The sequence below is a fragment of the Amblyraja radiata genome, chromosome 25 (genome assembly GCF_010909765.2).
Source record: "Amblyraja radiata isolate CabotCenter1 chromosome 25, sAmbRad1.1.pri, whole genome shotgun sequence".
In the NCBI taxonomy this organism is placed as follows: domain Eukaryota; kingdom Metazoa; phylum Chordata; class Chondrichthyes; order Rajiformes; family Rajidae; genus Amblyraja; species Amblyraja radiata.
The window spans coordinates 25984120-26111926 of NC_045980.1; the positions used below are offsets into that span (position 1 = coordinate 25984120).

General features: G+C 43.7%; 6 protein-coding genes and 1 gene segment (V, D, J or C); 3 read left to right on the forward strand and 4 right to left on the reverse strand.

Annotated features, from left to right (window-relative positions):
• LOC116987161 overlaps positions 1–1720 on the reverse strand; it is a 26362-nt gene extending 24642 nt beyond the window's left edge. The window contains exons 1-2 of the mRNA XM_033043037.1: positions 1489–1720; positions 1290–1403 (exon numbers count right to left, since the gene is read on the reverse strand). Coding sequence (XP_032898928.1) covers positions 1290–1403; positions 1489–1573 — 199 coding nt within the window. The 5' untranslated portion in view covers positions 1574–1720. The remainder of the gene's footprint in view (positions 1–1289; positions 1404–1488) is intronic.
• Positions 1721–10930: 9210 nt separating this feature from the next.
• Positions 10931–61386, forward strand: LOC116987467. The segment is given in 3 exon segments: positions 10931–11040; positions 11157–11498; positions 60809–61386. Coding segments are annotated over 2 exon segments (627 nt in total).
• LOC116987470 (immunoglobulin lambda-1 light chain-like) lies at positions 24758–27271 on the forward strand. The gene is made up of 3 exons (XM_033043534.1): positions 24758–24852; positions 24973–25314; positions 26816–27271. The coding sequence occupies exons 1-3, from the start codon at positions 24804–24806 to the stop codon at positions 27136–27138; spliced, it is 714 nt and encodes a 237-aa protein (XP_032899425.1). The 5' UTR covers positions 24758–24803; the 3' UTR covers positions 27139–27271.
• Positions 61387–67811: 6425 nt separating the features above from the next.
• On the forward strand, positions 67812–69758 carry LOC116987205 (immunoglobulin lambda-1 light chain-like). The gene is made up of 3 exons (XM_033043069.1): positions 67812–67978; positions 68100–68444; positions 69436–69758. The coding sequence occupies exons 1-3, from the start codon at positions 67924–67926 to the stop codon at positions 69756–69758; spliced, it is 723 nt and encodes a 240-aa protein (XP_032898960.1). The 5' UTR covers positions 67812–67923.
• Positions 69759–81028: 11270 nt separating this feature from the next.
• On the reverse strand, positions 81029–84157 carry LOC116987162 (immunoglobulin lambda-1 light chain-like). The gene is made up of 3 exons (XM_033043038.1): positions 84028–84157; positions 83384–83725; positions 81029–81351 (listed from the first exon to the last, which is right to left on the reverse strand). The coding sequence occupies exons 1-3, from the start codon at positions 84155–84157 to the stop codon at positions 81029–81031; spliced, it is 795 nt and encodes a 264-aa protein (XP_032898929.1).
• A 14380-nt stretch (positions 84158–98537) lies between these two features.
• Positions 98538–100704, reverse strand: LOC116987473 (immunoglobulin lambda-1 light chain-like). The gene is made up of 3 exons (XM_033043536.1): positions 100564–100704; positions 100097–100441; positions 98538–98879 (listed from the first exon to the last, which is right to left on the reverse strand). Exons 1-3 carry the CDS (start codon positions 100616–100618, stop codon positions 98557–98559), a joined length of 723 nt encoding a protein of 240 aa, XP_032899427.1. The 5' UTR covers positions 100619–100704; the 3' UTR covers positions 98538–98556.
• Positions 100705–116065: 15361 nt separating this feature from the next.
• Positions 116066–119259, reverse strand: LOC116987475 (immunoglobulin lambda-1 light chain-like). The gene is made up of 3 exons (XM_033043538.1): positions 119161–119259; positions 118699–119040; positions 116066–116680 (listed from the first exon to the last, which is right to left on the reverse strand). Exons 1-3 carry the CDS (start codon positions 119207–119209, stop codon positions 116358–116360), a joined length of 714 nt encoding a protein of 237 aa, XP_032899429.1. The 5' UTR covers positions 119210–119259; the 3' UTR covers positions 116066–116357.
• Between the last annotated feature and the right edge of the window lie 8548 nt (positions 119260–127807).

The window sequence follows — 127807 nt, forward strand, 5'->3', positions numbered from 1 at the left end:
TAGAATAGAGATGTTGAGGAATTTCCATAGCCAGAACAGCGATGGAGGCCAAGTCGTTGGGTATTTTTAATGCAAAGATTGGTAGGTTATTGATGAATAAGGGCGTCAAAGGTTACGGGGAGAAGGCAGAGGAATGGGACTGAGGGAAAAAAGATAATCAGCTTTTTAGTTTAGTTTAGTTTAGTTTAGAGATGCAGCACGTTAACAGACCCGCCGAGTCCGCGCCGACGAGCCATCCCCGCACATCAACACTATCCTACACACATTAAGGACAATTTTTACATTTACCAAGCCAATTAACCTACAGGCCTGTACGTTTTTGGAGTGTGGGAGGAGACCGAAGATCTCGGAGAAAACCCACGCGGGTTACGGGGAGAACGTACAAACTCCGTACAGACAGCCCCCGTAGTCGGGATCGAACTCGGCTTTCTGGCGCTGTAAGGCAGCAACTCCACCGCTGCGCCACTGTGCCGCCCTGATCTGATCTAGCGGACTCGACGGGACGAATGGCCCAATTCTATTCTAATTCCATGGTCTACTAGAAGCCCTCTCTGAAATGTTCAGGTCAGAGTAATCACCCTATTAAAAAAGCGGTGCCATGAACGCATCTACGCTACATGATTTTTTAAGCAGCGCTGGACTATGTGAACAGCAGCCAATAATTTCCGTAGAAGTTCTCAAGCGGAGAACTGATTGAATACACTGGAGAACGTAATGTTCCCCAAATATCCCAAGCCAACACCGTTGCTGTGCAGTGTTTACTACCACACGGATAGAGCAGAGCGTACAGTTACAGCCACACAGTTTAAGAGTGGGATACCGATACCTTTGATCGCCCCGTCCATTCAAATTCGAAAGCGATTTGCCAATATTCGCTTTCAATGATCTGTATAGACAAGCTGGGCACGTTTCCTCGTGTTAGAGAGCGTGAGAGTGATTTATCTGACAGAGAGCCTATTGCTTCCTAAGTCACACCTCCCGAGAACAGAAACATTACCCATCGGAACGTGGTGAGCAGACAATTTGGATGGGTTAAATATACCGCAGAGCTGGTGGGATTTGTGCTTGGCAGAAAGTAGACTGGCAGCAAGTTATGCAGAAATATGGATAGACAATAGTTCGATGGGGTGGGGTATCGCCAAGCGGAAAATGTGATATCGGACTCCGATTTGGGTAGGTTCTGTTGACATCGATTAATTATTGTCGGGGCGTATAACTGATCGCCCGCACCGTGTTGTCTGTTTTATATCGCAGAGGGACATGTATACTGTCAGAAGAACAATACTTACATGCAATAATGGACAGTACTGTGAGTATTCCCAGGCCAATCAGACACAACGTGACAGTGACCCTCACAATGATTTCCCCTTGCCTCGGTTTCGACAATCGAGTCCATTCTGAGCCTGAATGTACATTGAAATGAATTGAAATGAAGCAGTATATAATTTCACACTCCGAGTGACAAAATACAATAGACAAAATAATTACCGGTTTTGAATAATACAGAGTTTTCGTTGTCACAAATGGATAAATTCTGCAAGGAAATACTGTTGGAAGGATTTTCGAGGGCCATTCGGTCTGATTGACTGGCGCCTACGAATATGAGTGCAACAGCTGTACGTTCCCGTTATAAGTGAAGTAAAAGGTTCCTCTTGCTTCTGCTTTGCTGCCATAGCGATTATAAAGTAGAAACTTTGCTGAGTGTTTCAAATCATGAACTGTAATTGCACTGAAGAAAGTACGTTGACAATTTGCCAAGTTTTAAAAGGAACTGAAAATGTGTGAGCAAACGCCATGTATTCGGAGGAAATCTTAATAAGCATCGTACGCCAAAGCATATTAAGGACAAAGCAATATGACACTGTTTATGTGTTTATTGCGCTATGATACTGAGGTCTCGACCCGAAACGTTACTTATCCAAGTACTCCAGAGATGCTGCTTGATCCGCTGAGTAACTCCAGCACTTTGTGTATTTTTGAATAATAACCCTAACACCCCCCCCCCCCCCCCCCCCATATGATCCCATAGGCAAGATTAAATCTTGGCGCAATGCACGGGGGGAAATCACTGTTCTTTCATAACACCAAGATGAAAAAATATATCTGCAAAATCCCCTTTCCTGGTCAGGCATAGCCTACATTAATGCGAGGCAGAAATAAACCGGTAGCTTTTTTTTTTAAACGGAAACGATGTTTCCGTTCACTTTCAAATCAGGGTGAAATGTAGAGATTTCTAAATGACGTAAAGTTGGCCGTGTGTCTGACACCGAGAAGGATACATTAGATTGCCGTTCTGTTAGATAGAAAAGTAGCAGAGGAAATTTAAATCAGTGGAATGTAAGGCCATGTACTAGGGAAGGAAATACTCAATATATTTGCTTTAACCAGTGTGGATTCGAGGAACAAACGGATCATGTGGTGCACGTCCACAGACCATTACCGCTTCCAAGCTAAGTGACGGAGATGGTTGAAACGGAATACGGGATGCCGTCCGTTATAAACTAGGGCATAGAACATTAAAGTAAGGAATTCATATTAGACCTGTGTTTTATGCGAGTTAGACCACCGTCTGGGTTATGTATCCAGTTCTGGATAGAACATTGCACAGGGTAGTTTTACGAGCATGTTGCCACACTGGAAATTTGTAGCTGTGTGGAAAGATGTCTTGGGTTGGGGTTGTTTTATTTGGAAAAATTAAGCTAAATTGAGATTGAATTGAGCTATATTATCATTGGTAGAGTCAATCGAAAATATTTTTCAGCAGAAGATTCAAAGCGGAGGGGGGATAGATCTAATATGTTAGCAGGAGATTCAGAACATTTGTTCACCCAGTGTCGTGGAGGCATGGAGATATAGAGTCATATAGCGTGGAAACAGGTCCATCGGCTCAACTTGCCCACATCGACCAACAATGGTGAATGGTTATGTTTGTGTGGCAGAGTAATAAACACCCGTCATGTTGATACTTGGGCATCATTCAAAGAAGAATGACCCACAGGGCTCTGGATAAAGCGTTGGACCGGCACAGGCGTGATGGATAAATGGCCTCCTGTGCGGCAGATATTCTATGATTCGCCATCAGTATTATAAAATAGATGATAATTGTTTTTCTCGCTCCCAATTATCCAAATAATACTTGCTGGCTTGCAATATGACGTTATTTAATTCTTCCATATTCAACAACAACTTCGAAGTGTCTTCTTTGACGTGGGGGCAATATGGTGAGTTGGCGGGTGCCCATCCTGATTTTTATTACATTTTTATATCAACAACAAACCCGCATGTCAACACTTTCAAAAAGAAATGATCGGACAGTAACTGTCTTCAGCCAACTAATAATGATTTATGTGCTGCTCCACATGAGCCACATTAACCGTCGGAGTTACAAGTGCAGTCTCTGTTGAAATCGGACGTCGTAGCGCTGGCATAGTGGTGCGGGAATATAGTTGCTACCTCACAGCGTCTGAGACCCGGGTTCGATCCTGACAACCGTTGCTGTCTGTGCGGAGTTGGTACGTGGGTAACCGCGTGGGATTTCTCCGGGTGCTCTTGTTTCCTCCCACATTCCAAGGACCTGCAGGTTTGTAGGTTAATTGGCTTCTGAAATTGTCCCTGGTGTGCAAGATAGACCTAATATACGAGTGAACGCTGGTCGGCGCGGACTCGGTGGGCCGAAGGGCCTGTTTCCACGCTGTATTTCTAAACTAAACGAAACTATTGTGTAGTTTCCCTGATGTCGTAACACTTTTGGCAATTCTGTCTACGCTGGTATCGCTCATTAAAAGTAACACTTGATAATATTCTTGAGAACACTTGATAACAATTGGCAATATTATTTGACTGGCAAGGAATATTGCCTCAACTAATGTGAAATAAATGGGACGAGGTACTTTAGATTATTAAACCAACTATTCCACTCAATGAGACCTTGATTAATCTACATCCTAACCAAAGGGCTCCACATTCTTTCATAAATATAACATATCTAATCCTAGCGCTTCCACACTAATCTGGTCTACCAGTTATTGTACATCAACGTTAGAAATTTATACGGGAAATATACTCCTACTTGATAACTTTCCCTTTAGTTTGTAATAGTCCACTTGATACCGACATAACTACAGGAATACTTTAAAGGTGTTTCAAAGTGGTCTATTGAAATAAATGCTTTATGTGCATTACCACTTAAGGACAGAATTTTATTGCAAGCTGCAAAGTGATATGGGATTCAAATCGTGTAATGGAATGTATGGGTTGCATAACAATTTGTTTGCAGGCAGCTTCTTGTCCAGTGTGTTGCACCAACGATCAATTGGGGTTGTAGAGGAATAATGCCAAAGACGGGACAAATCTGCCTCATATTTCAGACCGGTTATTTGGCCCAGCTTTTCGTGCTTAAGGCAGAGAAAGGATTTCATATCAATATAACATTAAAAGCTTGATACCTTCATGCACCCTCAACCTAACCAGAATAGCTAACCTTTTGTTCTGGCGATTAATCACAATTGCCATTGGAAGAAGATTCAATGAACGAATTTTGCTCTACAAAGAAAGTAGACTGGGGATATTTATCGAAACCTTTGATCATAGAAACATAGAGACATAGAAAATAGGTGCCGGAGTAGGCCATTCGGCACTTCGAGCCTGCACCGCCATTCAATATGATCATGGCTGATCATCCAACTCAGTATCCTGTACCTGCCTTCTCTCCATACGCCCTGATCCCTTTAGCCACAAGGGCTAAACCCCAATCTAACTCCCTCTTAAATATAGCCAATGAACTGGCCTCAACTGTGGCAGAGAATTCCAGAGATTCACCACTCTCTGTGTGAAAAATGTTTTTCTCATCTCGGTCCTAAAAGATTTCCGCCTTATCCTTAAACTTTGACCCCTTGTTCTGGACTTCCCCAACATCGGGAACAACCTTCCTGCATCTAGCCTGTCCAACCCCTTAATCATCCAAACATCTACTGTGCTATTAAACTGGAACTTAATATAAATACATTGAATTTATTCTCGGGATCTAGAGCATTGTACATGTTCATTTATCCTGGGATAGTTCGGTCATTTTAGTGGCGACACGTTTTGAACTAGGCTATCTGGGCCGTGAGTCACAGACCAGTTACAATAAAAACTCGGTTCCTTTCTTAAATCCATTGGTATCCCAGGTATTCAGGACAATTAAAAACTTTATTTGTCCTTTCTCCTGATACCAGCTGAACGCTTCCGCCGAGAGTGTTCGACACATGGTCGACACACTGTATAAGGGTCATAATCAGAGCGTGATAATAACATAGATTTCAACTGATCTCCAACAGCTCCGACGTTTATTTACATTACGGTTTATTGTTAAATTAAGCATTACTTTCTAAATCAATCGCTTTCTCTTTAGACAATAGACAATAGTTGCAGGAGTTGCCCTTCGAGCCAGCACCGCCATTCAACGTGATCATGGCTGATCATCCCCAATCCCGTTCCGGCCTCCGATTTACCCTTCTCCCTCTCAAATTGTAGATTAAAATTTATCATACAATGAACAAGCGGGAAATAAAGTAAAAGCTGGAAATGTTGGTGTTTTTCCCTCTACGATGCCGGAAAAGGGATTGTAACAAAGTGTGCCCTGCACAGATGCCTGACCCACCGAGTTCCGCTTTCTATTTTGTTTTTGTTTGCTCTGGAACTGCGGTTACACATATATTCCAGTAGATGGCGCACCAACACTACGTTAGAATCGTCTAATTTGTATCTCGGGAAGAAAGTATAGTTATTTGTCTGTAGGTAGTCCCACCACACAACTTGAATACAGGCATCTATCAAACCAGTCTTAATGCTAAAGAAAGATAATATTCTATGGTTAAATGATTTACATCCTCGGCTTTGTAGAGTGGGGATCTAAGAATGTTGTTGATACCCTAACTGCAATCTTTCAATCTTCTTTCAGTCTCGGCAACACATATATTTAACGAGCAGAATTGCACATGGCAGTTTACTACTTTAAAAAAAACTAAAAGTGGGATAGCAGTAATAGTTTGCTGAGTCGGCCGAACATCTTTCGGTTTGTTTTAATATTAGAGATATAGGGTGGAAATGGGCATTTCGACCCACGGATTCCGCGCTGGCCACGATTACCGGTACGCCACTTCTATCCTACAAACTAGGGACAATGTACAGAAGCCGTTTAACCTACAATCCTGATTATCTTTGGGATACCGGAGGACCACCGGTTTATAATTGAAGATGGAACAATTTGACGTATTCTACTTTTTTCGCGTGGGCTTTTAAAGGTATGACGTGACTGATGAAACAGATTGGATTTTTGAATAATGTTAACGTAATTTACGGGGGAATGTCTATGGATATTAATTATATGGATTTCTCGAATGCATCTTATAAAGTCCTTCATTAAAGATGAACCTCACCTAGCTGAAGGTAAAATAGTGATCTATAGTGAAGCAGGAGCAGAGTAAGGAAAATGGTCAGGATGTGACTTGCGGGGTCCCGCGATAATCCATTCACTAGTCGCTCACCACTTTGATCCCCAATTTTCAAAGTGGGCTGTGTTCCTTAAATTTGATTTTCAAGGGGATGTGCAGTCGTTTCCTCTGCTTCTATCAGAGCTAGTCATTTATTTGGCACCCTTTTCTTTATTCTATACTTTTAATTTACTGCAGAACATATCCCTTTGCTTCTCGATTAACAAGAAAATACATTAGGCTGTGGGCCGAGGAGCTTTTTTGTGCAGTTTCGTGACTCACGGAACTACATGACATTTTCACATATTGTGTAAAAATATTATATAAATCATCCCTGAAACTCGTCAAGAACAAAACATCATTTATTTCCCCAATTTATTTGTTTACATTACATCTGATCTTCGTCTGAATATTCTTCATCGGATTCCAAGTATTTTGATAAGTTTTGATAACCCCATTGATAAGTTAGTTCAAGTTCAAGTGGAGGGTCAGGCAGAGGCTACAAAAAAAACATCTCATAGTCTGCATGGACTTCAATTCATAACATTTCAACCTCTTCTTAATGTTAATGAGAATAACACTGTTACTACCTTAGATAAATTAGTTCAAGTTCAAGTTCAAGTTCACATACACCAATTTATTTCTACATAAACATCAGCCATTTTTGACCATTTCTCACTTCGATGGAAGCCCATAAAGTGCAGTCAATATTCCTTCGTTTTTCTCCCGTGGTCGGGGCCTAGAAACGGCCGCTACGGACGTCACTATGTACAGCCCCCCACCCCCACATACTCCGCTGAGATGATCGAAAGACACTCCGCGGCTCCGCGTTCGCGAATCGGCCGCTTCTTAATTGAGACCGCGGCTTCACTATGTTAAGTACCTAGGCCCCGCAGTCGGAGCACTTTTACTCGGTAAGTGATCGCAGGCAGCTCCGAGATTATATGTTAAAGACTTATTAGACTACAACAAGCTGTAGTGAAAACATTAGTGAACATGTTTAATTTACTTTGTTATGGATACACACAGTTTAGGCCCTCAACTCCATGAATGAACGAGAGAATGAACGAGTGAATGAATGAGTGATGAGTGAATGAATGAATGAGTGAATGTATGATTGAATGAGTGAATGAATGAGTGAGTGAATGAGTGAATGAATGAATGAGTGAATGTACAGCCTCCAAATCACATTATAAAAGGGTGCAATTCTTTCACATTATAAAAGGGTGCAATTCAATTAATTAAAGTCCACACAGATTAATTTTCATCAATTCAGACTTTAGATCTTACCTTTCAGTTCCAGTTAATTCACAAAGTTTGACTGGTTTCACAACTTGGCTGTCTAGGCCGTGAGCCGAGGAGCTTTTTTTGTGCAGTTTCGTGACCCAACTCACGGAACTACATGAAATGTTCACATATTGTGTAAAAATATTATATAAATCATCCCTGAAACTTCTCTAAAATTAAATTAGAGAAAAAAATGAAAAATTTCCGGTATTTAAAGTCCAATCTTTCAAAGCGCGTTTAACATTGATTCGGACGCCAGTGAGTGACGAAAATGGATTTCTAGTCACATTTGTGATGCTCAGCCTACATCGACAGATAAACATACGGGAATGTGCTTGCAACTGGCCCGTTCTCCCAGTTGAAATCTATCAGATGAACTGTGTTCTCGACATCTCTCCCCCCCCCCCCCTCCCCCCCCCCACCTATCCATTATGCATGCCTGGGCGTCTGTGATCTGTCAAAGATGTGTTTGTTTTTCAATTTCCTGTTTTGTCCATGCACTTGTTAATTTCTGTACTTTATATCGCCCTCACTGCTTTTAACTCAACTGTACCCATTGCAATTCCTACTCTGTCCTCCCTCACCTTGCTTTCTCTTTATCTCTGTCCCCCGCTCTATATCTCATGTTCTTTCTCGACCTCATTTAGACCGTTTCTCTGGTCTGGTTGCAGATGTATAAGACGTTGGTGACGCCGCATTTAGTTTAATGTGTTCAGTCTGGGCACCATCTTTTTGGAAAGATTTCGACAAGCTGGGCACAGAGAAGACTTACGAGGATGTTGCCAAGACTAGAGGGTCTGAGCCATAGGGAGAGGTGAGTAGGCTGGGACTCTACACCTTGGAGCGCACGAAGATGAGGGGAAATCTTATAGAGGTGTATTGGGTCATGAGAGGAATAGATCGGATAGATGCACAGTCTCTTGCCAAGAGTAGGTGAATCGAGGACCAGGTTTATGGTGACGGGGCAAAGATTTAATAAGAATCTGAGGGGTAACTTTTTCCCAGATGGGTGTATGGAACAAGCAGCCGGAGGAGGTAGTTGTGCCAGGGACAATCCCAGCGTTTAAAAAACAGTTAGACAGGTACATGGATATGACTGATTTGGAGGGATATGGTCTCAATGGGCAGGTGGGGCTGGTACAAATTGTAGTCACTTTTTTTAAATTTGGAGATACAGCGCGGAAACAGGCACTTCTACGGATAAACAGTCCCCGCACATTAACATTATCCTGCGCACTTTAGGGACAATATATAATTTTACCAAACCAATGAACCTACCAATCTGTCTTTGTAGTGTGGGAGGAAACCGGAAATCCCAGGCAGGTCATGGGGAAAACGTAGTGGTGAAAGGATGAACGGTTAAGTTAATGGATCGCTGACCAGTCATGTTCACTGCTAAACTAATCTATTTTAATGACAATTTAAGGACAATTATTCATGATAATCATATTTCTCACCCGCTATTTCCCGAAAACCGCTCTTCGCGTTTGTCCCTTGTCAGTTTTGCCAGATAGCTGGAGTGCCCGTATTCCATTCAACTTTAATTGTGCTGTATGTAGAATTCCTGTCGTCCTGTCGTACTACAAAGTCGAAAGAACTCTGGAAGTGGTCGGTGAGAGCCAATATGATCCCTTTTACTTCACTCATACATGCATTAATTTGGTGCAGGTAACCTTTCCACTTTGAGTCGAGGCAGGTTTTGCGAATTACTGCGCATTACAAAAGGAGAGTATCACAGACCGCTTTTCCAAGCACGACACACATCGGGTAGTCCAAGTTGCCTCCAAAACTGCAACTTTACTGACATCTGTAGTGATGTTCTTTCTCCCCAGGTCCTTTCTAAATTATCTGATACACAAGTAGAAGGGCAGCCTGTGGGGTTTATCATTTCTAAAATGACAAAGATATCTAAATATAGATTTAATGTGCTTTTTAATAAAACAGTGCTGAGGAGGTGACTGTGATCATGTTATGTTCAGCGATACGGAGGTAGACAAAAATGCTGGAGAAACTCAGCGGGTGAGGGCGCGAAGGAAATCAGCGATACGGATTCAGTTGGTCAGTATAGATAAAATATTTCTATTCCGTTTTCATTGTTGATTAAACAGTTACCGAATATAATATTTAAAACTCGCAATCTGTTTAGTATATATATGCGGAGGGTTATAGATTGAACCTGTATATATATGCGAACATTATAGATTGTTTGTTTATAAAGAAGGGACAACTGTAAATAATAATAATAATAATAATAATAATAAATACTTTATTGATCCCCTCAGGGAAATTCAGATGTCCAGAAGCCCCCAACCAACAAATCCACAGATTCAAAACGAACGCAGGCAGAAAATACATAGAATACAATGTGGACACTACCTGAGAGCAATAAATACTTAAAAAGACCAATAATTAACAATTAAAAATTAAAAATTGCAAAATGCATCCCCCTACAGCCTAGCGGTCCGAATTATAAAATCTAATGGCTGCAGGGGTGAAGGATCTCCTGAACCGCTCCGTTCTACAGGGCAGGGAGAGGAGCCGGTTGTTGTTCCGAGTGCTCTTTTGACTCTCCAGAATTACATGGAGGGGATGCCCGGGGTTTTTCAGGATGACCTGCACCTTGTGCCGCATACGCCTCTCAAGCGCATCCATCCCAGAGCCTACTCTCCCCTCCAGCACTGAGCTAGCTCGTTTAACCAGTTTGACCAGCTTCTTGTTGTTTTTTGCACTAATGCTGTTGCCCCAGCAGACAACAGCGTAGAAAATATCACTTGCAACCACAGTGTTGTAAAACATGTGCAGCATATCATTACACACATTGAAGGATTTGAGCCTTCTGAGGAAAAAGAGTCTTCTCTGGCCTTTTTTGTAGAGGGAGTCAGAGTTGACAGACCAGTCCAGTTTGTTATCAAGGTGCACTCCAAGGTATTTATATGTCTGCACCACCTCAATGTCAGCCCCTGCATCCTTTTCATTCTGCCAGATGTATGAAGCTTTTTAGAAATACAAGTCTCTAAAACAAGACCTGCGTGTTTCACAGGGGCGAATATTTTGAGGAAGAATCTGGCAATTTCTGATGGGCTTCGACGAGCATACCGGTTTGATTGGTTTGGAGAGATAAACACACGGTGACATCTCGTCATTCCATTTATAAAGAGAGCCAGAGAGCAAGATTACACGCCACTTGTCCTGGAAACTGCCGCCCCATCGGAGCTCAGTCGGTTAATGAAAATGTCTTATTGAATCCGTGTTGTCGGTGCGTTGGTGTTTTGCGCAGTTTGTGAGTATTTTACTTTCCTGGACATTATACTTATTTCTGTTCACCATTAATTTGGGATTATCTCCCACATTTCAGCAAACTTATCAATTTTTTTTCTGATATTTTTCTTTGCTCAGACTTAAGCGCGGCTGTTACAGTAAATCAGCCGCCTTCGATGTCCACCTCTACGGGACAGAAAATACAAATATCCTGCACAATATCCGGTTCCAGTTCAGGCACTAACTATGTCTCGTGGTACCAACAGATTCATGGCAAAACTCCTAAGTATCTATTCTACTATGAATCCGGCACCATTTTGGAAGGCACGGACATTCCAGACCGTTTTTCCATCTCGGTGTCAGGGAGCTCTGTAATATTCGCAATATCTAGCGTTCAATCGGTGGATGCTGCTGACTATTACTGTGCCAAATGGGATAGTGGTTTACATTTCGGTAAAGGAACGAGGCTGGGTATTGGCGGTAAGTAAAATATGTTCATCGGACAGCGCGCTGTTTTCTTTTTTCTTTTAATGCAGATATTGCTTGATTTAATGTCCTGAGTTCACACTATACTTGATTGGGCCAGCTGTATTTCAGTGCAGATAGTGCGATCTTGCTATACAGATGTTCCGAGTTCACTTGGACATAACTCAGTGAAATGACTGCGAAAGCGAGCTAATGCTTTGTCTTGAGCTTCGTTCAATAAATTGCGGAAATATTCGCAGTGATTGTCCAGATATGAAAGGAAATTGCTTGGGTAACGGGGTTCGCCAACGTTAATATTCAACACTGTCAAAAATCCGGGTGACGGGTTGAACAAGGATATCAAAATGCGAAATGCGAAAGGAGAAAGTTTCGCACATTTCCTTCAGAAATTGTGTTTAATACGTAGAGCAGCTTTTCGTGGACGCAGCCGTGTATTTCAAATATAAATGAACATTCGAACTATAATGTCATTCTTGCTTGTGAACGACATCTGCGAATCGGTGACATTGGCTTTCGAAGACTAGTTTCCATATATTTTTGCCGAACATAAATAGCGTCACCCTCCATCTCAAAGCGTGCCGTCGATAAGTTATTATCTGTTATTATAAATTTTGCGATCGCGAATGGTTTATATCTGCTGATATATTTAAATAAATGTAAAGCCGGAGATGTGTAGTAAAATGAACATTATAAAAGTTACAATAATGTATTCAGTTTTATAAAATACTGCAGCCACGATCTATCACAGATGGTTTCCCGGTGTTTATACAGAGGGTAGACAGGATCTATTTTAGTTGCTTTCACGCACTTTGTTTATTGTTCACCCAATTAAAATAAACACACTATAATGGTTTGAAATAGGTCGAGAATAAAACGACATTTCTATAAATGAGTGCTTTAATGAGATGTATTTTCGGCAAATAATGATATCTCAACGACAGCAATTCTCCAATTAAATGTGACTTCTTATTAAACAGATCCTCGGGCACCGATCGTGACGGTCCTCCCGCCTGCAGCCGATGAAGTTACCTCAAAGGGCACCGCCACCCTGGTGTGTTTGGTGAACGGCTTTAATCCGGGCTCAGTGGCCGTTGAATGGAGCGTCGACGGCAGTGCAAAAAATAGCGGTGGAGCGCTATCGTGGAGCGGGCGATGCCTTGCCTGGGTCGCCGCGCTGGAGCTCCGGTGAGCTGAGACCGCCGGGAACAACATCGCGGAGCTACGGGTTTGAGGAGCGGCCAGCCGCGGGCAGCGGCGCCGAACTGTACACCGGGAGCCTGGGATCTCGCGACGAGATCGCCAGTAGTGGAGCTCCAACCGGCGCGGCCTTGTTGGCTTCGGAAGCCGCGGCCTCCAGTACGGAAGCGGCCGTTCCAGGGTTCCCAGGCCGCTGCGAGGATTCTCCCGACGCCGGAGCAACATCACCCGGCGAGAACGGCCAGGAACATCGGGCCTCCGTAGAGGCAACTGTGGAGGCCTCAATGTAGCAATGTTACAAAATTTTGAGATTTTAAAAATCAAGTCTGTAATTTATCCCATCAGATAAAGCATAAAAATAAGTTTAATTTGACATCTAATTCACTTTCATATCTCAAGTATTTAAAAAGTTATGGCCATTTTCATACTCGGAAATGAGCATCTTGTTCCCTATTGATTTTCTATGGACATAACAAAAAAGTTGTGATCGTGAACAGTCAAAAGCCCATAACTTTCTTAAAAATTAAGAGAACTGAATGAAATTTTCAGTTATCATAGATTGAAGCATTCTGAAACAAATATAAAATAATCTTACTTGGATGACCTGAAATTAAAGCATATAATTAGTTAGTTACCTAATTGTAGCTAATTTCAGACTTCAATTACTAGATCTAAACATCTATCCATTTCTTAATAAATGATTAACATTTTTAAATAGCCTAAATGTCCAAATAATATTCACAAATAATTCACAATAAAACATGATTTTAAAATCTCATTTACATTAATTTATAGGCCAAATGGAAGGAATTTAGTGTTCAATTGCTGTAAATAAATGCCCATTTAAATCAGCTTTCCAGTGGGTCCCTGTGGAACGCGCTGGTTTAGAACGTTCACATTGCGGTAGATTTGTGCCCCAAATGCCGAGAAAAATACTGCGCGATATAATGGGGCCAAATTGAGCTACTCGCAATATTAAATTTTGTATAAAAGGATCTTTAGAAGCCCTTTTGAATGTAAAAATATACAACCTAACTTCTGCTATTTTCTTTATGAGACCATGCGGTTGCTGACGGTCGCGGGTTTAAAGATTGATTTTTAAACTACTATAACTATTATTCAAGGCCTTTAAACCTAATAATAGCTTTTGCGACGGGTTCTTCCAGCGATTTTTCGTTAATAATTAACTAGGCTGAACATCTTCGATTTGAACAGCCTAGAGAAAATCGCGTTTTAAACCCGCCCCCTCTAAACGGCGCCAAAATCGCGCACACCCGCAGCGGAAGATTTTCAAAGACGCTTCAGGTAGGCTTTGCAACATACCTACTCAATGGGCCCGACTATGGGTGAACTGGGGTTGGGGACTGGACCTTGTGCCTTCCCTCATGGTGGGAACCATTGTGGGGGGATGTTCTTTATGTTTAAACCTCTTATTAATGTTATGTCTGTATTCTTTCTTTATGTGCTGCACTGGCAAGAAGCATTTCACTACACCTAGGTGTATGTGACTAATAAATAACCTTTGAACCTTTTGAACCTTTAGATAAATATCTCAGATACAGTAAAAGTGCATCGTGGTGTTACACTGAGACAGTATATAGAGTCGCCAGATTTGGCTCCATTTTCATATCCCAGTTATTGTTAATGCAGGGTTCTTGACCTGACCATGAGAATCCGCTGCCCTGCCAGCGTTACAGGTTCTTCATCGGCCCCCTTCACCGTCAGGGTAGTGCACTCCCTCCCGCAGTCAGTCTGCTTAACGGCCCTTCCTCCCACTCCTTCATCTCCGGCCGGCGAGCCGGGCCTTCTGGATGGGTTCCCTGTCCGGTCCGCGGCACCAGTCCTCGGCGCGAGATCGACTCTGAGAACTCCTCTTGCACTTATTTGGTTCATCCTAAATGTAGACTATTATCTAAATGGTGGCCGACTAGGAAAAGGGGAGATGCAGCGAGACCTGGGTGTCATGGTACACCAGTCATTGAAAGTGGGCATGCAGGTGCAGCAGGCAGTGAAGAAAGCGAATGGTATGTTAGCTTTCATAGCAAAAGGATTTGAGTATAGGAGCAGGGAGGTTCTACTGCAGTTGTACAGGGTCTTGGTGAGACCACACCTGGAGTATTGCGTACAGTTTTGGTCTCCAAATCTGAGGAAGGACATTATTGCCATAGAGGGAGTGCAGAGAAGGTTCACCAGACTGATTCCTGGGATGTCAGGACTGTCTTATGAAGAAAGACTGGATAGACTTGGTTTATACTCTCTAGAATTTAGGAGATTGAGAGGGGATCTTATAGAAACTTATAAAATTCTTAAGGGTTTGGACAGGCTAGATGCAGGAAGATTGCTCCCGATGTTGGGGAAGTCCAGGACAAGGGGTCACAGCTTAAGGATAAGGGGGAAATCCTTTAAAACCGAGATGAGAAGAACTTTTTTCACACAGAGAGTGGTGAATCTCTGGAACTCCCTGCCACAGAGGGTAGTCGAGGCCAGTTCATTGGCTATATTTAAGAGGGAGTTAGATGTGGCCCTTGTGGCTAAGGGGATCAGAGGGTATGGAGAGAAGGCAGGTACGGGATACTGAGTTGGATGATCAGCCATGATCATATTGAATGGCGGTGCAGGCTCGAAGGGCCGAATGGCCTACTCCTGCACCTAATTTCTATGTTTCTATGTCTATGTTTCTATTTGTGTTAACCACACAGCTGCACTTATTAATAAATCAATTAATCTGTCTCAATTGGCGTCCGTATACCGTCTATTTTAACAACAGGTGCAATATCACCTTTACATTCACGATATTCCTGTCACCTGTCACCATTTTGCCCCATGGGCTTGATCTTCCGATGTAAAAAAAACGCAATGTTCTCCTTACTTATAACACCTCTATTTGTTTAAGTCTCATCTACCCAATTTTTACCCGATTAGTAAGAAGGTGGTCCCAGCATGATTCTCGTGGCCATGAGCTCATTGAAATATTGAAATGTTTATTCTATTGCAAAACGTATATCGGCTACGCCAGGCGTTGAACTGCCTTATAAGATTCTGTTCCAGAGCTAATTTGCGTGGGGCACTGTGAACACTGGGATTATTAACACTGAACTTCTTAATTTCAAACCGAGCTCCCAAACTTCTCGTAGAACAAGTCCACATTTGGCGCTTTGAACCTTGCCAGTACTTAGGCGGACTTAGATGTGTGTGCCATTTCAATTCCGCCACAATATTTCTCCAGAGACATGAATATGCGTTAACTCTCCGCTCTGCACACTGGACACATACATTGGCGTTCTTCGTCAAAGTTCATAAAACAGAATGTTAGTTTGCCCAGCGCCATCCATAATACTTCCTTTCTTCTTCATCTATGTAAACGTGGCTCTAATGGACAATGTTAAATCTGAAACCCCTGTATCACCGCAACCTGCAATCTCATATTTATTTCGTTCACATTTACACCCCCTGGTCACTGTTTTTTGAACTAATCTTTTTTCTTCATCATCTTGGTTTAATTTATTGTACTGAGCTTTACTGAAAACGGGTTTGAATGTGTGCTATCTGGTCAACGAAAGGACTAGATATGATTTTAGTCCTTACTTCAGACGAAGAAGGTCTGAAGAAGGGGTTCGGCCCGAAACGTTGCCTATTTCCTTCGCTCCATAGATGCTGCTGCAACCGCTGAGTTTCTCCAGCATTTTTGTGTACCTTCGATTTTCCAGCATCTGCAGTTCCTTCTTAAACACAATAGTTAGCAGTGTTGCAGGTGACACAAAGGAGGGTGGTATCGTAGATAGTAAAGATGGTTGTCAAAAATTGCAGCATGATCTTGATTGGTTGGGTACATTGGGCTTTATCAGTCAGAGCATTGATTATAGAGGTTGGGATGTCACGTTGCAGTCGTATAAGGCATTGGAGTGGCTGCATTTAGAGTATTGTGTTCAATTTTGGACACCTTGTTACAAGAACGATATTGTCAGGCTGGAAATGGTGCAGAGAAGATATATGTGAATGTTGCTGGGACTCATGGGCCCGAGCAATGGGCAGAGGATGAGCAGGCTAGGACTCTATGCCTTGAAACGCAGGAGGGCTAAGGTTGATTTTATAGAGCTGTACAAAATCATGTGAGGAATAGATCCGATAGACAGATCGGAAGATTATCTTGGCCAGGTTAGAAGAATCGACAACCAGAGAGGTTTAAGTTGAGGGGGGGGGGGGGGTAGATATTTAATAGGAATCTGAGGGGTGAGATTTCCATGCAAAGGGAGATGGGTGCATGGAACGAGCTGCCGGAAGGGGGTAGTTATAGCAGATGCCGTTACAATGTTGAAGAAACTTTTAGGCAGATACATGGATAGAACAGGTCCACAGGGATGTGGGCCAACTGCAGGCGGGCGGGACTAGTGTATATAGACATGTTGGCCGGTGTGGGCAGTTGGGCGGAAGGGCCTGTTTCAACGCGTAAGACTCGTGACTCTCACTCAGCGCCTGAAACTACACACGGAATTGAATTATGCAACACCTCTGCTTTCACGTTCAGTTTGTGTCTACAGTACATCTTGGGATTGGTGATCGCTTTATGGAGCACCTGGACTCAGTCCGTAAATTAAATCCGGAGCTTCCAATTCGGCCTTTCTGTGTGGCTTCCTGTATTATTGCAACGAGTTACAATTCAAGGTTGACGAATATCGCCACATCTTCTGTCTGGACATGGTGCTGCTTTCCCGACTGAGAATCAAATTCCACAAAATTTGGTAACTCATTCTTCACTTCTCCCTCTATCAGAGCTGGCCGTTTCTGCCCGTCACCATTTGACTCCCTTTTCCTTATTCTATTCTTATAATCCGTTAGCATCACCATTAATAAGAACATATATAGACAGATAGGCATACAGCAATGTGCTGGCAACTGCCCCATTAACACAAAAGAAAGCAATCAGTTGAATTCCCTGTGTTATCAACATTCTTCTCCCTCCTTTTCTGGCACTGACACGAAATAGCCTTTCTCCCCTGCATGGGGCTCCAGACGAGAAACGTAGGCTAATTGTAACTAAATTATACATTACCAATTATGTCTGCCTTGCCCTTTCAAATCGTGTGTCGCTGTTAAGATATTTTAATTCACATTAAGTTAGTTAAGAATTATTATCTGACACATCCCATTTGTTATCAATTTCATAATTTGCAAGATTAAGCGAGCATTGCAAATTGCCTGTATTATGTGGGTGAGTAAAGGACCTGTCCCACGAGCATGCGACTCCATGCGGCAAGCGCGACCTAACGTGGTCGCTTGAGCCGTACGGCCTCGCGGGGCTTGTCCCACTTCGATCGCCGGAGTCGTATGGAGTTGTGCGAAGCTGGTCCCGACATCGCGCGGGGCCCCGAAAAACTGACCGTGTTCAAAAGTTCCGCGCCTGCCGGCCCGCAGCCGCCTCGACGCCGTACGCAGCGTCTTGACGCCGTACGCAGCGTCTTGACGCCGTACGTCACGCGCGAACTTCCCGCGAACTTCCCACGGACTTCGCTCGAACTGCACGTCACTCACTCGACCTCCGCGCGGCCCCCGCTTCCGGTTTGGTCGCGCTTGCATATCCAAGCCCTAATGTGTACAACTTGGAGTTTACCTTGCAAACAACTATATAATAATGCGTAAGATAGACACAAAATACTGGAGTAATTCCGCGAGTCATTTCGCATCCTCAGCGAAAAAGGATGGATGACAGCTTCTGCAGCAAACGCTCAATGCAAACCAGCAAATGCAGCTGTTTTTGCGCATTCTATACATTATTATGCGTCTGTTGTTCTTGTCTGCCTAATAAGATCATAAGTGTTAAGATCATGAGTGATGGGTGCAGAATTAGGCCATATGACCGATCAAGTCTACTCCCCATAAACTGTGATACCCGCACTAATCATACATTTATCTATCTCTTAAAATTGGCCTCCACAGCCTTCTGTGGCAAATAATTCCACTGATTCACCAATAAATTCCTCCTTATCTCCTTCCTAAAAGAACGTTCTTTAATTATGTGTCTAGTCCTGGACTCACTACTACTGGACACATCCGCTCCACATCCACACTATCCAAGCCTTGAACTATTCTGCCCGTTTCAATGAGGTCCCATCTCATTCTTCTAAACTCCAGCGAGTACAGTCCCAGTGCCGTCAAACGCTCATTAGACGTTAACCCACTCATTCCTGTGATCATTCTTGTTAACCTCTTCTGGACCCTTTCCAGAGGCAACACACCCTTCCTCAGATACGGTGCCCAGCATTGCTCTCAATATACCAAATCCGACCCGACCAGCGCCTTATAGAGCAAGAGCATGACATTCCTGTTTTCTTATAACCATATAACAATTTCAGCACGTAAACAGGCCATCTCGACCCTTCTAGTCCGTGCCGAACACATAATCTCCCCTAGCCCCATATACCTGCGCTCAGACCATAACCGTCCATTCCTTTCCCATCCATATAACTATCCAATTTATTTTTAAATGATAAAAACGAACCTGCCTCCACCACCTTCACTGGAAGCTCATTCCACACAGCTACCACTCTCTGAGTAAAGAAGTTCCCCCTCATGTTACCCCTAAACTTCAGTCCCTTAATTCTCAAGTCATGTCCCCTTGTTTGAAGCTTCCCTACTGTCAGTGGGAAAAGCTTTTCCACGTCAACTCTGTCTATCCCTCTCATCATTTTAAAAACCTCTATCAAGTCCCCCCTTAACCTTCTGCGCTCCAAAGAATAAAGCCCTAACTTGTTCAACCTTTCTCTGTAACTTAGTTGCTGAAACCCAGGCAACATTCTAGTAAATCTCCTCTGTACTCTCTCTATTTTGTTGACATCCTTCCTATAATTAGGCGACCAAAATTGTACACCATACTCCAGAATTGGCCTCACCAATGCCTTGTACAATTTTAACATTACATCCCAACTTCTATACTCAATGCTCTGATTTATAAAGGCCAGCACACCAAAAGCTTTCTTTACCACCCTATCTACATGAGATTCCACTTTCAGGGAACTGTGCACAGTTATTCCCAGATCCCTCTGTTCACCTACATTCTTCAATTCCCTACCATTCACCATGTACGTCCTATTTTGATTTGTCCTGCCAAGATGTAGCACCTCACACTTATCAGCATTAAACTCCATCTGCCATCTTTCAGCCCACTCTTCCAACTGGCATAAATCTCTCTGTAGACTTTGAAACTCTACTTCATTACCCGCAACCCCACCTATTTTAGTATCATCTGCATACTTACTAATCCAATTTACCACACCATCGTCCAGATCATTGATGTACATGACAAACAACAGTGGACCCAACACAGATCCCTGTGGCACCCCACTCGTCACTGGCCTCCAACCTGACAAACAACCATCCACCATTATACAAGCCCTCTCGAAATAAATGTTATCATTGCTTTCTTTACTACCGAATTCACTTGCGAATTCACTTTTTGGAGATCCTATACCAGTAGTCCCAAATCCCTTTGCACCTCCGCTTCCTGGATTCTCTCCCAATTTAGAAACGAGTCTACGCCTTTATTCCTTGGTGACAATGTTGCAGTTGGCTATACATAAGGGACTCCAGACGGCGCAGACTGCGGCCTTGTTGCACTTGTGGTGGACAGCGACAAAGTTTAGGTTTATATCATTTAAATAAGAAACTTCACCCTGTAACATGTCGAACGTTTTCAATGTTGTTGGGGCTCATTGCAACATGTGGTGAGTATTCAATCACAGCCGTATTGCTCTTTTTTAAAACAATACCAGAGAAGTCTTGAGAATTTAGGTCAATGAGCCATTAGGAGGTAGTGACCATAATATGGTAAATTTTAATCTACAATTTGAGAGGGAGAAGGGTAAATCGGAGGTGTCAGTGTTGAACAAAGGGGACTATGGAACCATGAGGGAGGAGCTGGCCAACGTTGTATGGAAAGATACGCTTGCAGGGATGACAGTGGAACAACAATGGCAGGTATTTCTAGGAATAATACAGAAGGTGCAGGATCAGTTCATTCCAAAGAGGAAGAAAGATTCCAAGGGGAGTAAGGGGCGACCGTGGCTGACAGTATAAAAATAAAAGAGAAGAGGTGCAACGTAGCAAAGATGAGTGGTAAGCAAGAGGATTGGGTAATGTATAAAGAGCAACAGAAGACAACTAAAAAGGCAATACGGGGAGAAAAGACGAGGTACGAATGTAAGCTAGCCAAGAATATGAAGGAGGGTAGTAAACGCTTCTTTAGGTATGTGAAGAGGAAAAAAATAGTTAAGACCAAAGTTGGACCCTTGAAGACTGAAAAAAGGTGATTTTATTATGGGGAACAAGGAAATGGCAGATGAGTTGAACAGGTACTTTGGATCCGTCTTCAATAAGGCGGATACAAACAATCGTCCTGATATACTAGTGGCCAGAGGATCTGGGGTGACCGAAGAACTGAAGGAAATCCACATTAAGCAGGGAATGGTGTTGGGTAGACAGATGGGACTGAAGGCTGATAAAACTCCAGGGCCTGAAGGAAGTGACTCTAGAAACTGTCGTCATTGGTGATCATTTTCCAATGTTCTATAGATTCAGGATCAGTTCCTGTGGATTAGAGGGTAGCTAATGTCATCCCACATTTTAAGAAAGGTGGGAGAGAGAAAACAGGGGATTATAGGCCAGTTAGCCTGGCATCGGTGGTGGGGAAGATGCTGGAGTCAATCATAAAAGATGAAATAGCGGCTCATTTGGATAGCAGTAACAGGATCGGCTGGGTGGTTGGCAGTGTGAGCTGTGAGGAGGATGCTATGAGAATGCAGGGTGACTTGGACAGGTTGGGTGAGTGGGCAGATGCATGGCAGATCCAGTTTAATGTGGATAAATGTGAGGTTGTCCACTTTGGTAGCAAAAGCAGGAAGGCAGATTATTATCTAAATGGTGTCAAGCTGGGAAAAGGGGAAGTACAACGGGATCTGGAGGTCCTTGTTCATCAGTCAATGAAAGTAAGCATGGAGATACAGCAGGCAGCGAAGAAAGCGTATGTCATGTTGGCCTTCATAACAAGAGGAGTTGCGTATAATAAGACAACACGTAAGACCACACCTGGAGCATTGTGTGCAGTTTGGGACCCCTAATTTGAGGAAGGACATTCTTGCTATTGAGGGAGTGCAGCGTAGGTTTACAAGGTTAATTCCCAGGATTGCAGGACTTTCATATGCTGAGAGAATGGAGCGGGTGGGCCTGTATACTCTGGAATTTAGAAGGATGAGAGGATCTCATTGAAACATATAACATTATTAAGGGTTTGGACACGCTAGAGGCAGGAAACATGTTCGCGATGTTGGGGGAGTCCAGAACCAGTTTAAAAATAAGGGGTAAGCCTCTTAGAACAGAGATGAGGAAACACATTTTTACACAGAGAGTTGTGAGTGTGGAATTATCTGCCTCAGAGGGTGATGGGGGCCGGTTCTCTGGATACTTTCAAGAGAGAGCTAGATAGGGCTCTTAAAGATAGCGGAGTCAGGGGAGAAGGCAGGAACGGGGTACTGCTTGGGGATGATCAGCCATGATCACCTTGAATGACCTATTGTCTATTATAATTTAGTATTGAGTGGGGAGCTGGAATGAGATGGAATGGAGATAGATATTTTTGTTTCCAAGACCATCTTTATCATAGCAAAATACGAGAAAATACTCACAAAGGAACAAATTCACGCCCTTTTGCTCATTAAGTCTTAACTGCTAATAACAATGAGTCACATGAATGTCTGCTTTTCCAGATTCCTGTTTGCTATGGCTAGTCTGTAGACCTCTCCGTTCCTGGAATGTCTTTTTATCGAGTGTCCACACACAAGATAAGAAGTTGTTCAACCAGAGCTGAACACACTTCTCTGCATCTGCACAATGGTGTCTGTCTTGTCGCTTCTTGTGCTTCTTGTGCGTGGTGGTGGAAAGATTGATGGAAACAGGTCCGCGGCGTGAACGCTCTTTCCTTGACCCCAATGAATAAGTCTGATCTAGAAAAAAAGGGTAAATATATTTTAGAATTAGCTGTTTATCATGGAACTCAAAAACCGAGGGGTTATTTATTTAATCAAGTGCCCAGCTAGTCTCAGACGTCTCTAGGAAAGAAATAGAGAGATACCAGTACACATCTGGGCGTACAGTGGGATCAACACTGTTTTATTGGTACACAGTGTCCACTTTCCACGAATGTGAAATATGAAACAATCATGCAGCAGTGCACTCTGCTCGCTCTCGCTTGATCATATCTAATTCTCCAACATTTGTGGGATTTTTGTGTGGATCTCTGGGAACGCGGTATTCATTGTTCATTCAACACTGGGAACGCAGAGACACAAGGAACTGCGGATACTGGAATCTTGAGTAAAGCACAAACTGCTGGAGTAACTGAGGGGGTCAAGCAGCATCTGTGGATAGACATTTGGGAAGATTGTGATGAACAGCCTTGAGCCACTGCCATCGTTCTCGTGTTCATTTTCATACAGCATTGCACGTTGCAAAGTGAAGAACGGCAGCAGTGAGAGCAATGCGAGATATTTACAACCCTGGACACTGTGTATCAGAGAGACTCTTGGAGGAGATTCAGCCAATAAACATTTGATAAGCATGCCCGTCGTAATGGCCTGCATACGTTTAGAATGGCTTACGCGCGCAATTGCAACTAATAGATGGAACACATTGTGTTCGCGTGCCGGCCGTGCTGGAAAGAATGGACGTTTATGTTAATGGATGGCCCAGCAATAGTAACGGCTGCTAAATTCATCTGGTTTCACGGCAATTTATGATCCATGCATTCACGTTAGTTGCCAGATCGTAATTTATATTAAGGAGTATTCAGGAATTTTAAAGGATATTCAGAACAGTGGGTGTAAATCAATGCCTTCCATTGATATTATGTCTGAACAACCATTAACATTGTCCCGGCTTCTTTGCCTGTGGCCACCTGTGTGTAGGCAGCACTGTTTGACTGTGTGACCTTCGCCTGCTCTCCCCGGATGGAAAAAAATAGTGGCGCGCGCACCCAAAATCTAACTCCGGTTATTGGAGTTTAACTTCGAAAAAACAAGTATCCCGAACAATTTCCAGATGTTAAGTTTGGAACTTTTGTTGTTGATCAAATGGAAGGAAAATGTCGTCCAAAATGTCGGGGATGGTGCGCAGATGACACAACAACTATCACGATCCATTCGTGCTGCCCTTGCAGACGTTGCTTCTCATTGCTGATGCTCATCATCCACTGGTGCTGTGTGGAATATACAAACACTGCATCAATTGTACATATAATTAGTTATCAATGATACGTATGTAGTATATCAACATGTTGTCAAACATATCACCAATTTTAAACTTCATTAAAGTCAGATGCAGCACCTCTATTTTTCTAAATGCAGGTGCCCTTCTTTGGGCAAGGATCTATAGTATTAGAGTGAAAGCAGCCAGCTCTTCCAAGCAACATACGCACCATGTAGTCTGAATTGATTCCGAAAACTGTAACTGCACTACCATTTGTTAGTGTTAATGTTAGTTAACATTCTCACACAAGAAGAATGATGGTCTGTGGGAATTATCATTTCGAAAATCCGAAAATATATCGATTTAAGATGACACTGACTAAAAACGGGGCAGAGGAGGGGGGCTGCCACCACGTTATATTCAGGGATATGATTTGTTGGACCGTTTCGCTTCCGTGTCCACTGGCGATTAAAGAGTTACAGAATATAATATTGAAAACTCTCAGATAATTTCTTCATTATATTTTTGCATAAAGATCACACAGAAAATGATAGATTGTTTATTATTAGCGAGGCGCTACTGCGCCAATCCCTTTTATTCCACGATATGAATGAGAACGCATCAAGCTATTTAGAAATACAAATGTAGAAAATAAGCCCCCCATGCTTCACAGTGGCGGAATATTTCGACGAAGGAAGGATCTGGCAATTTGTGATTGGCTTCGACGAGCATTCTGGTTTTGATTGGTTTGCATAGATAAACACACGGTGCCAACTCACCATTCCATTTATAAAGCGAGCCCTTAAGCAAGTTTAGACGCCACTTAATCAGGAAACTGACGCCCTGTCGGAGTGCAGTCGCTTAATTAATATGTCTTGCTGGATCAGTGTGGTTGGTGCTCTGCTGTTATGCGCAGTTTGTGAGTATTATACTTCCACGGAAAATAGATTTATTTCCGTGCACCATTACATTGGGATCTTCTCCCACACTTCAGCTAGCTTAATGATTTTATATTTTTCTGATCTTGATCTTTTCTCAGATGTAAACGCGGCAATGACAATAAGTCAACAGCCTTCGATGTCCACCTCTACGGGGCAGAACATACAAATATCCTGCACCATATCGGGCTCCAGTTCAGGCGGTGACTATGTCTCCTGGTACCAACAGATCCCTGGCAAAACTCCAAAGTATTTAATGTTGTATTATTCCGGCACCATTTATAAAGGCACGGACATTCCAGACCGTTTCTCCGTCTCAATGTCAGGCAACACTGCAACATTCGCAATATCTAACGTTCAAGCGGATGATGCTGCGGACTATTACTGTGCAAAATGGGATAGTGGTGTTCATTTCGGTAAAGGAACGAGGCTGGGTATTGGTGGTAAGTAAAATATATTCTTTGGACGGCGCCCTGTATTATTTTGTAAATATGTGAAATGTTTGTTGAATTAACGTCATAATTGGCGCAAATTGGAGGAACAGCAGCTCATATTTCACTTGGCCAGCTTACAATACAGCGGCATGACTTGATTTATCCAACTTCAAGTAACCTTTGAAGTTAATCGTTGTAATAGTTCCACTGTTGTCCTGGTAAGTTGCATTGTCCGTTACTCGTTTTCACCGAGCCCACAGTTAACCATGGCCTATTTCCTTTATCATCGTTATTTGTTTGCATATATTTCAATCATTTTTCTTTATCTCTCTATATCACCGTCTATATCTCTCATGTCCCTTTTCCCTGACTCTCAGTCTGAAGAAGGGGCTCGACCCGAAACGTCACCTATTCCTTTTCTCCAGAGATCCGCTAAGTTACTCCAGCGTTTTATGCCTATCTTCACATTATGCATGATTTTGAAAGGTTTATTTCGATGTAGTTGGTGCAGTGTATAGATTCCTGCTTTACAGACGCTCACGCTTCGAGTTCACTTGGTCATAGCTCAGTGAAATAACTGGAAAAGGGAGCTAAAAATCAATTTCTCAACTCGGCGCCCACTGAACCTGAGCGGGCGAATGAACACATTTAGGACTTTAACGGCTTTGGGCGAATTAACTTATTTGGGACTGTAGCTACTTTCCATCCCTTTTACGCGTTGATATCCGACCGCACCGTGCAGGGATGCGAGGGAATAATTAGTTCCACGGTGTTTTGATTGATATTGAAACAAGTGTTTCACTCTGAATCCCTTTACACTTTAGTTGAATCACGAAAATAATTGATGTCATTGTTTTCGCAGATGAGAGTCACATTTCTACCTCAAAGCAGTTTCAAATTATTCAAGACCCGAGCAAGACTTGCCCGTTCGGGCCCTACATCCTCAATATTAGAGTAGGAATCGCGCACCTGTGATTCCATTCGAACTATAATAAAATCGAAATTTGCGAATCGGTGACCGTGGTGGTTCAACGAATATTTTCCTTAAATTCCTGCGGTACTTAATTAGCGTCACCCTCTATCTCAATGGGCGCACACAATCAAATAAGTTTCAATCTGTTAATCTGTAAATTCCGCGAAGTAAATTATTTGTTACATTTAAATAGACGGCAATGGAAGTAAAGCTGGAGACGTGTAGTGAAAAACACTTTTATAAAGTTATTTTCAATAAGTGTTCAATGTTATTAAACTGTACAGCCATGATATGTCACAGTTGTTTCTGTGGTGTTTATGGATAGGACAGACAGCATCTATCCTAGTTGCTTTCAAGTTGCTTATTCGTTGTTTATCCGATTTAAACAAAAACACACACACAATGGTTTGAAATAGGTCGAGAATAAAACGATGTTCTACAAATGAATAAATGAGTGCTCTAATGGAATGCATTTTCTGAAATATGATATCTCAACGACAGCAATTCTACAATTAAACTTGACTTCTTGTTCAACAGATCCTCGGGCACCGATCGTGACGGTTCTCCCACCTTCCGCTGATGAAGTTACCTCAAAGGGCACCGCCACCCTGGTTTGTTTGGTGAACGGCTTTAACCCGGGCTCGGTGGCCGTTGAGTGGACAGTCGACGGCAGTGCAAAAAATAGCGGCGTTGAGACCAGCCCGATCCAGCAGGATAAGGACAACACGTTCAGTCTCAGCAGTTACCTGACTCTGACAGCCTCAGACTGGAACTTACACGAGCTTTACTCCTGTGAGGTTAAACACCAAACTCAGTCAAACCCGCTTAAGACAGATATCGTGAGATCCAGCTGTGTCTGATGTTGGAAACGTGAGGCTGACCTGACAAAGTTAGTTTATCATCATTGGGTTCGTCCATGTGACAAAGTTAGTAATGTATTGGACTTCGGTGTTTTCGTTCAGAAATGCCATTTGTAGTTGAGACTTCCATTTTTATGACTTGTTCACTTTAAATTTTGTTCTTTCGAAATAATGTCGTTCTTGAATGAAGCATCAAGTAGATTCAATTGCGTTATCCAACAGCATGGATGTTGCTATTGTACCCATGGTATCTTTGTAGCCGTTGAATAAAGTTTAAAAAACGCATTTCAAATGCATTGTTGATTCCCTTTGGTTTATTTCTGACCCGAACCACGATGGCTTAACACGGGTTGTGTTGTCTCGTAGATTTGAGCTACCAACATTGATTTTGTTTCTCTATTTCGATCACTAATTACAATCCTACAACAGTAGTGAGCCACTCGTCGATTTATACCATGCGTTCTCCAGCGCTTTGTCAGTCCGTGTGCAACATGAATCAGACAAAGAACCCTGTAAACCAAGCAGGGCAAACGTGGTCTTAAACCCCAAAATATCACAGAAATAAACAGATAATATTGCTAATACTCAGTAAGTCAGGCGGCATGTGGGAAGTGAGAAATAGATTAGACGTTTCAGGCTGTTTAAAAACAAAAAATCAAAAACGTCCCAACCAGCCTCGTGCGTTCAGCGTTTGTTAAATATGTCTTCGTTCATAATGTGCCCTGTTACATAATTAAATAAAATACGTGTGCAAACCTGGAAATCTGGAAATTTGGAAACGCCATTAATTCCCAACATATCAGCAGGTTTCTGTAAACGGATGGGTTGTTCGCACCTGCACTTTACACCCCTCGCACTAAGCATGGCACCTCCATCCTTCATCACAGAAGACCGTGACTTTCACACTAATCGGTGACGGGGTTTGTATTTAAATATTTACAAACATTACACTTTATTTCTTCTTTACTTCTTCTGATTATCAGCTTTAAAGAAACGGGGTGATTATTGGCGTTAGCAGAACTGCCACTGAGTTTGTATGTGGCGTGTACGTGTCTCACGGTGGTATTACACTAGAACTGGGCAACAACACTCTCAATAAAGCAAGATAATATCTACAGAAAGATGCGATGAGTGCACGGCAGCTTCATATAGACACGTGCAGAAAGAGAGAGAGAGAGAGAGAGGGGGGGGGGGGGGGAGAGAGAGGGGGGGGGGGGGGGAGAGAATAGGACGGGGGGCGGGGTTAATAGTGAACAATGAGGGAACTATATGGTATAGTTAGAGGACAATCAGTCACGGACAAACCCCTGACCTCTGTCACAAATCGCTTTTCACTTATTCCAAGCATTATTCCCAATTATTTTCACGTTACATGAGCAATCTGGGCTTTAGTCTTAATGAATGGGAAGGAGCTGCAGATGCTGGTTTAAACCAAAGATAGACACAAAAAGCTGGAGTAAATCAGCGGGTCAGAAAGCATCTCTGGAGAAAAGGAATCGGTGACGTTTTGGGGCGAGACCCTTCTTCACACTGCTTGAAGAAATGTCACCTATCATTTTCTCCAGAGATGCTGTCTGACTCGCTAAGTTACTCCAGCTTTATGTGCCTTATCTTTTCTAAATGATCCGGATTGTAGGCATTTTTTGCTGATTCAAATAAAGCGTCACATATCTGAAATTGTTCACCTGATCGTTAGTTATTTTGGAAATTCCTCTAAATCTGTAACTTGTAAATACTGAGCATTCTTTCACTCGGAACAAATTGGTCAATTAAAACGTCTTGACTATGCACCTCATTCAAATCACCATTATACCTTCCCTGTTCAGAAGACCAATTCCGATTACTCTCAAGCTGCCATTATCATGCCCAATTTATGCCCAATTTCTTCTGCGGCTTGTAATGTTTGTGCAGAAGACAACAGCAAATATTTGAGTCTTCCCGGCCTTGCCTTTTCCTTCCGTCCCCATGGTGTCCTGGTGGTCCATTGTGAGCTAGACCTTTCCCTGATCATCGATATCGGGTCTAATTTGTTCTGAATCTTTTCATAGAAACATAAAAACATAGAAAATAGGTGCAGAAGGAGGCCATTCGCCCCTTCGGGCCAGCACCGCCATTCATTGTGATCATGGCTGATCGTCCCCAATCAATAACCCGTGCCTGCCTTCTCTCCATATCCCTTGATTCCACCAGCCTCTAGAGCGCTATCTAGCTCTCTCTTAAATCCATCCAGTAATTTGGCCTCCACTGCCCTCTGTGGAAGGGAATTCCACAAATTCACAACTATGGGCGAAAACGTTTTTTCTCACCTCAGTATTAAATGCCCTCCCCTTTATTCTAAGACTGTGGCCCCTGGTTCTGGACTCGCCCAACATTGGGAACATTTTTCCCGCGGGGGGGGGGGGGGGGGGGGGGGGGGGGGGGGGGTAATCTGACAGAAGCTGATACTGTTCTCTATTATTGTACCGCTGCTGACAACCCAAATTCCACCGACCCTGGTTGTGTGGCAAATAAATTCTATCTAATCTAATCTACTGACCCAAAAGGCCGTATTTTCTCCTGTGTCGTAATGTCATTACAATATTTTACCGTTGCCTTTCGAAGATGTCTATGTGTGAGCGCCAGGACCGGCGAGAAAATCATGCACTTACACTCATGCCATGTATAAATGCTGTCGGCCTCTCTTGCTCATCATCCGCGCGAATGCTGTTAAACACGATATCAGTGTCATAACTTGAGACCTATCCACGATGGCCCACAATGCCTGTGCGAACCTCATGCCAATTTACACTAATGTCATCTGCCTGCCATATATAATGTCTATATCCCTCCATTCCCTATCTGTTCACGTGTTTGCCTAAATGCCGTTGAACCTTGCTGGGTATCTACCTACACCGCTTCTTCTAGCAAAGCGTTGCACACTTTCTGTTTAAAAAAGACATGCAAAGTGTACCCCCTTCAAACGTCCCCTCGCCTACTTTAATAAACTATATGTATATAATACTTCGGCCCTGGACAGAAAACTTTACTCCTAAGTAAAGCGACTTATCTTCACTGAGGGTATTAGAGCAATAGATAGGGATGGGAAATCGATGCAGTGTCTGGCCAACAACACATTAATCCCCAAAATAAATCAATGGACCCCCACGGGAGACGTGGTTCTCCAACTCAAGCCGTTCAGGACTCAGGCCGATGTTTTTAAATGGCGTCTTTGAGGCGAGATGCGTGGCGCCAGCAGCCGTTATGGTCGCTGTGAGTGGAGGGGAGAAGGGTTTTATTAAAACTGTGTACATAATCACGCGAAATATAATCAGGAGTGGATACTTGGAATGAAAAGTGAAATCTGTACCGAAATGGAAACATTCTGGGCGTTTGTGGGTCTGGTGTTGGCGTAGCAACGAATCAAAGGCTGGCAACCACAGGTCACGCAGAAATACAGCCAGCCAGCAGCCAGCCACAGAGTTTTAATATTATACTAGACCAAGTGCAGACCCGTTGGGTCTGTTTCCCCAACGCGCGTCTGCGGGGGGGGGGGGGGGGGGGGGGGGGGCTGCGGCATCACACTCACACTAAACACCCCCCAAACACACAGGTGGGGGGAGTGGGGCAGGGGGAGACGGGGTGGGGAGAGGGGAGGATGAGAAGAGGGGAGGGAGTTGAGAGGGGGAGGAGGAAATGGGAGAGATTTGGGAGGGAGACCAGAGCGGGGTAGGGGGAGAGAGAGGGGGATGGGAAGAGGGAGGAGAGTGGAGAGTGGGAGGAGAGCGTGGAGGGCAGGAAGGGGGGGAGGGGTAGGGCGGTGGGAGAGGGGTAGCGGGGAGTGGTGCAAGATAGAGGGGAAGGGGGTTGGGGGGAGATGGGGGTGAAGAGGGGTGGGGAGGGGGTGGGAGGGGAGGAGGGGGAGGGGTGAGGAGAGAAGGGGAAGAGGAGGAGGAGAGTGGGGTGGGGGGAGGGGATGAGAGAGGGGTGGGGGAGGGGGGAGAGGGGTGGGGGAAGGGGAGAGAGGGAGGAGGAGGGAGGAGGGGGAGGAGGGAGGGGGAAGGAGGAGGGAGGGGGAAGGAGGGGGGAGAGGGGGAAGAGTGTGGAGGGAGGGGGAGAGCGGAAGGGGGCGGGGGAAGAGTGGGGTGGGAGGGGGAGAGGGGTAGGGGGGAGAGGGGGGGGAGTAGTGGTTAGGGAAGGGGGAGGATAAGATTGCGGAAGAGTGGCAGAGGGGTAGGGGGAGTGGTGGAAGAGGCAGAGGTGGGTAGGGGGGAGAGTGGGATGGGGGTTGGCGTGGGAGGGGCGGAGGGAGAAGGGTGAGGAGAGAGGGAGAGGGGAGAGATGGGGGAAAGGGAGGAGGAGAGAGGGGTGTGGGAGGGGATGAGCGAGGATGGGGGGGAGGGGGGAAAGAGGGCGGGGGAGGGGGAGAGAGGAGAGAGGGAGGGGAGGGTGGGGAGGGAGGAGAGAGGTGGACGAGTGTGGAGGGAGGGGGAGAGGGGGAGGGGGAGAGAGGGGGAGAGTGTGGAGGGAGGGGGAGAACGGAGAGAGGTGTAAGAGTGGGGAGGGAGAGGGTAGGGAGGGGGGAGAGAGAGGGGTGGGGAGGGAGATGGGGAGGAGTGGGGGATGGGGGGTGGGTGGGGGGAGATAAGTGGAAGACTGGGGAGGGAGGGCGAGAGGTGTAGGGGGAGTGGTGGAAGTGGGAGAGGGAGGGGGAGAGGGGTAGGGGGAGAGGTGGAAGAGGGACAGAGGGGCAGGGGAAAGGGTGGGGGAGAGAGGGGAGCGAGGGGGAAGGGAGGGGGAGAGAGAGGGGTGGAGGAGGGAGAGGGGTGGGGTGAGGGGGGATGGAGGGGAAGAGTGGGGATGGAGGGGGAGTGGTGGAAGAGGGACAGGGGTAGGGGGCGGGGGGAGAGATTGAGGGGGGTGGGGGGGGGGGGGAGAGAGGGATGGGGTGGGTGCAGGAGGGGGGGAGAGGGAGAGGGGTGAGGAGAGGGAGATGAAGAGGGAGGAGGAGAGAGGGGTTGTGAGGGGAGGAGAGAGGAGAGGGGGAGAGAGTTGTGGGGGAGGGAGATGGGGTAGGGGAGGGAGGGGAAGAGTATGGAGGGAGGGGGAGAGGGGTGGGGGGAGAGAGGGGAAATAGTGGGGAAGGAGAGTGGAAGGGGGAAGGGTAGGGACAGTCGATCTCTTCCCCATTGCCTATCACCCCCAATCCTCTTTCTCTATTCCCACACACGTGATGACGCGCTTCGACACAGGCTGCGGGGGTGGGGGGATGGGCTGGGGCTGGGGCTGCTGCAAAGGCATATGTAAATGGTTCCATTCCGATTGGACATGGGTGAGCATTGGGCATTGTGACATCACACGATGGAACGTTCAACAACATTCTATGGGTGAGAGCTGTTTTTTTTTTAATTGGGGGGGAGAAGGATTTTATTAAAAAATGTGTAAATAAACACGACGAGATTTAATCAGGAGTGGATACTTGGAATGATAAGTGAAATCTCTACCGAAATGGAAAACATCTGTGCGTTTCTGCGTCTGGTGTTGGCGTAGAAACGAATCAACGGCTAGCAACCACAAGTCAGGCTGAAACACACACAGCCAGCCAGCCACAGAGTTTTAAATATAGACTAGACCAAGGGCAGACCCGTTGGGTCTGCTCCCCAAATGCTGCCGTCCCTACCCGTAGCTCCCACGGGAGACGTGGTCCTCCAACTCAAGCGTCTCAGGAATGAGCAGGGGGATGGGGGGGGGGGGGGGGGGGTTGGGGGGGGGGGGGGGGTGGGGGGGGGGGGGGGGGAGAAGTATTTGATTAAAAACGTGTACTTCAACACGACGAAGTGTAATGAGGAACGGATACTTAGAAAGAAAAGTGAAATCTCTACCGAAATGGAAAAGATCTCGGCGATTGAGCGTCTGCATTCGGCGTGGCAATGAATCAAAGGCAGAAAGGCAGCCGGACGGCAGGCGGCAGCCGGACGGGAGGCGGCAGCCACAGAATTTTAATAGTATATAGATAGATAGATATAGATATAGAAGATAGATATAGATGAGTTTGAGGCTCAGTTAGAGGTTGCTGATATGACATTGTGGGGATTACTGAGACGTGGCTGCGGGAGGATCGGGGAACAATATTCAGGGTTATACTTCCTATGGAAAGGAAAGGACAGGCATGTGGGCAGAGGAGGGGTGGGGTAACTCTGCTGGTGAGGGATGTGATTCAGTGTCTTGCGAAGGAAGACATAGGCACTGTGGATTGAGTTGAGGAATTGTAAATGCAAGAAGACACTAATTGATGTTATCTACAGACCCCCAAATAATAGCCCGGATGTAGGGTGTAAGTTGCAGCAGGAGTTAAAACTGGCATATAACAAATGTAATGCCACTGCGGTGATGGCGAATTTCAATATGCAGGTAGACTGGGAAAATCAGGTTGGTTCAGGATCTCAAGAAAGAGAGTTTCTTCAAACTCTCTCCGAGTGCCTCCGAGATGGATTCTAAGAGCTCTTGTAATGGAGACGACCAGAGAAACGGCAATTCTGGATTTAGTGTTGTCTAATGAACCAGATTTGATAAGAGAACTCGAGGTAAAGGAACCGCTTGGAGTCCGTAATCATAATATGATTAATTTTAATCTGCAATTTGAGAAGGAGAAGGTTAAATCGGAAGTGTCAGTGATGCAGTTGAACAAAGGGGACCATGAAGGCATGAGAGAGGAGCTGGCCAAGGTAGACTGGAAAGGAATCCAAGCAGGTCTGCATCCCAGGTTCCTCAGGGAGGTGGCTCTAGAAATAGTGGACGCACTGGTGATCATTTTCCAATGTTCAATAGATTGAGGATCAGTTCCTGTGGATTGGAGGATAGCTAATGTTATCCCACTTTTCAAGAAAGGAGTGAGAGTGAAAACGGGGAATTACAGACCAGTTAGCCTGACTTCGGTGGTGGGAAAGATGCTGGAGTCAATTATTAAAGATGTAATAATGGAGCATTTGGATAGCAGTAAAAGGATTAGTCCAACTCAACATGGATTTATGAAAGGGAAATCATGCTTGACTAATCTACTGGAATTTTTTGAGGATATGACAAGTAAAATGGATGTAGGGGAGCCAATGGATTTAGTGTATCTAGGCTTTCAGAAAGCCTTTGATAAGGTCCTGCACGGGAGACTGGTGACTAAAATTAGAGCACATGGTATTGGTGATAGGGTGTTGACATGGATTGAAAATTGGTTGGCAGACAGGAAGGAAAGACTAGGAGTGAACGGGTCCTTTTCAGAATGGCAGGCAGTGGCGAGTGGAGTGCCGAAATGCTCGGTGTTGGGGCCGCAACTGTTTACCATATATATTAATGATTTGGAAGCGAGAATTAGGAGCAACACTAGCAAGTTTGTGGATGACACAAAGCTGGGTGGCAGTGTGAACTGTGAAGAGGATGTTAGGTGTTTGCAGGGTGACCTGGACAGCTTGAGTGAGTGGGCAGATGCGTGGCAGATGCAGTATAATATAGATAAATGTGAGGTTATCCACTTTGGCGGCAACAACAAGGGAGAAGTTTATTATCTCAATGGGGTTAGGTTAGGTAAGGGGGAGGTGCAGCGAGACCTGGGCGTCCTTGTACACCAGTCACTGAAAGTTGGCGTGCAGGTACAGCAGGCAGTGAAGAAAGCTAATGTTGGCCTTCTTAACAAGAGGATTTCAGTATAGGAGTAAAGAGGTTCTTCTGCAGTTGTATAGGGCTCTGGTAAGACCACATCTGGAGTATTGCGTACAGTTTTGGTCTCCTAATCAGAGGAACGACATCCTTGTGATTGAAGCAATGCAGCGTAGGTTCACGAGATTGATCCCTGGGATGGCGGGACTGTCCTATGAGGAAAGATTGAAAAGACTAGGCTTGTATTCGCTGGAGTTTAGAAGGATGAGGGGATATCTTATAGAAACATATAAAATTATAAAAGGACTGCACAAGCTAGATGCAGGAAAAATGTTCCCAATGCTGGGCGAGTCCAGAACCAGGGGCCACAGTCTTGGAGGCCATTTAAGACTGAGATGAGAAAAAACTTTTTCACCCAGAGTGTTGTGAATTTGTGGAATTCCCTGCCACAGAGGGCAGTGGAGTCCAAATCACTGGATGGATTTAAGAGAGAGTTAGATAGAGCTCTAGAGGCTAGTGGAATCAGGGGATATGGGGAGAAGGCAGGCACTGGTTATTGATTGGGGACGATCAGCCATTATCACAATGAATGGCGGTGCTGGCTCGAAAGGCCGAATGGCCTCCTTCTGCACATATTTTCTATGTTTCTATGTTTCTATGAAAAGATTCAGAACAAATGAGACCCGACATCGACGATCAGGGAAAGGTGGAACTCACAATGGACAACCAGGACACTGGGGGAACGGGAGAAAAAGGCAAGGCCGGGAAGACTCAAATGTCTGCTGTTGGCTCCTTCAGAAAAATTACAAGCCGCAGAAGAAATGGGAAGAAATTGGGCATGATCATGGCTGCTCGAGAGTAATCGGAATTGGTTCCTTTTCAACAGGGAAGGTATAATGGTGATTAGAATGAGGGACATAGTCCGCTCACCCAACCTATCCTAGTCACCCTACAGCCCCATACCACCTTCCTCACAGCTCACACTGTCACCCAGCTTTGTGTCATCCGCAAACTTGGAAATGTTACTTATAATTCCCTAATCTAGATCGTTAATATACATTGTAAATAACTGGGGATCCGGCACTGAGCCTTGCGACACCCCACTAGTCACTGCCTGCCATTCTGAAAAGGACCCATTAATTCCTTCTCTTTGCTTCCTGCCAGCCAACCAGTTCCTTATCCATGTCAATACCCTACTCCCAATACCATGTGCTCTAATTTTTCACACTCATCTCTTGTGTGGGACCTTGTCAAAGGATTTTTGAAAGTCCAGATACAACACATCAACTGGCTCTGCCTTTTCCATTCTACTTGTTACATCCTCAAAAGTTTCAGATCCAGGAAAAATCAGGTAAAATCCAGAACCAGGGGCCGCAGTCTAAGAATAAAGGGGAGGCCGTTTAAAATTGAGAGGAAAAAAAACTTTCACCTAGAGAGTTGTGAATTTGTGAAATACTCTGCAACAGAAGGCAGTAAAGTCCCATTCACGGGATGAATTTAAAATAGCTATATAATGTCTATATCCCTCCATTCCCTATCTGTTCACGTGTTTGCCTACATGCCTCTTGAACATTGCTGGGTATCTACTTACACCGCTTCTTCTAGCAAAGCGTTGCACACTTTCTGTTTAAAAAAAACATGCAAAGTGTACCCCCTTCAAACGTCCCCTCGCCTACTTTAATAAACTATATTTATATAATACTTCGGCCCTGGACAGAAAACTTTACTCCGAAGTAAAGCGACTTATCTTCACTAAGGGTATTAGAGCAATAGATAGGGATGGGAAATCGATGCAGTGTCTGGCCAACAACACATTAATCCCCAAAATAAATCAATGGACCCCCACGGGAGACGTGGTCCTCCAACTCAAGCCGTTCAGGACTCAGCAGTGCGGATGTATTTAAATGGCGTCTTTGAGGCGAGATGCGGGCGCCAGCAGCCGTTATGGTCGCTGTGAGTGGAGGGGAGAAGGGTTTTATTAAAACTGTGTACAGAAACACGACGAAATTTAATCAGCAGTGGATACTTGGAATGAAAAGTGAAATCTGAACTGAAATGGAAACATTCTGGGCGTTTGTGGGTCTGGTATTGGCGTAGCAACGAATCAAAGGCTGGCAACCACAAGTCAGGCAGTAATACAGCCGGCCAGCAGCCAGCCACAGAGTTTTAATATTATACTGGGCCAAGTGCAGACCCGTTGGGTCTGTTTCCCCAACGCGCGTTTGCGGGGGGGGGGGGGAGGGACTGCTGCATCACACTCACACTAACCACCCCCCAAACACACAGGTGGGGGGAGTGGGGCAGGGGGAGACGGGGTGGGGAGAGGGGAGGGTGAGAAGAGGGGAGGGAGGGGAGGGGGGAGGAGGAAACGGGAGAGATTTGGGAGGGAGACCACAGCGGGGTAGGGGGAGAGAGAGGGGGATGGGAAGGGGGAGGAGAGTGGAGAGTGGGAGGAGAGCGGGGAGGACAGGAAGAGGGGGTGGGCTAGGGGGATGGGAGAGGGGTAGCGGGGAGTGGTGCATAGAGGGGAAGGGGGTTGGGGTGAGATGAGGGTGAAGAGGGGTGGGCAGGGGGTGGGTGGGGAGGAGGGAGAGGGGTGAGGAGAGAAGGGGAAGAGGAGGAGGAGAGTGGGTTGGGGGAGGGGATGAGAGAGGGGTGGGGGAGGGGGAGAGAGGGGTGGGGAAGGGGAGAGAGGGAGGAGGAGGGAGGAGGGGGAGGAGGGAGGGGAAGGAGGAGGGAGAGGGGGAAGAGTGGGATGGGAGGGGGAGAGGGGTAGCGGGGAGAGAGGGGGAAATAGTGGTGAGGGAGGTGGGAGGATAAGAGTGCGGAAGAGGGGCAGAGGGGTAGGGGGAGTGGTGGAAGAGGCAGAGGTGGGTAGGGGGGAGAGGTGGGGGGGGGGGGTAGCGGAGGGGGTTGGCGTGGGAGGGGAGGAGGGAGAAGCGTGAGGAGAGAGGGAGAGGGGAGAGAGGGGGGAAAGGGAGGAGGAGAGAGGGGTGCGGGAGAGGATGAGAGAGGGTGGGGGGAAGGGGGGAAAGGGTGGGGGAGGGGGAGAGAGGAGAGAGGGAGGGGAGGGTGGAGGGGAGGGATGAGGGAGGTGGAAGAGTGTGGAGGGAGGGGGACAGGGGTAGGGGGAGAGAGGGGGAGAGTGTGGATGGAGGGGGAGAGCGGAGATAGGGGGAAGAGTGGGGAGGGAGATGGAAGGGAGGGGGGAGAGAGAGGGGTGGTGGAGGGAGATGGGGAGGAGAGGGGGATGGGGGGAGATAAGTGGAAGACTGGAGAGGGAGGGCGAGAGGTCTATGGGGAGTGGTGGAAGTGGGAGAGGGAGGTAGAGAGGGGTAGGGGGAGTGGTGGAAGAGGGACAGAGGGGTAGGGGAAAGGGTGGGGGAGAGAGGGGAGCGAGGGGGAAGGGAGGGGGAGAGAGACAGGTGGGGGAGGGAGAGGGGTGGGGTGAGGGGGAGAGAAGGGGAAGAGTGGGGAGGGAGGGAGAGAGGGGTAGGGGGGTGGTGGAAGAGGGACAGGGGTAGGGGCGGGGGGGGAGATTGAGGGGAGTGGGGGGGAGAGATGGATGGGGGTGGGTGCAGGGGGGGAGAGGGGGTGGGGTGAGGAGAGGGAGATGAAGAGGGAGTAGGAGAGAGGGGTGGTGAGGGGAGGAGAGAGGGGAGGGGGAGAGAGTTGTGGGGGAGGGAGATGGGGTAGGGGAGGGAGGGGTAGAGTATGGAGGGAGGGGGAGAGGGGTGGGGGAGGGAGGGGAAATAGTGGGGAGGTAGAGTGGAAGGGGGAGGGGTAGGGACAGTCCATCTCTTCCCCATTGCCGATCACCCCCAATCCTCTTTCTCTATTCCCACACACGTGATGACACGCTTCGACACAGGCTGCAGGGGTGGGGGGAGGGGCAGGGGCTGGGGCTGCTGCAAAGGCATATGTAAATGGATCCATTCCGATTGGACATCTGCGAGCATTGGGCATTGTAACATCACACGATGGAACGTTCAACAACATTCTATGGGTGAGAGCTGTTTTTTTTTTAAATTGGGGGGGGAGAAGGCTTTTATTAAAAATGTGTACGTAAACACGACGAGATTTAATCAGGAGTGGATACTTGGAATGATAAGTGAAATCTCTACCGAAATGGAAAACATCTGGGCGTTTCTGCGTCTGGTGTTGGCGTAGCAACGAATCAAAGGCTGGCAACCACAAGTCAGGCAGAAACACACACAGCCAGTCAGCCACAGAGTTTTAAATATAGATAGATAGATATAGATATAGAATATAGATATAGATGAGCTTGAGGCTCAGTTAGAGGTTGGTAGATATGAATTTTTGTAGGGATTACTGAGACGTGGCTGCAGGAGGATCGGGTCTGGGAACAATATTCAGGGTTATACATCCTATGGAAAAGAAAGGACAGGCAGGTGGGCAGAGGATGGTGATGGGGGATTTCAATATGCAGGTTGACTGGGAAAATCAGGTTGGTTCAGGATCCCAAGAAAGAGAGTTTCTGCAAACTCTCTCCGAGTGCCTCCGAGATGGATTCTAAGAGCTCTTGTTATGGAGACGACCAGAGAAACGGCAATTCTGGATTTAGTGTTGTCTAATGAACCAGATTTGATAAGAGAACTCGAGGTAAAGGAACCGCTTGGAGGTCGTAATCATAATATGATTTGTTTTAATCTGCAATTTGAGAAGGAGAAGGTTAAATCGGAAGTGTCAGTGATGCAGTTGAACAAAGGGGACCATGAAGGCATGAGAGAGGAGCTGACCAAGGTAGACTGGAAAGGAATCTAAGCAGGTCTGCATCCCAGGTTCCTCAGGGAGGTGGCTCTAGAAATAGTGGACGCACTGGTGATCATTTTCCAATGTTCAATAGATTGAGGAGCAGTTCCTGTGGATTGGAGGATAGCTAATGTTATCCCACTTTTCAAGAAAGGAGTGAGAGTGAAAACGGGGAATTACAGACAAGTTAGCCTGACTTCGGTGGTGGGAAAGATGCTGGAGTCAATTATTAAAGATGTAATAATGGAGCATTTGGATAGCAGTAAAAGGATTAGTCCAACTCAACATGGATTTATGAAAGGGAAATCATGCTTGACTAATCTTCTGGAATTTTTTGAGGATATGACAAGTAAAATGGATGTAGGGGAGCCAGTGGATTTAGTGTATCTAGACTTTCAGAAAGCCTTTGATAAGGTCCCGCATGGGAGACTGGTGACTAAAATTAGAGCACATGGTATTGGTGATAGGGTGTTGACATGGATAGAAAATTGGTTGGTAGACAGGAAGCAAAGAGTAGGAGTGAACGGGTCCTTTTCAGAATGGCAGGCAATGGCGAGTGGATTGCCGCAAGGCTCGGTGTTGGGGCCGCAACTGTTTACCATATGTATGAGTGATTTGGAAGTGAGAATTAGGAGCAACACTAGCAAGTTTGCGGATGACACAAAGCTGGGTGGCAGTGTGAACTGTGAAGAGGATGTTAGGTGGTTGCAGGGTGACCTGAACAGGTTGAGTGAGTGGGCAGATGCGTGGCAGATGCAGTATAATATAGATAAATGTGAGGTTATCCACTTTGCCGGCGACAACAAGGGAGAAGATTATTATCTCAATGGGGTTAGGTTAGGTAAGGGGGAGGTGCAGCTAGACCTGGGCGTCCTTGTACACCAGTCACTGAAAGTTGGCGTGCAGGTACAGCAGGCAGTGAAGAAAGCTAATGTTGGCCTTCATAACAAGAGGATTTCAGTATAGGAGTAAAGAGGTTCTTCTGCAGTTGTATAGGGCTCTGGTAAGACCACATCTGGAGCATTGCGTACAGTTTTGGTCTCCTAATCAGAGGAACGACACCCTTGTGATTGAAGCAATGTAGCGTAGGTTCACGAAATTGATCCCTGGGATGGCGGGACTGTCCTATGAGGAAAGATTGAAAAGAGTAGGCTTGTATTCGCTGGAGTTTAGAAGGATGAGGGGGTATCTTATAGAAACATATAAAATTATAAAAGGATTGCACAAGCTAGATGCAGGAAAAATGTTCCCAATGCTGGGCGAGTCCAGAACCCGGGGCCACAGACTTGGAGGCCATTTAAGACTGAGGTGAGAAAAAAACGTTTTCACCCAGAGAGTTGTGAATTTGTGGAATTCCCTGCCACAGAGGGCAGTGGAGGCCAAATCACTGGATGGATTTAAGAGAGAGTTAGATAGAGCTCAAGAGGCTAGTGGAATCAAGGGATATGGGGAGAAGGCAGGCACGGGTTATTGATTGGGGACGATCAGCCATGATCACAATGAATGGCGGTGCTGGCTCGAAGGGCCGAATGGCCTCCTTCTGCACCTATTTTCTATGTTTCTATGTTTCTATGAAAAGATTCAGAACAAATGAGACCCGATATCGACGATCAGGGAAAGGTGGAGTTCACAATGGACAACCAGGACACTAGGGGATCGGGAGAAAAAGGCAAGGCCGGGAAGACTCAAATGTCTGCTGTTGGCTCCGTCAGAAAAGTTACAAGCCGCAGAAGAAATTGGGAAGAAATTGGGCATGATCATGGCAGCTCGAGAGTAATCGGAATTGGTTCATTTGAACAGGGAAGGTAAAATGGCGATTTGAATGAGGGACGTAACCGCTCACCCAACCTCTCCAAGTCACACTACCTCCCATACCACCTTCCTCACAGCTCACACTGTCACCCAGCTTTGTGTCATCCGCAAACTTGGAAATGTTACTTATAATTCCCTAATCAAGATCGTTAATATACATTGTAAATAACTGGGGATACAGCGCTGAACCTTGCGACACCCCACTAGTCACTGCCTGCCATTCTGAAAAGGTCCCATTGATTCCTTCTCTTTGCTTCCTGCCAGCCAACCAGTTCCTTATCCATGTCAATACCCTACTCCCAATACCATGTGCTCTAATTTTTCACACTCATCTCTTGTGTGGGACCTTGTCAAAGGATTTTTTGAAAGTCCAGATACAACACATCAACTGGCTCTGCCTTTCCCATTCGACTTGTTACATCCTCAAATGTTTCAGATCCAGGAAAAATCAGGTAAAGTCCATAACATGGGGCCGCAGTCTAAGAATAAAAGGGAGGCCATTTAAAAACTGAGAGGAAAAAAAACTTTCACCTGGAGAGTTGTGAATTTGTGAAATACTCTGCAACAGAAGGCAGTAAAGTCCTATTCACGGGATGAATCTAAAAGAGCTAGATAGAGGCCTCGGTGTTAGCAGAATCAAGGGATATGGGGAGAAGGCAGGCAAGGGTTATTGATTGTGGATGATCAGCCATGATCACGATGAATAGCGGTGCAGGCTCGAAGGGCCAAATGGCCTCTTCCTGCACCTATTATCTATGTTTCTATCTCACTTGGTCACATCTAATTCATCAACGTTATTCATTTGTAGGATGATCGCGTCTCTGGGAACGCAGTATTTATTGCTCATCCAAATGTGGGAACACAGAGGCACAAGGAACTGCGGATGCTGGAATCATGATAAAACACAAAGTGCTGGATAACACGGGGTGTGCCTCAGGGTTCGGTGTTGGGCCCGTTAACGTTTGTCATCTATATCAATGATTTGAATGGGATCATACTTGGTAAGATTAGCAAGTTTGCAGATGATACAAACGTGGGAGGTTTTGCAGATAGTAGAGATGGTTGTGAAAAAGTGCAGCAGGATCTTGACCAATTGGCCAGGTAGGCTGAGGAATGGTTGATGGAATATAATGCAGAGAAATGTGAAGTGTTTCATTTTGGGAAGCTTAACATGGGCAGGACCTATGCAGTCGAGGTAGATCGGGTGGTCAAAAAGGCTTTTGGCACATTGGCCTTCATCAGCCCGTGTAATGAGTATAGAGATTGGGAGGTCGTTGCAGATGTATAAGACGTTGGTGACGTCACATTTAGATTATTGTGTTCAGTCTGGGCACCATCCTTTTGGAAAGATTTCGACAAGCTGGAAAGGGTACAGAGAAGATTTACGAGGATGTTGTCGTGACTAGAGGGTCTGAGGTATAGGGAGGGGTTGAATAGGCTGGGACTCTTCCTTGGAGCGCAAGAAGATGAGGGGAAATCTTATAGAGGTGTATAGGGTCGTGAGAGGAGTAGATCGGGTAGATGCGCAGTCCCTTGTCCAGAGTAGGTGAATCGAGGACCAGGTTTATGGTGACAGGGCAAAGATTCAATAGGAATCTGAGGGGTAACTTTTTCTCATAGAGTGGTGGGTGTATGGAACAAGCAGCCAGAGGAGGTAGTTGTGCCAGGGACTATCCCAACGTTTAACAAAACCGTTAGACATGTACATGGATATGACAGATTTGGAGGGATATGGACCCAATACGGGCAGGTGGGACTAGTGTAGATGGGACATGTTGGCTGATGTGGGAAAGGTGGGCCGAAGGGCCTGTTTCCGCTCTCTATGATTATATGACTCTCTTTGACTCTATGGGGCATCATGCAGCGTCTGCGGATCTTCGTTTGGGGAGGTAAAAATGAGCAGCCATGAGCCAGTGCAATCTTTCACGTTGCAAAGTTTAAAACGTGCAGCAGTGAGAGAAGGATGAGGACGGTGAGAGCAGGGACCAGTGTAAATAAACATTAGGTAAACTTGCTAGTCGTGGCGACATGCCGACGTTCAGAGTGACTTATGCGCGCAATTACAGCTCATTCTGCAGATGGTACACATTGTAGTCACTTTAGTTTAATTTGGAGATACAGCGCCTAAACAGGCCCTTCTACCCACTGATCAACAGTCCCCGCACATTAACATTATCCTACACACTTTAGGGACAATATATAATTTTACCAAGCCAATGAACCTACCAACCTGTCTTTGTAGTGTGGGAGGAAACCGGAGCTACCTGGGAAATCCCAGGCAGGTCATGGGGAAAACGTAGTGGTGAAAGGATGAACGGTTAAGTTAATGGATCGCTGACCAGTCATGTTCACTGCTAAACTAATCTAGTTTCATGACACTTTAAGGACAATTATTCATAATAAATCTTTTTCTCACCCGCTATTTCCCGAAAACCGCTCTTCGCGTTCCTCCCTTGTCAGTTTTGCCAGATAGCTGGAGTGCCCGTGTTCTATTCAACTTTAATTGAATATGGATGTGCTATATGTAGAATTCCTGTCGTACTACAAAGTCGAAAGAACTCTGGAAGTGGTCGGTGAGAGCCAATATGGCCCCTTTTACTTCACTCATACATGCATTAATTTGGAACAGGCAACCTTTCAACTTTGAGTCGTGGCAAGTTTCGTGAATTACTGCGCATTACAATAGGAGAGTATCACAGACCGCTTTTCCAAGCACGACACACATCGGGTAGTCAAAATAGCCTCCAAAACTGCACATTTACGGACATCTGTAGTGATGTTCTGTCTCCCCAGGTCCTTTCTAAATGATCTGATACACAAGTATAAGGGAAGCCTGTGGGGTTTATCATTTCTAAAATGACAAAGATATCTAAATATAGATTTAATGTGCTTTTTAATAAAACAGTGCTGAGGTTGTGACTGTGATCATGTTATGTTCAGCGATACGGAGGTAGACAAAAATGCTGGAGAAACTTAGCGGGTGAGGGAGCGAAGGAAACCAGCGATACGGATTCAGTTGGTCCGTTTAGATAAAATATTTATATTCCGTTTTCATTGTTGATTAAACAGTTACCGAATATAATATTTAAAACTCGCAATCTGTTTAGTGTATATATGCGGAGGGTTCATACTGAACATTATAGATTGTTTGTTTATAAAGAAGGGACAACTGTGACAATCCTTTTTATTCTGCTGGATGTATGAAGCTTTTTAGAAATACAAGTCTCTAAAACAAGACCTACGTGTTTCACAGGGGCGAATATTTTGAGGAAGAATCTGGCAATTTCTGATTGGCTTCGACGAGCATACCGGTTTGATTGGTTTGGATAATTAAACACACGGTGACATATCGTCATTCCATTTATAAAGAGAGCCAGAGAGCAAGATTACACGCCACTTGTCCTGGAAACTACCGCCCCATCGGATCTCAGTCGGTTAATGAACATGTCTTATTGGATCCGTGTGGTCGGTGCGTTGGTGTTTTGCGCAGTTTGTGAGTATTTTACTTTCCTGGATATTATACTTATTTCTGTTCACCATTAATTTGGGGTTACCTCCCACACTTCAACAAACTTAACAATTTTCTTTTTTTTCTGATATTTCTCCTTTCTCAGACTTAAGCGCGGCAGTTACAGTAACTCAGCCGCCTTCGATCTCCACCTCTACGGGACAGAAAATACAAATATCCTGCACCATATCGGGTTCGAACGCTAACTATGTCTCGTGGTACCAACAGATTCCTGGCAAAACTCCCAAGTATCTATTCTACCATACTAGCGGCGGCAGCATTTATAAAGGCACGGACATTCCAGACCGTTTTTCCATCTCGGTGTCAGGCAGCTCTGTAATATTCGCAATATCTAGCGTTCAATCGGTGGATGCTGCTGACTATTACTGTGCCAAATGGGATAGTGGTATACATTTCGGTAAAGGAACGAGGCTGGGTATTGGCGGTAAGTAAAATATATTCTTCGAACAGCGCGCTGTTTTCTTTTTATTTTAATGCAGATATTGTTTGATTTCATGTCCTGAGTTCACATGATACGTGATTGGGCCAGTTGTATTTCAGTGCAGATAGTGCGATCTTGCTATACAGATGTTCCGCGTTCACTTGGACATAACTCAGTGAAATGACTGGGAAAGCGATGTAATGGTTTGTCTTGAGCTTCGTTCAATAAATTGCGGAAATATTCGCAGTGATTGTGCAGATATGAAAGGAAATTGCTTGGCTAATGGGGTTCACCAACGTTAATATTCAACACTGAAAAATCCGGTTGACGGGTTTAACAAGGATATCAAAATGCGAAATGCGAAAGGAGAAAGTTTCGCACATTTCCTTCAGAAATTGTGTTTAATACGTAGAGCAGCTTTTCGTGGACGCAGCTGTGTATTTCAAATTTAAATGAACATTCGGACTACAATGTAATTCTTGCTTGTGAACTATATCTGCGAATCGGTGACCGTGGCCTTCGAAGACTAGTTTCCATATATTTTTGCCGAACATAAATAGCGTCACCCTCCATCTCAATGGGTGCCGACAATTAAATAAGTTTAAATCTGTTATTATAAATTTCGCGACCGCGAATCGTTTATATCTGCTGATATATTTAAATAAATGTAAATCCGGAAATGTGTTGTAAAATGAACATTATAAAAGTTATAATAATGTATTCTGTTTTATAAAATACTGCAGCCATGATCTATCACAGGTGGTTTCCCGGTGTTTATACAGAGGGTGGACAGGATCTATTTTAGTTGCTTTCACGCACTTTATTTATTGTTCACCCAATTAAAATAAACACACTATAATGGTTTGAAATAGGTCGAGAATAAAACGACATTTCTATAAATGAATGACTCAGTGCTTTAATGAGATGTATTTTCGGTAAATAATGATATCACAACGACAGCATTTCTCCAATTAAATGTGACTTCTTATTAAACAGGTCCTCGGGCACCGATCGTGACGGTCCTGCCGCCTTCAGCCGATGAAGTTACCTCAAAGGGCACCGCCACCCTGGTGTGTTTGGTGAACGGCTTTAATCCGGGCTCAGTGGCCGTTGAATGGAGCGTCGACGGCAGTGCAAAAAATAGCGGCGTTGAGACCAGCCCGATCCAGCAGGATAAGGACAACACGTTCAGTCTCAGCAGTTACCTGACTCTGACAGCCTCAGACTGGAACTTACACGACCTTTACTCCTGTGTGGTTAAACACCAGGCTCAGGCAAACCCACTTAAGACAAATATCGTGAGATCCAGCTGTATCTGATGTTGGAAACGTGAGGCTGACCTGACTAAGTTAGTTTATCATCATTGGGTTCGTCCATGTGACAAAGTTAGTAATGTATTGGACTTCGGTGTTTTCGTTCAGAAATGCCATTTTTAGTTGAAACTTCGATTTTTATGACTTGTTCACTTTAAATGTTGTTCTTTCGAAAGAATGTCGTTCTTGAATGAAGCATCAAGTAGATTCAATTGCGTTATCCAACAGCATGGATGTTGCTATTGTACCCATGGTATCTTTGTAGCCGTTGAATAAAGTTTAAAAAACGCATTTCAAATGCATTGTTGATTCCCTCTGTTTTATTTGTGACCCGACCCATGATGGCTTAACACGGGTTGTGTTGTCTCGTAGATTTGAGCTACCAACACTGATTTTGTTTCTCTATTTCGATCACTAATTACAATCGTACAACAGTCGTGAGCCGCTCGTCCATTTATACCATGCGTTCTACAGCGCTTTGTCAGTTCTTGTGCAACATGAATCAGACAAAGAACCGTATAAACCAAGCAGGGCAAACGTGGTCTTAAACCCCAAATTATCACATAAATAAACAAAAAATACTGTTCATACTCAGTAAGTCGGGCGGCATGTGGGAAGTGAGAAATAGATTAGACGTTTCAGGCTGTTTTAAAAAAAATCAAAAACGTCCCTACCAGCCTCGTGCGTTCAGCGTTTGTTAAATATGTCTTCGTTCACAAGGTGCACCGCTACATAATTAAATAAAATACGTGTGCATACCTGGAAATCTGGAAATTTGGAAACGCCATTAATTCCCAACGTATCAGCAGGTTTCTGTAAACTGATGGGTTGTTCGCACCTGCACTTTACACCCCTCGCACTAAGCATGGCACCTCCATCCTTTATCACAAAAGACCGTGGCTTACACACTAATCGGTGACGGGGTTTGTATTTAAATATTTATAAACATTACACTTTATTTCTTCGTTATTTCTTCTGATTGTCAGCTTTAAAGAAACGGGATGATTATTGGCGTTAGCAGAACTGCCACTGAGTTTGTATGTGGCGTGCACGTGTCTCACGGTGGTATTACACTAGAACTGGGCAACAACATTCTCAATAAAGCAAGATAATATCTACAGAAAGATGCGATGAATGCACGGCAGCTTCATATAGACACGTGCAGAAAGAGAGCGAGAGTGGGAGAGAGAGAGAGAGAGGGGGGGGGGGGAGGAGAGGGGGTGAGAATAGGACGGGGGCGGGGTTAACAGTGAACAATGAGGGAACTATATGCTAAAGTTAGAGGACAATCAGTCACGGACAAACCCCTGACCTCTGTCACAAATCGCTTTTCACTTATTCCAAGCTTTATTCCCAATTATTTTCACGTTACATGAGCAACCTGGGCTTAAGTCTTAATGAATGGGAAGGAGCTGCAGATGCTGGTTTAAAGCAAAGATAGACACAAAAATCTGGAGTAAATCAGCGGGTCAGAAAGCATCTCTGGAGAAAAGGAATCGGTGACGTTTTGGGGCGAGACGCTTCTTCAGACTGTTTGAAGAAAGGTCTCGATCCGAAATGTCAGCTATTCATTTTCTCCAGAGATGCTGTCTGACCCGCTAATTTACTCCAGCTTTATAGAAAATAGAAACATAGAAAATAGGTGCAGGAGTAGGCCATTCGGCCCTTCGTGCCTGCACCGCCATTGACTATGATCATGTCTGATCATCCAACTCAGTATCCTGTACCTGCCTTCTCTCCATACCCCCTGATCCCTTTAGCCACAAGGGCCACATCTAACTCCCTCTTAAATATAGCCAATGAACTGGCCTCAACTACCTTCTGTGGCAGAGAATTCCAGAGATTCCAGAGTTGTGTGAAAAAATGTTTTCCTCATCTCGGTCCCAAAAGATTTCCCCCCTTTCCTTAAACTGTGACCCCCTGTCCTGGACCTCCCCAACGTCGGGAACAATCCTGCATCTAGCCTGTCCAACCCCCTAAGAATTTTGTAAGTTTCAGCCATGATCTCATTATGTGTCTTATCTTTTCTAAATGATCCGGATTGTATGCATTTTTTGCTGATTCGAATAAATGGTCACATACGTACAATTGCTCACCTGATCGTTAGTTATTTTGGAAATTCCTCTAAATCTGTAAATACTGAGCCTACTTTCACTCGGAAAAAAATGGTCAATTCAAACGGCTTGACTATGCCCCTCATTCAAATCACCATTATACCTTCCCTGTTCAAAGGAACCAATTCCGATAACTCTCGAGCTGCCATTATCATGCCCATTTTCTTCCCAATTTCTTCTGCGGCTTGTAATTTTTATGAAGGAGCCAAAAACAAAGATTTGAGTCTTCCCGGCCTTGCCTTTTCCTTCCGTTCCCGTAGTGTCCTGGTTATCCACTGTGAGCTCCACCTTTCCCTGGTCATCTATATCTGGTCTCATTTGTTCTGAATCTTTTCATAGAAACATAGAAACATAGAAAATAGGTGCAGCCGGAGGCCATTCGGCCCTTCGAGCCAGCACCGCCATTCAATGAGATCATGGCTGATCGTCCCCAATCAATAACCCGTGCCTGCCTTCTGCCCATATCCCTTGATTCCACTAGCCTCTAGAGCTCTAGAGCTCTAACTCTCTCTTAAATCCATCCAGTGATTTGCCCTCCACTGCCCTCTGTGGCAGGGAATTCCACAAATTCACAACTCTATGGGCGAAAAGGTTTGGAGGGAGGGGAAGGAGGAGGGAGAGGGGGAAGAGTGTGAAGGGAGAGTGGTAGGGGGGCGGAGGAAGAGTGGGATGGGAGGGGGAGAGGGGGAGAGGGGTAGGGGAGAGAGTGGGGGAATAGTGGTGAGGGAGGGGGAGGATAAGAGTGCGGAAGAGGGGCAGAGGGGTAGGGGGAGTGGTGGAAGAGGCAGAGGTGGGTAGGGGGGAGAGGTGGGGGGAGAGAGGGTGGGGGTTGGCGTGGGAGAGGAGGGGGGAGAGAGGTGAGGAGAAAGGGAGAGGGGAGAGAGGGGGAAAGGAAGGAGGAGAGGGGTGCGGGAGGGGGTGAGAGAGGTTGGGGGGGGGAAGAGGGTGGGGGAGGGGGAGAGAGGAGAGAGGGAGGGGAGGATGGAGGGGAGGGAGGAGGGAGAGGTGGAAGAGTGTGGAGGGAGGGGGAGAGGGGCAGGGGGTAGAGAGGTGGGAGAGTGTGGAGGGAGGGGGAGAGCGGAGAGAGGGGGAAGAGTGGGGAGGGAGAGGGAAGGGAGGGGAGAGAGAGAGGGGTGGGGAGGGAGATGGGGAGGAGTGGGGGATGGGGGGGTTGGGGGGAGATAAGTGGAAGACTGGGGATGGAGGGCGAGAGGTGTAGGCGGAGTCGTGGAAGTGGGAGAGGGAGGGGGAGAGGGGTAGGGGGAGTGGCGGAAGAGGGACAGAGGGGTAGGGGAAAGGGTGGGGGATAGAGGGGATCGAGGGGGAAGGGAGGGGGAGAGAGAGGGGTGGTGGAGGGAGAGGGGTGTTAATGGGGGAGAGAAGGGGAAGAGTGGGGAGGCAGGGGGAGAGGGGTAGGGGGGTGGTGGAAGAGGGACAGGGGTAGGGGGCGGGGGGATAGATTGACGGGGGTGGGGGGAGAGAAGGATGGGGGTGGGAGCAGGAGGGGGAGGAGAGGGGTAGGTGTGAGGAGAGGGAGATGAAGAGGGAGGAGGAGAGAGGGGTGGGGAGGGGAGGAGTGTGGGGAGGGGGAGAGAGTTGTGGGGAGGGGGGAGGAGGGAGGGAGGGGAGGAGGGAGATGGGATAGGGGAGGGAGGGGGAAGAGTATGGAGTGAGGGGGAGAGGGGTGGGGGGAGAGAGGGGAAATAGTGGGGATGGATAGTGGAAGGGGGAGGGTTAGGGACAGTCCATCTGTTCCCCATTCCCTATCACCCCAATCCACTTTCTCTATTCCCACACACGTGATGACGCGCTTCGACACAGGCTGCGGGGGTGGGGGGAGGGGCTGGAGCTGGGGCTGCTGCAAAGGCATATGTAAATGGATCCATTCCGATTGGACATCTGTGAGCATTGGGCATTGTGATCTCACACGATGGAACGTTCAACAACATTCTATGGGTGAGAACTGTTTATTTTTAATTTGGGGGGGGGGGGGAGAAGGATTTTATTAAAAATGTGTACATAAACACGACGAACTTTAATCAGGAGTGGATACTTGGAATGAAAAGTGAAATCTCTACCGAAATGGAAAACTCTGGGCGTTTCTGCGTCTGGTGTTGGCGTAGCAACGAATCAAAGTCTGGCAACCACAAGTCAGGCAGAAACACACACAGCCAGCCAGCCACAGAGCTTTAAATATAGGTAGATCGGTATAGATATAGAAGATAGATATAGATGAGCTTGAGGCTCAGTTAGAGGTTGGTAGATATGACATTGTGGGGATTACTGAGACGTGGCTGCAGGAGGATCGGGTCTGGGAACAATATTCAGGGTTATACATCCTATGGAAAGGAAAAGACAGGCAGGTGGGCAGAGGAGGGATGGGGTAGCTCTGCTGGTGAGGGATGGGATTCAGTCTCTTGTGAAGGAAGACATAGGCACTGTGGATTGAGTTGAGGAAATGTAAAGGCAAGAAGACACTAATTGATGTTACCTACAGACCCCCAAATAGTAGCCCGGATGTAGGGTGTAATTTGCAGCAGGAGTTAAAACCGGCATGTAACAAAGGTAATGCCACTGTGGTGATGGGGGATTTCAATATGCAGGTAGACTGGGGAAATCAGGTTGGTTCAGGATCCCAAGAAAGAGAGTTTCTGCATACTCTCTCCGAGTGCCTCCGAGATGGATTCTAAGAGCTCTTGTAATGGAAACGACCAGAGAAACAGCAATTCTGGATTTAGTGTTGGCTAATGAACCAGATTTGATATGAGAACTCGAGTTAAAGGAACCGCTTGGAGGTCGTAATCATAATATGATAAATTTTAATCTGCAATTTGAGAAGGAGAAGGTTAAATCGGAAGTGTCAGTGATGCAATTGAACAAAGGGGACCATGAAGGCATGAGAGAGGAGCTGGCCAAGGTCGACTGGAAAGGAATCCAAACAGGTCTGCATCCCAGGTTCCTCAGGGAGGTGGCTCTAGAAATAGTGGACGCACTGGTGATCATTTTCCAATGTTCAATGGATTGAGGATCAGTTCCTGTGGATTGGAGGATAGCTAATGTTATCCGACTTTTCAAGAAAGGAGTGAGAGAGAAAACGGGGAATTACAGACCAGTTAGCCTGACTTCGGTGGTGGGAAAGATGCTGGAGTCAATTATTAAAGATGTAATAATGGGGCATTTGGATAGCAGTAAAAGGATTAGTCCAAGTCAACATGGATTTATGAAAGGGAAATCATGCTTGATTACTCTTCTTGAATTTTTTGTGGATATGACAAGTAAAATGGATAAAGGGGAGCCAGTGGATTTAGTATATCTAGACTTTCAGAAAGCCTTTGATATGGTCCCGCACGGGAGACTGGTGACTAAAATTAGAGCACACGGTAGTGGGAATAGGGTGTTGACATGGATAGAAAATTGGTTGGCAGACAGGAAGCAAAGAGTAGGAGTGAACGGGTCCTTTTCAGAATGGCAGGCAGTGGCGAGTGGAGTGCCGCAAGGCTCGGTGTTGGGGCAGCAACTGTTTACCGTATATATTAGTGATTTGGAAGTGAGAATTAGGAGCAACACTAGCAAGTTTGCGGATGACATAAAGCTGGGTGGCAGTGTGAACTGTGAAGAGGATGTTAGGTGGTTGCAGGGTGACCTGGACAGGTTGAGTGAGTGGGCAGATGCTGTCTAATATGGATAAATGTGAGGTTATCCACTTTGGCGGCGACAACAAGGGAGAAGATTATTATCTCAATGGGGTTAGGTTAGGTAACGGGGAGGTGCAGCTAGACCTGGGCGCCCTTGTACACCAGGCACTGAACGTTGGCGTGCAGGTACAGCAGGCAGTGAAGAAAGCTAATGTTGGCCTTCATAACAAGAGGATTTCAGTATAGGAGTAAAGAGGTTCTTCTGCAGTTGTATAGGGCTCTGGTAAGACTACATCTGGAGTATTGCGTACAGTTTTGGTCTCCTAATCAGAGGAACGACATCCTTGTGATTGAAGCAATGCAGCGTAGGTTGACGAGATTGATCCCTGGGATGGCGGGACTGTCCTATGAGGAAAGATTGAAAAGACTAGGCTTGTATTCGCTGGAATTTAGAAGGATGAGGGGAGATCTTATAGAAACATATAAAATTATAAAAGGACTGCACAAGCTAGATGCAGGAAAAATGTTCCCAATGCTGGGCGAGTCCAGAACCAGGGGCCACAGTCTTGGAGGCCATTTAAGACTGAGGTGAGAAAAAACGTTTTCACCCAGAGAGTTGTGAATTTGTGGAATTCCCTGCCACAGAGGGCAGTGGAGGCCAAATCACTGGATGGATTTAAGAGAGAGTTAGATAGAGCTCAAGAGGCTAGTGGAATCAAGGGATATGGGGAGAAGGCAGGCACGGGTTATTGATTGGGGACGATCAGCCATGATCGCAATGAATGGCGGTGCTGGCTCGAAGGGCCGAATGGCCTCCTTCTGCACCTATTTGCTATGTTTCTATGTTTCTATGAAAAGATTCAGAACAAATGAGACCCGATATCGACGATCAGGGAAAGGTGGAGCTCACAATGGACAACCAGGACACTAGGGGATAGGGAGAAAAAGGCAAGGCCGGGAAGACTCAAATGTCTGCTGTTGGCTCCTTCAGAAAAATTACAAGCCGCAGAAGAAATTGGGAAGAAATTGGGCATGATCATGGCAGCTCGAGAGTATTCGGAATTGGTTCCTTTGAACAGGGAAGGTATAATGGCGATTTGAATGAGGGACATAGTCCGCTCACCCAACCTATCCAATTCACCCTACAGCCCCATACCACCTTCCTCACAGCTCACACTGTCACCCAGCTTTGTGTCATCCGCAAACTTGGAAATGTTACTTTTAATTCCCTAATCTAGATCGTTAATATACATTGTAAATAACTGGGGATCCAGCACTGAGCCTTGCGACACCCCACTAGTCACTGCCTGCCATTCTGAAAAGGACACATTAATTCCTTCTCATTGCTTCCTGCCAGCCAACCAGTTCCTTATCCATGTCAATACCCTACTCCCAATACCATGTGCTCTAATGTTGCACACTAATCTCTTGTGTGGGACCTTGTCAAAGGATTGTTGAAAGTCCAGATACAACACATCAACTGGCTCTCCCTTTTCCATTCGACTTGTTACATCCTCAAACGTTTCCAGAAGATTAGTCAAGCATGATTTCCACTTCATAAATCCATGCTGACGTTGTCCGATCCCTTCATTGCTTTCCAAATACGCTGCAAGTACATCTTTAATAATTTAACAATTTTAAATTCGTGATTGACAGATTCTTTATTGGTTATGGGTGGCAGTGAGTACGGAAATAAGACATGAGAATGGGGTAGAAAGGTTAAGTTGGATCAGCCATTATTGAATGGTGGAGCAACCTTGATGGGCCGAATGGCCTAATTCTGCTCCTAGAACAATGAATTTATGAACATGAATTATGCGTCTGGTTCTTGAATGCCTTGGAGACCATTTTGTTGAGGCTATACAATATGATTAGAATGCATTATGTTGACGGCACAGACTGTGGGCTTGTTGCACTTGTGGCAAAGAGAGACAAAGGATGGGATTATGTCATTAAAATAAAAACTTAATCCTGTAAAATGTCGGACTTCTTGAACGTTTTCGGAGCTGAGGTTATCACGACATGTGGCGAGGATGTGATCACAGCCATTTTGCTATTTTTGATGCAATATCAGAGTCTTGAGAATTTGGTATTGAGTGGGGAACTGGAATGAGATGGAATGGAGATAGATTAATTTGGTTCCAACACGATCTGTCTTATAGAAAATACGAGAAAATATTCATAAAGCAGGAAATCTCACTCCCTTCTGCTCGTTAAGCCTGAACTGATAGAGACGGCGGTTAATAATAAGAAGTCACATGAATTTCTCCTCTTCCAGATTCCTGTTTGCTATAGCTGGTCTGGAGAACTCGAAAGTCCTTGCACATTTCTGGGTCATGATCTAATGTGCAGTCTTTCTTTGTGTCTCATGAAGATGAGTTCCGTGAGCTGGATCGAAATATTCATTTATACAATGAATAAATCTGATCTCGAAACAAAAGTAAACTCAGTTTTAAAACTAGTTGTTCTTCTTTGTACATAAGTAACGGTAAGCTAGTTATTAAAGCAAGGGCCGAGCTAGTCTCGGATGTCTCTCAGAATGAAATTGAGATATCCCAATAGACATCTGGAAGTGCAGCGGGGACAACGCTGTTTTGATCGTACACCATGTCCACTTTCTTGACTGTTAAACTTTAAACAATCCTTCATCAATGCACTCTGCTCAATCTTTGACATGGCATTGACATGGATAGAGGATTGGTTTGGAAACAGGAAACAAAGAGTAGGAATAAACGGGTCCCTGTCAGAATGGCCGGCAGAGGCGAGTGGAGTGCCGCAAGGCTCGGTGTTGGGGCCGCAACTATTTACAATATATATATTAATGATTTAGATGATGGGATTCAAAGTAACACTAGCAAATTGGCAGATTACACAAAATTGGGTGGCATTGTGAACGGCGAAGAGGATGCTAGGAGGTTGCAGGGTGACTTGGACAGGTTGAGTGAGTGGGCAGATGCAAGTCAGATGCAGTATAATGTAGACAATTGTGAGTTTATCCATTTTGGTGGCAAGAACAAGGAGGTAAATTTCAATCGAATCTCAATGGTGTCAGATTAGGAAAAATGGAAGTGCAGCGAGACCTGAGTGTCCATGTACACCAGTCAATTAAAGAAAACATGCAGATACAGCAGGCAGTGAAGAAAGCTAATGAGGCGTTGGCCTTCATAACGAGAGGTTTTGACTAGAGGAGTAAAGAGATCCTTCTGCAGTTGTACAAGGTGAGACCACATCTCGAGTATTGTGTGCAGTTTTGGTCTCCTAATTTGAGGTAGGACATCCTTGCTATTGAGGCAGTGCAGCGTAGGTTTAAGAGGTTAATCCCTGGGATGGCGGGAATCTCATATGAGGAAAGACTGGAAAAATTGGGCTTGTATTCAATGGTATTTAGAAGGATGAGGGGGCATCTTATAGAAACGTATACAATTATAAAAGAACTGGACAAGCTAGTCGCAGGAACAATGTTCCCAATGATGGGGGAGCCCAGAACCAGGGGCCACAATCTAAGAATAAAGTGGAGGCCATTTAAAATTGAGAGGAGAAAAAACTTTCACCCAGAGAGTTGTGTATGTGTGGAATACTCTACCACAGAAGGCCGTAAATGCCAATTCACTGGACGAATTTAAAAGTTAGATAGAAGCTCTCGGGGCTAGCGGAATCAAGGGTTATGGGGAGAAGGCATGCGCGGGTTACTGATTGTGGATGATCAGCCATGATCACAATGAATAGCGGTGCAGGCTCAGGGCCAAATGGCCTCCTCCTGCACCTATTTTCTATGTTTCTATCTAACTTGGACACATCTAATTCATCAACGCTATTCATTTGTATGATGATTGTGTCTCTGGGAACGGAGTATTTATTGCCCATCCAAAAGTGGGAACACAGAGACACAAGGAACTGCGGATGCTGGAATCATGATAAAACACAAAGTGCTGGAGTAACACGGGGTGTGCCTCAGGGTTCGGAGCTGGGCCCGTTAATGATTGTCATCTATATCAATGATTTGAATGGGATCATACTTGATAAGATTAGCAAGTTTGCAGATGATACAAACGTGGGAGGTTTTGCAGATAGTAGAGATGGTTGTGAAAAAAGTGCAGCAGGATCTGGATCAATTGGCCAGGTAGGCTGAGGAATGGTTGATGGAATTTAATGCAGAGAAATGTGAAGTGTTGCATTTTGGGAATTCTAACATAGGCAGGACCTACGCAGTCGACGGTAGATCGGGTGGTCAAAAAGGCTTTTGGCACATTGGCCTTCATCAGCCAGAGTAATGAGTATAGAGGTTGGGAGGTCTTGTTCCAGATGTATAAGACGTTGGTGACGCCGCATTTAGAGTATTGTATTCAGTCTGGGCACCATCGTATAGGAAAGATTTCGACAAGCTGGAAATGGTACAGGATTTACGAGGATGTTGCCATGACTAGATGGTCTGAGGTATAGGGAGGGGTTGAGTAGACTGGGACTCTATTCCTTGGAGCGCAGGAAGTTGAGGGGAAATCTTATAGAGGTGTATAGGGTCGTGAGAGGAATAGATCGGGTGGATGTACAGTCCCTTGCCCAGAGGAGGACCGGGTTCATGGTGACGGGCAAAGATTTAACAGGAATCTGAGGGGTTCCTATTCAATGTGTGCAAGACACGCTTTAATACAATTCAAGGTGGTTCACAGAGCTCATATGTCAAAAGATAAGTTAGCTCGTTTTTTTGGTCATATAAATCCTACCTGTGACAGATGTAAATCTGAAGTGGCCTCACTGACCCATATGTTTTGGTCCTGCCCTTCTTTGGAGAAATATTGGAAATAATTTTTTGATACTATTTCTGTAGTCTTAGGGATAGGTTTACAACCTCACCCTATTACTGCAATTTTTGGGCTGCCAATGTTAGATTCTAATCATTTGTCCCGCTCCGCCCATCGGTTGATTGCTTTTACCACAATAATCGCCAGAAGATCTATTTTATTTAAATGGAAAGACTCCCAACCCTCCGACCATACTCCAGTGGTATTCGGAAACGATATCATGTTTAAATTTAGAACAAATCAGGAGTGACACTGTTGAACCCTTAGTTAAATTTGATAAGACTTGGGTAAAATGTATTGAACATTTTCATACAACATAAATTGCTCCCTCTTTAACCGTTATAAAAAATATTTTACCTCTATAGGGTGAAACGGACATGACGACAAACAGACTTATATTGTTGAAATTCTCAGTTCAGATTCGGGTTTGCTTTGCTTTGTTTTTTTAATCTATTTTATTTTTATGCGTATTTTATTATTATAATTATCAATTTTTCTCTTTTTTTTCTTTCTTTACTTTGGGGGGGGGGGGGTTTGTTTGTTTTTTTTTCTTTTTCTTTTTGTGCTTTTTTTTTACATTTATAAGTTTTCCTTTTAAAGATTTAACTATATTAACATAGAGACCGGGAGGTCGATATTCATTGTGTATTTTGACATTGGTCTCATATTAGGTTATACCTGTAATTAATGTAATCCTGATCCCTATGTATCAATACCATTGTTATGTTTATCGTTATTCTTTTTGTTCTGTTTTTTATGTTTTATTTTTTGCTTTTTTTGGAAACAAAATAAAAAGATTAAAAAAAAAATAGAAAGGAATATGAGGGGTAACTTTTTCCCACAGAGGGTGGTGGGGGTATGGAACAGCCAGAGGAGATAGTTGTGCCAGGGACTATCCCAACGTTTAAAAACCAGTTAGACAAGTAAATGGATATGACAGATTTGGAGGGATATGGACCCAATACGGGCAAGTGGGACGAGTGTAGATGGGTCGTTGGTCGCTGTGGGAAAGTTGGGCCGAAGGGCCTGTTTCCACACTCTATGACTGACTCTCTTTGACTCTATGGGGCATCATGTAGCATCTGCGGATCGGCATTTGCGGAAGTAATAATGAACAGCCATGAGCCAGTGCAATCTATCGCGTGTTCACGATGCAAAGTTTCTCCCTTGTCAGTTTTGCCAGATAGCTGGAGTGCCCGTGTTCTATTCAACTTTAATTGAATATGGATGTGCTGTATATATAATTCCTGTCGCCCTGTCGTACTTCAAAGTCGAAAGAACTCTGGAAGTAGGCGGTGAGAGCCAATATGACCCCTTTTACTTCACTCATATGTGCATTAATTTGGTACAGGCAACCTTTACACTTTGAGTCGTGAATTACTGCGCATTACAACAGGATAGGATCACAGACCACTTTTACAAGCACGACACACGTCGGGTAGTCAAAAATAGCCTCTAAAAACGGCAACTTTACTGACATATGTAGTGAAGTTCTGTCCCCTCAGGTCTTTTCTAAATGATCTGATACACAAGTATAAGTGGGGTTTATCATTTCTAAAATGACAAAGATATCTAAATATAGATTTAATGTGCTTTTTAATAAAAAAGTGCTGAGGATGTGACTGTGATCATGTTATGTTCAGCGATACGGAGGTAGACAAAAATGCTGGAGAAACTCAGCGGGTGAGGGAGCGAAGGAAATCAGCGATACTGATTCAGTTGGTCCGTTTAGATAAAATATTTCTATTCCGTTTTCATTGTTGATTAAACAGTTACCGAATATAATATTTAAAACTCGCAATCTGTTTAGTGTATATATGCGGGGGGTTCACACAGAACATTATAGATTGTTTGTTTATAAAGAAGGGACAACTGTGACAATCCTTTTCATTCTGCTGGATGAATGAAGCTTTTTAGAAATACAAATCTCTAAAATAAGACCTGCGTGTTTCACAGGGGCGAATATTTTGAGAAATCTGGCAATTTCTGATTGGCTTCGACGAGCATACCAGTTTGATTGGTTTGGATAATTAAACACACGGTGACATATCGTCATTCCATTTATAAAGAGAGCCAGAGAGCAAGATTACACGCCACTTGTCCTGGAAACTGCCGCCCCATCGGAGCTCAGTCGGTTAATGAACATGTCTTATTGGATCCGTGTGGTCGGTGCGTTGGTGTTTTGCGCATTTTGTGAGTATTTTACTTTCCTGGATATTATACTTATTTCTGTTCACCATTAATTTGGGATTATCTCCCACACTTCAACAGACTTAACAATTTTCTTTTTTTTCTGATATTTCTCCTTTCTCAGACTTAAGCGCGGCAGTTACAGTAACTCAACCGCCTTCGATGTCCACCTCTACGGGACAGGAAATACAAATATCCTGCACCATATCGGGTTCCAGTACAGGCGCTAAGTTAGTCTCGTGGTACCAACAGATTCCTGGCAAAACTCCCAAGTATCTATTCTACCATTCTAGCAGCGGCACCATTTATAAAGGCACGGACATTCCAGACCGTTTTTCCATCTCGGCGTCAGGCAGCTCTGTAATATTCGCAATATCTAGCGTTCAATCGGTGGATGCTGCTGAGTATTACTGTGCCAAATGGGATAATGGTTTACATTTCGGCAAAGGAACGAGGCTGGGCATTGGCGGTAAGTAAAATATGTTCTTCGGACAGCCCGCTGTTTTCTTTTTGTTTTAATGCAGATATTGCTTGATATAATGTCATGAGTTCACATCATACTTGATTGGGCCTGTTGTATTTCAGTGCAGATGGTGCGATCTTGCTATTCAGATGTTCCGAGTTCACTTGGACGTAACTCAGTGAAATGACTGGGAAAGCGAGCTAATGCTTTGTCTTGAGCTTCGTTCAATAAATTGCGAATTGTGTAGTGATTGTGCAGATATGAAAGAAAATTGCTTGGGTAACGGGGTTCACCAACGTTAATATTCAACACTGTCAAAAACCCGGTTGACGGGTTGAACAAGGATATCAAAATGCGAAATGCGAAAAGATAAAGTTTCGCACATTTCCTTCAGAAATTGTGTTTAAGACGTAGAGCAGCTTTTCGTGGACGCAGCGGTGTATTTCAAAGTTAAATGAAAATTCGAACTATAATGTAAGTCTTGCTTGTGAACTATATCTGCGAATCGGTGACCGTGGCTTTCGAAGACTAGTTTCCATATATTTTTGCCGAACTTAAATAGCGTTACCCTCCATCTCAATGGTCGCCGACAATTAAATACGTTTAAATCTGTTATTATAAATGTCGCGACCGCGTATCATTTATATCTGCTGATATATTTAAATAAATGTAAATCCGGAAATTTGTAGTAAAATGAACATTATAAAAGTTATAATAATGTATTCAGTTTTATAAAATACTGCAGCCATAATCTATCACAGATGGTTTCCCGGTGTTTACACAGAGGGTAGACAGGATCTATTTTAGTTGCTTTCACGCACTTTATTTATTGTTCACCCAATTAAAATAAACACACTATAATGGTTTGAAATAGGTCGAGAATAAAACGACATTTCTATAAATGAATAAATGAGTGTTTTAATGAGATGTATTTTCGGTAAATAATGATATCTCAACGACAGCATTTCTCCAATTAAATGTGACTTCTTATTAAACAGATCCTCGGGCACCGATCGTGACGGTCCTGCCGCCTTCAGCCGATGAAGTTACCTCAAAGGGCACCGCCACCCTGGTGTGTTTGGTGAACGGCTTTAACCCAGGCTCGGTGGCCGTTGAGTGGACAGTCGACGGCAGTGCAAAAAATAGCGACGTTAAGACCAGCCCGATCCAGCAGGATAAGGACAACACGTTCAGTCTCAGCAGTTACCTGACTCTGACCGCCTCAGACTGGAACTTACACGAGCTTTACTCCTGTGTGGTTAAACACCAGGCTCAGGCAAACCCACTTAAGACAAATATCGTGAGATCCAGCTGTATCTGATGTTGGAAACGTGAGGCTGACCTGACTAAGTTAGTTTATCATCATTGGGTTCGTCCATGTGACAAAGTTAGTAATGTATTGGACTTCGGTGTTTTCATTCAGAAATGCCATTTGTAGTTGAAACTTCGATTTTTATGACTAGTTCACTTTAAATGTAGTTCTTACGAAAGAATGTCGTTCTTGAATGATGCATCAAGTAGTTTCAATTGCGTTATCCTACAGCATGGATGTTGTTATTGTACCCATGATATCTTTGTAGCCGTTGAATAAAGTTTAAAAAACGCATTTCAAATGCATTGTTGATTCCCTTTGGTTTATTTCTGACCCGAACCATGATGGCTTAACACGGGTTGTGTTGTCTCGTAGATTTGAGCTACCAACACTGATTTTGATTCTCTATTTCGATCACTAATTACAATCGTACAACAGTCGTGAGCCGCTCGTCCATTTATACCATGCGTTCTACAGCGCTTTGTCAGTCCGTGTGCAACATGAATCAGACAAAGTACCGTATAAACCAACCAAGTCTTAACCCCCAAAATATCACAGAAATAAAAAGAAAATACTGTTCATACTCAGTAAGTCAGGCGGCATGTGGGAAGTGAGAAATAGATTAGACGTTTCAGGCTGTTTTAAGAAAAAATAAAAGAAACGTCCCTACCAGCCTCGTGCGTTCAGGGTTTGTTAAATATGCCTTCGTTCATAATGTGCCCGGTTACATAATTAAATAAATTACGTGTGCATACGTGGAAATCTGGAAATTTGGAAACGCCATTAATTCCCAACATATCAGCAGGTTTCTATAAACTTATGGGTTGTTCGCACCTGCACTTTACACCCCTCGCACTAAGCATGGCACCTCCATCCTTCATCACAGAAGACCGTGACTTTCACACTAATCGGTGACATGGTTTGTATTTAAATATTTACAAACATTACACCTTATTTCTTCTTTAGTATTTCTGATTGTCAGCTTTAAAGAAACGGGGTGTTTATTGGCGTTAGCAGAACAGTCACTGAGGATGTATGTGGCGTGCACGTGTCTCACGGTGGTATTAATAATAATAATAATAAATTTTATTTAATGGGCGCCTTTCAGACATCTCAAGGACACCTTACATAGTAATCAGAATAAAACATATAATCGGAATAAAATAAGTAATAAACACATCATAGAGACACAAATTAAAAACAGAATTCAATCCAAAAACAGAAAATCAAAAACACAGTAGAACTGGGCAACAACACTCTCAATAAAGCAGGATAATATCTACAGAAAGATGCGATGAGTGCACGGCAGCTTCATATAGACACGTGCAGAAAGAGAGCGAGGGGTGGGAGAGAGAGAGAGAGGGGGTGAGAATAGGACAGGGGCGGGGTTAATAGTGAACAATGAGGGAACTATATGCTATAGTTAGAGGACAATCAGTCACGGACAAACCCCTGACCTCTGTCACCAATCGCTTTTCACTTATTCCAAGCTTTATTCCCAATTATTTTCACGTTACATGAGCAACCTGGGCTTAAGTCTTAATGAATGGGAAGGAGGTGCAGATGCTGGTTTAAAGCAAAGATAGACACAAAAATCTGGATTAAATCAGCGGGTCAGAAAGCATATCTGGAGAAAAGGAATCGGTGACGTTTTGGGGCGAAATGTCACCTATTCATTTTCTCCAGTGATGCTGTCTGACCCGCTAATTTACTCCAGCTTTATAGAAACATAGAAACGTAGAAAATAGGTGCAGAAGTAGGCCATTCGGCCCTTCGAGCCTGCACCGCCATTCAATATGATCATGGCTGATCATCCAACTCAGTATCCTGTACCTGCCTTCTCTCCATACCCCCTGATCCCTTTAGCCACAAGGGCCACATCTAACTCCCTCTTACAAATAGCCAATGAACTGGCCTCAACTACCTTCTGTGGCAGAGAATTCCAGAGATTCCGGAGATGTGTGAAAAAATGTTTTCCTCATCTCGGTCCCAAAATCTTTCCCTCCTTTCCTTAAACTGTGACCCCCTGTCCTGGACCTCACCAACGTCGGGCACAATCTTCCTGCATCTAGCCTGTCCAACTCCCTAAGAATTTTGTAAGTTTCAGCCATGATCTCATTATGTGTCTTATCTTTTCTAAATGATCCGGATTGTATGCATTTTTTGCTGATTCGAATAAATGGTCACATATCTGCAATTGCTCACCTGATGGTTAGTTATTTTGGAAATTCCTCTAAATCTGTAAATACTGAGGCTACTTTCACTCGGAAAAAATGGTCAATTAAAACGCCTTGACTATGCTCCTCATTCAAATCACCATTATACCTTCCCTGTTCAAAGGGACCAAAACCGATTATTCTCGAGCTGCCAGTATCATGCCCATTTTCTTCCCAATTTCTTCAGCGGCTTGTAATGAAGGAGACAAAAACAAAGATTTGAGTCTTCCCGGCCTTGCCTTTTTCTTCCGTTCCCGTAGTGTCCTAGTTATCCATTGTGAGCTTCACCTTTCCCTGGTCATCGATATCGGGTCTCTTTTGTTCTGAATCTTTTCATAGAGACATAGAAACATAGAAAATAGGTGCAGAAGGAGGCCATTCGTCCCTTCGAGCCAGCACCGCCATTCAATGAGATCATGGCTGATCGTCCCCAATCAATAACCCGTGCCTGCCTTCTGCCCATATCCCTTGATCCCACTAGCCTCTAGAGCTCTAACTCTCTCTTAAATCCGTCCAGTGATTTGGCCTCCACTGCCCTCTGTGGCAGGGAATGCCACAAATTCACTACTCTCTGGGTGAAAAAGTTTTTTCTCACCTCAGTCTTAAATGGCCTCCCCTTTATTCTAAGACTGTGGCCCCTGGTTCTGGACTCGCCCAACATTGGGAACATTTTTCCAGCGGGGGGGGGGGCAAATCTGACAGAAGCTGATACTGACCCAAAAGGCCGCATTTTCTCCTGTGTCGTAATGTCATTACAATATTTTACCGTTGCCTTTCGAAGATGTCAATGTGTGAGCGCTAGGACCGGCGAGAAAATCATGCACTTACACTCATGCCATGTATAAATGCTGTCGGCCTCTCTTGCTCATCATCCGCATGAATGCTGTTAAACACGATGTCAGTGTCATAACTTCAGTTCTATCCACGATGGCCCACAATGTCTGTGCGAACCTAATGCCAATGTCATCTGCCTGCCATATATAATGTCTATATCCCTCCATTCCCTATCTGTTCACGTGTTTGCCTAAATGCCTCTTGAAATTTGCTGGGTATCTACTTACACCGCTTCTTCTAGCAAAGCGTTGCACACTTTCTATTTAAAAAAGACATGCAAAGTGTGCCCCCTTCAAACGTCCCCTCGCCTACTTTAATAAACTATATTATATAATACTTCGGCCCTGGACTCCTAAGTAAAGCGACTTATCTTCACTAAGGGTATTAGAGCAATAGATAGGGATAGGAAATCGATGCAGTGTCTGGCCAACAACACATTAATCCTCAAAATAAATCAATGGATAGGGATTAATTTAGCCAAAGAACCATAAACCGACAGTGTTAGTTAACGTGTAGGAAGGCAGCGGGACAGGAAACGTCTCTAGATAGAATGAATGGGTGACGTTTCGGGTCTGAAGCAGGGTCTCGACCGGAGAGGTCACAAATTCCTTCTGTCCAGAGATGTTGCCTGTCCCGCTGAGTCACTCCAGCATGTTGTATCTAATGTTGGTTAAGGTCTGTTTCGTTTTAGGGAGCTCGGAAAAATGCTGAAAATGCTGAAACCTCCATGGTGGTTAACTTCGGTTTGCTTCCAGGTCCTCGTGCTGACGAGAGCAGGAACAGGGAGATACGGGACCTGAATGTATGGCTGAGGAACTGGTGCAGGGGCAGGGATTTAGATTCTTAGACCACTTAGATGTGTTTTGGAGTAAGGGGGAATTGTACAAAAGGGACGGATTGCACTTTGACAGACGGGGGACCAGCATTCTGGCAGGCAGGTTTGCCACTGTTACACAGGTGGTTTTAAATTAAACTAGACCAAGTGCAGACCCGTTTGGGGGTGGGGGGGGGGGGGGCGATGAATGATTTTATTTAAAATTTGTACATGAACACGACGAAATTTAATCAGGAGTGGATACTTGGAATGAAAAGTGAAATCTCTACCGAAATGGAAACATTCTGGGCGTGTGTGGGTCTGGTGTTGGCGTAGCAACGAATCAAAGGCTGGCACCCACAGGCTGGGAACCACATGTCAGGCAGAAACACAGCCAGCCAGCAGCCAGCCACAGAGTTTTAATATTATACTAGACCAAGTGCAGACCCGTTGGGTCTGTTTCCCCAACGCGCGTTTGCGGGGGAAGAGGGGGAGGGGGGGGGGGGCTGGGGCATCACCCTCACACTAACCACCCCCCAAACACACAGGTGGGGGGAGGGGGAGACGGGGTGGGGAGAGGGGAGGTTGAGAAAAGGGGAGGGAGGGGAGGGAGGGGAGAGGGGGAGGAGGAAACGGGAGAGATTTGGGAGGGAGAGCAGAGCGGGGTAGGGGGGAGAGAGGGGGATGGGAAGGGGGAGGAGAGTGGGGAGTGGGAGGAGAGCGGGGAGGTCAGGAAGGGGGTTAGGGGGTGGGAGAGGGGTAGCGGGGAATGGTGCAAGAGAGATGGGGAGGGGTGGGGGGTAGATGGGGGTGAAGAGGTGAGGAGGGGGTGGGAGGGGAGGAGGGAGATGGGTGAGGAGAGAGGGGGGAAGGGGAGGAGGAGAGTGGGGTGGGGGAGGGGATGAGAGAGTGGTGGGGGAGGGGGAGAGAGAGGTGGGGGAAGGGGAGAGAGGGAGGAGGAGGGAGGAGGGGGGGAGGGAGGGGAAGGAGGAGGGAGAGGGGGAAGTGTGTGGAGGGAGGGGAGAGTGGTAGGGGGGCGGGGGAAGAGTGGGATAGGAAGGGGAGAGGGGGAGAGGGGGAGAGGGGTAGGGGGGAGAGAGGGGAATATTGGTGAGGGAGGGGGAGGATAAGAGTGCGGAAGATGGGCAGAGGGGTAGGGGGAGTGGTGGAAGAGGCAGAGGTGGGTAGGGGGGAGAGGTGGGGGAGAGTGGGGTGGGGGTTGGCGTTGGAGGGGAGGAGGGAGGGGGTGAGGAGAGAGGGAGAGGGGAGAGAGGGGGAAAGGGAGGAGGAGAGCGGTGTTTGAGGGGTTGAGAGAGGGTGGGGGGGGGAGGGGGAGGGGGGGGGGAAGAGGGTGCGGATCGGCGTTTGGGGAGGTAATAATGAGCAGCCATGAGCCAGTGCAATCTTTCGCGTGTTCACGTTGCAAAGTTTAAAACGTGCAGCAGAGAGAGAAGGATGAGGACGGTGCGAGCAGGGACCAGTGTAAATAAACATTAGGTAAACTTGCTTATCGTAGTGACATGCCGACGTTCAGAGTGGCTTATGCGCGTAATTACAGCTCATTCTGTAGATGGTACACTTTGTAGTCACTTTAGTTTAATTTGGAGATACAGCGCCTAAACAGGCCCTTCTACCCACTGATCAACAGTCCCCGCACATTAACATTATCCTACACACTTTAGGGACAATATATAATTTTACCAAGCCAATGAACCTACCAATCTGTCTTGTAGTGTGGGAGGAAACCGGAGCTACCTGGGAAATCCCAGGCAGGTCATGGGGAAAACGTAGTGGTGAAAGGATGAACGGTTAAGTTAATGGATCGCTGACCAGTCATATTCACTGCTAAACTAATCTAGTTTAATGACACTTTAAGGACAATTATTCATGGTAATACTTTTTCTCACTCGCTATTTCCCGAAAACCGCGCTTCACGTTTCTCCCTTGTCAGTTTTGCCAGATAGCTGGAGTGCCCGTGTTCTATTCAACTTTAATTGAATATGGATGTGCTGTATGTAGAATTCCTGTCGTCCTGTCGTACTACAAAGTCGAAAGAACTCTGGAAGTGGTCGGTGAGAGCCAACATGACCCCTTTTACCTCACTCATACATGCATTAATTTGGTACAGGCAACCTTTCAACTTTGAGTCGAGGCAAGTTTCGTGAATTACTGCGCATTACAATAGGAGAGTATCACAGACCGCTTTTCCAAGCACGACACACATCGGGTAGTCTAAGTTGCCTCCAAAACTGCAACTTTACTTACATCTGTAGTGATGTTCTTTCCCCCCAGGTCCTTTCTAAATGATCTGATACACAAGTAGAAGGGCAGCCTGTGGGGTTTATCATTTCGAAAATGACAAAGATATCTAAATATAGATTTAATGTGCTTTTTAATAAAACAGTGCTGATGCTGTGACTGTGATCATGTTATGTTCAGCGATACGGAGGTAGACAAAAATGCTGGAGAAACTCAGCGGGTGAGGGAGCGAAGGAAATCAGCGATACTGATTCAGTTGGTCCGTTTAGATAAAATATTTCTATTCCGTTTTCATTGTTGATTAAACAGTTACCGAATATAATATTTAAAACTCGCAATCTGTTTAGTGTATATATGCGGAGGGTTCATACTGAACATTATAGATTGTTTGTTTATAAAGAAGGGACAACTGTGACAATCCTTTTCATTCTGCTGGATGAATGAAGCTTTTTAGAAATACAAGTCTCTAAAATAAGACCTGCGTGTTTCACAGGGGCGAATATTTTGAGGAAGAATCTGGCAATTTTTGATTGGCTTCGACGAGCATACCGGTTTGATTGGTTTGGATAATTAAACACACGGTGACATATCGTCATTCCATTTATAAAGAGAGCCAGAGAGCAAGATTACACGCCACTTGTCCTGGAAACTGCCGCCCCATCGGAGCTCAGTCGGTTAATGAACATGTCTTATTGGATCCGTGTGGTCGGTGCGTTGGTGTTTTGCGCATTTTGTGAGTATTTTACTTTCCTGGATATTATACTTATTTCTGTTCACCATTAATTTGGGATTATCTCCCACACTTCAACAAACTTAACTATTTTCTTTTTTTTCTGATATTTCTCCTTTCTCAGACTTAAGCGCGGCAGTTACAGTAACTCAACCGCCTTCGATGTCCACCTCTACGGGACAGGAAATACAAATATCCTGCACCATATCGGGTTCCAGTACAGGCGCTAAGTTAGTCTCGTGGTACCAACAGATTCCTGGCAAAACTCCCAAGTATCTATTCTACCATTCTAGCAGCGGCACCATTTATAAAGGCACGGACATTCCAGACCGTTTTTCCATCTCGGAGTCAGGCAGCTCTGTAATATTCGCAATATCTAGCGTTCAATCGGTGGATGCCGCTGACTATTACTGTGCCAAATGGGATAATGGTTTACATTTCGGTAAAGGAACGAGGCTGGGCATTGGCGGTAAGTAAAATATGTTCTTCGCACAGCCCGCTGTTTTCTTTTTGTTTTAATGCAGATATTGCTTGATATAATGTCGTGAGTTCACATCATACTTGATTGGGCCTGTTGTATTTCAGTGCAGATGGTGCGATCTTGCTATTCAAATGTTCCGAGTTCACTTGGACGTAACTCAATGAAATGACTGGGAAAGCGAGCTAATGCTTTGTCTTGAGCTTCCTTCAATAAATTGCGGATTGTGTAGTGATTGTGCAGATATGAAAGGAAATTGCTTGGGTAACGGGGTTCACCAACGTTAATATTCAACACTGTCAAAAACCCGGTTGACGGGTTGAACAAGGATATCAAAATGCGAAATGCGAAAAGATAAAGTTTCGCACATTTCCTTCAGAAATTGTGTTTAATACGTAGAGCAGCTTTTCGTGGACGCAGCTGTGTATTTCAAAGTTAAATGAAAATTCGAACTATAATGTAATTCTTGCTTGTGAACTATATCTGCGAATCGGTGACCGTGGCTTTCGAAGACTAGTTTCCATATATTTTTGCCGAACTTAAATAGCGTCACCCTCCATCTCAATGGTCGCCGACAATTAAATAAGTTTAAATCTGTTATTATAAATGTCGCGACCGCGAATCGTTTATATCTGCTGATATATTTAAATAAATGTAAATCCGGAAATGTGTAGTAAAATGAACATTATAAAAGTTATAATAATGTATTCAGTTTTACAATATACTGCAGCCATGATCTATCACAGATGGTTTCCCGGTGTTTATACAGAGGGTAGACAGGATCTATTTTAGTTGCTTTCACGCACTTTATTTATTGTTCACCCAATTAAAATAAACACACTATAATGGTTTGAAATAGGTCGAGAATAAAACGACATTTCTATAAATGAATAAATGAGTGCTTTAATGAGATGTATTTCGGTAAATAATTATATCTCAACGACATAATTTCTCCAATTAAATGTGACTTCTTATTAAACAGATCCTCGGGCACCGATCGTGACGGTCCTGCCGCCTTCAGCCGATGAAGTTACCTCAAAGGGCACCGCCACCCTGGTGTGTTTGGTGAACGGCTTTATTCCGGGCTCAGTGGCCGTTGCATGGAGCGTCGACGGCAGCGCAAAAAATAGCTGCGTTGAGACCAGCCCGATCCAGCAGGATAAGGACAACACGTTCAGTCTCAGCAGTTACCTGACTATGACAGCCTCAGACTGGAACTTACACGAGCTTTACTCCTGTGTGGTTAAACACCAGAGTCAGGCAAACCCACTTAAGACAAATATCGTGAGATCCAGCTGTATCTGATGTTGGACACGTGAGGCTGACCTGGCAAAGTTAGGTAATCTCGGAGTCAAGTGGCAACTCTGGTCTGTAGACACGAGGAACTGCAGATGCAGGAATCACGAGCAAAACACAGAGCGTTGGACGAGCTTGACCCTTTGAGTTCCTCCATCACTTTGTGTTGAAGTCAGGTCTGGACATTGCTTGGCTCAGTCTCAGGCGCCGGCTAACTAGGAAGGTAGAGTCAAAGTCCAGCACTAACACTCAAGAAATAACGTTTGCGGCCTGATGTTCCCAATATTTAATTGAAATCATTAATAAAGTAAATAAATAGATACCGGTCTACTCAGTATCTACGGGATTGGACAGGCTAGATGCAGGAAGTATGTTCCCGATGTTGGGGGAGTCCAGAACCAGGCTCCCAGTTTTACAGTCTACCGTGGGAACGCTTTAACTCAGTAAAGTAAAGTCAAGTAAAGTAGCCTTTATTGTCATATTAGCGCACAGGCAGCAGTTGATTGTTGCTCTATTCAGTTTCCCAGGGGGTTGGGACGGGACTGGAGTTGAGAGGGAAAGGCGGGGGAGTCGAAGGAGAGGAGGGGGAGACAGATGGGGGTTTACTGGCGGCGGGTGTCTGTCACTGAAACAGGCAGGTGAGATTTCACATCCACCTTGTGTGTGCCTCTCTCGCTCTCTCCCTCCCTCCCTCGTACACAGGCTGATAGACTCTGCCTCTGTGAGTGTACGTCTCTTTCTCCCCCTCTCCCACACACAGTAAGACCGAGGTACTGTGCTCAGTCCATCTGTGTCTCCCACATACACAGTAAAACATGTCTCCAAATGAGCCAATTCAACCAAGGGAGGATATTTATAGTGTGTGAAAAAAAAATGACATCATTTGTGCCACGTGATGATTTAACAACACTTCACAATGTTCATTCAAGATTTAACGGGAAAGCTCGGGAGACGGACAAGTCACTCGCACAAACAACAGAAATGCCGAGTACCGTGGGCACTGTTTATCTACCCCCCGTTATATCGTGTGATATCGTGCTAGACCACGACCACTTCACTCTGGTTACATCTTGCGTCAAGGCGCCCCGTGAAAAAGCCGCATTCCTGTGTGGTTAAACACCCGGCTCAGGCAAACCCACTTAAGACAAATATCGTGAGATCGAGCTGTATCTGATGTTGGAAACGTGAGGCTGACCTGACTAAGTTAGTTTATCATCATTGGGTTCGTCCATGTGACAAAGTTAGTAATGTATTGGACTTCGGTGTTTTCGTTCAGAAATGCCATTTAGATATTAGATATTAGATTAGATATAATTTATTGCCACACAGCCAGGCTGGTGGAAATTTGGGTGGTCAGCGATACAATAATAAAGAACACACAACCACAATAAAACTGTAACACAAACATCCACCACAGCATTCATCGCTGTGGTGGAAGGCACAAAATTTGGCCAGTCCTCCTCCATTTCCCCCCCGTGGTCAGGACCAGAGTCCAGAGTCAGTCCAGGATCGGCTCTTCCTCACCGGAGACCGTGGCTTTAAGTTGTTGTAGGCCGCAGACCGGCGGTCAAGATTTAAGTCCCCGCCGCAGCCAGAAGCACCGTAGACTGCAGGGCCGGCGGTCGAAGCTCCCCTCCAGGGGTGATGGTAAGTCCATGCCGGACCCGCGGTAGAAGTCGGCAGCGGGCCGGCAGTGATGGCTTCTTCTTCCCCCGGGTCCCCAACGTGAGATCCCGGGCTGTAGACGCCGCACCAGCTGGAGCTCTGCAGACCGCGACTTCAGGCTGCGACTTCAGGCTGCCGGCTGCCCCGGGCCAGCGAAACGGAGCGCTCCCCTCCAGCGAGCCCCAGCGAGGGCTCACCCGCTCCACGCCGAGAGTCCACGCTGCGCCCGCCGCTGAAGCCCCGGGCGCGTCACCGGGAAAGGCCGCGTCGATCCTTGATGTTAGGACCTGGAAAAACTCGCCTCTCCGTGGACGAGGCGACCGAAGCGGTTTCCCCTTAGCCCCCCACACCACTCCCCACACAAAACACACAAAGACACATTAAATACAGACTTTAAAACATACTAAAAGAAGTAAAAAAAAGTTGAAAAACTGACGAGCTGCATGACATGGCTGCTGCCAGAGCAGCGCCCCCTCCGAATGTAGTTGAAACTTCGATTTTTATGACTTGTTCACTTTAAATATAGTTCTTTCGAAAGAATGTCGTTCTTGAATGAAGCATCAAGTACATTCAATTGCGTTATCCAACAGCATGGATGTTACTATTGTACCCATGGTATCTTTGTAGCCGCTGAATAAAGTTTAAAAAACGCATTTCAAATGCATTGTTGATTCCCTTTGGTTTATTTCTGACCCGAACCATGATGGCTTAACACGGGTTGCGTTGTCTCGTAGATTTGAGCCAGCAACACTGATTTTGATTCTCTATTTCGATCATTAATTGCAATCGTACAACAGTCGTGAGCCACTCGTCGATTTATACCACGCGTTCTACAGCGCTTTGTCAGTTCGTGAATCAGACAAAGAACCGTATAAACCAAGCAGGGCAAACGTGGTCTTAAAACTCAAAATATAACAGAAATAAACAGAAAATACTATTAATACTCAGTAAGTCGGGCGGTATGTGGGAAGTGAGAAATAGATTGGACGTTTCAGGCTGTTTAAAAAATAAATAAAACAAACGTCCCGACCAGCCTCGTGCGTTCAGCGTTTGTTAAATATGTCTTCGTTCATAATGTGCCCGGTTACATAATTAAATAAAATACGTGTGCATACCTGGAAATCTGGAAATTTGGAAACGCCATTAATTCCCAACATATCAGCAGTAAAACTCATGGGTTGTTCGCACCTCCCCTTTACACCCCTCGCACTAAGCATAGCAGCTCCATCCTTCATCACAGAAGACCGATACTTTCACACTAATCGGTGACGGGGTTTGTATTTAAATATTTACAAACATTACACTTTATTTCTTCTTTAGTTCTTCTGATTGTCAGCTTTAAAGAAACGGAGTGATTATTGGCGTTAGCAGAACAGTCACTGAGTTTGTATGTGGCGTGCACGTGTCTCACGGTGGTATTACACTAGAACTGGGCAACAACACTCTCAATAAAGCAGGATAATATCTACAGAAAGATGCGATGAGTGCACGGCAGCTTCATATAGACCACTTGCAGAAAGAGAGAGAGAGAGGGGGGGGGGGGAGAGAATAGGACGGGGGCGGGGTTAATAGCGAACAATGAGGGAACTATATGCTATAGTTAGAGGACAATCAGTCACGGACAAACCCCTGTCACAAATCGCTTTTCACTTATTCACTTATTCCAAGCCTTATTCATAATTATTTTCACGTTACATGAGCAACCTGGGCTTAAGTCTTAATGAATGGGAAGGAGCTGCAGATGCTGGTTTAAAGCAAAGATAGACACAAAAATTTGGAGTAACTCAGCGGGTCAGAAAGCATCTCTGGAGAAAAGGAATCGGTGACGTTTTGGGGCGAGACCCTTCTTCAGACTGTTTGAAGAAGGGTCTCGATCCGAACTGTCACCTATTCATTTTCTCCAGAGATGCTGTCTGACCCACTAAGTTACTCCAGCTTTATGTGCCTTATCTTTTCTAAATGATCCGGATTGTAGGCATTATTTGCTGATTCGAATAAATCGACACATATCTGCAATTGCTCACCTGATCGTTAGTTATTTTGGAAACATTCCAATATTCCAATCGCCCCGCGTTGGGAACATTTTTCCTGCATCTAGCTTCTCCAGTCCTTTTATAATTTTATATGTTTCTAAACTCCAGTGAATACAAGCCTAGTCTTTTCAATCTTTCCTCATAGGACAGTCCCGCCATCCCAGGGTTCAATCTCGTTAACCTACGCTGCACTGGCTCAATCACAAGGATGTCCTTCTTCAAATTAGGAGATCAAAACTGTACACAATACTCCAGATGTGGTCTTACCAGAGCTCTATACAACTGCAGAAGAACCTCTTTACTCCTATACTGATATCCTCTTGTTATGAAGGCCAACATTCCATTAGCTTTCTTCACTGCCTGCTGTACCTGTACGCCAACTTTCAGTGACTGGTGTACAAGGACGCCCAGGTCTCGCTGCGCCTCCCCCTTACCTAACCTAACCCCATAGAGATAATAATATTTTCCCTTGTTGTTGCCGCCAAAGTGGATAACCTCACATTTATCTATATTATACTGCATCTGCCACGCATCTGCCCACTCACTCAACCTGTCCAGGCAGGGCCGGCCTTAGGGTGTGCGGGGCCCAGTTGGGAACAATTTTGGTGGGCCCCAGGTTCCCAGCCAAGGTGTGTCAGCCCTGTTATTTAGTATATATTATGAAATTGTACACTAGGTGCTATGGATTATACACGGTGTGAATCTCTCCGGCTCCCTCCCGTTTGACTGTCAGTAGCTCCACTGGCTTCCAAACTTTACCGTAGCAGTTAATTACCATAAAACTGCATTATGTGCTTGGACACATTGCCCTTTGAGACAGCGGTTGATTGGACGGGAGGAGACCGAATTGTTGATTGGACGGGAATTGTAAGGCAAGCTGGTTGGTGATTGGACGCAACCCCCTTAGAGACAGCGGTTGATTGGCCACCAAATAATCGGGCACAAATTGACAAATAGGAAAATAATAAAATCGCTGGTTGGTGCGAACTCAGTAAACTATCTGCGCTGTATCTCCAAACTAAACAGTATAACATGCAGGTACATTCATTAAAATACAATATAGTGATTATTTCACATGATTTCTCACTGTATCCGACCAATCTCCGTTTAAGATGTTCGGTCTGCCTTCGGCATTGACCCTGAACTAAAAACCTAAACCAGACTCAATTGTATCATCACATTGGTCTCAGTAAACTCACACATCTCTGCATTCAAGAGGCTGCCGTGGTTGGAATCACCGGCTCTGAGACCAGAGTGGGTAAAGCGACATGAGATCAATACATAAGATGATAGCTCTTCTCAATTAAAAAAAACAGTGACGTTTTTCACTCTAACCATGATGGCTAGAGCTTAATTGCAAGGTGATCTATGACCTCGCTAAGTAAATATTGTCGTGACGCTCAGTTGAGGTCAAATGAAGAAGATATTAACCGTGTAACCATAACAATTACAGGCCATCTCGGCCCTTCAAGTCCATGCCGAGCACTTATTCTCACCTAGTCCCATCTACCTGCACTCAGACCATAACCCTCCATTCCTTTCCCGTCCATGTACCTATCCAATTTATTTTTAAATGATAAAATCGAACCTGCCTCCGCCACTTCCACTGGAAGCTCATACTACACAGCTACCACTCTCTGAGAAAAGAAGTTCCCCCTTATGTTACCCCTAAACTTCTGTCCCTTAATTCTCAAGTCATGTCCTCTTGTTTGAAGCTTCCCTACTCTCAATGGGAAAAGCTTATCCACGTCAACTCTGTCTACCCCTCTCATCATTTTAAAGACCTCTATCATGTCTCCCCTTAACCTTCTGCGCTCCAAAGAATAAATACCTAACTTGTTCAACCTTTCTCTGTAACTTAGTTGCTGAAACCCAGGCAACATTCTAGTAAATCTCCTCTGTACTCTCTCTATTTTGTTGACATCGTTCCTATAATTAGGCGACCAAAATGGTACACCGTACTCCAGAATTGGCCTCGCCAATGCCTTGTACAATTTTAACATTACATCCCAACTTCTATACTCAATGCTCTGATTTATAAAGGCCAGCACACCAAAAGCTTTCTTTACCACCCCATTTACATGAGATTCCACCTATGCACAGTTATTCCTAGATCCCTCTGTTTAACTGCATTCCTCAATTCGCTACCATTCACCATGGACGTCCTATTTTGATTTGTACTGTCAAGATGTAGCACCTCACAGTTATCAGCATTAAACTCCATCTGCCGTCTTTCAGCCCACTCTTCCAAATGGCCTAAATCTCTCTGTAGACTTTGAAAATCTACTTCTTTATCCACACCACCTATCTTAGTATCATCTGCATACTTACTAATCCAATTTATCCAGATCATTGATGTACATGACAAACAACAGTGGACCCAACACAGATCCCAGTGGCACCCCACTAGTCACCGGCCTCCAACCTGACAAACAGCCATCCACCATTACTCTCTGGCATCTCCCATTCAGCCACTGTTGAATCCATCTTGCTACTCCACCATTAATACCCAACAATTGAACCTTCTTAACCAACCTTCCATGAGGAACCTTGTCAAAGGCCTTACTCAAGTCCATATAGACAGCATCCACTGCTTTACCCTCATCAATTGCCCTAGTAACCTCTTCAAAAAATTCAAGAAGATTAGTCAAACATGACCTTCCAGGCACAAATCCATGTTGACTGTTCCTAATCAAACCCTGTTTATCCAGATGCTTATATATATATTATCTCTAAGTATCCTTTCCATTAATTTGCCCACCACTGACGTCAAACTAACAGGTCTACAATTGCTAGATTCACTCTTAGAACCCTTTTTAAACAATGGAACAACATGCGCAGTACGCCAATCCTCCGGCACTATTCCCGTTTCTAATGATATTTGAAATATTTCTGTCATAGCCCCTGCTATTTCTACACTAACTTCCCTCAATGTCCTAGGGAATATCCTGTCAGGAAGGACCTTGTTCGGTGGAGCCCATGGATGTGTCACTGAAAGCAGTGAAGAAGGCCATCTCCACACTGCTTGTCCCCGCGTTTAATGAAGTGACTTTTAAATTACTTGAAATAAAAGTTGATTTCTCATTGTAACAAATGTTAACCGTGCTTCTGATGAAAGAGAAATCAATACACTTCTTTCTCTAACGTTCCGCAATTCAGTTGACATTGTCAGCTCCATCTGGACTTCATCCAGAGTGACTGGGGAGTCCAGAACAAGGGGCCACAGTTTAAGAATAAGGGGTCGGCCATTTAGGACTGAGATGAGGAAACACCTTTTCACCCAGAGAGTTGTGAATCTGTGCAATTCTCTGCCACAGAAGGCAGTGGTTGCCAATTCACTGGATGTTTTCAAGAGAGACTTAGATTTAGCTCTTAGGGCTAACAGAATCAAGGGGTATGGGGAGAAAGCAGGAACTGGGATACTGATTTTAGGTGATCAGCCATGATCATATAGAATGGCGGCGCTGGCTCGAAGGGCCGAATGGCCCACTACTGCACCTATTTTCTATGTTTCTATGACTGATAGAAATGCATGCTCCATTCTTGAAGGTATCTCGTGCGGGATTTGAAATCCCCGTCAAGTAATAATGTACCAATAAAGATGCTCTGCTTTCTTCCCATAGATTATCTGCTCTAGTTTAGTTTAGTTTAGTGATATAGCACGGAAACAGGCCCTTCGGTCCACCGAGTCCGCACCGACCAGCAATCCCCACAGATAAACACTATCCCACACGCACTAGTGACAATTTACATTTGTAGCAAGCCACTAAACCTACAACCTGTACGTCTTTGGAGAGCGGGAGGAAACCGAAGATCTGGCAAGCCTGATTTCCCTTTCATAAATCCATGTTGACTTGGACTAATCCTTTTACTGCGAGCCAAATGACCCATTATTACCTCTTTAATAATTGACTCCATCATCTTTCCCACCACCGAAGTCAGGCTAACTGGTCTGTAATTCCCCGTTTTCTCTCTCACTCCTTTCTTGAAAAGTGGGATAACATTAGCTATCCTGCAATCCACAGGAACTGATCCTCAATCTATTGAACATTGGAAAAGGACATCCTTGTGATTGACGCAATGCAGCGTAGGTTCACGAGATTGATCCCTGGGATGGCGGGACTGTCCTATGAGGAAAGATTGAAAAGACTAGGCTTGTATTCGCAGGAGTTTAGAAGGATGAGGGGTTCTTATAGAACATATACAATTATAAAAGGACTGCACAAGCTAGATGCAGGAAAAATGATCCCAATGCTGGGCGAGTGCAGAACCAGGGGCCACAGTCTTGGAGGCCATTTAAGATTGAGGTGAGAAAACACTTTGTCACCCAGAGAGTTGTGAATTTGTGGAATTCCCTGCCAAATCAATGGATGGATTTAAGAGAGAGTTAGATAGAGCTCTAGAGGCTAGTGGAATCAAGGGATATGGGGAGAAGGCAGGCACGGGTTATTGATTGGGGACGATCAGCCATGATCATAATGAATGGCGGTGCTGGCTCGACGGCCGAATGGCCTCCTTCTGCACCTATTTTCTATGTTTCTATGTTTCTATGAAAATATTCCGAACAAATGAGACCCGATATCGATGACCGGGGAACGGTGGAGTTCACAATGGACAACCAGGACACTAGGTTGGAAGGAAAAGGCAAGGCCGGGAAGACTCAAATGTCTGCTGTTGGACCCTTCATAAAAATTACAGGTCGCAGAAGAAATTGGGAAGAAATTGGGCATAATAATGGCAGCTCGAGTGTAATCTGAATTGGTTCCTTTGAACAGGGAAGGTATAATGGTGATTTGAATGAGGGGCATAGTCAATGTGTTTTAATTGACCAATTTGTTCCGAGTGAAAGAATGCTCAGTATTTACAAGTTACAGATTTAGAGGAATTTCCAAAATAACTAACCATCAGGTGAACAATTACAAATATGTGACGCTGTAATCGAATCAGAAAAAAATGCCTACAATCCGGATCATTTAGAAAAGATAACACACATAAAGCTAGAGTAATTTAGCGGGTCAGACGGCATCTCTGGAGAAAATTATAGGTGACATTTCGGATCGAGACCCTTCTTCAAACTGTCTGAAGAAGGGTCTCGCCCCAGTGAGACCCATCTCTTCACCTCTGCCTATCCTTAGCCCCACGTCCCCCTCCCTTTTCATCTGTGCATTAATTGCCTCATATTGTGTTTTGTATTGAATTCTGTCTTTACTTTGTGTACTAGTCATGTCTCTACTATTTATTTTATTCCCCTTACATGTTTTTCCTCTACCTGCTAATTTTTTGTAAGGTGTCCTTGAGACTCTTGAAAGGCGCCCATAAATAAAATGTATTATTATTATTATTATTATTATTATTATTATTATTAAAACGTCACCGATTCCTTTTCTCCAGAGATACTTTCTGACCCGCTGAGTTACTCCAGCTTTTTGTGTTTATCTGTGGTTTAAACCAGCATCTGCAGCTCCTTCCCATTCATTAAGACTTAAGCCCAGGTTGCTCATGTAACGTGAAAATAATTGTGAATAAGGCTTGGAATAAATGAAAAGCGATTTGTGACAGAGGTCAGGGGTTTGTCCGTGACTGCTTGGCCTCTCAATATAGTATATAGCTCCCTCATTGTTCGCTCTTAACCCCGCGAAAGGAAGATGGTAGAAGAGAGAGAGATGAGAGAGAGAGAGAGAGAGAGAGAGAGAGAGAGAGAGAGAGAGAGAGAGAGAGAGAGAGAGAGAGAGAGAGAGAGACGAGAGAGAGAGATAAGAGAGGAGAGAGAGACGAGAGAGAGAGAGAGAGAGAGAGAGAGAGATGAGAAGTAGAAAATAGAAAGAAAAAAAGAAAAAGAAAAGAAAGAAGAAACAAAAGAAAGAAAGCGAGAAGAGAGAGAGAGAGAAGAGAGAGAGAGAGAGAGAGGGAAGAGAGGAGAGAGAGATGAGCGAGGAGAGAAGAAGAGCGAGAGATAAGGAAAAAGAAAAAAAAGGGAAAAAGAAAAAAGAAAAGAAAGAAAAAGAAAAAAGAAAGGAAAAGAAAAAGAAGAGCGAGAGCGAAGCGACCTCTAGATCGATGCGAGCGAACGCTATAGATCTCTAGTCTCTATCTATCTACTTCGTTCCTCGATTCTATCGCTCTCTCTCTCTCTCTCTCTCTCTCTCTCTCTCTCTCTCTCTCTCTCTCTCTCTCTCTCTCTCTCTCTCTCTCTCTCTCTCTGCACGTGGTCTATATGAAGCTGCCGTGCACTCATCGCATCTTTCTGTAGATATTATCCCGCTTTATTGAGAGTGTTGTTGCCCAGTTCCAGTGTAATACCACCGTGAGACACGTGCACGCCACAAACAAACTCAGTGGCTGTTCTGCTAACGCCAATAATCACCCTGTTTCTTTAAAGCTGACAATCAGAAGAAATAAGGTGTAATGTTTGTAAATATTTAAAGACAAACCCCGTCACCGATTAGTGTGAAAGTCACGGCCTTCTGTGATGAAGGATGGATGTGCCATGCTTGGTGCGAGGGGTGTAAAGGGGAAGTGCGAACAACCCATCAGTTTACAGAAACTTGCTGATATGTTGGGAATTAATGGCGTTTCCAAATTTCCAGATTTCCACGTATGAGCACGTAATTTATTTAATTATGTAACGGTGCACCTTGTGAACGAAGACATCTTTAACAAACCATGAACGCATGAGGCTGCTAGGGACGTTTTTTTGATTTTTTTTTTTAAACAGCCTGAAACCGCCAATCTATTTCTCACTTCCCACATACCGCCCGACTTACTGAGTATTAACAGCATTTTCTGTTTATTTCTGTGATATTTTTGGTATTAAGACCACGTTTGCCATGCTTGGTTTACATGGTTCTTAGTCTGATTTATGCCCCTGTCCCACTTAGGAAACCTGAACAGAAACCTCTGGAGACTTTGCGCCCCACCCAAGGTTTCTGTGCGGTTCCCGGAGGTTGCAGGTGGTAGCCGGAGGTTGCAGGTAGTGGAAGCAGGTAGGGAAACTGACAAAAACCTCCGGGAACCACACGGAAACCTTGGGTGTGGCGCAAAGTCTCCAGAGGTTTCCGTTCAGGTTTCCTAAGTGGGACAGGGACATAATGTTGCACACGGACTGACAAAGCGCTGTAGAACACATGGTATAAATCGACGAGTGGCTCACTACAGTTGTACGATTGTAATTAGTGATCGAAATAGAGAAACAAAATCAGTGTTGCTAGCTCAAATCCACGAGACAACACAACCCGTGTTAAGCCATCATGGTTCGGGTCAGAAATAAACCAAAGGGAATCAACAATGCATTTGAAATGCGTTTTTTAAACTTTATTGAACGGCTACAAAGATACCATGGGTACAATAACAACATCCATGTTGTTGACTAACGCAATTGAATCTACTTGATGCTTCATTCAAGAACGACATTCTTTCGAAAGAACTACATTTAAAGTGAACATGTCATAAAAATCGAAGTTTCAACAACAAATGGCATTTCCGAACGAAAACATCGAAGTCCAATACATTACTAACTTTGTCACATGGACGAACCCAATGATGATAAACTAACTTTGTCAAGTCAGCCTCACGTGTCCAACATCAGATACAGCTGGATCTCACGATATTTGTCTTAAGTGGGTTTGCCAGACTCTGGTGTTTAACCACACAGGAGTAAAGCTCGTGTAAATTCCAGTCTGAGGCTGTCAGAGTCAGGTAACTGCTGAGACTGAACGTGTTGTCCTTATCCTGCTGGATCGGGCTGGTCTGAACGCCGCTATTTTTTGCACTGCCGTCGACTGTCCACTCAACGGCCACCGAGCCCGGATTAAAGCCGTTCACCAAACACACCAGTGTGGCGGTGCCCTTTGAGGTAACTTCGTCAGCGGAAGGCGGGAGAACAGTCACGATCGGTGCCCGAGGATCTGTTTAACAAGAAGTCAAGTTTAATTGGAGAATTGCTGTCGTTGAGATATCATGTTTCAGAAAATGCATTCCATTAGAGCACTTATTTATTAATTTGTAGAACATCGTTTTATTCTCGACCTATTTCAAACCATTGAATGTGTGTTTTTGTTTAAATCGGATAAACAATGAATAAACAACGTGAAAGCAACTAGGATAGATGCTGTCTGTCCTATCCATAAACACCACAGAAACAACTGTGATATATCATGGCTGTACAGTTTAATAACATTGAACACATTGATATAACTTTATAAAAGTGATTTCCACTACACGTCTCCAGCTTTACTTCCATTGCCGTCTATTTAAATGTAACAGATGTCAATAATTTACTTCGCGGAATTTACATATTAACAGATTTACACTTATTTGATTGTGTGCACCCATTGAGATAGCGGGTTTAAGTACCGCAGGAATATAAGGAAAAGATTCTCGGAACCGCCACGGTACAGGTTCGCAGATTTCGATTTCATTATAGTTCGAATGTTAATTTATAATTGACATGTATTGTTGCGCTCACCAAAGCCAGTTACACGCATTAAACAAAGTAACCTATGTCCTGAAGGAAATGTGAGAAACGTTCTCTTTTCACATTTTGAGGAGAAACTATATACCCGTTAGACATGTCCACCTGAATTTCGGCAAAGTTGAATGTCAACGTTGCTGAACCCCGTTAACCAAGCAGTTTACTTTCACATTTGCACGATTATTCTCGCGAGTTGATAATTCGCTGCGAATACTTCTGCAAATTATTTAACAAACCGCATTTTAGTTCGGGGGCACTTCAATTCTACGTCAATCCTTATATACACGACTACTTCAAAATCCCGAAAAACGTGCCAATAATTCGCATTGGGAAACACGCGATAATTATTGGGCGAGAATGAAAAATTGGAGCGTCGCCTCACATTTTCGAGAACATTAAAGTTCTTGAAGTGCAGCCTAAATAATTTGGTAAATTGTGAACTGTAAACACACATAAAGCTTGGAATCACAGGTACGCGATTTCTACTCTAATATTGAGTGTGTATTGAACGGGCTAGTCTTGCTCGGGTCCTGAATAATTTGAAATGGCTTTGAGATAGAAATGTGGCTCTCACCTGCGAAAACAATGACATAAATTATTTTTGTTATTCAACTAAAATGTAAAGGGATTCAGAGTGAAACACTTGTTTCAATATCAAACAAAAACACCGTGGAACTAATTATTCCCTCGCATCCCTGCACGGTGCGGTCGGATATCAATGCGTAAAAAGGATGGAAACTAGCTACAGTCCCAAATAATTTAATTCGCCCAAAGTAGTTAAAGTCTATGTGTTCATTCGCCCGCTCAGATTCACTGGGCGCCGAGTTGAGAAATGTATTTATAGCTCCATTTCCCAGTTATTTCACTGAGCTATGACCAAGTGAACTCAGAGCGTGAGCGTCTGTAAAACAGGAATCTATACACTGCACCAACTACATCGAAATAATCCTGTTAAAATCAAGTATAATGTGAAGATAGGCACACAACGCTGGAGTAACTTAGCGAATCTCTGCAGAAAAGTAATAGGCGACGTTTCGGGTCGAGACCCTTCTTCAGACTGGGAGTCAGGGGAAAGGGACGCGAGATATATAGACGGTGTAGAGAGATAAAGAAAAATGATAGAGAGATAAAGAAAAAGTTACGATGAAAAAAGGAAATAGGCCATGGTTAACTGTGGGCTCGGTGAAAACGAGTATCAAAGCCCTGTCACACGGTACGAGTACATTCCAAGAGCTCTCCCGAGTTTAAAAAAAATCAAACTCGTGGTAAGCACGGAGAATGAACGTAGCGTCGGAGTTACTTGAAGTTAGAGCAATCAAGTCATGCCGCTGTATTGTAAGCTGGCCAAGTGAAATATGAGCTGCTGTTCCTCCAATTTGCGTGAATTACGACGTTAATTCAACAAACATTTCATTTACATTTACAAAATAATCCAGGGCGCCGTCCAAAGAATATATTTCACTTACCACCAATACCCAGCCTCGTTCCTTTACCGAAATGTAAACCACTATCCCATTTTGCACAGTAATAGTCCGCAGCATCATCCGCTTGAACGTTAGATATTGCGAATGTTGCAGTGTTGCCTGACATTGAGACGGAGAAACGGTCTGGAATGTCCGTGCCTTTATCAATGCTGCCGGAATAATAGTACATTAAATACTTTGGAGTTTTGCCAGGGATCTGTTGGTACCACTGGACATAGTCACCGCCTGAACTGGAGCCCGATATGGTGCAGGATATTTGTATGTTCTGCCCCGTAGAGGTGGACATCGAAGGCTGTTGACGTATTGTCATTGCCGCGTTTACATCTGAGAAAAGATCAAGATCAGAAAAATATAAAATCATTAAGATAGCTGAAGTGTGGGAGAAGATCCCAATTTAATGGTGCACGGAAATAAATCTATTGCCCGGGGAAGTATAATACTCACAAACTGCGCATAACAGCAGAGCACCAACCACACTGATCCAGCAAGACATTTTAATTAAGCGACTGCACTCCGACAGGGCGTCAGTTTCCTGACTAAGTGGCGTCTAAACTTGCTCTAGGGCTCGCTTTATAAATGGAATGACGAGTTGGCACCGTGTGTTTATCTTTGCAAACCAATCAAACCAGAATGCTCGTCGAAGCCAATCAGAAATTGCCAGATCCTTCCTTCGTCGAAATATTCCGCCACTGTGAAGCATGGGGGTCTTATTTTCGTCATTTGTATTTCTAAATAGCTTGATGCGTTCTCATACATGTCGTGGAATAAAAGGGATTTGCGCACTAGCGCCTTCCCGATAATAAACAATCTATTATTTTCTGTATGATCTTTATGCAAAAATATAATGAAGAAATTATCTGAGAGTTTTCAATATTATATTTTGTAACTGTTTGGACACGTAAGCGAAACGGTCCAAATAAAACCATATCCCTGAATATAACGCGATGGCAGCCAGCCTCCTCTGCCCCGTTTTTATTCATCTTAAATCGATACATTTTCGGAATTTTCGAAATGATAATTCCCACTGACCATCGTTCTTCTTGTGTGAGAATGTTAACTAAGATTAACACTAACAAATGTTAGTGCAGTTGCAGTTTTAGGAAGCAATTCAGACTACATGATGCATATGTTGCTTGGAAGAGATTCCACTCTAATACTGTAATGCGCAGTAGACCTTTGTCCAAAGAAGGGCACCTGCATTTACAAAAACAGAGGTGTTGCATCTGACTTTAATGAAGTTTAAAACTGGTGATATATTTGACAACATGTTGATATACTACATACGTATCATTGATAACTAATTGTATGTACAGTTGATGCAGTGTTTGTATATTCCACACAGCACCAGTGGATGATGAGCATCAGCAATAAGAAGAAACGTTTGCAAGGGCAGCACGAATGGATCGTGATAGTCGTTGTGTCATCTGCGCACCATCCCCAAATTTTTGGACGACATTTTCCTTCCATTTGATCAACAACAAAAGTTCCAAACTTAACATCTGGAAATTGTTCGGGATACTTGTTTTTTTCGAAATTAAACTGCAATAACCGGAGTTAGATTTTGGGTGCGCGCGCCACTATTTTTTCCATCGGGGAGAGCAGACGAAGAACACACAGTCACACACTGCTTTCGGCAATGACGAGTTATGACTTCCTTCTCAATTATATTTCATCTAAATCTGTGGAAAATTTCATGTAGTTGATGACTTGGGTCACGAAAACTGATTTCTAGACACATTTTTGATGCTCGGCCCACAGCCTGATAAACTGTGATACGCGCACTAATCATACATTTATCTATCTCTTAAAATTAGACACTGCCTTGGCCTCCACAGCCTTCTGTGGCAAATAATTCCACCGATTTACCAATAAATTCTTCCTCATCTCCTTCCTAAAAGAACGGTCTTTAATTCTGTGTCTAGTCCTGGACTCACTACTACTGGACACATCCGCTCCACATCCACACCATCCAAGCCTTTCACTATTCTGTACGTTTCAATGAGGTCCCATCTCATTCTTCTAAACTCCAGCGAGCACAGTCCCAGTGCCGTCAAACGCTCATTAGATGTTAACCCACTCATTCCTGTGATCATTCTTGTAAACCTCCTCTGGACCCTTTCCAGAGGCAGCACATCCTTCCTCAGATACGGTGCCCAGCATTGCTCACAATATTCCAAATCCGACCCGACTAGCGCATTATAGAGCCTCAGCATGACATTCCTGTTTTCGTATACAAGCCCTCTCCAAATAAATGTTATCATTTCGTTTGCTTTCTTTACTACCGAAACCACTTGCGAATTAACTTTTTGGAGATCCTATACCAGTAGTCCCAAGTCCCGGATTCTCTCCGCATTTAGAAACTAGTCTACGCCTTCATTCCTTGGTGACAATGTTGCAGTTGGCTATACATAAAGGACTCCAGACGGCGCAGACTGCGGCCTTGTTGCACTTGTGGTGGACAGAGACAAAGTTTAGGTTTATACCATTCAAATAAGAAAATTCATCCTGTAACATGTCGAACTTTTTCAATGTTGTTGGGGCTCATTGAAACATTTTTTTTTTTTTTTTTTTTATTAGAAGTACGGTAAATTACAATAACACACAACACATATATCTTAATACATTTTTTGTACCGCTTCATTTTTTTTTTTTTTTTAAAGCTTTAAGAAAAAGATAGAAGTAAGGAAAGTAAAGAAGGTGCGCAAGAGTTGTGAAGTGCAGAAGAGTGTTGGGAAAAGAAAGCCCCTTAGAAAAGAAGTTAGAGAAGGAAGTAAAGTAAGAAAGTAGACCCTAGAAAAGAAAGAAAAAGAAAGTAAGGACAATCGCTCTATTATAACATTAAACTCCGCAGAAAGACTACCAACCAAGTCTGTTTTTGTTGTTTTATCTCCCAATGCCAGGTCCTGATACCATTTATTTATTTATTTATTTTTAAAAATTACTATTGCACCTCATGCTTGTAATAGGTCCATAAACGTAGACCACGTCTTTTGGAATTGGTTTGCTTTATCTGCTAAGAGGAATCTCATCTCTTCCAGATGTAATGTTTCAAACATATTTGATATCCACATTTTTATTGTTGGTGTGGGCGCATTTTTCCAGAATTTAAGTATGAGCTTTTTTCCCATTATTAGCCCGTAATTGAGTAAATTCTTCTGATACACGTTTAATTCAGGGATATCTTCCGATATCCCAAAAATGATCCATTCTGGTTTTGGTACCAGTTTTATTTTAATTAATTTTGAAAAAATATCAAATATTCCATGCCAGAATTTTTGGATTTTTGTACAAAAAATAAAAGAATGCGCTATGGTAGCTTCTTGACACAGACATTTATCACAGATTGGTGAAACATTGGGAAAGATTTTATTTAATTTAGTTTTTGAATAGTATAGTCTATGTAATGTTTTGAATTGGATAAGCGTATGTCGTACATTGATCGAGCATTTATGCACCTGTAGTAAATGTTTATCCCAGCTCTCTTTTGAAATTTTTATAGCTAATTCTTGTTCCCAGTCTCTTCTAATTCCATCTGTTGTGGGTATTTCTATGTTTAAAATGATATTATATAAGTACGATATTAAGTTAGCTGATTCCGCCTTTGTCTTCATTGCTTCATCCAGTAAGTCGGAAGGCATATTATGATAGTCTTTTGTGTATTTTTTCAAATAATCACAAATTTGAAGATATTTAAAATATTGGTTATTTTTCAAATTATATTTCAGTTGTAGTTGTTGAAATGATAGTAATTTTCCCACTTCATACAGATCTTCGAGCGTTTTGATTCCCATTCTTTCCCAATGTATAAATGATTTGTCTATGATTGATGGTTTAAACGATGGGTTATTGGCTATTGGTATTGAGAGAGATAGGTTTCTTAATTTTAGATTCTGTTTTATTTGTTTCCATGTTCTAATTGTGCTATGTATAATTGGGTTTTTATTATAATTTTTATTATTCAGATTTATTGGTGAGAGGATAATCGCTCCTATATTACTCGGGGAGCAATCCCCTTTTTCCATTACAATCCAGTCCGCCTGCTGGGCAGAATTGTCCAGCAGGTGAATCATATTTTTAATATTTACTGCCCAATTATAATACATAAAGTTAGGGAGCGCTAGACCCCCCCACTCTTTTCGTTTATTAAGGTGTGTTCTTTGTATTCTATGGGGTTTATAATCCCATATGAAATTTGTAATGTCTGAGTCCAATTTTTTGAAAAACTTTTTTGGGAGATATATAGGTATTGATTGAAATAGGTATAGAATTTGTGGTAAGAAAATCATTTTTATAGCATTTATTCTGCCTATTAAGGACATCGGAAGTGTTTTCCAGAATTTAATCAAATTATTTAATTTCTTAAGTAGGGGATTATAATTGGCTTTAAACATATCCTGGTAATTTCTAGTAATTTCAATTCCCAAATATTTGAATTTTTCTGTAGCTATTTTAAAGGGGAATTTCCTGAGATGTGTTGAGTCTTTTGGTTTTATCGACATAATTTCACTTTTGTTCCAATTTATTCTATATCCTGAAAAGGATCCAAAGTCCTCAATTAAATTTAATATATTCGGTATACTAATTTGTGGTTTTGTGATGTACAGTAGTACATCATCGGCATATAGGGATATTTTGTTATTTGAATATTTTGTATTATAACCGTGAATATCCAGGTGTGTTCTTATTTTTTCAGCAAGGGGTTCAATTACCAAAGCAAATAACAGCGGAGATAATGAACAACCTTGTCTATTGCCCCTTGATAGTTCAAATTTCGAGGATAATATATTATTAGTTAGTATTCTAGCCGTGGGTTTGTTATATAATAGTTTTATCCATGCAATGAAGTTCTCTCCCAATTGGAATTTTTGCAATACTTTAATCATATAATCCCATTCTACTTGATCAAACGCTTTTTCTGCATCCAGTGAGATGATAGCTAACTCTTGGTCGTGAGATTTATGTGAGTGCATTATGTTAAGCAAACGTCTCAAGTTATTGAATGAATGTCTCTTAGGTATAAATCCTGTTTGATCCTCATTTATTAATCTACTAACATACCTGCTTAGTCTACTGGCTAGTGTTTTCGCTATTATTTTTTGATCCGTATTTAACAAAGCAATAGCTCTATATGAACCTGGTTCTTCTATATTTTTATCTTTTTTAAGTATTAATATGATCGTTGATTCTGCTAGTGTTTCAGGTAAGCTTTGCTCCTCAAAAGCATATGTATACATTTTCTGTAATCGTGGAGTAACTATGTCATAAAAAGATTTATAAAATTCATTACTGAATCCATCTGGTCCTGGTGTTTTTCCATTCTTTAGTGTTTTTATTGTGTCTTCTATCTCCTTAGAAGTAATTTGTGCTCCCAGTTCCTCTTGTTCCCTCAGTTCTAATTGTGGTAGGTTACAGTTATCTAGAAATTCTGAAATTTTATTATTGTCTATTAACGTTTTAGATGTGTATAGATTCTGGTAAAATTGAGCAAATCTTTTATTGATATCCTTGGGTAATGTTAATAATTCCCCTCTATCTGATTTAATCTTTAATATTGCATTCTCTTTTTCCCGTTTTTTCAGTTGGCGTGCTAAAAGTTTGTGGGGTTTATCCCCGAATTCGAAGTGTTCTTGTTTTGTAATTTGAAATAATGTTATAACTTTCTCTGACAGTAATTTATTTAGCTTGAATTTCAATAATAGGATTTTATTATGTTTATCCATAGTTGGATCTTTAGCATTATCTGTATCTAATTGTTTTATTTGTTCTTCTAAATGTCTTTGTTCATTCTTATTCTTTTTATTTTGATAAGCTTGAAATGAAATAATGACTCCTCTAATAAATGCTTTGAAGGATTCCCATAATAGCGTGGGGGATATATCTGGTGTATCATTTATCTCAAAAAATAGGTCCATCTGTTTTTTTAGATATATACTCCCTTGTGGGTCTTTTAAAATTTGCGAGTTAAACCTCCAGAACGATTTATTCATAGACATTCCTTCTAGTTTTAAAACAAAAGTTAGCGGGGAGTGGTCTGAGATCGCATTAGTGTGGTATTTAGGGTTCATAGTGTGCGGAATTAATTTTGTATCCACAAGAAAATAGTCTATCCGTGAGTATGTTTTATGCACCGTTGAATAAAACGAATAATCCCTTCCCGTCGGGTTTGCAATCCTCCACACATCTACTATATTTGTGTTTTCCATATATGTATGTAAAAGTTCACTGGTTTTAGATTTCCTATTACCTTTTTGTTTTTGCATCGATTTATCTAGATAAGGGTCTAAAACACAGTTAAAGTCTCCTCCAATTATGACATTTTGATAAGTACATTCTGCAATTATATTCAGAATTTTATTAAAAATTGAGGATTATCAAAATTGGGCGCATATATGTTTACCAACGTAATTGGCGTATTATTGATCTCTCCTGCTACTATAAGGTATCTCCCTTCCTTATCTGAAATAATATTCTTTGATTTAAATGGAATTCCTTTACGAATAATGATAGCGGTACCTCTAGATTTGGAAGTAAATGAAGAGTGAAATGTTTGGCCTATCCAGTTCGCCCTCAGTCTCGTCTGATCTTGATGTTTAAGATGCGTTTCCTGTAGAAACGAAATATCCGTGTTGTATGATTTCAACTGAGCTAGTATCTTGCCCCTTTTAATAGGTTCATTAATACCCCTTATATTCCAACTGCATAGTGTGATTCCTCCCATTTTCTTTTGATTGTCGTCATACATTTCTACCTATTTTGATGACCTTATTTATTATGGTGCATTCATACCTCAGGACTCTGGTTATTTTGGGAGCATTTATAATATAGACTTCCTTGGTAGTTCCCCTCTGCGATTGTCCTTGAAAAGAAAACACATAGATGTGACATATTGTGATAATAAAAAAAAAAAGTATATCAAATAAATTTACGGTGTCTGAGTTTCGGACACCGTAGTGAGTGACCCACTCGTCTGTGGGGTACGACATCTATATCGCTTCCGGTGTAGATGTTAAAAAATTAGCCCCGCTGCCTTTATTACCCAAACCCTAGGGGGTCGGTACCGTTTCCAAATAAGTTCTATTTCACCCAGTTGTAGTATATATATATATATGTTTCATTCCAACTTATCAAATCTAATCATGTATTAAGTTACATATATTCCTCACTCTTTATCTCTTAACTATTTGTAAATGGTTTTAGTATTGTTAAAAGTGATTTGTTCGTTGAAAGGGTTAACCGAAGTCAGGCTCCTGGAACTGTGCCAGGTGCCCGAGTCTCCTCCCCTCCCCATTCGAGCTGCGGAACATATGTGATTACGGTTGTCTGCGTTATAAAGCAGGCAACACATTTTTATCGGTTTCAGTTGCTATTTCTATATTAGAATTTTTAGTTATTAATTATTAATTATTAATTTTTATCAGTTTCAGTTGCTATTTCTATATTAGTATTGTTAGTTATTAATTATTAATTCTCAATATTTTGTAAAACTATATAAGCCATGTGATGTTTTTCGCTCTCAGCTCAGCAGATTCACTCCCATGTTATCAGTCTTTCCTCGTTTGAGCACAGAATGTCCTTGAGTTAGATTCCGCAATGTTCAAGGCAAGATAATAATGTCTAGACACGTCTCTTGGAAAATCTGTTGCGTGTAGTAATTTTTAAAGATTGGTGTTGTTCGCTTATTTCACTTTTCTTGTGATATTCTTGTTGGGGGGATAAGCAAATTAATTTGTTCATGACGTCTTGGTGATCAATCTTCAGTTGTTGCTGCCTTGGCCACGATTTCTTGAGCGTATTTAAGAGATTCCACCGAGTTAATAAATGTTTTTGAGATTCCCCTGAAAGTAATACGCATTCTGGCCGGATAATATACTCCACATCTGACACCCTTGACCTCGTAAAGAGCTTCTCTGGTCTGTGAGAACTTTCTTCTCTTCAGAACAATCTCGTGAGGGTAGTCCCGTAGGAGTTTAATAGAATCATTTCCGTACATCATGTTCTCTCCGTATTTAATCTTTTTCATCAGCGCTTCCATTGTTGGGATATCCCGAAGTTTGATTATGATCTGTCTTGGGTAAGCATGTTCTCCTTGAGATTTTGGTTTAACTCTGGGTAGTCGATGTGCTTCTTCAATTACAGGTGCCTCAGATAGATTGAGCACGTGTTTTAATTAGGTTGGCAGTGTACCCACGAGCATTGTCCCCCTCAGCTCCCTCTTTTACTCCACGTATTCGTATATTTTGACGTCTTGAGCGAGCTTCTAGGTCAACATATTTATCAGAAACCTTTGTAAGTTGGCTCTTGAGGCTGTCTATTTCTGACTTCATCATCTGCATCTCTCCAGCCATCTCTTCCACAACAGCTTTTATATCTTTCACTGCAGTTACATTTGCAGAAACAGTTTCATGCACAGCCTCAAACATCTTTGTGGACTCTTCTGCCACCTTATTAATTTTCTCCGTTAATTCTTCTTGCACATCATCAACTTTTTTTTGCAGAGCCCCAATGCACTCAAGTATTTTTTCATTACCGGCATTAATAAATGCATGCATGTTTTCCATCAAATTTAAGTTTCCAGCTTTCAACTCATTTTTCAAATCTCTTACCGAGTTCTTTAACTCCTCCATTTCGGTTTTCTCTTTTGTGGTCATCTCAGTCTTAGATCGTGTAGCCATTCCAGAGTCCACTCCAGAGGTCAGTTTTGCAGTTTCTTGGTGTTCCTGAGTCTTCAGCAGGTGTTTTGTAGCTTTCCTCTGTGGGCTCTGACCTGGAGACGTTTTTTTCATTTAAAATGCCTTTCCCTCCGTTAAATTCACGGCGCTTACTGATGACGTCATCAGCACCGCGACATGAGACTCCGGTAAATTTTTAAAAACGGTCCCGACCTCCTGACCCGATTTTAACGCGAAAAATCGCGATTTTTTCAGCGGAGCTAGAAAGTTTGCGACTGCTAACAAAGCATGTCGCCACCGGAAGTCCCAAGTCCCGGATTCTCTCCGCATTTAGAAACTAGTCTACGCCTTCATTCCTTGGTGACAATGTTGCAGTTGGCTATACATAAAGGACTCCAGACGGCGCAGACTGCGGCCTTGTTGCACTTGTGGTGGACAGAGACAAAGTTTAGGTTTATACCATTCAAATAAGAAAATTCATCCTGTAACATGTCGAACTTTTTCAATGTTGTTGGGGCTCATTGAAACATGTGGTGAGTATTCAATCACAGCCGTATTGCTCTTTTTTAAAACAATATCAGAGAAATCTTGAGAATTTAGGTTAAGGAGCCATTAGGAGGTAGTGACCACACTATGGTAAGTTTTAATCTACAATTTGAGAGGGAGAAGGGTAAATCGGAGGTGTCAGTGTTACAGTTGAACAAATGGGTCTATGGAACCATGAGGTAGGAGCTGGCCAAAGTTGTCTGGAAAGATACCCTAGCAGGGATGACAGTGGAACAACAATGGCAGGTATTTCTGGGAATAATACGGAAGGTGCAGGATCAGTTCATTCCAAAGTGGTAGAAATATTCCAAGGGGAGTAAGGGGTTGACATGGGAAGCCAGGGACAGTATAAAAATAAAAGAGAAGTACAACGTAGCAAAGATGATTGGTAAGCAAGAGGATTGTGTAATGTTTAGAGAGCAACAGAAGACAACTAAAAAGGCAATACGAGGAGAAAAGATGAAGTGCGAATGTAAGCTAGCCAAGAATATGAAGGAGGATAGTAAACGCTTCATTAGGTACGTTAAGTGGAAAAAAATAGTTAAGACCAAAGTTGGACCCTTGAAGACTGAAAAAGGGTGATTTCATTATGGGGAACAAGGAGATGGCAGATGAGTGGAACAGGTACTTCGGACCTGCCTTCAATAAGGAGGACACAAACAATCGTCCTGATGTTCTAGTGGCCAGAGGATCTGGGGTGACCGAGGAACTGAAGGAAATCCACATTAGGCAGGAAATGGTGTTGGGTAGACTGATGGGACTGATAAATCTCCAGGGCCTGATGGTCTGCATCCCACGGTACTTAAGGAAGTGGCTCTAGAAACTGTGGGCGCATTGGTGATCATTTTCCAATGTTCTATAGATTCAGGATCAGTTCCTGTGGATGAGAGGGTAGCTAATGTCATTCCACATTTTAAGAAAGGCGGGAGAGAGAAAACAGGGAATTATAGACCAGTTAGCTTGACATCGGTGGTGGGGAAGATACTGGAGTCAATCATAAAATATGAAATAGCGGCTCATTTGGATAGCAGTAAGAGGATCGGTCCGAGTCAGCATGGATTTACGAAGGGAATACCATGTTGAACTAATCTTCTGGATTTTTTTAGGATGTAACTAGGAAAATGGACAAGGGACAGCGCGTAGATGTAGTGTACCTGGACTTTCAGAAAGCATTTGATAAGGTCCCACATGGCGATTAGTGGGCAAAATTATAGCACATGGTATTGGGGTAGAAAATTGTTGGCAGACAGGACACAAAGAGTAGGGATTAACGAGCCCTTTCAGAATGGCAGGCAGTGACTAGTGGGGTACAGCAATGCTCGGTGCTGGGACCACAGCTATTTACAATATCCATCAATGATTTGGATGAAGGGATTCAAAGTAACATTAGCAAATTTGCAGGTGACACAAAGCTGGGTGGCAGTGTGAGCTGTGAGGAGGACGCTATGACAATGAAGGGTGACTTGGACAGGTTGGGGGACTGGGCAGATGCATTGCAGATCCAGTTTAATGTGGAAATATGTGAGGTTGTCCACTTTGGAAGCAAAAACAGGAAGGCAGATTATTATCTAAATGGTGTCAAGTTGGGAAAAGGGGAAGTACAACGGGATCTGGAGGTCCTTGTTCACCAGTCCCCTCTGTCGGTGGATCACCGGCTTCCTGACAGACAGGAAGCAGCATGTGAGGCTGGGAAAGCACATCTCGGACCCGTAAACCCTCAACAAAGGAGCACCGCAAGGCTGCGTATTCTCCCCTCTCCTCTAATCTCGCTACACCAATGACTGCACCTCCACCGACTCCTCTGTCGAGCTTCTCAAGTTTGCGGATGACACAGCCCTCATTGGACTCATCTAGGATGGGGAAGAATCTGCTTATAGACAGGAAGTGACACCGCTGGCGGCCTGGTGCCATCGCAACAACCTGGAGCTCAATGCTCTTAAGACAGTGGAATTGATAGTAGACTTTAGGAGAGCTCCCCCTCCCCTCACCCCACTTACCATCAACAACACCACAGTCCCATCTGTGGAGCCTTTTAACTTCCTGGGAAGTCTTTTAGGTTCCATCGACTCCACAGTCAAAAAGGCAGAACAGAGGATGTACTTCCTGTGGCAGCTGAGGAAGCATAATTTGCCACAGGCAATGGTGGTCCAACTCGTCATGCACTGAATGGTTTATCTTTATCCAGTATCTGTACATTGTGGACGGCTTGATTGTAATCATAGGGAGTCCTTTCATTGACCGGACAGCACACATCCAAAACCGTTTTCACTAAAGCTCAATAAATTAAACCAAGATGATGAAGAAAAAAAGATTAGTTAAAAAAACAGTGACCAGGGGGTGTAAATGTGAACGAAATAAATATGAGATTCCAGGTTGCGGTGATACGGGTGTTGATGAAGAAGAAATAGGAAGTATTATGGAGCAGGGCAAACTAACATTCTGGTTTACGAACTTTGACGAAGAACGCCAATGTATGTGTCAGGTGTGCAGAGCGGAGAGTTAACTTGACTTAGAGGGAGTACAGAGAAGGTTCACCAAACTGATTCCTGGGATGTCAGGAATTTAATACGAAGAAAGACTGGATATACTCGCTAGAATTTAGACGATTGTAGGGGGATCTTATAGACACGTACAAAATTCTTAGGGGGTTGGACAGGCTAGATGCAGGAAGATTGCTCCCGATGTTGGGGAAGTCCAGGACAAGGGGTCACAGTTTAAGGATAAAGGGGAAATCCTTTAGGACCGAGATGAGAAAAACATTTTTCACACAGAGAGTGGTGAGTCTCTGGAACTCTCTGCCACATAAGGTAGTTGAGGCCAGTTCATTGGCTATATTTAAGAGGGAGTTAGATGTGGCCCTTGCGGCGAAAGGGATCAGGGGGTATGGAGAGAAGGCAGGTACAGGATACTGAGTTGGATGATCAGCCATGATCATATTGAATGGCGTTGCAGGCTCAAAGGGGCCGAATGGCCTACTCCTGCACTTATTTTCTATGTTTCTATGTTAACGTAGCTTCGTGTCTCTGGAGAAATATTGTTGCGGAATTGACATGACACACACATTTAAGTCGGCCTAAGAACTGGCAAAATTCAAAGCGCTAAATGAGGACTTGCTCTACGAGGAGTTTGGGAGCGCGGTTTGAAATTAAGATGTTCAGTGTTAATGATCCCAGTGTTTACAGTGCCACGCGCAAATTAGCTCTGGGACAGAATCTTATAAGGCAGTTCAACGCCTGGCGTAGACGGTATACGTTTTGCAATAGAATAAACGTTTCAATATTTCAATGAGTCCATGGCCACGAGAATCATGCTGGGACCACCTTCTTACTAATCGGGTAAAAATGGGGTAGATGAGACTTAAACAAATAGAGGTGTTGTAAGTAAGGAGAACATTGCGTTTTTTTACATCGCAAGATCAAGCCCATGGGGCAAATTGGTGACAAGTGACAGGAATATCGTGAATATAAAGGTGATATTGCACCTGTTGTTAAAATAGACGGTGTACGGACGCCACTTGAGACAGATAAGTGCAGCTGTGTGGTTAACACAAATACATTTAGGATAAACCAAAAAAGTGCAAGAGGAGTTCTCAGAGTCGATCTCGCGCCGAGGACTGGTGCCGCGGACCGGACAGGGAACCCACCCAGAAGGCCCGACTCGCCGGCCGGAGATGAAGGAGTGGGAGGAAGGGCCGTTAAGCAGACTGACTGCGGGAGGGAGTGCACTACCCTGACGGTGAAGAGGGCCGATGAAGAACCTGCAACGCTGACAGGGCAGCGGACCTTCATGGTCAGGTCAAGAACCCTGCATTAACAACAACTGGGATATGAAAATGGCGCCAAATCTGGCGACTCTATATACTGTCTCAGTGTACCACCACGATAAATTTTTACTGCATCTGAGATGTTTATCTAAGATGTATTTAGTTGCTTATGTATAGTGATACTTGTACTGAACTGTAAACAAAAATGAATTACTCTATACCATGGTAGATGTGAGAATAACGCACCATTGAACCATTCATAAAAACTCTACCTATTTCTTTGAAGATGGACGTAAAAAGCTGATCAGGCAGCATCTCTGGAGAAAAGTAGTAGGTGACCTTTGTGATCTGAAGCGTCTCGACCCGAAACGTCACCTATTCCTTTTATCCAGAGATGCTGTCTGACCCGAATGAATTACTACAACTTTTTACGTCTATCTTCGGTTTAAACCGGCATCTGCAGTTCCAACACACTACGTGTTTCTTTAATCTGCAACCGGGCAGTGTATTTCAATTGGGCTGCAGAAGATTATCTGAGAGTTTCGAAGAAAGAGAGGAGAATTCATTGAAAATAAATACTTACTGTGAGAGGGATGAACACGAGAACCCTGGTTTTGGGGACTTAATATAATGCTGGATTTGGCTATGTAGGGGTGAGATAAAGTGGAATGTCTTCGTGAAGAAGTTTGTACATCATTGGAATCCTCTCTGTTGGGTGGCTTTGAATGTCCGGTCATTGGAACAATTCATATCTGATCGTATGATATTGATGGATAGTTGGACACAAGAGGAACAGATGGAAATGCCAAGACCAGGAAGATTCAATCTTTGCTGTTTCCACAGCGGGGATTGTGATGGAACATGGCATGATAACGACAGGTTAAGCGTAATTGAAATACAAATCCCGTCATCGGTTAATGTCAATGTCTTCGGTGATAAAGGATGGAGGTGCGGTGCATAGTGTGGATAGAGTAAAGTGGAGGTGGGAACAAACCATCAGTTTTACAGAATCTTGCTGATTTGTTGGGAATTAATGACGTTTCCGGTAAATGTCCAGGTATACATATATCTTGCCTTTATTTACAGTATGTAACGGTGATCCTTACGAACGAAAACATATTTAACAAATCCTTTAAACCATGAAGGTGTGGGGTTGCTAGGGACAATTTTATTTTATTTTTTACCAAAAGAACAACCTGAAACATCAAATCAATTTATTACTTCAGGCCGCCTCGCCTGCCGAGAATTTTCGGCCAATTTTGGGGATTCTTATTGGAGTTGAGATCACGTTTGTCATGGTTGGTTTAGAACGCATTGTATAACTTGACGAGTGGCACAAACTCTCTACTGTTCTCCGATTGTAATTCGAGATCGAGATTGAGGTAAAATAAATCAGCGTTTCGTGCTCAAATGTAGAAGACAACACAATCCATATTAAGTCGTCATGTTTGGGGTCAGAAATAAATCAAGCATAAGGTGCAATAGTAATTTAAAATATAAATGGTACCAGGATCTGATAATGGGGGGTATAAAATAATTTTAAAATAAAAACACGGTTGGTATATCCTTTTTTGCGGAATTTTGTGTTACAATAGAGCGATTGTTTTTCCTTTTTTTTTTCTTCTTTTTTTTCTTTCTAGGGTCTCATTTCCTTTCTTTACTTCCTTCTCTAATTTCTTCCCTAAGGGGCTTTCTTCTCCCAACACTTTCCTGCACTTTCACGATTCTTGCTCACTTTCCTTACTTTTTTATTTCTACTTTTTTTAAAGCTCTAAAAACGAAGTGGTACAACAAAATGTAATAAGATTTATGTGAAGTGTATTAATGTAATTTACTGTACTTCTAATAAAAAATAAAATTAAAAAATTAAAATTAAAAAATAAATAAATCAAGGAGAATGAGCAATGCATTTGACAATAGTTTTAAAACTTTACTCAACGTCTGCAAAGAATACCTTGGGTACAATAGCAACATACATGCATTTAGTTAACGCAATTGAATCGACGATGCTTTATTCAACAACGATGTTCATTCGAAAGAAGTACATTCAAAGCGAACAAGTTATAAAAATCAAGGTTTCAACTATAAATGGCATTTCTTTATGAAAATTCCGAAAGACAAAGACTAACTTTGTCACATGGAAGAACCCAACGGTGAGTCAGCTCACGTTTCCAACATCAGGTACAGCTGGATCTCATGATATTTGTCTTAAGTGGGTTTGCCTGAGCCTGGTGTTTAACCACACATGAGTAAAGCTCGTGTAAGTTCCAGTCTGAGGCCGTCAGAGTCAGGTAACTGCTGAGACTGAACGTGTTGTCCTTATCCTGCTGGATCGGGCTGGTCTCAACGCCGCTATTTTTTGCACTGCCGTCGACGCTCCATTCAACGGCCACCGAGCCCGGGTTAAAGCCGTTCACCAAACACACCAGGGTGGCGGTGCCCTTTGAGGTAACTTCAGCGGCTGAAGGCGGCAGGACCGTCACGATCGGTGCCCGAGGATCTGTTTAATAAGAAGTCACATTTAATTGGAGGATTGCTGTCGTTGGGATATCATTATTTGCCGAAAATACATCTCATTAAAGCACTCATTTATTCGTTTGTAGAAACAAGTCGTTTTATTCTCGACCTATTTCAAACCATTATAGTATGTATTTTTTAATTGGGTGAACAATAAATTAAGTGCGTGAAAGCAACTAAAATAATTCCTGTCTACCCTCTGAATAAACTCCGGGAAACCATCTGTGATAGATCATGGATGCACTTTCTAATAAAACTGAATACATTACTATAACTTTTATAATGTTCATTTTGCTACACATCTCCGGCTTTACATTTATTTAAATATATCAGCAGATATAAACGATTCCCGGTCGCGAAATTTATAATAACAGATTTAAACTTATTTAATTGTCGGCACCCATTGAGATGGAAGGTGGCGCTATTTAAGTTATGCAAAATTATATAGAAACTAGTCTTCGAAAGCCACGGTTGCCGATTGGTAGATGTCGTTCACAAGCAAGGATGACATTGTAGTCCGAATGTTCATTTAAATTTGAAATACACGGCTGCGTCCACGAAAAGCTGCTCTACGTATTAAACAACATTTCTGAAGGAAATGTGCGAAACTTTCTCTTCGCATTTCGCATTTTGATATCCTTGTTAAACCCGTCAACCGGAATTTTGACCGTGTTGAATATTAAATTTGCTGACCCCCGTTACCCAAGCAATTTCCTTTCATATCTGGACAATCACTGCGAATATTTCCGCAAGTTATTGAACGAACCCTATTCCATGCAACTTCAGTTCTACATCAGCCCTCATCTAATTGACGATTTCAAAATCCGAGAGAAATGACACCATTCGCATTGGGCAGTACGCGTCATTATTAGACGGAGGGAAATTGGAAAATTGTAGATTTGCATCACATTTTCGAGTGCATTAAATTCATAGCGCGGCGTTAAGTAATTCTGTGAATTGTAAATATATATATTGTTTGGAATCGCAGCTGCGCGATTTCTAATCTAATATTGACGCTGTAAGGGTTAGTCTTGCTCCGGTCATGGGTGTTTTGAAATGCTTTGAAGGCGGAATGTGGCTCTGATCAATGAAAACAATTATATACATTATTTTAGTCGCTTATATACATTATTTTCACGCAATATCTGCATTGAAATAAAAAGAAAACAGCGCGCTGTCCGAAGATTATATTTTACTTACCGCCAATACCCAGCCTCGTTCCTTTACCGAAATATAAACCACTATCCCATTTGGCACAGTAATAGTCAGCAGCATCCACCGATTGAACGCTAGATATTGCGAATGTTACAGAGCTGCCTGACACCGAGATGGAAAAACGGTCTGGAATGTCCGTGCCTTTATAAATGGTGCTGCCGGAATAATAGTAGAATAGATACTTGGGAGTTTTGCCAGGAATCTGTTGGTACCACGAGACATAGTTAGCGCCCGAACTGGAACCCGATATGGTGCAGGATATTTGTATTTTCTGTCCCGTAGAGGTGGACATCGAAGGCGGCTGAGTTACTGTAACTGCCGCACTTAAGTCTGAGAAAGGAGAAATATTAGAAAAAAAAAGAAAATTGTTAAGTTTGTTGAAGTGTGGGAGATAATCCCAAATTAATGGTGAACAGAAATAAGTATAATATCCAGGAAAGTAAAATACTCACAAACTGCGCAAAACACCAACGCACCGACCACACGGATCCAATAAGACATTTTCATGAACCGACTGAGCTCCGATGGGGCGGCAGTTTCCAGGACAAGTGGCGTGTAATCTTGCTCTCTGGCTCTCTTTATAAATGGAATGACGATATGTCACCGTGTGTTTATCTCTCCAAACCAATCAAACCGGTATGCTCGTCGAAGCCAATCAGAAATTGCCAGATTCTTCCTCAAAATATTCGCCACTGTGAAACACGCTGGTCTTATTTTAGAGACTTGTATTTCTAAAAAGTTTCATACATCCAGCAGAATAAAAAGTATTGTCACAGTTGTCCCTTCTTTATAAACAAACAATCTATAATGTTCTGTATGAACGCTCCGCATATATATATTAAACAGATTGCGAGTTTTAAATATTCTATTCGGTAACTGTTTGATCAACAATGAAAACGGAATAGAAATATTTTATCTAAACGGTACAACTGAATCCGTTACGCAGATTTCCTTCGCTCCCTCACCCGCTGAGCTTCTCCAGCATTTTTGTCTACCTCCGTATCGCTGAAAGTAACATGACCACAGTCACAGCATCAGCACTGTTTTATTAAAAAGCACATTCAATCTATATTTAGATATCTTTGTAATTTTAGAAATGATAAACCCCACAGGCTGCCCTTATACTTGTGTATCAGATCATTTAGAAAGGACCTGAGGGGACAGAACATCACTACAGATGTCCGTAAAGTTGCAGTTTTGGAGGCAACTTAGACTACCCGATGTGTGTCGTGCTTGGAAAAGCGGTCTGTGATACTCTCCTATTGTAATGCGCAGTAATTCGCAAAACTTGCCTCGACTCAAAGTGGAAAGTACACCTGCACCAAATTAATGCATCTATGAGTGAAGTAAAAGGGGTCATATTGGCTCTCACCGACCACTTCCAGAATTCTTTCGACTTTGTAGTACGACAGGACGACAGGAATTCTACATACAGCACATCCATATTCAATTAAAGTTGAGTGGAATACGGGCACTCAAACTAACTGGCAAAACTGACAAGGGACAAACACGGAGAGCTGTTTTCGGGAAATAGCGGGTGAGAAAAATAATTATCATGAATAATTGTCCTTAAATTGTCATGAAACTAGATTAGTTTAGCAGTGAACATGACTGGTCAGCGATCCATTAACTTAACCGTTCATCCTTTCACCACTACGTTTTCCCCATGACCTGCCTGTAAGCAGATTGGTAGGTTCATTGGCTTGGTAAAATTATATATTGTCCCTAAAGTGTGTAGGATAATGTTAATGTGCGGGGACTGTTGATCAGTGGGTAGAAGGGCCTGTTTAGGCGCTGTATCTCCAAATTAAACTAAAGTGACTACAATGTGTACCATCCACAGAATGAGCTGTAATTGCGCGCATAAGTCACTCTGAACGTCGGCATGCCACTACGACTAGCAAGTTTACCTAATGTTTATTTACACTGGTCCCTGCTCTCACCGTCCTCATCCTTCTCTCACTGCTGCATGTTGTCAAGTTGCAACGTGGAATACCGTGAGAAAATGAACACGCGAAAGATTGCACTGGCTCATGGCTGCTCATTATTACCTCCCCAAACGCCGATCCGCAGATGCTACATGATCCCCCATAGAGTCAAAGAGAGTCATATAGTCATAGAGTGTGGAAACAAGCCCTTCGGCCCATCTTTCCCACATCGGCCAACATGTCCTATCTACAGTAGTCCAACCTGCCCGTATTGAGTCCATATCCCTCCAAATCTGTCATTTCCATGTACCGGTCTAAGTGTTTTTTAAACGTTGCGATGGTCCCTGGCACAACTACCTCCTCTGGCTGCTTGTTCCATACACCCACCATCCTCTGTGGGAAAACGTTACCCCTCAGATTCCTATTAAATCTTTGCCCTGTCACCATAAACCTGGTCCTCGATTCACCTACTCTGGACAAGGGACTGTGCATCTACCCGATCTATTCCTCTCACGACCCTATACACCTCTATACGATTTCCCCTCATCTTCTTGCGCTCCAAGGAATAGAGTCCCAGCCTATTCAACCCCTCCCTATACCTCAGACCCGCTAGTCATTACAACATCCTCATAAATCTTCTCTGTCCCCTTTCCAGCTTGTCGAAATCTTTCCTCTAAAATGGTGCCCAGACTGACACAATAATCTAAATGCGGCATCACCAACGTCTTATACATCTGCACCAAGACCTCCCAACCTCTATACTCATTGCTCTGGCTGATGAAGGCCTATGTGCTAAAAGCCTTTTTGACCACCCGATCTACCGTCGACTGCGTAGGTCCTGCCTATGTTAGAATTCCCAAAATGCAATACTTCACATTTCTCTGCATTATATTCCATCAACCATTCCTATCTGGCAAATTGATCAAAATCCTACTGCACTTTTTCACAACCATCTCCACTATCTGTAAAACCTCCCGCGTTTGAATCATCTGCAAACTTGCTAATCTTCCCGAGTATGATCTCATTCAAATCATTGATATGGATGACAAACATTAACGGGCCCAACACAGAACCCTGAGGCACACCCCGTGTTACTCCAGCACTTTGTGCTTTATCATGATTCCAGCATCCGCAGTTCCTTGTGTCTCTGTGTTCCCTCTTTTGGATGGGCAATAAATACTGCGTTCCCAGGGACTCAATCATCCTACAAATGAATGACGTTGAAGAATTAGATGTGGCCAAGTGAGATAGATACATAGAACATAGGTGCAGGAGGAGGCCATTTGGCCCTTCGAGCCTGCACCGCTATTCATTGTGATCATGGCTGATCATCCACAATCAGTAATCATTGCCTGCCTTCTCCCCATATCCCTTGATTCCGCTAGCACCGAGACATCTATCTAACCTTTTAAATTCATCCAGTGAATGGGACTTTACTGCCTTCTGTTCCAGAGTAATCCACAAATTCACAACTCTCTAGGTGAAAGTTTTTTTCCTCTCAGTTTTAAATGGCCTCCCTTTTATCCTTAGACTGCGGCCCCTGGTTCTGGATTTTATATGTTTCTATAAGATCCCCTCCTTCTAAATTCCAGTGAACACAAGCCCAATCTTTCCTCATATGACAGTACCGCCATGCCAGGGATTAATTTCTTGAACCTACGCGGCACTGCCTCAATAGCAAGGATGTCCTTCCTCAAATTAGGAGACCAAAACTGCACACAATACTCCAGATGTGGTCTAAACAGGGCCCTGTACAACTGCAGGAGGACCTCTTGGCTCTACTCAAATCCTTTCATTATGAAGGCCAACATGCCATTAGCTTTCTTCATTGCCGGCTGCAGAAGGACACCCAGGTCTCACTGCACTTCCATTTTCTCAAGTGGATCAATTCACAGTTATCTACATTATATTGCATCTGCCTTGCATCTGGCCACTCACTCAACCTGCCCAAGTCACCCTGCAACCTCCTAGCATCCTCTTCACAGTTCACGATGCCACCCAACTTTGTGTAATCTGCAAATTTGCTAGTGTTACTTTTAATCCCATCATCTAAATCATTAATATATATTGTAAATAGTTGCGGCCCCAGCACCAAGTGTCGCGGCACTCCATTCGCCACTGCCGGCCATCCTGACAGGGGCCCGTCTATTCCTACTCTTTGTTTCCTGTTCCCCAACCAATTCTCTATCCATGTCAATACCATGTCAAAGATCGAGCAGAGGGCATTGATGAAGGATTGTTTAAAGTTTAACAGTCAAGAAAGTGGACATGGTGGCTAATAAAACAGCGTTGGCCCCGCTGCAATTCCAGATGTGTATTGGGTTATCTCAATTTCAATCTTAGAGACATCCGAGACTAGCTCGGCCCTTGATTTAATAACTAGCTTACCGTTACTTGAGTACAAAGAAGAAAAACTAGTCTTAAAACGGAGTTTGCTTTTGTTTCCAGATCAGATTTATTGATTGTATAAATGAATGTTTCGATCCAGCTCGCAGAACTCACCTTCATGAGAGAGAGAGAAAGATGCACATTAGATCATGATCCAGAAAGGTGCCAGGACTTTCCAGTTCTCCGGACCAGCTATAGGAAACAGGAACCTGGAAGAGGACAAATTCATGTGACCTTCTTATTATTAACCGCCGTCTATATCAGTTCAGGCTTAACGGGCGGGAGATTTACGTGTTGGAACCAAAATAATCTATCTCCATTCAATCTCATTCCAGTTCCCCACTCAATACCAAATTCTCAAGACTCTGATATTACTTTAAAAAAAGAGCAATATGGCTGTGATAACATCCTCGCCACATGTCGTGATGACTTCAGCTCCGACAACGTTCAAGAAGTGCGACATTTTACAGGATCACGTTTTTATTTTAATGACATAATTACACCCTTTGTCTCTCTTTGCCACAAGTGCAACAAGCCCACAGTCTGTGCCGTCAACATAATGCATTCTAATCAGTGCCCTTATGTGCAACCTCAACAAAATGGCCACCAAGGCATTCAAGAACCAGACGCATAAGTCATGTTCATAAATTCATTTTTCTAGGAGCCGAATTAGGCCATTCGGCCCATCACGGTTACTCCACCATTCAATCATGGCTGATCCATCTTAACCTCTCAACCCCATTCTCTTGTCTTATCTCCGTACCCCCTGTACCAATCAAGAATCTGTCAATCTCGACTTTAACATGCTTACATTATTAAAGATGTAATTGCAGCGCATTTGGAAAGCAATGAAGGGATCGGACAAAGTCAGCAGGGATTTATGAAGGGCAAATCATGCTTGACTAATCTTCTGGAAACTTTTGAGGGTGTATCAAGTAGAATGGAAAAGGGAGAGCCAGTTGATGTGTTGTATCTGGACTTTCAAAAAGCCTTTGACAAGGTCCCACACAAGAGATGAGTGTGCAAAATTAGAGGACATGGTAATGGGAGTAGGGTATTGACAAGGATAAGGAACTTGTTGGCTGGCAGGAAGCAAAGAGTAGGAATTAATGGGTCCTTTTCAGAATGGCAGGCAGTGACTAGTGGGGTGCCGCAAGGCTCAGTGCTGGATCCCCAGTTATTTACAATGTATATTAACGATCTAGATTAGGGAATTAAAAGTAACATTTCCAAGTTTGCGGATGACACAAAGTGTGAGTTGCGAGGATGGTGGTATGGGGCTGTAGGCTGACTTGGATAGGTGGGGTGAGCGGGAAGATGCATGGCAGATGCTGTATCATGTGGATAAATGTGAGGTTATCCACTTTGGTGGCAAGAACAAGAAGGCAGATTATTATCTGCGTTGTGTCAGATTGGGACAAGGTGAGGTGCAACGAGGCCTTGATGTCCTTGTACATAATTCACTGAAGGTAAGCATGCAGGTACAGCAGGCAGTGAAGAAAGGAAATGGCATGTTGGCCATCATAGTGAGAGGATTTGAGTATAGGAGCAAGAAGGTCCTCCTGCAGCTTTACAGTGCCCTGATGAGACCACACCTGGACTATTGTGTGCAGTTTTGGACCCTAATTTGAGGAAGGACGTTCTTGCTATTGAGGGAGTGCAGCGTAAATTCACCAGGTTAATTCGCGCGATGGCGGGACTGACATATGATGAAAGAATCGGACGACGAGGGCTTGTATTCACTAAAATTAGAAGGATGACAGGATATCTTATAGAAACATATAAAATTCTGAATGGATTGGACAAGCTAGAGGCAGACATTTTTTTCTCGATGCTGTGGGTGAACAGAACCAGGAGTCACAGGTTTAGAATGAGGGGTAGGCCATTTAGAACTGAGATGAGGAGAAATGTTTTCACAACGAGAGTTGCGAATCTTTGGAATTCTCTGTCAATGAAGGCAGAGGAGGCCAATTCATTGGATTTTTTCAAGAGAGATAGATATACAGGCAGCTGTTAGGGCTAATGGAATCAAGGCATTAGGCATGATCATATTGGTTGGCGGTGCTGGCTCGAAGGGCCAAATGGCCTTCTACTGCACCTATTTTCTATGTTTCTATGTAAAAAATATCCACGCCTATCTATGGCAATTGATTCCAAAGATTCACCGCCCTCTGACAAAAAAAATCCTCCTCATCTCCTTTCTAACGACACATCCTTTAATGCTGAGTCTATGGGCACTGGCCCCAGACACTCGCACCAGTGGAAACATTCTCTCCACGTTTACTCTGTACAAGCCAACTATTCTGTAAGTTTAAATGATGTGTCCCTTCATCCTTCTAAACGCATGCAAACACAAGCCCTGTGCCTTCAAGCGCTCATTACTATTAACCCAATTAACCCTGGGATCATTCGCGTAAACCTCCTCCGGACCCTCTCCAAAGGTAGCCATCACCTCTCCACCCCCATCACACTCAGCACGGGCTACCCACAGGGCTGTGTGTTGAGCCCCCTCCTCTACGCCCTCTACACCCACGATTGTGCCCCCGCCCACTCCACCAACACAATCGTCAAGTTTGCAGACGACACGACTGTGGTTGGACGTATCTCAGGAGGAGATGAGACAGCCTACAGGGAGGAAGTCCAAAGACTGGCAGCGTGGTGTTCAGACAACAACCTCATCCTAAACACCACAAAAACAAAGGAAATTATCATAGACTTCCGTAAGAACAGTGCAGCCCCCAAACCCCTATTCGTCCATGGGGTCTGTGTGGAAAGGGTCTCAGACTTCAGATTCCTGGTCACACAAATTACGGAGGATCTCTCCTGGACTACAAACACCACCACAGCAGTCAAGAAGGCCCAGCAGCGACTCTACTTTCTGAGGATCCTCAGGAAAAACAACCTGGAGGAGAAGCTGCTGGTGTCCTTCTACCGCTGCTCCATCGAGAGTGTGCTGGCGTACTGTATAACCACATGGTATGCCAGCTGCTCTGCAGCGGACAGGAGAGCCCTTCAAAGGGTCATCAACACCGCACAAAAAATCACTGGCTGCCCATTGCCCTCCCTGAAGGACATCTTCAGCTCTCGCTGCCTTGACAGGGCAGCCAACATCCTGAAGGACCCTTCCCACCCTGGACACAACCTGTTCCACCTGCTGCCCTCTGGCAGACGGTACAGGTCTTTCAAAACTCGCACAAACAGACTCAGAGACAGCTTCTACCCCATAGCCATACGTGAACTTAACAATGCAAAATAAGAAATAAAACTCACATTCAACTGAATGGTTCTACCTCAGCTGCTATTGTTATTTATCTGTAATTTTTTTTAATATGTATATATTTCCACCTTTTCTTATATATTTAAAATTACTCTTGTGAATCGCACCGTGGGATTGACTTTTAAATTTCGTTGTACCATGTGCAATGACAATAAAGAGATTCATTCATTCAAAGCCAGCACATATTGCTTCAGATATGGGGTCTAAAACTGCGCATAATAATCCAAACCCAGTCTGAGCAGTTCCTTATAAAGCCTCAGCATGACATCAATGTTTTGTATTCTAGCCCTCTCGAAATAAATCCTAGAATTGCATTCACATTCCTTCCTACTGATTCGACTTGCAAATTAACTTTTTGGTAATCCTACAACAGCACTCCCAAGTCCCTTTGCATCTCCGATTTGTGAATTATTTCCCCATTTAGAAAATAGTCTATGCCTTTATTCCTGCCACCTAAATGTATCACTCCGCACTTTGCCGTACTGTATTCCAACTCCCGCTACTTAACTCACTCCCCCAACATATCCAAGTCTTTCTGAAGAGCCCAGGTACTGCAGCTGCTGGTTTGCATTGGGCGCTTGGTGCAGAAGCGGCAACCTATCATGTGTATCCAGAGATTCTGCCTGCCTGTTGATTTATTTCAGCATTTTGTGTTTATCTTCCGCATAACAATGTAGTTGTCTACAATGTAACTTCTGGAGGAATTTTGGAGGATAATAACTGTTCCTGTTGCAACGGTGGGCCTTGGGAACAACTGCAGAACTGCTGGATACGGATGCGACACGTGTGATGGTCTCATTTATGATAAAAGGGTGGAACTCTAGTTCCCTAAAGAATTAGGACATCTCCGATGTACTAGTCTGGATCATCTCATCTTGGGAGAAAAAGCTGCGGCGACAGAAGAAATGGTAGTAGGGGATGGAGTATTTGGAAGTGGCAGGGGAGAAAGACGGGTAGGCCAGAACAGGAACACCTAACATTTTAACTCATTCCCATTTCCACACTGAGCTGACTGTCCTGGACCGCTCAAAATGAGCCCACGCACAAATTGGAATAATTCAGAGTATCCACCGCTGATTGAGAGATATTCTGATAATTAAATCGCAAAGCGTAATGTTTCAGAAGTAGTTTTCCAACGTTTACTAAACTGGTCCTTTTTATAACCAGATCCTAAGGTCGGTTCTGCCGCCTTCGCCGAACGAATGGACCCGCTACCCTGGTGTGTTCGGTGATACGCGGGGTGTAGAAATTGAGTGGACTGCAGAAAAAACTGCGAGAAGGAATGGCGTTGAGACCAACCGGGTCCAGCAGGAGACGGGCACCCCTCTGCCAGCCTCAGACTGGAAACTACACAAGCTGTGTGGTTGAATCCGAGACTAAAGGCAAATCCCATTAAGTAAAAAATCCCGATCCATTTTATTTGATGGTGAAAACCTGGCGAGCTGAGCTGGGAAACTTGGATCATTCATTTCTTCCAGGTGACAACAGATCGAAATGTTACACAAAGTGGTGGGGAGCCCTCGGGAGAACATGGATAGGTGACGTTTAGAATCGGGACTTATCTTCTGACTGATTGTGGTGGAGGTGGAGGACAAAGCTGGAAGAGAGGTGGGGTATGACTAAGCCTAATAAGTAGTTGGATACAATGGCCAGATAAGAAAAGACAATAAGTGTGATCTAAGGATAGCAGTTCGAATCGTGAAGACAGAAGAAGGAATATAAGGGGAAGGGGAGGGAGAGTGGGGGATAAATATGTGTCAGTACAGGTGGGGCACAAGCAGGGGAGGGGAAGGAAGAAAGAAAAATCAAAAACAATAAATAAATAAATAGATAAATAAGGACATATACGAATACACGAGTAGATAAATAAATAGAAAAATAAAAAAATATATAAAATAGATGGGAAAATAGGCGAAGATGTAAATAAATAAACGGATGGGTGGATAGATACATAAATTAACAACCAAAAACGTAGCAGCTTTAATTTTCATCAAATATTATGTATTGGAAACTCTGTTATTATAAACTCTGTTATTGTAAACGCTGTATAGCCAAAGAATGTGCTGGTTCAAGTTTAAGTGACTTTAGTGCTGCATGTTCAACAACATTGAATAAAGGCAAATAAGTGATTCGTGCTTCCTCGTTTTTTTTTGTTTTTATTCCATGAGTCAATGTAATCAATGAACTGATATCGGATGCAATGTTTTTTTCCTTTTCATTTTATTATGATGCAAAGTTCTTAAACAGGAATTTAACTGGTGTTGATTCCCCACGCCTTTTTAATATTGGCACTAATTTCCTCCCAATTATTTTTACCATGAATCGGGATCGTGCAACAATCTGGATCTCCAATTGGTTGTCGGGGTCCACAATGCGGCTTTTGTGGTCGAGCGAATGCAGCGATGGTAATTGGCGATGTCATTGCCCAAGGGCGATTTGATAGCAGCCCTTCCAACACGCCATGCGTCACCCAGGGGAAGCACCGAGCGTAACACGCACTGGACAATAGGTCAGGATGAAAAAAATCCGAATCTCGATTGCCCATCCCCGAACTCCTGCATAAAATAATGAGTTTGACACTAAAAGCTGAAGCAACTCAGCGGGTCAAACAACATATCTGGAGAAAGGGATAGAGCTATAGAGTCATGCAGTCCAACAGTTTGGAAACAGAAGGTACACACAAATGCTGGAGAAACTCAGCGGGTGCAGCAGCATCTATGGAGCGAAGGACATAGGCAACGTTTCGGCCCGAAACGTTGCCTATCTCCTTCGCTCCATAGATGCTGCTGCACCCGCTGAGTTTCTCCAGCATTTTTGTGTACCTTCGATTCTCCAGCATCTGCAGTTCCTTCTTAAACGGTATGGAAACAGGCCCGATGGCCCAATTTCCCCACACCGGGCTACACCAGCCCCACCTGCCCACATTTGGCCCATATCCCTACAAACGTGTCCTTTCCATGTACCGGTCTAACTGTTTCTTATATGTTGGGATAGTGCCTGCCTCAACTTCCCCCTCTGGTAGCTTGTTCCATACACCCAACATTCTTTGCGTGAAAAAGTAACCCGTCAGACTCCTATTAAATATGTTTCCCTTAACCGTAGACCTACGTCCCCTGGTTCTCGATTCACCTACACTGGGCTTGAGACTCTGTGCATGTACCCGATCTATTTCACTCATGATTTTATACACCTCTATCAGATCACCCCTCATCCTCCTTCGCTCCAAAGAATAGAATCCCAGCCTACTCAATCTCTCCCTATAGCTTAAATCCCTAGTCCTGTCAATGTCCTCGTAAATGTTCTCTGTACACTTTCCATATTTCCTACAGCATGGTGCCGAGAACTGAACACATTACCCTAAACGCGGCTTCACCAACATCTATATAACTGCAACATGACCTCACAGATTTTACACTAAATACTCTGACTGATGGCCAATTTGCCAAAAGCCTTTTTGACCAGCTATCTGCGACTCCACGTTCAAGGAACCATGCACCTGCACTCCAAGATCCCTCTGCCATCCGTACCAGAGATAAGGGGTCGGCCATTTAGGACTGAGATGAGGAAACACCTTTTCACCCTTTCACCCAGAGAGTTGTGAATCTGTGCAATTATCTGCCACAGAAGGCAGTGGTGGCCAATTTACTGGTTGTTTTCAAGAGATACTTAGGTTTAGCTATTAGGGCTAACAGAATCAAGGGATATGGGGAGAAAGCAGGAACGGGGATACTGATTTTAGATGATCAGCCATGATCATATAGAATCGCGGTGCTGGCTCGAAGGGCCGAATGGCCTACTCCTGCACCTATTTTCTATGTTTCTATGACTGATAGAAATCCATGCTCCATTCTTGAAGGTATCTCGTGCGGGATTTGAAATCCCCGTCAAGTCATAATGTACCAATAAAGATGCTCTGCTTTCTTTCCATAGATTATCTGCTCTAGTTTAGTTTAGTTTAGTGATATAGCACGGAAACAGGCCCTTCGGTCCACCGAGTCCGCACCAACCAGCAACCCCCACACATAAACACTATCCCACACGCATTAGTGACAATTTACATTTGTACCAAGCCACTTAACCTACAACCTGTACGTCTTTGGAGAGCGGGAGGAAACGGAAGATCTCGGAGAAAACCAATGCAGGTCACGGGGAGAACGTATAAACTCCGGACAGACAGCACCGTCATCTGTTTAGTTTAGTTGAGAGACACAGCGCGGAAACAGGCCCTTCGGCCCATCGAGTCCGCACCGACCCTTGTACACTAACACTATCCTGCACACAGGTCTTCAGACTGAGAGTCAAGGGAGAGGGAAACTAGAGGTATGAAGATACAGAACAAACCCCAGAACAGAATGATCTGTTCTGCACATTTTCTCACCTCTAGTTTTCCTAATAATATGGAAACCTTTGAACCATTGAAACGAAGTTTGACACAAAATGCTGGAGTAACTCGGTGGGACAGGCAGCATCTCTGGATACTAGGAATGGGTGACGTTTTGGGTTGAGGCCCTTCTTCAGACCCTTCAACGATTGAACCAGTTCATTGGAAGTCTGTGAAACAGTGCAGGGCAATGCTTCTTCTAGTTTTGTCCAGCACTTTGGGGAAGTAAGTTATGCTTTACTCTAAAACCTTGGCAACAAAAGCCAATGACCCCCCCCCCCCCCCCCTCATCCCCCACGGAAAGGAACCGCAGATGCAGCCGTCACCGCAACACGTCAAAGATTCCGGGAATGCCGAGGCGACAAGGTGAGAGAGAGGGTGTGAGAGAGCGTGAGAGTGCGAGAGAGAGACGAAATGGGAGCGGGAGAGAGAGAGAGAGGAGCGAAAGACAGATAGACACAACGTGGGTCCGTAGGTAAATGACTAACCTGCACACCAAGAAGAAGCTCGCGGTCTGAGCCCTCAACCATGATGATGAGTTTTAAGAAATTCTCAATGTCGTCAATGCATCGATCTAAATTCCTCAGTGTAATTGTGTTTGACCAAGTATTAATGACGTCGCGCTCCTTTGAATACATTTCACAGGGCGTCATTAATACTTGGTCCAAACACAATTACATTTACTGAGGAATGTAGATCGATTAATTGATGACACGTCGTATAACTACGTGATAACTACTGGCTGTTAACGTGCTAGTAGTTAACACATCGTTTTTGTCTGATGGCCGGTGCAGTGGTTTTTATCCATGTTCGTTTAAAAAAAGGACCCGTTCACTTTTCGGGTTTCGGGCCGAAACGTCGCCTATTTCCTTCGCTCCATAGATGCTGCTGCACCCGCTGAGTTTCCCCAGCAATTTGGTGTACACCCGTTCACTCCTACTCTTTGCTTCCTGTCTGCCAACCAAATTTCTATCCATGTCAACACCCTATCCCCAATACCATGTGCTCTAATTTTAGTCACCAGTCTCCCGTGCGGGACCTTATCTAAGGCTTTCTGATAGTCTAGATACACTACATCCACTGGCACCCCTTCATCCATTTTATTTGTCATATCCTCAAAAAAATTCAGAAGATTAGTCAAGAATGATTTCCCTTTCATAAATCCATGTTGATTTGGACTAATCCTTTTACTGCTATCCAAATGCCCCATTATTACCTCTTTAATAATTGACTCCAGCATCTTTCCCACCACCGAAGTCAGGCTAACTGGTCTGTAATTCCCCGTTTTCTCTCTCACTCCTTTCTTGAAAAGTGGGATAACATTAGCTATCCTCCAATCCACAGGAACTGATCCTCAATCTATTGAACATTGCAAAAGGACATCCTTGTGATTGACGCAATGCAGCGTAGGTTCACGAGATTGATCCCTGGGATGGCGGGACTGTCCTATGAGGACAGATTGAAAAGACTAGGCTTGTATTGGCAGGAGTTTAGAAGGATGAGGGGTTCTTATAGAAACATATACAATTATAAAAGGACTGCACAAGCTGGATGCAGGAAAAATGTTCCCAATGCTGGGCGAGTGCAGGACCAGGGGCCACAGTCTTGGAGGCCATTTAAGACTGAGGTGAGAAAACACTTTTTCACCCAGAGAGTTGTGAATTTGTGGAGGCCAAATCACTGGATGGATTTAAGAGAGAGTTGGATAGAGCTCTAGAGGCTAGTGGAATCAAGGGATATGGGGAGAAGGCAGGCACGGGTTATTGATTGGGGACGATCAGCCATGATCACAATGAATGGCGGTGCTGGCTCGACGGGCCGAATGGCCTCCTTCTGCACCTATTTTCTATGTTTCTATGTTTCTATGAAAATATTCCGAACAAATGAGACCCGATATCGATGACCGGGGAACGGTGGAGTTCACAATGGACAATCAGGACACTAGGGGAACGGAAGGAAAAGGCAAGGCCGGGAAGACTCAAATGTCTGCTGTTGGACCCTTCATAAAAATTACGTCGCAGAAGAAATTGGGAAGAAATTGGACATAATAATGGCAGCTCGAGTGTAATCGGAATTGGTTCCTTTGAACAGGGAAGGTATAATGGTGATTTGAATGAGGGGCACAGTCAAGGTGTTTTAATTGACCAATTTGTTCCGAGTGAAAGAATGCTCAGTATTTACAAGTTACAGATTTAGAGGAATTTCCAAAATAACTAACCATCAAGTGAACAATTACAAATATGTGACGCTTTATTCGAATCAGAAAAAAATGCCTACAATCCGGATCATTTAGAAAAGATAACACACATAAAGCTGGATTAATTTAGCGTGTCAGACAGCATTTCTGGAGAAAATTATAGGTGACATTTCGGATCGAGACCCTTCTTCAAACTGTCTGAAGAAGGGTCTCGCCCCAAAACGTCACCGATTCCTTTTCTCCAGAGATGCTTTCTGACCCGCTGAGTTACTCCAGCTTTTTGTGTCTATCTTTGGTTTAAACCAGCATCTGCAGCTCCTTCCCATTCATTAAGACTTAAGCCCAGGTTGCTCATGTAACGTGAAAATAATTGGGAATAAGGCTTGGAATAAGTGAAAATTGATTTGTGACAGAGGTCAGGGGTTTGTCCGTGACTGATTGTCCTCTAACTATAGCATATAGTTCCCTCATTGTTCGCTATTAACCCCGTCCCCCGTCCTGGATCATACAAACAACACATCTAGTCTGAGAGAGATTTAGCAGCGGAGATAGCAGAGAAGAGAGAGAGAGAAGAGAGATGAGAGAGATAGAGAGAGTAGAGAGGAAGAATCTATAGCTATCTAGATATCTATGAGCTATCTATCTCGATATCTCTCTCTCTCTCTACTACTCTCTCCTCTCTCTCTCTCTCTCTTCTCTCCTGCTCCTCCTCTCTCTCCTCTCCTCTCCCTCGCACTCTCCCTCTCTCCCTCCCTCTCTCTCTTTCGTTCTGCACGTGGTCTATATGAAGCTGCCGTGCATTCATCGCATCTTTCTGTAGATATTATCTTGCTTTATTGAGAGTGTTGTTGCCCAGTTCTAGTGTAATACCACCGTGAGACACGTGCACGCCACATACAAACTCAGTGGCTGTTCTGCTAACGCCAATAATCACCCCGTTTCTTTAAAGCTGACAATCAGAAGAAATAAAGAAGAAATAAGGTGTAATGTTTGTAAATATTTAAATACAAACCCCGTCACCGATTAGTGTGAAAGTCACGGCATTCTGTGATGAAGGATGGATGTGCCATGCTTGGTGCGAGGGTTGTAAAGGGGAGATGCGAACAACCCATCAGTTCACAGAAACTTGCTGATATGTTGGGAATTAATGGCGTTTCCAAATTTCCAGATTTCCACGTATGCACACGTAATTTATTTAATTATGTAACGGTGCACCTTATAAACGAAGACATATTTAACAAACCATGAATGCATGAGGCTGGTAGGGACGTTTTTTTTGTTTGTTTTTTTTAAACAGCCTGAAACCTCCATTCTATTTCTCACTTCCCACATACCGCCCGACTTACTGAGTATTAACAGTATTTTCTGTTTATTTCTGTGATATTTTTGGTATTAAGACCACGTTTGCCATGCTTGGTTTACATGGTTCTTTGTCTGATTTATGCCCCTGTCCCACTTAGGAAACCTGAACAGAAACCTCTGGAGACTTTGCGCCCCACCCAAGGTTTCTGTGCGGTTCCCGGAGGTTGCAGGTGGTTGCCGGAGGTTGCAGGTAGTGGAAGCAGGTAGAGAAACTGACAAAAACCACCGGGAACCGCACGGAAACCTTGGGTGGGGCGCAAAGTTTCCAGAGGTTTTCGTTCAGGTTTCCTAAGTGGGACAGGGGCATAATGTTGCACACGGACTGACAAAGCGCTGTAGAACACATGGTATAAATCGACGAGTGGCTCACTACAGTTGTACGATATTTATCTGAAATAAACCAAAGGGAATCAACAATGCATTTGAAATGCGTTTTTTAAACTTTATTGAACGGCTACAAAGATACCATGGGTACAATAACAACATCCATGTTGTTGACTAACGCAATTGAATCTACTTGATGCTTCATTCAAGAACGACATTCTTTCGAAAGAACTACATTTAAAGTAAACAAGTCATAAAAATCGAAGTTTCAACTACAAATGGCATTTCCGAACGAAAACATCGAAGTCCAATACATTACTAACTTTGTCACATGGACGAACCCAATGATGATAAACTAACTTTGTCAGGTCAGCCTCACGTGTCCAACATCAGATGCAGCTGGATCTCACGATATTTGTCTTAAGTGGGTTTGCCTGACTCTGGTGTTTAACCACACAGGAGTAAAGCTCGTGTAAGTTCCAGTCTGAGGCTGTCATAGTCAGGTAACTGCTGAGACTGAACGTGCTGTCCTTATCCTGCTGGATCGGGCTGGTCTCAACGCCGCTATTTTTTGCACTGCCGTCGACTGTCCACTCAACGGCCACCGAGCCCGGATTAAAGCCGTTCACCAAACAAACCAGGGTGGCGGTGCCCTTTGAGGTAACTTCATCAGCGGAAGGCGGGAGAACCGTCACGATCGGTGCCCGAGGATCTGTTTAACAAGAAGTCAAGTTTAATTGGAGAATTGTTGTCGTTGAGATATCATATTTCAGAAAATGCATTTCATTAGAGTACTCATTTATTCATTTGTAGAACATCGTTTTATTCTCGACCTATTTCAAACCATTGAATGTGTGTTTTTGTTTAAATCGGATAAACAATGAATAAACAACGTGAAAGCAACTAGGATAGATGCTGTCTGTCCTATCCATAAACACCACAGAAACAACTGTGATATATCATGGCTGTACAGTTTCATAACATTGAACACATTGATATAACTTTATAAAAGTGTTGTTCACGACACGTCTCCAGCTTTACTTCCATTGCCGTCTATTTAAATGTAACAGATGTCAATAATTTACTTCGCGGAATTTACATATTAACAGACTGACACTTATTTGATTGTGTGCACCCATTGAGATAGAGGGTGATTCTATTTAAGTACCGCAGGAATATTAGGAAAAGATTCGCCGAACCGCCACGGTACAGGTTCGCAGATTTCGATTTCATTATAGTTCGAATGTTAATTTATATTTGACATGTATTGTTGCGCTCACCAAAGCCTGTTACACGCATTAAACAAAGTAACCCATGTCCTGAAGGAAATGTGATAAACGTTCTCTTTTCACATTTTGAGGAGAAACGATATACCCGTTAGACATGTCCACCAGAATTTGGGCAAAGTTGAATGTCAACGTTGCTGAACCCCGTTAACCAAGCAGTTTACTTTCACATCTGCACAATTATTCTCGCGAGTTGAAAATTCGCTGCGAATACTTCTGCAAAGTATTTAACAACCCGCATTTTAGTTCGGGGGCACTTCAATTCTACGTCAATCCTTATATACATGACTACTTCAAAATCCCGAAAAAAGTGCCAATAATTCGCATTGGGAAACACGCGATAATTATTGGGCGAGAATGAAAAATTGGAGAGTCGCCTCACATTTTCGAGAACATTAAAGTGCAGCCTAAATAATTTGGTAAATTGTGAACTGTAAACACACATAAAGCTTGGAATCACAGGTACGTGATGTCTACTCTAATATTAAGTGTGTATTGAACGGGCAAGTCTTGCTCGGGTCCTGAATAATTTGAAATGGCTTTGAGATAGAAATGTGGCTCTCATCTGCGAAAACAATGACATGAATTATTTTTGTTATTCAACTAAAATGTAAAGGGATTCAGAGTGAAACACTTGTTTCAATATCAAACAAAAACACCGTGGAACTAATTATTCCATCGCATCCCTGCACGGCGCGGTCGGATATGAATGCGTAAAAAGGATGGAATCTAGCTACAGTCCAAAAAAAATTTATTCGCCCAAAGTATTTAAAGTCTATGTGTTCATTCGCCTGCTCAGGTTTACTGGGCGCCGAGTTGAGGAATTTATTTTTAGCTCCATTTTCCAGTTATTTCACTGAGCTATGACCAAGTGAACTCGGAACGTGAGCGTCTGTAAAGCAGGAATCTATACAATGCACCAACTACATCGAATTAATCCTGTCAAAATCAAGTATAATGTGAAGATAGGCACAAAACGCTGGAGTAACTTAGCGAATCTCTGCAGAAAAGGAATAGGTGAAGTTTCGGGTCGAGACCCTTCTTCTGACTGGGAGTCAGGGGAAAGGGACCCGAGATATATAGACGGTGTAGAGAGATAAAGAAAAATGATAGAGAGATGAAGAAAAAGTTACGATGCTAAAGGAAATAGACCATGGTTAACTGTGGGCTCGGTGAAAACGAGTATCAAAGCCCTGTCACACGGTACGACTACATTCCAAGAGTTCTCCCGAGTTTAAAAAAAATCAAACTCGTGGTAAGCACGGAGAATGAACGTAGCGAGTACGTCGGAGTTACTTGAAGTTAGAGCAATCAAGTCATGCCGCTGTATTGTAAGCTGGCTGCTGTTCCTCCAATTTGTGTAAATGACGACTTTAATTCAACAAACATTTCATTTATATTTACAAAATAATCCAGGGCGCCGTCCAAAGAATATTTCACTTACCACCAATACCCAGCCTCGTTCCTTTACCGAAATGTAAACCACTATCCCATTTTGCACAGTAATAGTCCGCAGCATCATCCGCTTGAACATTAGATATTGCGAATGTTGCAGTGTTGCCTGACATTGAGACGGAGAAACGGTCTGGAATGTCCGTGCCTTTATCAATGCTGCCGGAATAATAGTAGAATAAATACTTTGGAGTTTTGCCAGGGATCTGTTGGTGCCAGGAGACATAATCACCGCCTGAACTGGAGCCCGATATGGTGCAGGTTATTTGTATGTTCTGCCCCGTAGAGGTGGACATCGAAGGCTGTTGACTTATTGTCATTGCCGCGTTTACATCTGAGAAAAGATCAAGATCAAGAAAATACAAAATCATTAAGATAGTTGAAGTGTGCGAGAAGATCCCAATTTAATGGTGCACGGAAATAAATCTATTGCCCGGGGAAGTATAATACTCACAAACTGCGCATAACAGCAGAGCACCAACCACACTGATCCAGCAAGACATTTTAATTAAGCGACTGCACTCCGACAGGGCGTCAGTTTCCTGATTAAGTGGCGTCTAAACTTGCTCTAGGGCTCGCTTTATAAAAGGAATGACGAGTTGGCACCGTGTGTTTATCTTTGCAAACCAATCAAACCAGAATGTTCGTCGAAGCCAATCAGAAATTGCCAGATTCTTCCTTCGTCGAAATATTCCGCCACTGTGAAGCATGGGGGGCTTATTTTCGTCATTTGTATTTCTAAATAGCTTGATGCATTCTCATACATGTCGTGGAATAAAAGGGATTTGCGCACTCGTTCCTTCCCGATAATAAACAATCTATTATTTTCTGTATGATCTTTATGCAAAAATATAATGAAGAAATTATCTGAGAGTTTTCAATATTATATTTTGTAACTGTTTGGACACGTAAGCGAAACGGTCCAAATAAAACCATATCCCTGAATATAACGCGATGGCAGCCACCCTCCTCTGCCCCGTTTTTATTCAGTGTCATCTTAAATCGATACATTTTCGGAATTTTCGAAATGATAATTCCCACTGACCATCATTCTTCTTGTGTGAGAATGTTAACTAACGTTAACACTGACAAATGTTAGTGCAGTTGCAGCTTTAGGAAGCAATTCAGTCTACATGATGCATATGTTGCTTGGAAGAGCTTTCACTCTAATACTGTAATGCGCAGTAGACTTTTGTCCAAATAAGGGCACCTGCATTTACAAAAACAGAGGTGTTGCATCTGACTTTAATGAAGTTTAAAACTGGTGATATATTTGACAACATGTTGATATACTACATACGTATCATTGATAACTAATTGTATGTACAGTTGATGCAGTGTTTGTATATTCCACACAGCACCAGTGGATTATGAGCATCAGCAATAAGAAGCAACGTCTGCAAGTGCAGCACGAATGGATCGTGATAGTCGTTGTGTCATCTGCGCACCATCCCCGACATTTTGGACGACATTTTCCTTCCATTTGATCAACTACAAAAGTTCCAAACTTAACATCTGAAAATTGTTCGGGATACTTGTTTTTTCGAAATTAAACTCCAATAACCGGAGTTAGATTTTGGGTGCGCGCGCCACTATTTTTTCCATCCGGGGAGAGCAGACGAAGAACACACAGTCACACACTGCTGCCGACACACAGGGACAATATTAATGGTTGTTCAGACATTAATATCAATCGAAGGCATTGATTTATACCCGACAATATCACTGTCCTGAATATCCTTTAACATTCCCGAATACTCCTTAATATAAATTATGACCTGGCAACTAACGTGAATGCATGTATCATAAATTCCCGTTAAACCACATTAATTTAGCAGCCGTCATTATTGCTGGGCCATTCATTAACATAAACGTCCATTCTTTCCAGCACGGCTGGAACGCGAACACAATGTGCACCATCTACAGAATTAGTTGCAATTGCGCGCGTAAGCCACTCTAAACGTATGCAGGCCACTGCGACAGGCATGTTTATCAAATGTTTTTTGGCAGAATCCCCTCCAAGAGTCTCTCTGGTACACAGTATCCAGGGCTGTAAATATCTCACATTGCTCTCACTGCTGCCGTTCTTTACTATGCAACGTGCAATGCTGTATGAAAAAGAACAGGAGAACGATGGCAGTGGCTCAAGGCTGTTCATCACAATCTTCCCAAATGCCCATCCACAGATGCTGCTTGACGCCCTCAGTTACTCCAGCAGTGTGTGCTTTACTCAAGATACCAGTATCTGCAGTTCCTTGTGTCTCTGCGTTTCCAGTTTTGAATGAACAATGAATACTGCGTTCCCAGAGATCCACACATCCCACAAATGTTGGAGAATTAGATATGATCAAGCGAGAGCGAGCAGAGTGCATTGCTGCATGATTGTTTCATATTTCACATTCGTGGAAAGTGGACACTGTGTACCAATAAAACAGTGTTGATCCCACTGCACGCCCAGATGTGTATTGATATATCTTTATTTCTTTCCTAGACACGTCTGAGACTAGCTGGGCACTTGATTTAATAAATATCCCATCACTATTTGAGTACCATGATAAACGGCTAATTCCATAACATATTTACCCTTTTTTTCTAGATCAGACTTATTAATTGGGGTCAAGGAAAGAGCGCTCACGCCGCGGCCCTGTTTCCACCAATCTTTCCACCACCACGCACAAGAAGCACAAGAAGCGACAAGACAGGTACCATTGTATGCAGATGCAGAGAAGTGTGTTCAGCTCTGGTTGAACAACTTCTAATCTTGTGTGTGGACACTCGATAAAAAGACATTCCAGGAACGGAGATTTCTCCAGACTAGCCATAGCAAACAGGAATCTGGAAAAGCAGAAATTCATGTGACTCATTGGTATTAGCAGTTAAGACTTAATGAGCAATAGGGCGTGAGATTTGTTCCTTTATGAGTATTTTCTCGTATTTTGCTATGATAAAGATGGTCTTGGAAACAAAAATATCTATCTCCATTCCATCTCATTCCAGCTCGCCACTCAATACTAAATTATAATAGACAATAGACAATAGGTGCAGGAGCCATTCAATGTGATCATGACTGATCATCCCCAATCAGTACCCCGTTCCTGCCTTCTCCCCATATCCCCTGACTCCGCTATCTTTAAGAGCCCTATCTAGCTCTCTTCTCAAAGTATCCAGAGAACCGGTCCCCACCACCCTCTGAGGCAGAGAATTCCACACTCACAACTCTGTTCTAAGTGGCTTACCCCTTATTCTTAAACTGTGGCCCCTGGTTCTGGACTCCCCCAACATCGCGAACATGTTTCCTGCCTCTAGCGTGGCCAAACCCTTAATAATCTTATATGTTTCAATAAGATCTCCTCTCATCCTTCTAAATTCCAGAGTATACAAGCTCACCCATTCCATTCTCTCAGCATATGACAGTCCTGCAATCCTGGGAATTAACATTATAAACCTACGCTGCACACTCTCAATAGCAAGAATGTCCTTCCACAAATTAGGGGACCAAAACTGCACACAATACTGCAGGTGTGGTCTTACTAGGGCTTTGTACAACTGCAGAAGGGCCTCTTTTCTACTAGACGCAACTCCTCTTGTTATGAAGGCTAACATGACACTCGCTTTCTTCACTGCCTGGTGTATCTGCATGCTTACTTTCATTGACTGGGGAACAAGGACCTCCAGATCCCGTTGTACTTTCCCTTTCCCCAACTTGACACCATTTAGATAATAATCTGCCTTCCTGTTTTTGCTACCAAAGTGGACAACCTCACATCTTTCCACATTAAACTGGATCTGCAACGCATCTGCCCAGACCCCCAACATGTCCAAGTCACCCTGCATTGTCATAGCATCCTCCTCACAGCTCACACTGCCACCCAGCTTTGTGTCACCTGCAAAGTTGTTAATGTTACTTTGAATCCCTTCATCCAAATCATTGATGTATATTGTAAATAGCTGTGGTCCCAGCACCGAGCATTGCTGTACCCCACTAGTCACTGCCTGCCATTCTGAAAGAGCTCGTTAATCCTTCCTCTTTGTTTCCTGTCTGCCAACAATTTTCATACCCCAATACCATGTGCTATAATTTTGCCCACTAATCTCCATGTGGGACCTTATCAAATGCTTTCTGAAAGTCCAGGTACACTACATCCACGGGCTTTCCCTTGTCCATTTTCCTAGTTACATCCTAAAAAAATCCAGAAGATTAGTTCAACATGGTATTCCCTTCGTAAATCCATGCTGACTCGGACCGATCCTGTTACTGCTATCCAAATGAGCCGCTATTTCATATTTTATAATTGACTCCAGTATCTTCCCCACCACCGATGTCAGGCTAACTGGTCTATAATTCCCTATTTTGTCTCTCCCGCCTTTCTTAAAATGTGGAATGACATTAGCTACCCTCTCATCCACAGGAACTGATGCTGAACCTATAGAACATTGGTAAATGATCACTAATGCGCCCACAGTTTCTAGAGCCACTTCCTCTACTCAACATGTAGAGGAACCAACGAGATAGCAGGCTATTTTAGACTGGGTATTGAGTAATGAGGAAGGGTTAGTTAGCAGTCTTGTTGTACGTGCCCCCTTGGGCAAGAGTGACCATAATATGGTTGAGTTCTTCATTAGGATGGAGAGTGACATTGTTAATTCAGAAAGAAAGGTAACTTTGAGGGTATGAGACGTGAATTGGCCAAGATTGACTGGCAATTAATTCTAAAAGGGTTGACGGTGGATATGCAATGGAAGACATTAAAAGACTGCATGGATGAACTACAAAAATTGTTCATCCCAGTTTGGCAAAAGAATAAATCAGGGAAGGTAGTACATCCGTGGATAACAAGGGAAATCAGGGATAGTATCAAAGCGAAGGATGATGCGTACAAATTAGCCAGAAAAAGCAGCATACCGGAGGACTGGGAGAAATTCAGAGACCAGCAGAGGAGGACAACGGGCTTAATTAGGAAAGGAAAAATAGATTATGAAAGAAAACTGGCAGGGAACATAAAAACTGACTGCAAAAGTTTTTATAGATATATGAAAAGAAAGAGATTAGTTAAAACAAATGTAGGTCCCTTGCAGTCAGAAACAGGTGAGTTGATCATGGGGAACAAGGATATGGCGGACCAATTGAATAACTACTTTGGTTCCGTCTTCACTAAGGAAGACATAAATAATCTGCCGGAAATAGCAGGGGACCGCGGGTCAAAGGAGTTGGAGGAATTGAGTGAAATCCAGGTTAGCCGGGAAGTGGTGTTGGGTAAATTGAATGTATTAAAGGCCGATAAATCCCCAGGCTGCATCCCAGAGTACTTAAGGAAGTAGCTCCAGAAATAGTGGATGCATTAGTAATAATCTTTCAACACTCTTTAGATTCTGGAGTAGTTCCTGAGGATTGGCGGGTAGCAAACGTAACCCCACTTTTTAAGAAGGGAGGGAGAGAGAAAACGGGGAATTACAGACCAGTTAGTCTAACATCGGTAGCGGGGAAACTGCTAGAGTCAGTTATTAAAGATGGGATAGCATCACATTTGGAAAGTGGTGAAATCATTGGACAAAGTCAGCATGGATTTACAAAAGGTAAATCATGTCTGACGAATCTTATAGAATTTTTCGAGGATGTAACTAGTAGCGTGGATAGGGGAGAACCAGTGCATGTGGTGTATCTGGACTTCCAGAAGGCTTTCGACAAGGTCCCACATAAGAGATTAGTATACAAACTTAAAGCACACGGCATTGGGGGTTCAGTATTGATGTGGATAGAGAACTGGCTGGCAAACAGGAAGCAAAGAGTAGGAGTAAACGGGTCCTTTTCACAATGGCAGGCAGTGACTAGTGGGGTACCGCAAAGCTCAGTGCTGGGACCCCAGCTATTTACAATATATATTAATGATCTGGATGAGGGAATTGAAGGCAATATCTCCAAGTTTGCGGATGACACTAAGTTGGGGGGCAGTGTTAGCTGTGAGGAGGATGCTAGGAGACTGCAAGGTGACTTGGATAGGCTGGGTGAGTGGGCAAATGTTTGGCAGATGCAGTATAATGTGGATAAATGTGAGGTTATCCATTTTGGTGGCAAAAACAGGAAAGCAGACTATTATCTAAATGGTGGCCGACTAGGAAAAGGGGAGATGCAGCTGGACCTGGGTGTCATGGTACACCAGTCATTGAAAGTAGGCATGCAGGTGCAACAGACAGTGAAGAAAGCGAATGGTATGTTAGCTTTCATAGCAAAAGGATTTGAGTATAGGAGCAGGGAGGTTCTACTGCAGTTGTACAGGGTCTTGGTGAGACCACACCTGGAGTATTGCGTACAGTTTTGGTCTCCAAATCTGAGGAAGGACATTGTTGCCATAGAGGGAGTGCAGAGAAGGTTCACCAGACTGATTCCTGGGATGTCAGGACTGTCTTATGAAGAAAGACTGGATAGACTTGGTTTATACTCTCTAGAATTTAGGAGATTGAGAGGGGATCTTATAGAAACTTATAAAATTCTTAAGGGGTTGGACAGGCTAGGTGCAGGAAGATTGCTCCCGATGTTGGGGAAGTCCAGGACAAGGGGTCACAGCTTAAGGATAAGGGGGAAATCCTTTAAAACCGAGATGAGAAGAACTTTTTTCACACAGAGAGTGGTGAATCTCTGGAAATCTCTGCCACAGAGGGTAGTCGAGGCCAGTTCATTGTCTATATTTAAGAGGGCGTTAGATGTGGCCCTTGTGGCTAAGGGGACCAGAGGGTATGGAGAGAAGGCAGGTACGGGATACAGAGTTGGATGATCAGCCATGATCATATTGAATGGCGGTGCAGGCTCGAAGGGCCGAATGGCCTACTACTGCACCTAATTTATATGTTTCTATGTTTCTATGTTTCCTTAAGTACCGTGGGATGCAGACCATCAGGCCCTGGAGATTTATCAGTCCCATCAGTCTACCCAACACCATTTCCTGCCTAATGTGGATTTCCTTCAGTTCCTCTGTCACCCCAGATCCTCTGGCCATTAGAACATCAGGACGATTGTTTGTGACCTCCTTGTTGAAGACAGATCCGAAGTACCTGTTCCACTCATCTGCCATTTCCTTGTTCCCCATAATGAAATCACCCTTTTTCAGTCTGCAAGGGTCCAACTTTGGTCTTAACTATTTTTTTCCTCTTCACATACCTAATGATCTTTTACTATCCTCCTTCATATTCTTGGCTAGCTTACATTCGTACCTCATCTTTTCTCCTCGTATTGCCTTTTTAGTTGTCTGCTGTTGCTCTCTAAACATTACCCAATCCTCTTGCTTACCAATCATCTTTGCTACGTTGTACTTCTCTTTTATATTTATACTGTCCCTGGCTTCCCTTGTCAGCCCCTTACTCCCCTTGGAATCTTTCTTCCTCTTTCGAATGAACTGATCCTGCACCTTCTGTATTATTCCCAGAAATAGCTGCCATTGGTGTTCCACTGTCATCCCTGCTAGGGTATCTTTCCAGACAACTTTGGCTAACTCCTCCCTCATGATTCCATAGACCTATTTGTTCAACTGTATCACTGACACCTCTGATTTACCCTTCTCCCTCTCAAATTGTAGATTAAAACTTACCATATTATGGTCACTACCTCCTAATGACTCCGTAATCTAAATTCTCAAGACTTCTCTGATATTGTTTAAAAAAAGAGCAAAACGGCTGTGATTGAATACTCACCACATGTTTCAATGAGCCCCAACAACATTGAAAAAGTTCGACATGTTACAGGATGAATTTTCTTATTTGAATGGTATAAACCTAAACTTTGTCTCTGTCCACCACAAGTGCAACAAGGCCGCAGTCTGCGCCGTCTGGAGTCCCTTATGTATAGCCAACTGCAACATTGTCACCAAGGAATGAAGGCGTAGACTAGTTTCTAAATGCGGAGAGAATCCAGGACTTGGGACTACTGGTAAAGGATCTCCAATAAGTTGATTCGCAAGTGGATTCGGTAGTAAAGAAAGCAAACGCAATGATAGAAACATAGAAATTAGGTGCAGGAGTAGGCCATTCGGCCCTTCGAGCCTGCACCGCCATTCAATATGATCATGGCTGATCATCCAACTCAGTATCCCGTACCTGCCTTCTCTCCATACCCTCTGATCCCCTTAGCCACAAGGGCCACATCTAACTCCCTCTTAAATATAGCCAATGAACTGGCCTCGACTACCCTCTGTGGCAGAGAGTTCCAGAGATTCACCACTCTCTGTGTGAAAAAAAGTTCTTCTCATTTCGGTTTTAAAGGATTTCCCCCTTATCCTTAAGCTGTGACCCCTTGTCCTGGACTTCCCCAACATCGGGAGCAATCTTCCTGCATCTAGCCTGTCCAACCCCTTAAGAATTTTGTAAGTTTCTATAAGATCCCCTCTCAATCTCCTAAATTCTAGAGAGTATAAACCAAGTCTATCCAGTCTTTCTTCATAAGACAGTCCTGACATCCCAGGAATCAGTCTGGTGAACCTTCTCTGCACTCCCTCTATGGCAATAATGTCCTTCCTCAGATTTGGAGACCAAAACTGTACGCAATACTCCAGGTGTGGTCTCACCAAGACCCTGTACAACTGCAGTAACATTTATTTGGAGAGGGCTTGTATACGAAAACAGGAATGTCATGCTGAGGCTCTATAATGCGCTGGTCGGGTCGGATTTGGAATATTGTGAGCAATGCTGGGCACCGTATCTGAGGAAGTGCTGCCTCTGGAAAGGGTCCAGAGGAGGTTTACAAGAATGATCACAGGAATGAGTGGGTTAACATCTAATGAGCGTTTGACGGCACTGGGACTGTACTCGCTGGAGTTTAGAAGAATGAGATGGGACCTCATTGAAACGTACAGAATAGTGAAAGGCTTGGATGGTGTGGGTGTGGAGCGGATGTGTCCAGTAGTAGTGAGTCCGGGACGAGACACAGAATTAAAGACCGTTCTTTTAGGAAGGAGATGAGGAAGAATTTATTGGTAAATCGGTGGAATTATTTGCCACAGAAGGCTGTGGAGGCCAAGGCAGTGGCTGATTTTAAGAGATAGATAAATGTATGATTAGTGCGGGTATCACAGTTTATTAGGCTGTGGGCCGAGCATCAAAAATGTGTCTAGAAA

What these genes read in the sequence shown, in the direction of transcription:
- LOC116987475 (XM_033043538.1), bottom strand. Translation starts at nt 119,209, where the DNA reads ATGTCTTGCTGGATCAGTGTGGTTGGTGCTCTGCTGTTATGCGCAGTT. An exon ending in TCTGCTGTTATGCGCAGTTT is followed by an intron (nt 119,041 to 119,160) that starts GTGAGTATTATA and finishes ATCTTTTCTCAG; the next exon opens with ATGTAAACGCGGCAATGACA. An exon ending in AACGAGGCTGGGTATTGGTG is followed by an intron (nt 116,681 to 118,698) that starts GTAAGTGAAATA and finishes CTTGTTAAACAG; the next exon opens with ATCCTCGGGCACCGATCGTG.
- LOC116987470 (XM_033043534.1), top strand. Translation starts at nt 24,804, where the DNA reads ATGTCTTGCTGGATCAGTGTGGTTGGTGCTCTGCTGTTATGCGCAGTT. An exon ending in TCTGCTGTTATGCGCAGTTT is followed by an intron (nt 24,853 to 24,972) that starts GTGAGTATTATA and finishes ATCTTTTCTCAG; the next exon opens with ATGTAAACGCGGCAATGACA. An exon ending in AACGAGGCTGGGTATTGGTG is followed by an intron (nt 25,315 to 26,815) that starts GTAAGTAAAATA and finishes CTTGTTCAACAG; the next exon opens with ATCCTCGGGCACCGATCGTG.
- LOC116987205 (XM_033043069.1), top strand. Translation starts at nt 67,924, where the DNA reads ATGAACATGTCTTATTGGATCCGTGTGGTCGGTGCGTTGGTGTTTTGC. An exon ending in GTTGGTGTTTTGCGCATTTT is followed by an intron (nt 67,979 to 68,099) that starts GTGAGTATTTTA and finishes CTCCTTTCTCAG; the next exon opens with ACTTAAGCGCGGCAGTTACA. An exon ending in AACGAGGCTGGGCATTGGCG is followed by an intron (nt 68,445 to 69,435) that starts GTAAGTAAAATA and finishes CTTATTAAACAG; the next exon opens with ATCCTCGGGCACCGATCGTG.
- LOC116987162 (XM_033043038.1), bottom strand. Translation starts at nt 84,157, where the DNA reads ATGTATGAGAACGCATCAAGCTATTTAGAAATACAAATGACGAAAATA. An exon ending in TGGCTTCGACGAGCATTCTG is followed by an intron (nt 83,726 to 84,027) that starts GTTTGATTGGTT and finishes ATCTTTTCTCAG; the next exon opens with ATGTAAACGCGGCAATGACA. An exon ending in AACGAGGCTGGGTATTGGTG is followed by an intron (nt 81,352 to 83,383) that starts GTAAGTGAAATA and finishes CTTGTTAAACAG; the next exon opens with ATCCTCGGGCACCGATCGTG.
- LOC116987473 (XM_033043536.1), bottom strand. Translation starts at nt 100,618, where the DNA reads ATGAAAATGTCTTATTGGATCCGTGTGGTCGGTGCGTTGGTGTTTTGC. An exon ending in GTTGGTGTTTTGCGCAGTTT is followed by an intron (nt 100,442 to 100,563) that starts GTGAGTATTTTA and finishes CTCCTTTCTCAG; the next exon opens with ACTTAAGTGCGGCAGTTACA. An exon ending in AACGAGGCTGGGTATTGGCG is followed by an intron (nt 98,880 to 100,096) that starts GTAAGTAAAATA and finishes CTTATTAAACAG; the next exon opens with ATCCTCGGGCACCGATCGTG.